Source organism: Enhydra lutris, unplaced genomic scaffold (genome assembly GCF_002288905.1).
Source record: "Enhydra lutris kenyoni isolate GAN:26980312 unplaced genomic scaffold, ASM228890v2 scaffoldscaffold12, whole genome shotgun sequence".
In the NCBI taxonomy this organism is placed as follows: Eukaryota; Metazoa; Chordata; class Mammalia; order Carnivora; family Mustelidae; genus Enhydra; species Enhydra lutris.
In genome coordinates, this window is record NW_019154096.1 from 74,002,060 (window position 1) to 74,144,775 (window position 142,716).

At 47.9% G+C, this 142,716-nt stretch overlaps 2 protein-coding genes across 7 annotated transcripts in view; one reads left to right on the forward strand and one right to left on the reverse strand.

The window, feature by feature from the left end:
• Positions 1–11,054: 11,054 nt before the first annotated feature.
• LOC111145393 (zinc finger RANBP2-type containing 1) lies at positions 11,055–68,260 on the forward strand. Of its 4 annotated transcripts, none has more exons than XM_022500269.1 (10): positions 11,055–11,265; positions 31,543–32,393; positions 51,932–52,119; positions 56,153–56,306; positions 59,362–59,433; positions 60,175–60,373; positions 63,965–64,085; positions 65,308–65,437; positions 65,533–65,762; positions 66,927–68,260. In XM_022500269.1, exons 2-10 carry the CDS (start codon positions 31,580–31,582, stop codon positions 66,978–66,980), a joined length of 1,962 nt encoding a protein of 653 aa, XP_022355977.1. In that variant the 5' UTR covers positions 11,055–11,265; positions 31,543–31,579; the 3' UTR covers positions 66,981–68,260. The 4 variants fall into 4 exon arrangements, with proteins under 4 accessions (XP_022355977.1, XP_022355976.1, XP_022355975.1 ...); XM_022500268.1 differs by having other exon boundaries at positions 66,923–67,141; XM_022500270.1 differs by lacking the exon at positions 11,055–11,265 and adding an exon at positions 46,944–47,065 and having other exon boundaries at positions 32,334–32,393; positions 66,923–68,260.
• A 2,349-nt stretch (positions 68,261–70,609) lies between these two features.
• LOC111145392 (C-terminal binding protein 2) overlaps positions 70,610–142,716 on the reverse strand; it is a 153,746-nt gene continuing 81,639 nt past the window's right edge. For 2 of the 3 annotated variants that reach the window (XM_022500265.1, XM_022500266.1), the window contains exons 4-12: positions 116,499–116,658; positions 82,820–82,974; positions 82,473–82,617; positions 78,323–78,529; positions 75,374–75,588; positions 74,771–74,901; positions 74,157–74,284; positions 73,571–73,688; positions 70,610–71,839 (exon numbers count right to left, since the gene is read on the reverse strand). In XM_022500265.1, coding sequence (XP_022355973.1) covers positions 71,659–71,839; positions 73,571–73,688; positions 74,157–74,284; positions 74,771–74,901; positions 75,374–75,588; positions 78,323–78,529; positions 82,473–82,617; positions 82,820–82,974; positions 116,499–116,556 — 1,338 coding nt within the window. In that variant the 5' untranslated portion in view covers positions 116,557–116,658 and the 3' untranslated portion in view covers positions 70,610–71,658. Of the gene's footprint in view, positions 71,840–73,570; positions 73,689–74,156; positions 74,285–74,770; positions 74,902–75,373; positions 75,589–78,322; positions 78,530–82,472; positions 82,618–82,819; positions 82,975–102,442; positions 104,070–116,498; positions 116,659–142,716 lie in introns of those variants that run through there. The other variant, XM_022500264.1, reaches the window with a different exon arrangement.

The following is a 142,716-nucleotide window of genomic DNA, read 5'->3' on the forward strand; positions in this document are numbered from 1 at the left end:
CCGAGTAACAGTTTCATTAGAAACCTGTGCTCTGTTGCTCCAGAGAGAAAGGAGAACGGATGTTGGAAAGAGTCCCTAACAATGTCTGCCACAATCACCACCCTCGTTTTTCTTTTCAAGTATGAGGGCTATAAATCTCAGGAAAATAAATCAATACCTAACTCCTAGGGCCAAGAGAAACTATACTTTAAAATGTTCTCATTCTAGCTTTTTAAAATTCAGATGAGAAATTCCAGTGGGGAACGTAGATTCTGTCATCTTTACTGCTTTTGTGTGTGTCAACTTAAGTAGTCTACCATTTCGTCTGCTTTGGCATTGTACAGTCAAATAAAAGAGGATTTCACTGTAGTTAAACAGAACTTTGTATTTTATAGGACAAAATAATTTTTTAAACATGCATTTGAGAAAGGAAATAATAATGGGCTGATTACAACAGTATTAATTTAAGTTCTAGGTCCGAGGTCCCAGCAAAAGTGTTTCCAAATGGACATCTTACCTTTTTTTTCTTTCTTCCCCTGTGGAAACTAATCCCCAACAAAAAAAGCTCCTTTCTCTTGTTGACCCACGCCACAGTACGGCATCTGCTCAGGCAATCTTCTACAAGTACGTGAGGCTTTCTGATGGAAAGCTAATGTATTTTTTTTTAAGTGGTCTATTTCTCAACTCTTTCTTTTTTTAAAAGACTTTATCCGTTTATAAGAGAGGGAAAGAGAAGGAGGAGGGGGAGTGGCAGAGGGAGAGGGAGAAGGAGGCTCCCTGCAGAGGACTCTCGGATAATGACCTGAGCCAAAGGCAGACACTTAACCCACGGAGCCACCCCGTCATCATTCATTCATTCATTCATTTATAAGTTTTTATTTATTTATTTGACAGAGAGAAACACAGCAAGAGAGGGAACACAGGCAGGGGGAGTGGGAAAGGGAGAAGCAGGCTCTCCACTGAGCAGGGAGCCCTATGCGGGGCTGGATCCCAGGACCCCGAGATCGTGACCTGAGCAGAAAGCAGATGTTTAACTGACTGAGCCACTCAGGTGCCCTGTTTCTCAGTTCTTGAGCAAGAGTATACCTTCCTCTAAAAGACTGATTTTCTTTCTTTCCCATGGTGACAGACATTGTCTCTCAACATAGCAACACAAGAAAAACTTCATGCTTCATTACAATGACCGTGGGCCACTATGTTATCAGGTATCTGTTGTGCAGGGTAACCTGGTGATTAAATTGCTAATGTTTTCTTGGTGGGGGGTTTTTCCTTCTGATTAGCGAAGCTTCCAGGAGTATTATGTTAGCACAAATCTGCATGTCATTTATGAATCTCTCTGCTTTATTAAAATATAGTTATCTCTGAGTTAGAGCTGGCTTCTTCACATAATTCTTTCCTACATAATAATATAAAAGATTCTTCATCTCTAATCCTGATTTCAGGGATGGAAATCCTGCAGACAGACTCAGAGCTATTCCATAAGACAAAATCATAAAAAGAAAGTCTCTTATATCCGCCAACTGTGGAAATATAGTTTAATTGCTTAACATATGAGGACGACAGGCATCAAATTCAGTGGAGGCCCCAACAAATCTTATCCTTTTTTTTTAGGTTTTATTTATTTATTTGACAGAGAGAAAGCATGAGCTGGGGGAGCAGCAGAGGAAGAGGGAGAAGCAGGCTCTTCACAGAGCAGGGAGCCCGAGGTAGGGCTCAATCCCAGGACCCTGGGATTACCACCTGAGCCGAAGGCAGATATCCAACTGACTGAGCCACCCAGGCACCCCAAATCTTACCTTTGGTGATAAATCTTTTTAGTCTGAAGAGACGGTGCTGGAGAGATAACCTTTGTGGACTTAAACTTTTTCCTACTGCTTTAGGAAGATTGTTCCCGATGACTATTCATTATTTTACTGCAATGTGTTTGTACCACCTCTGACATCCGTCTTTCCTGAGTTTCAGCTCTAGAATGGATTAATGTAATTCTTTTTTATAGCATGAAACCATGCTGAAGTAACAAAGGGAAAATTCAGAAGTTTTCAAAATACATTGTCTTTGGGTGGAAAAGTCTTTGCTTCGGAAAATAGCGATAGTTGTTGCCTCCAAGTGAAGTTCTAGAAATATGCATTCTTTTTTTTGTTTTTAAGATTTTATCTATTGATTTTGGGGGGGTGGGTAGTGAGCTGGAGGGAGAGGGAGAATCTGAAGCAGACTCCGCGCTGAGTGCAGAGCCTGACGTGGGGCTCACTCCCATGATCGATACTGAGATCATGACCTGAGTCGAAATGAAGAACCGAATGACTGAGCCAGCCAGGCACCCCATGAAATGTCCATTCTTTTGCATGTATTCTGCTATAGTGTCTGTTGGCTGGAGAACTTTTATTTGTTCCTCCAGATCCACTTGCTCTGTGCCCCTGGGGCAGACAGGCCTGTGAGGGCTGTCAATGGCTCCCTGGATTTATGGTCACTGGTTTGGTTTGGCCAGTGGGAGGCCCTATCCAGAGACTGGAGGAAGGAGAGAGACACCAGGATGTTTACTATGGCTGGTTCCTGCTGGACTGCAGGTTGACAGTGGCTATGTTACCCTAGGAAGGTTCCTGCCAGGTGGACCTCCCTACAAGGGCTCCCTCCCCAGGATTTAGTAGTGGCTCAGGGCCGTTTCACCATCCTTGTTTGTTTTCTTCACCCACACGTTTGTAAAGAATTTCGATTTTCCCATTGGAGCATGCTGTTTCTGCCTGGGACACGGATAGGCGAGTCTCCTAATGACAACCCTAAGCCTGGGAAAATAGTCATTTGGCTATGACTTGTTTGGAGAAAATGTTTTCAACATGAATAAGATTGAATGCAAGGCCTTGGACAATTTATGTTTCTCAGCTGTTTTTTTGTTTTTACCGCTAGAGTTGAAATTGTTTACATTTTCACAAGAATGTAAAGAGGAAGGATGTAGTTCTGCAAGGTAGTTGTACAATTCAGTGAGGTCTCAAGGCAGGTTGCTGACATCCTGCCAGAGCTCCCAGACCCTTGTGAGTGGTGGTCTTACCACTGTGGTCCAGGGCCGATGTGTGTAGTACTGAGTGAGCCCTAAGATCAGCATCTTCTTTCCCAGACCTGCCTACCCTGCAGGCATGTGCACTCCAGCTAACTCCCTTATCGCCTTGCTTCATTCCCCATTACTGTCCTGCCTGCTGACCCTAACTAACACTTCAAGGAGACTTGGGCAAGGCTCCTGAAACAAAGTGCTGTGGAGCTGATGCTAAGGACCCATCCCAAAAGGTTGCGTGAGAAATTCACTCAGTTTGAGCACTCAGATTCACTCAGTGCGTCACTGAATGAGTTTGGTTTCAGCTTCAGTGCTTGTGCTATTTCTCATTTTCCCCACAGTTGGGAAGACTGTGATCTCACAAATGCAGTGAGGTCACTAATCTCTCATCCTTCTGGCAAATTCTATTTGCAAGAACTGCTTCTTTTTTTTTTTTTTTTTAAGATTTTATTTATTTATTTATTTATTTGACAGAGAGAAATCACAAGTAGGCAGAGAAGCAGGCAGAGAGAGAGGAGGAAGCAGGCTCCCTGCTGAGCAGAAAGCCCGATGTGGGGCTCGAACCCAGGACCTGGGATCATGACCTGAGCCGAAGGCAGCGGCTTAACCCACTGAGCCACCCAGGCGCCCCAAGAACTGCTTCTTGAAAAAAGTAATCTCAAAATGAGAGAAGGCACTGATATTTAGTTTTAATCCACACATTTTATGAAAACCTTGGTAAGCAATGTGTTTTCTGGGGCCCAGCTATGTCGAGGAAAAATTCTGGGGAAGGGTTACTGGGTTATAACTTCTGGAGCCTGTGTTCTAATTCCTAAAGAGAGAGACTTGTAACCTTTCTGGCCCTTGGCTTTCCCTTTAATCACTGGAAATAACACTTATCTGTCAAAACTAATAAGGATAGAATAGGATGATGGATGGTAAAGTGCTATGAAAATTTAAATATCCTAGGGGCGCCTGGGTGGCTCAGTTGATTGAGTGTCCTGCTCTTGATTTCTGCTCAGATCATGATCTCAGGGTCTTGAGATCAAGTCCAATATCAGGTTCCATGCTCATCAGGGAGCCGTCTGGAGATTCTCTCTCTCCCTCTACCCCTCCTCTCGCTTGTGTGTGCACGCCCTCTCTCTCGCAAATTAATAAATCCCTTTAAAAAAAGAATATTTAAAAACCCTAAAGATACAGATTATTATTGTTGCCTAAAAAATTATAAAACATAGCCTAAACCTGTGGTTTTTAACCTTTTTTTGTGTCATGAATGTCTTTAGAGAATTGGTGAAAACTTATAGACCCTCCCTCTGGAACTGCATAGGCCATTCAGAAATTCAGAGGATTTTTTAACGCAATTTCAAGGCATCTGTGGATCTTTTGAAGCTCACTACATCCTGGACAAATTTCATAAACTACATCTTGTTTTTTTAAAGATGGCTAAATGTAAAAGTGGATGTGTTAGATATAATTTTCACCTGCATTCACTTATAAGGTTTGACAGTTAAAATTTTGCAAAAGATACTGCATAAGATATATACAAACCAAAAAAAAAAAAAAAAAGGAATCAAAGGGAAATACCAAACTATTCTGAGTTCTTGAATGAAATTTCAATGCATTAGGTTTTGGAACTAGAAGAATGATGGTTGGAAATATCCTGAAGTATAAAAGAAAGAAAGCAAATTTAATTCATTCAATAAATATTTCTTGAGCACCTTTATGTGCCAGGAATCATTCTCAGTACTCTGGATTTAACTGTGAATCAAACAGTCAAAATATCTATGAATAATTATTAAGTAAGCTCTATGCCTAATGTGGGGCTCAAACTCATGATGCTGAGATCAAGAGTCACATGCTCAGCCAGGTGCTCCACACGGTCAAAATAACTCACATACAGAGATGATACTTTCTATTCGTTGTGAAAGCTGTTAAAACTCCAGGTAATGTATGAATACCAGCCAGTGATTCCCTTAGTTATAGATTCATGTTTTACTCCTTACATGGAACAACTGAATACTTTTTGTATTGGTCCTAAAACTACGTTTCTGTCTGACCGGCCCCTTTTAAAATATGTAGCTTATATATTGTAAATTTATAGCTACTACGAATACATTGAAGATAACCAAATACTGTGAACTTTATGGTTTCCTCCTAGTCACGAAGCTATGATACTGATTATTCTCTTTGGTCCACAATTTGAATTTACCTGTTGTTTTTTAAGCCAATGAGACCATTTGCTTGAATCATCTCTATTCATTTAAGAAATACTTGAATGGCATCATGAATGCTTTCAAATATTTTGAAATATTCTTAGACTGTGGTCTCTGAAATGAATGGAAGGAGAGGAATGAAAAATACGGTGTCATTCCTCACTCTTCAGATGATTTATCAGTTTAGTGTTTGGCAAAGAGGCAAAATAGTTTCAATTTCATGAGCATTATATAATAAGACATAAGAAACTATTAGATCCTAGATCAGCATGTTTATTTCTGCTGTGTGTATGTGTGTGTGTTAAGGGTGCTGGTGGTAGTATTAACTTATCAGCACTGAATGGGAAAAGGTTTGTTTATAAAAACTATAAACTGAGTAAAAATGCTTCAAAAAGGGTTAGAGTTCAGGCACATTTAAGGTTGACCAGATATCAGTCCTGCTTTTCGCTTTTTCAGAGTTTCCTCAGTGGGACTCATCCCATCCCTCCTCTTCCCCACTATGTTCTGCCTCCCCTTCTCTCCTTGCTGAGCTAATTATATTTACCTGCAAAACACAGTCTTCCCTTTTTGCATTTGTACTTTCTAAGGGAATGGCATGGCTTGCCTAGTCTGTGTCCTATTTTGGAACATAAGTAATTTGATTATTTTGTATGGAGTTTGCCTTTCTGTCCTGAGAAATGAAGAAAATTCAAACTTCCGTAACTAGATGTGGGTCTCAACCTTTTAAAAAAAAAAAAAAGTCATGTCCATTTCAGAATAATTTCTTAAATGCATAAAATAAATGAGATAACTCTATTACAACCTAATTGGTTTCCTTGTTATCAAATATTAAAAAAACTATAACATTAAGCACTTTTAAAATAACACATTAAATAAGAAGCTAGCCCCAGGTCTAATGGCCACCATGGTTTTACAGTTGTGGTGGGAATAAAGTGTATTTTGAGCTATCTGCAGTTATAATGTGTTCTAAGGAATCTGTGATTTCTGTTGGTGCCAAAGCCACAGGTTTGTTAATATTACTGTGGTTTGTTGACTTATGTTGATAATTAATGTGACTTCTTCATTTTGGTTAAATGTTAGTGGAAATGAAGATGTGTCTTCTTCCCATCCATGGTTACAGCCCCTACAGGGTACGGGGACCCCAGGTGAAGAAATTCTCCCCCTCTTCCCCCCACCCGTTAGCCCCTTGGTGCTGAGACCAGCACACAGCACAGTGCCTGACATGGCATGATTCCTCCATAGCTGTTATCTGAAATAAGTGAAACACAAAGGGGGAAAAAGACATTTGTCCAATGCTTATGATTATTGCTAGGACTTTTTGCCTCTAATGTCATCGACCCTCCGATTAACTGCCAGAGCAACTCTGGATTTCTCAGAGGAGGGAATGGGGACTCAGGACAGCTATGCAGCAGAGCAGAATTTAAACTCTGGTCTGTTTGACTCCAAAGTTCACATTCTTTCCACCCTCACATTGTTGTCTCTTACAAAACTTTTCTAGGTCCAGAGAGAAAAACAAGGGAAGTCCTTTCAGATATCTGATGTCTCTAGACTTCTTACAAAGACTCCATAAAACTTCAATTCTCTCATAACTCAGTGAGTCTAACTTACAAGGATACCTAGTTGAAGTTTATGAAAATTTCTTTATCTAGATGTAAAGTGATCTTGTTTCCATGAGCCTAAATTCTCACCCATGGAGAGGGGTCAAGTCCCAGTCCGGCCAGTACTTGGTTAAATCAAGTGAGCGGTATTCTGTTTGATGCCTTGCACACACATACCTGGCCCTTTCATGAGAGATTTTATCCCAGGCAGATTTGTGGTTGGTGTTCAGGACAGTCACAGGATAATCCTATAATCCCGTATTCCTCAAAACAGTGTCATTTATTGCATAAAAATGGATCGGACAGCACAATTATACTGCATTTTCTACTGTAAAGAGATTTTTTTTTCAACTGAGGAATCATGTTGATCACATATAGTAAATGGAATATACTTTGCAGTTTATGCAACTGACATTTTCTGCAACATGGCTGAGAATCTGTTCTTGTAACAATCAAATTTTCTAGCATTTCTTTTTAGAGAAGTTCACCAATTTTATAAAACCTGCTTTAGAGGTTTTATAAATAGCATAGAATCCGAAGCAAGCTGGACCTGTTGTCCCTCCGTTCAGCAGAGTGCCTTTCATTTTCCTTATTTGGAAGTGTCATCTCCCTTAGGTGACCTCTGAGGTCTGGGCTTCTCAACCTTGTCGGAGAAAGTGGTTCCTTGTTGTTTTTCTTTCTCTACTCTTCTTGGTTTGCCTCCTCACAACCTTTGTCCCGACATCCCTCAGTTCTCCTCCAGCTTCCCAGCCCAGCCCTGAGCAGGTGACCTGCGCCTGCTTCCAGCAGGAGGAGAGAGTATAGAGTCTGTGCTGTCACCTCTCTCTGATCAGAATCTCCCTACACTATTGTTTTTTCACGTCTTCCTTTCCTTTTGTTTCTGAGAAAGAAAGGGCCCTTCTGCTTGCCAAGACAAAGCGCTATGTTCTGGGTTACCTCCCTATTGGATTGGAATCACTTTTTTCTTTCTTCACCTTCTCTCTTCTGTTTACAGAAGTACACAGATATGCTCATTCTTAAAAAAAAAAAAATGTAAAAGAAAACAAAACCTTTCCCTTATTCTTGTTACTCCCTGTGTCTATTATTATATCTCCTGCCTTCTTTACATTGACAAACATCTCGGACTGGTAGCCTATAATCACTGCTTCAATGCCCACACATGCCTTCAGCTTTTGAAATCTGGCTTCTTTCTCCACCATCCCACTGAGAATGGTTCTCTAGAAGGTCACTAAGCCTCTTGTTTGTCAAACCCAGTGACCTTTTCTCTGAAGTCTCTAGAATCAGACATTGTTTATTATCATGTTCTTGAGAATTGCTGCTGCTTTGGCTTTGAGAATATCTTTTTTTCTTTTTTTAAAAATCTGTTTTTCTGGCCAGTCTTTCCTCCTCCTTCAGAGATTTTGTTTCCTATTCCTGTGACTTTAGGGGTCACTTCTACATAGATAAGCTCCCGACGTTTATCTGTTTATCTCCAGCTCTGGCCTATCACATTTCAGACCAGCATTTCCCCTGCTTGCTACGCATTTCCTCCTGAGCCCAGGATCTGGACATACCTGATCTCTTCTTTAGTTCCTCTCCTGTGTTTCATATCAGCCAGAGTTCTCAGACTTTTGATTCTTTTGCTTCAGATTCAGATCTCTGTCCCTGCTTCTAGTTCTACCCTAGTTTGTCCCACAGACATTCCAGGTTATATAGCTCCAGTACTGGCATTTTCTTGCTCAAAACCTTTCCATGGCTTTGAACTAGTAAAGGAATTAAGTACAGATGCATCATTTGGCATCCAAGACCTTCGCAAAAACTGAAAAGGAAATTTCATTTTTTTTTAAAGATTTTATTTATTTATTTGACAGAGAGAGATCACAAGTAGGCAGAGAAGCAGGCAGAGAGAGAGAGAGAGAGGAGGAAGCAGGCTCCCCGCTGAGCAGAGAGCCCGATGCGGGGTCCGATCCCAGGACCTGGGATCATGACCTGAGCCGAAAGCAGAGGCTTTAACCCACTGAGCCACCCAGGCGCCCGGAAATTTCATTTTCTACAAGTTTTGGGGAAATACCCCAAAGCCAAAACAAACTAATGGTCAACAAAACTATACTGTCCCTACATTTTAGTTTAAGAGTTCTAAGAAAAAGAACTATTTTTTAAAAATAGCACATATTTTTTTCCCCAGTTTTAACATAGAGTCATTTTTGGATTTGCTCTTCCTCTCAATTACAAGGTAATTTTCATTTGAATTTACTTAGCACATTCCACCTCATATTATAATTATGGCTATTTTTGTCTTGCTCTCTTTCCTATGCTGTAGTCTTTCAAACGCAGAATATATCTTACTCATTTTTGTGTACTTCTTGTTCTCTGGCACATGGTGCTTACTTCATGTTTGCTAACTTGAGTGAAGAGTTCATAAAGCCTTACCCCAACTATATCCCTTTAACAAAATCAACTACAACTCAAACTAAACAAAACCACTGAATTCTGCAGTTCTCATTGACTCCGAGGTGAGGTGGTTTGCAGCTGAGGTTCAGGAAGGGGAAGCTGGAGGTACTCAGAAGCTCTTAAAATACTTTCAAAGTGAAATGTTGGTTGAACCATTTGTTCTTACATAGTAATGTGGTGTTTAATCTACAGTTGTGTTAATTATGTTTGAGATTAAGTGTTAAGTTTTGTACGCAAATGACTATTGTGGTTTAGACTCAATTTATTGACAAGTCCTTGACCAAATAATGTTCTGGGAAGACGAGATTCTTGAAAATCTCTGTCATGGGAATGGCTGTGAAGAAGGTTGCTGGTGAGGGGTAGCTCTACGAGGTATTATTTAGTGGCCGTAGTAAGGCTATACACATATCCTTAACTTTTTATGAGAATAATACCGTGAGTAGTTTTACCAAATGAAGTCTCCCAGTTTCACAAATCCAGTTAAACGCTCAGTAATTCTTCCTGTTGAAGCTGAAGTGTCCAATACCACTGCTAAAGCCCTATCACAGTGCTAGCAGTTCTTCCACAGGTAACTTAAAGCGGTCTACGACTTTTCAAGAGTTGTTGCACTTTATGGTCTTCCAAATTCTTGAAATACAATTTTGAAGTGTGAAAAACTCAAGGCGAAGTCCCACTAAGAAAAACCAAGCTCTCCAGCTGGAAAAATTGGACAAACGGGCTTTAAGCACAAGGCTAAATGACTTATCTATTTGGCTAAATTTAAAGTAAAAGAAGAACTACACAAAATACATTACCCTAGAACATATTCTGTTTGAGACGAGGGCTCTGGTAATTCTCCTAGCAGTACATCCAGGGTTGTAATTTATCCTCTGTCTTAATTTACAATTTACAGAAAAGGTCATCATCTCCATGCTACAGAAAAGGCAACCATGAGAGAGGTAGGAGATTGCAGAAGAGAGGGGAAAGCAAAGTCTCCATGGCTTAGACTTAAAAATTTTTTTGAGGTGGAGCTGGCATAGAATTCCACGGCTCCATCGTTTGTGCACATCATAATTGTGCGTATGTAACATACATATTACAAACAGACACATACACACGTAGAAATGGATATACGCCCCGAAGGTAGGGTTTACGTAAAAAATAGACATTGTAAAAAAAATTGTAAAACCCTAAACATCGATCTTTCCCGATGTCTTGCAAAGAGTTTGTATCAGAGCGAGGAGGTAAACCTCGAGGAGGTTTGTATTAGAGCGAGAATCTGTCACTGAGTAACCCGGTAGACCTGAGACCTAGGGGTGGGCTGGAAGTCGGGCGAATCGGCGGCACCGACAGAGCAATGGGAGCCGGCGAGCCGAGCTGCCGCCCCGGGCGCGCCGCCGGCGTCCTCCTGCTCCGCGCACGTCGTACTGCCCCTTCGCCTCTCAGATTGCCCAGCACGGGACCCAGGGCCCGCAGCCCCACCGGCCGCAGCCTCACAATCGGGGCCGGGCGCCTGCATGACGTCACCACTCCGCAGCCCGCCTCCTGCGCCCGGAAAGAGGCGGTCGCCCATTGGCTGCGCTGCTGGCGGCCGCCGGGCCAATGACAGGGCGGCGAGCGGCGGGGTCCCGCCTTGACGTTGTGCTGCTTGCCGTGGGGTTTATTTGGCTCCGGGGCCCCTCGCCGACGCCATTAGGAGCCGCAGCGCCTGAGGCCGATACCCCCACCGCTCTCCCCCCTCTTCCCCCGAAGCGCCCCCCCGCCCCCGCGCCTGCTCTCCGCGCCTCTGCTCCCTCTCCCCCCCAACCCCGCCCGGTAGTCCGGAGCTGCGCGCGGGCCCGCGGAGACCATGTCCTGACTGAGGGGAGAGGGCGGAGGCGGCAGCAGCGGGACGGGTGGCGGCACGGAGGGAGGCGGAGAGGGGCCGGGCTCGGCTCGTCGCCGCGGGCTGCTCGGGGAGTCGCCGCCGCCGCCGCCGCCGCCGCCGGGCGCTGAGCATCGGACGCGGAGAAGGAGCAGGAGCTGGAGGAGCCGCCGCCGCCAGGTAACCGGGCCCCAGTAGGGCCCCCCACTGCAGGCCCTCGCGGCCCCCTCTGCGGCCTGCTCGGCCCCTCGCTCCCTGGCGGCGCCCAGGCCGCCGGCTCTCCGGGACCGCTCGCCCGCGCCCCCTGGGTCGGCGTCGCGGGCAAGGGGAGGCAACGCGAGGCGAGGGGGCCGGGTGGGACGCGGCCGCGCTCCCATCTTGGGCTTTCTCGGTGCGGCGACAGGCCCGGGGCTGTGGGAGGGTGGGTCCGCCGAGCTTGTTTACCGACCATCGATCAGCCGCGGCTGGACGCGCTGCCCGCCCTGCCACCTCTCTTCCGCCAGATTCCCCCCTCCCGCCCCCCAACTTCTTTTCCTGCCACCTACGGGCGGGTGAGTGGGGCTTCGCTCCTACTCTGCAATAGGCCGTAATACTTGCTTCCATCTCCACAAGTTGGTGCTGGTCTCCAAACTTGTATTGCGGCCCTTTGGCCGCTTCCTCTCCGCCTCCCAAGGTGGCCTCGGGTTGGTGCCATTTCTAAGGAAATAGAGGCGGTGGGCGACGAGGGTGGGCTGGGGAGGAGGAGCTGGGACTGGGGGAAGAATTGTCTATCCCTCCCTCGTCGTAACGATTGTTCAGTGCAAGTATCTTTATTTTCTCCGCAGTGGTTTGGTTTGGGTTATCGCACAGACAAAAAGGACTGTAATGAATACTCGTGTTAAGCACAGGGGACGGGCAGTTTGGGTTCACCGAGGAAGTTTGAACCGGCCCATTATCTTTGAGATGCACTGGTGTTTTGAAACTCTCTGGCTGAGAATTTTGAGTTCCTGTCGATCGAGTCTCCTTTTCCATGAACTCCATAGACTATCAGGTTAAGCGCCATTCTCTCTGCTCCGTATTTTGGTCTGTTTGCTCACAGTATGATTGTCAATAAATTTAACATAAAAGAATATTGTTTTAGGAACACAGTTGAGAAACTCTTAAGTCTTGAAAACCTTATATAATGAGTAGTTCTCTCTGTGGTCTCTTTTTTAGTTGACTTTGTCACTTGTGCGACCTCAAGGGTACCCGTGTTTTGATCAAACACGGATGACTCAGTGTACAAATCTTTTTTTTTTTTTTAAAGATTTTATTTATTTATTTGACAGACAGAGATCACAAGTAGGCAGAGAGGCAGGCAGAGAGAGAGGAAGGGAAGCAGGCTCCCTGCTGAGCAGAGAGCCCGATGCGGGACTCGATCCCAGGACCCTGAGATCATGACCTGAGCCGAAGGCAGCGGCTTAACCCACTGAGCCACCCAGGCGCCCTCAGTGTACAAATCTTATGCCAGGGGGAACCATAAAGAATTTTGATCTTGGTTTGTGCCCAGGGCCTTGGGAAAGTCACATAAATTGTGTGAAAAATAAAGCCGAGTCTTGTCTCCTGGTGGTTATTAATTAAATGAGGTAATTCTAAAGAACTTTAGAACCTTGCTCCCTCCTGATTTTTGGATCTTAAGATACGCATTCACTTACTTATACTAAAATTTCTTGACACTGGTTTTATTAGGCTATTAGGGAAACTAAAAGGACGGTACTGACACATTTTAACCTTTGGGGAGGATAGTTGAATGTCATGAGGGATTTTTATTTCTGTTGATGTTTCCACACCTTCTACTAATGCTTCAGAGCTTTGAGACACTGATACTTACTCTTGAAATGTGCTTGGGTTGGTAGGATGAACTCATTTTTGGTGGTGTATTTTCAATCTAGGGCCTTAATCCCCCTCTGTACGCGGATTAAGGCTTATGGCATATCACATTTAAGGGCTGAGGGTAACACACTTCTGGAACTCGATCCAGTTGTACAATATTTGGGGTAAATTGCCTCCTATGTGTAATTGTTCAGTGAAGGCTTTTCAATGTACTTTACACTTCTGTTGCTTTTATAGTAAGTGGAAACTTTAAATGGGAGTTGGAGAAGTGGAGTGCTTAGGTTTTTATTTAACTTGCGTAAGTTTTATTATTTGAGCATTGCTGCTGTCTCCCTTCGTCCCAGTAATAAACTCTTAGGCCTAGGTTTTGAACACATTTTCTCCCAGTGATATGCAGCCTCATTTGGAATATTTGTGCTTGCTTATGCTTTGGGTAAATAACATCTTAACATTTTAACACTCTCATCCCCTCACATCACAACATAAAAACTTCCGTAATGCTCATTACATGCAAAGTAAATTGTAAGCTTCTTGATGTGGTGTTCAAGTTTCTTTGTAATCTGGACCTGATCCACCTCAGTATTAACTCTTGTTTCTTCCCTTCATGGATCCTTAGTTCTAGCCAAACTAACTTGTTTGTTGCTGCTCTGGAGTCCCTCCTCTTGGCCTTTCTTTGTGCCTTTTTTTTTTCCCCCTGTTTGAAACCGTCTTCCGCTGTATTCATGGATACTCTCTTTACTTTGGGCCCAGTTGAGTCCTGTCTCTTGAGAAGCCTTTCTGATTACAACCTCAAGGGATCTATTCACTTCTTTTTCTGTGTGGGACTCTTTTTTTTCTTAGCATATGCTAGGCTGGATTTCAATATATCTTTTTACTTTTTTTTTTTTTTTTTTTAAGATTTTATTTATTTATTTGAGAGAGAGAAGGCCAGAGGGAGAGCATGAGCGGGGAGGGAGAAGAGGGAGAAGCAGGCTCTCCACCGAACAGGGAACCCGAGCCGAAGGCAATCGCTTAACCAACTGAGCCACCCAAGTGCCCCTCTTTTTATGTTTTTATTCTCCCCAATTAGACCTCTGAGAAATGGGTATGAATTCCTTTTCTGTAAGGACAGTATATTCAGCACTGAAATACGGATACATGGTTTGACAAAATATTTTTTGTTATAGACGTGTTCTAGGATATGCTGTTTGTAGTCTTCTGAGTAGTGGGGTTTCTGGAATTTCGATGATTTATGAAATAAAATACTTGAAATTATGTCTGTCTCTTAAAGTTTTTTTTCTGGGGGGGGTCAGTATGTTTATTTCTATTACTAGTTTGGTTTTCTTCCTGGAGCGTGCGCTCAACAATTTGGTAGTCATGTATTATTCAAATTACAGTAAGTACTGCAGTTCTGTAGTTTCCTTCAGATTTGAGTCTCTCGCAGTTACTTGCTTTGTGGTTTGCGTTTCGCACCACTGACACTAAGGGAGGTTGTCCTGTATTTGTATACAGGTAACATTTAGCATCATGAGAAGGAAAAAATAATCTGTAGTCTCAGTTTGCATCCTTAACCTCAGATGTTGGCAACGTGTGTCATTGATCATGAGGCAGATGAGACACAGGAGAATGTGTGATTCACTGCTACCTGTCAGCGCTGTGGGAAGAAAACACAAACAAGCCTGTCCATAGTATTTTTGTATACCAAGGATAACTTGTAATTATATAGTACATGGGTGGGTGCTGGTGTATTTGGAAAATAGGTGTATATGTTTCTGTTGCGTGTGTGAGTAGGAGGCTTGGTATTTTATGGATACGTAGTCTCTTAGCAGTAAACAATCTTTATTTATCCACTGCATGTATGCGGGAACTTGGCCTCTTTGTCCAGTTCATCAAAATATTTTTTCCTTGTAATTGATGGATTTTTTTTTTTTTTTAAGAAAGTAGTTTACATAAAAACGTTAGCGTCAGAACAACCTTTTTAGCATAATCGAAGCTGAAATTAGTCTGTTTAGGACCTTTCCAGACATACTAAGAATTTTTACTTAGGCTATTTGCCTTTGTAAAAGGCACTTCCGTGGAGTTGATGCCAGTAATTTTACTAGTTGAGAAATCTGGATCAGTAAGCATTCTTTACTTTCTGGGAGGGTGGTATTTTGGTTAAGATGAAATTTTTGACGAGAGACAACAGTTTGAATTTTAAAATGGATGTTGGTCAGGTAAATTGAATATAAAGTTGATAATTTTTCAGCTGCCTAGTGAATTTAACTTTTCAGTAATGAAAAAACAAATTTGCTGTCTCACTCTCTTCCTTAACCAGTACAACATAATTTTGGTTTTTCACCATTTGGTAAGTCAGAATTTTATGTGGCTTGAATTCACACAAATAAAAAAATACTTGAATACATAAAGTTTGTGGGAATCGGTTGCATATTTTCCATTTTTTTCCTTAATTTTAAAGTAACAGTTTGGGGGCGCCTGGGTGGCTCAGTGGGTTAAGCCGCTGCCTTCGGCTCAGGTCATGATCTCAGGGTCCTGGGATCGAGCCCCGCATCGGGCTCTCTGCCCAGCAGGGAGCCTGCTTCCTCCTCTCTCTCTGCCTGCCTCTTTGCCTGCTTGTGATCTCTCTCTGTCAAATAAATAAATAAAATCTTAAAAAAAAATAAACTAACAGTTTGAAGTTTATTTCATATGCCATGAAAGTCATTTTTTTTTTAAAGATTTTGTTTGAGACAGAGAGTATATGTGTGAGCAGGGGGAGGGGCAGAAGGAGAGGGAGAAGCAGGCTCCCAGATGAGCAGGGAACCCCACATGGGACTTGATCTAAGGACCCTGGGATCATGACTTGAACTGAAGGGAGACACTTAACCAGCTCAGCCACCCAGGTGCCCTGAAATTCACCCTCTTAAGGAAGTATATAATTCATTGGTTTTAGTGTATTCACAAAGTTGTGTAACCATCACCACTATTCAGAACATTTCATCACCCCAAAAACTGTACCCATCAGCCAGTCATTCCCTCTTTTGCCCCAGTGTCTGGGAACCACTAATCTTTCTGTCACTATGGTTTTGCCTGTTCTCTATATTTTGTATGAGTGGAATCATACAATATGACACCGTTTGTGTCTGGCTTCATTCACTTAGCATAATGTTTTCAAGGTTTATTCATGTTGTGGCTAAAATGTATTGGTACTTTTTTATGGCTGAATAATTAATATTGTATGGACACACCACATTTTGTTTATGCTTATCCATTCATTGATTGATGACATTCAGGTTGTTTCTACTTTTTGGCTATTTTGAAGTAGGCCGCTCTGAATAACTGTGTACAAGTGTCTGGGTGGATCTGAGTTTTCATTTCTCTTGGGTATGTACCTGGGAATAGAATTGCTGGGTCACATGGTGACTCTGTCAAGTGGCAGCAGTTCACTTTGATTGGAATTCTGAAGGGAGGACATCATTTCTGTGGTTTTTAACAAACACACTTCTAAATCCTTTGCTTTTTTTGGTCAGGGTGGGTAATATGTTATTATAAATTTTTACTATAAAAACTTGTTTTTTGGTGTTTAGTAAGACTAAAGTTTGTTTTCACATGGGAACTACAGTAATTTGCAGAACTAATTTTTGCCTAATTTTTTTTTGAAGTGCTACCCAAAAAATGCTATCTAGTCAGTAAATACTAGTAGAATATTTCGTTGCTTTTTATTGCCTAAATGATGAGTAAGTGACTTGCAGAGTTGACATTGTTTATAGAGACATAAAGGTAAATTTTTCATAGGCAGTCATTGGAAGGAAACCATAATTCACAAAACTAAGTAGTATGAAGTGGTAAAGAAGTGACTAAGTTAGCACAAGTTGGGTTTGGGTCAAGAAGGGCTTTACAGAGATGGGAGCATTTAAGCTGGTCCTCGCAGAAGTGGTAGGTTTCTGAAACTGGGTAAGATGGGGGGTGCATGGGAAGGGGCAAGCATCCTGTGCAGAAGCAAACCTGTGTGTGAGGGCATGGAGATTGAAAATTACATGCCTTGCTTAAGGACCAGCAGAGGCTTCAGGATAGCTAAAGCATGTGGATGAGGTTGGAAAGACACTCCTATCTAGTCCTTGTCTCACTTTCCCAGAGCTTGTATTGTGGGGCTGGTGGAGGGACCATCTAAAGAAAGGTGGAGTGACCCTCTTCCGTATGGCTCATCCTCACAGATAGGAAGAGAGAATTCTGTCTCCCTATTCGTCTGTCTCCCTTTGTGTGTATGGTGGGATATAAGGGGAATTTTTATTAAGTTGAAAATCTGAAGGCATTATTTTTATAGAAATTCATCTAGCAGATTAATTTTTAGGTACCTACTGTGTAAAACTGTTACTGAATTAAAACATTTAGTATGACCTACTCACGTTAAAGCAGCCATACTGGATGTTGGGATACCCAGGTGAACAAGACTTGTATTTACATTCCTCTATGGAGAGGCAATCTAGGAGCAGACAAGGAAAACAAACCAGCTAGTGATAAGTGCCCTGCAGATAACGCAAGCCGGGTCATGCGGTGGATGTGATTGAGTGGTCCGGGAAAATTTTTCTGTGGATGTGGTGTTAAAACCTAGATCTCAGTGACGACAGCTGACCACATGCAAGTCTGGGGATAGAGCAGTCTAGGCAGAAGAGATTTCAAATACAAAACTCTTAATGTGAGATCAAGCTTGCTGGTAAAAGGGAACAGAATGAACTCCAATTTTATGTAGAGATTTTCAAGAAATGCTGGTAAATTTTAATTTTATTCGGAGTGGATCAGAAGCCATTAGAGGCTTTTAAATCCTTGTGTTGTGACCTTGTTTACATTTTCTAAAGAATCCCTGTGGTTTCTGTGTTTGGGTGGTGGATAGGGTAGGAAGCAGTAAGAAGAGTGGGGAGGCTTTGCAGTAATCCACAGGAGAGTTGATGGCTGGGACTAGGGCTGTGGTAGGGGATTCTGGAGGAAAATCAAGATTTTGGGATTTATTTTGGAGGTAGTATCAGTGCCTTGTGGTAGCTAGAGACAGTGACTATAGTCAGCCTGTCCTGTCACCTAATATTCATGTTTTATTCTAGGGAAATGTTTTTGTAATCCTGGAAGGCTGTGATAGACTAATGAGAAAAAAACGGGAGTCAGAATTTGGGGTTTACTTCTAAAACTTTGTGACCCTGGGCAAGTCATTTTACTTTTTCTAGTGCCCTGGATTCCTTGTCATTAAAATGAATATACTTGTAGCTCAGGGAGATTCTAGATATCTTAGGGGTGAATACCTGAGGGTTTTTAGGATTAAGGGAAGTAATGTAAGTGTTTTGTGGCCTAAAAGTCCATACATAATTTAAGGTGGTGTTATTTCAAGATGGCAGTTGTTGGTAAATATTAATTATGGGATATGGATCTTGAGGTTATTGGTTTTAGTACCTACTTAAAGACAGGTATGGCATTTTCATAATTTTTTTCAATGGACCCTTGGGTCTTATTCATTTGGCCAGTATCTGAGATTCAGTAAGAAGTGGAGAGGGACTTGAATTTGTGTCTAAGAAGTACAGTACATTTTCCTGTATATGGGAGAAATGAGTACAAATATCAAGAGATGGAACTGATCTTCCCATAGTAGATTAGAGTAGATTTCACCTTAACACTTTGGTGGAAGGCACTGGTACATTACTGAAGGAAAATGTTGAAGGATTTTTTTTTTTTAAGATTTTTATTTATTTATTCGACAGAGATCACAAGTAGAGAAGCAGGCAGAGAGAGAGGGGGGAAGCAGGCTCCCCACTGTGCAGAGAGCCTGACCCAGGGCTTAGTCCCAGGACGCTGAGATCATGACCTGAGCTTAAGGCAGAGGCTTAACCCACTGAGCCACGGAGGAGCCCCCGTAGGATATTCTTGAAGTGCGTGTGTATTTGTGTTTCAGTGACTGAGCAGATACTTGAAGACCTGGCAGGTTGCATGCTCTACCAACTGAGCCAGCCAGGTGCCCCAAGATTCTACAAATCTTACTCAAATTTGGCACTTACTCCATTAATGATCTTTATAAAGGCAAAAGAAAATTTCAGACTATGTGTTGGAGTCTGCCATTAAAAAAAAAAAAAGATTTTATTTGTTAGAGCGCACAAGCAAGGGGAGCTGCCAGCAGAGGGAGAAGCAGGTTCCCTGGAGCCTGACCTGGGACTGTATCCCAGGACTCTGGGATCAGGACCTGAGGTGAAGGCAGACACTTTGACCAACTGAGCCACCCAGGTGCCCGCAAATAGTGATTTTTGAATCCAGTTACCCTTTTTGCATTTATTAGTTGGATTTTTACTGCAAGGAGGAGCTTTCTCATTTACTTGTTTGTGTGTTTATCAATGTCTGTGTAAACTTACAAATTTTAATTTAGTCAGTGTTTTAAAATCTTTATTGTTGGGGCACTGGATGGCTCAGTTTGTCGAGTGCATGACCCTTGGTTTCAGCTCAGGTCGTGATGCCAGGGTTCTGGGATCAAGCCCCGAATCTGGTTGGCGGTGCTCAGTGTGGAGTGTGCTTGAGATTCTTTCCCCTCTCCCTGTCCCTCCCCCTCTGCTGCTCCTCCCCTGCTTGTTCTCTCTTTATCTCCTCTAAAATAAATAAAATCTAAAAAAATAAAAAAATCTTTGTTGTTATTGTTTATGGTGATGCTCAAGTTGATCCAAATTTGGTCAGTAGGAGCTCTTCGTAGTAATTTCTGTCTTTTTTTTTTTTTTTTAAATTTTTTAGGTGTGACTGTATTTCAGATTTGGTTTTATGTTTTAGAGCAGCTTTAGGTTCAACCCAAAAGTTACTGTGGTCTTTTTAAAAACTCTCCATCATTCTTTGAGAGCTGATTTTTTTTTTTTAAGGAGTTTCCTGTGTATTGGTGACAAAAAAATTAAGGAGCAGATTTTAAAAAATAGACTTTATTTTTAGAGCAGTTTAGGTTAATAGCAAAATTGAGCAGAAACTATAAAGAGTTCTTCTATATCCCTTGCCCCAACACAGGCGTAGCCTCCCCCACTGTTAATCAACAAAGTGGTTCATTTGTTTACAATTGATGAATCTGCCATGATAAATCATTATCAGCCAGATTCCATCATTTAAAGTTCACTTTTCGTATCGCCATCCTGTATGTGTCAAAACCCATAGGATGTACAAGTATCCACCATTATAGTGTCATACAGCATATTTTCACAACCCTAAAAATCCTCTCTGCTCTGCCTGTACATTCTTGCCTCCCCACAATTCCTGGCAGCCACTGATCTTTTCACTGACTCGTTAGTTTTGGTTTTTCTAGAATATCATGTAATTGGAATCACACAGTATATAGCAATTTCATATCGGCTTCTTCCACTTAGTAATAGGCATTTAAGGTTCCTCTGTGTCTTTTTATGGCTTGATCCCTCACTTGTTTTTAGTACTGAATAGTATTTCTTTCTTTCTTTTTTTAAATATTTATTTATTTGTCAGAGAGAGCACAAGCGAGGAGAGCAGCAGGCAGAGGGAGAGTTGGCTGAGCAGGGAACCCGATGTGGGACTCGATCCCTGAACCCTGGGATCATGACCTGAGCTGAAGGCCGATGTTTAACTGGCTGAGCCACCTAGGCATCCCTGTGTAGTATTTCATTTTACCTTAGTTTATCCATTCACCTTAGATCATGTGTCACACCTACTGAAGGTGCTTGCGAGTTTTGGCAATTACGAATAACATCCGTATGCAGACTTCTGTGGACGTAAGTTTTCAACGGCTTTGGGTAGATACCAAGGTGCACAGTTGCTGGGTTGTATGAAGAAACTGTCAAACACTCTTTGTAAGTGGCTGTACCATTTTGCATTCCTGCCAGTAATGAATGAGAGGTCTTATTACTTTATGTCCTTGCTAGCATTTTGTGTAGTCAGTGTTCTGGATTTTGGCCATTCTATAATAGGTGTGTAGTGGTATCTAATTGTTGTTTTAATTTGCGTTTTCCTATTGACATAGGATGTTGAGCATTTTTTCATGTGCTTATTGGCCATCTGTAGGTCTTCCTTGGTGAGGTTTGTCTGTTTAGGTCTTTTGCCCATGTTTTAATTGGATTGTTTGTTACTGTTGAGTTTCAATCAGGAGTTCTTTGTATATTTTGAATAAAAGTTCTGTAGCAGATAGGGCTTTTGCAAATATTTTCTCCTATTTTTGGCTTATCTTTTCATTCCCTTGACTGTGTTTTGCAGAGTGGAAGTTTTAATTGTAATAAATACTTCAGGAAGTATTTCTTTCATGGTATTTTATCTAAAAAGTCATTGCCATAGCTAAGGTCATCTAGATATCCTTTTATCTTCTAGGAATTTTATAGTTCTTCATTTTTTTTTAAAAGATTTTATTTATTTATTTGACAGAGAGAAAGAGAGATCACAAGTAGGCAGAGAGGCAGGCAGAGAGAGAGGGAAGCAGACTCCCCGTTCAGCAGAGAGCCTGATGTGGGGCTCGACCCCAGGACCCTGAGATCATGACCTGAGCTGAAGGCAGAGGCTTAACCTACTGAGCCACCCAGGCACCCCTATAGTTCTTCATTTTACATTTAGGTCTGTTATCCATTTTTGAGTGAATTTTTGTGAAGGATGTGATGTCTGTGTGTAGAGTAAATTCTTTGCCTGTGGCTGTCTCGTTGTTCCAGTGCCTTTTTTTTTGGGGGGGGGGGGAAGACATCTTTTCTCCATTGTATTGCCTTTACTCCTTTGTCGATGATCAGTTGACTATATTTGTGGGTCTGTTTCTGGGCTCTGTTCTATCCCATTCGCTTATTTGTCTATTCTTTTGCCAGTAACACACTGTCTTGATTACTGTAGCTTTATAGTAAGTTTTGAAGCTAGGGGGATCAGTTCTCAGACTTTTTCTTTCTTCACGACTTTTTGGTTATTCTGGAAATTGTGCTTCTCCATATAAACTTAGAATTGCTTTGTTGATACCCACAGAATAACTTGCTGGCATTTTGATTGGGATTGCATTGAATTTCTTGATCATGTTGGGAAGAAGTGAGATTTTGACTGTTTTGAGTTTGCCATTCCATGAACATGGAATAATAATCCATTTATTTAGTTCCTCTTTGATTTTTTTCATCAGATTTTTATAGTTTTTCTCATATAGGTCTTGTATGTGTTTTGTTAGAGTTATACCCAAGTATTTAAATTTTGGGGGTGGTAATGTAAATGGTGGTAATGTTTTTATTTATTTATTTATTTATTTAATTTTTTTATAAAAGATTTTATTTATTTATTTGACAGAGAGAGACACAGTGAGAGAGGGAACACAAGCACAGGGAGTGAGAGAGGGAGAAGCAGGCTTCCTGCTGAGCAGGGAGCCTGATGTGGGGCTCGATCCCAGGACCCTGAGATCACGACCCGAGCTGAAGGCAGTGGCTTAACCCACTGAGCCACCCAGGTGCCTGGTGATAATGTTTTTAATCTCAAAGTCCATTTGTTCATTGTGTTATATAGGAAAGCAGTTGATTTTGTATATTGACCTTTTATCCTGCACCCTTGTTATAATCACTTTATTAGCTCTAGGTGTCATTTTGTTGACTTTCGGGGGTTTTCTACATTTTCGGTCATCCTATCTGTCAAAAAAGACAGTTTTTCTTTGCAATTTGTGTACTTTTAATTTTCTCCTACAGCATTAGCTAGAATTTCTAATTCGTTGTTAAAAGGAATGGTGAGAGGAAACATTTTTCCCTTATTACTGATCTTAATAGAAAAGTTTCTGGTTTTTCATCATTAAATATGATGTTAGCTGTGGGTTTTTGTATATGCTCTTTACCATGTTGAGGAAGTTCCCCTGTATTTCTAATATGCTGAGAGTTTACCCCATGCTTCATGGATTTGGCCATTCTAATGGGCTTGTTGGATTTTGTTAAATGCCTTTTCTGCATATATTTGTTGTGGGTTGTTGGATTTTGTTAAATGCCTTTTCTGCATGTATTTGTGTGACCTTGTGGGTTTTTTTTCTTTTTTAGTATGTTGATATGAAGGATTACATTAGTTGATTTTTTATTTGAACATTGAACTAGCCTTGGATATCTGGGATAAACCCCACTTGCTTGTGATGTATAATTCTTTTTATACATTGTTGGAGTTGAGGTTTGTTTTGTTGAGGATTTTTGCGTCTCTGATCATGAGAGACATTGGAAAGACCTTTTTTTTTAAAATCACTTTTTAACTTAGTTTTCTGAAGTGTGACATTCACCTGTCGCAAGTTTACATTGAAATAAACTTTGGTTCATATTTTGAGAGATTTTCTCTATTTTATGACCTGTACCTGCAAGTTATTAGAAAGAAGCTGTATTTGTAAGTTTTACAAATGTTTTAACATTGCTTCTCAAACACAAATATTTATTATTAGACTCAAGAGTCATAAAATTCTGTAAAATTACTACAGAAGTTTGAAAATGTTTACTCAGTTTCTCTACAGACCAGTAAACAGTTTGTAGACTGTCACAGGCCCCTGGCAAACATTTGAGTAGCAGTCTGAATATTATGCAGTGTACTACTTCTTTTCTTGCTCTTTTTTTTTTTTTTTTAAAGATTTTATTTACTTATTTTAGAGAGAAAGCATGAGCATGGGGGCGGAGAGGGGCAGAGGGAGAGAGAGAATCTTAAGCAGGCTACATGCTGAGCGCAAGAGACTGACTTGAGGCTCCTTCCCAGGACCATGAGATCACAGCTGGAGCTGAAACCAAGAGTCCACTCCTTAACTGCGCCACCCAGATGCCCCTCCTGCTCTTTTTCTAATAGTCTGAGCCTTAATTCTCAGTCTTTAACAGCATTTGTTACTTTTGTAATAGATTTGAAAATGATGAAAAATAATGAAAAATAAAATTTTTCATTGTGAAAAGCTTCAAACATGCATACACACATACATAGAGAGAGACTAGGAAAATGAATTCTCATACTCTTGTCACCCAGGTACTAATACCTGGCCGGTCTTGTTTCATTTATGTTCCTCTTGCTTCCTCCCAAGGGAGTATTTTAAAGCAAATTCCAGACATTTTACAGCAATGTAAATATTTTCAGTAAGAGAAAAGGACCTTTTTTTTTTTTTTTTTTTTTAAAGAAAGGAAGGTGGGGTGAGAGGCAGACAGACAGAGAACCTTAAGCAGGCTCCATCCTACGTGCTGAGCCTGATGCAGGGCTTGATCTCATAAACCTGAGATCTTGACCTGATCCAAATTCAACTAACTGAGCCACTTAGGCACCCTGAAAAGGATTTTTTTTTTTTTAAAGATTTTATTTATTTGTTTATTAGAGAGAGAGAGAGAGAGAAAGCAATGGAAGGGGGAGGGTCAGAGGGAAAAGCAGAGTGGGAAGCCCGATGTGGGACTCCATCTTGAGACCTAAGCTGAAGGCAGACAGACGGTTAACCAACTTAGTCACCCAGGTGCCCTGAAAAGGTCTTTTTTAAGAGCATAGGTACCGCACTGTTAATCACACCTTAAAATTTTAATAATTTCTTAATATCATATCAGTGTTTAGGTTAATTTTTAATACGTATTTAAGTTTTAATACACACCCCCACACACAGGGATTTGCTGATTGCATCTCCATGGAATCAGTTCTGTCTCGCCCCTATAATCCTGCAAACTGGTAATTAGATGTGGAAGCGTGATCTTACTCAGGTTTGATAACTATTATTATTTGGCACAAGTAATTCATAGGTGGTATGGTATATGAATGTTTGATAGCTTTATTTTAAAAATAAGTTTTTGATACTGCTTATATCTATTAAGTGATTGTTACCTTGATATTAGTATGTATTTTAAAAATTGGGCTTGCTACCAGAACTTATAACAAATGGAGCAGGGAAAAGGTAGGAAAATGTTTCATTATCTCTGGAAATAGAGTATTTGCAAAACAAATTCAATGAACAAGATACTAAAGTGAATCTTTACATTGAAGAATATTGAGATGCTTTGATAGTTACAGTTTAGTATATGGGGTGGAGATTCTCAAGATTATCTTAATTCATTTCTTTTTTTTTTTTTTTAAACAGATGTGAGAGTTGAGGCTCTAAGAGAAAATTGATTTACTTGCTATGTCGCAGTCTTTACTTTCCTTTGAAACAGGACTATGTGTAGGTGCTGCAATTCATACACATCTGTCGTTTGGGGGAGATTCTCCCTTTTTCGATTGCCCAATGAAATGGAAGCCTTTTCTTTAATTTTAATCCATATACTGTGGTTTCTTTAGTAATTTGGATTAGTGTATTAGTTTAAGGGAAGTCAGGTTGGTTTTTTGTTTTTTGTTTTTTAAGATTTATTTATTTGAGAGGGAGAGAGAGAGAGAGCATTAGTGGAAAGTGCAGAGGCAGGGAGAGAGAATCTCAAGCTTATCTCATGACCTGACCTGAAATCAGACGCTTAACTCATTATGCCACCCAGATGCCTCCAGGCTGGCTTTAATAATATTTTCTTTCTCAGGGATTGTCTCCAAAATAAAAACAAAACAAATCAAAAAAACCCTTAAGGTATTTTATAGTTGAGAACCATGGTGACTATTTCCAAGTTGTTTTATTCCCCCACTCAGTTTTAGATGCTAAATTTAGTATATTTTGTTTTATAAATAACCTTTTTTCTTTCTTTTCTTTCTTTCTTTCTTTCAAGTTGTTTTTATTCCCCCACTCAGTTTTAGATGCTAAATTTAGTATATTTTGTTTTATAAATAACCTTTTTTCTTTCTTTCTTTCTTTCTTTCTTTCTTTCTTTTTTTTTTTAAAGAGAGAGGGACAGAGAGAGAGGGAGAGAGTCTTTCCCAGGCGGGGCTCGATCTCAGGACCCTGAGATCATGACCTGTGCCAAAATCAAGAGTTGGACACTTAAGTGACTGAGCCACCCAGGTGCCCCTTATAAATAATTTTTTAAGGTCTTACTGCTCAACTTTTTAAAGATTTTGTAATAGTTCTCAGTCTAGATATGCCATGGGAATATTCTGTATAATTTTATTTATTTATTTAAATATTTTATTATTGGACAGAGAGAGCACAAGCAGAGGGAGTCGCAGAGGGAGAGGGGCCCTAGACAGGTTCCCAGCTGAGCAGGGAGCCTGACAGGGGCTTGATCCCAGAATCCTGGGCTCATGACCTGAGCTGAAGGCAGACGCTTAACCAACTGAGCCACCCAGGCATCCCTTGAGATCTGATTCTTGATTACTTTTTACAAAATTTCGCATAGATTTAGCACTCTCAGAAGGTATTTAATGATTGCAAAAGTTTTTGTTACGTTTACGGGACACAAAGGACTTGTGTCCTTTACATTGCAGGACTTGAATAGTTAACCCGCTCATGAGTGCCTGTGGTTTGAAATACCTAGTTGTTGGTGGTGGACATTGTCTACTGAGGTCTTGCCACAGGAGTGGATCCCATCCTCTAAAATTTCTTTTTGCCTGAAATTGCTCTAAGCTCTACTCCTCTCTTTTTTCAATACACTCAATATGGTCTGTTCTGTGGATTTTACTAAACACAGGGCTGGTCCACATTCCATGCTACTTGATGCCCTGAGCCACAGTTTGTTTTTTTTTTTAAATTATTTATTAGAATGTGTACATGCGTGCTGAGCAAGCATGGGTGGGGGGGATATGGAGGGGCAGAGGGAGAGGGAGAGAGGGAGAGAAACTTAAGCAGCCTTCATGCTGCTTGTGGAGCCTAGCCAGATGTGGGACTTGATCCCACAACCCTGAGATCATGACCTGAGCCAAAACCAAGAGTCTGCCCCTTAATGGACTGCACTACCCAGGCGTCCCTGAGCCACAGTTTTTGAAAGCTTGGCTACCTGATTGAAAACTGAGGGAGGGAATAATACAGGGAAGACAACACACACAAATTAGTATTCTGGAAACTAGTACCAGGAGGGAATACAGTTAGTGTCAAATGCCAGTAGAAGTGTGGTGGTTTAGTATACTTGAAGTGATTTGGAAAATACTCGTAAGAGAGATGAGACTTGAACCGAGCTTTGAAGAAGGGATGGGATTTGCCACAGGTTGGGCATGTGTATCTGTTATGCTTGGGTTTGTAAAGGTAGTGCCTTCGTGTATCATTGGGGTGGGTTGGGGGTGGTAATTGCATGAGGCTAGGGTATGTGTGAGGTGTTTGGGAGTGAGTCTGTGAGGTGGGTTGTGTGTATGACTATGGGAAGGAGTTGGGAGTTCTTACTGTTGTGGAATTGCTTAGGAAAGAGTGCTTTGCTATTAGGAGGGTTTTTCTGGTAACAGTAAGCTGGGTGGATTTCGAAAGGGAAGGCACTTCGAAGGCTGTTACAGTAGTTCTGACCTGAACTGAGAAGGGTTGATGGCAGTGGGAAATGGGAAGAAAGGAACTGATTGGACAGAAATCACTAGAGAGACTCTGGTGGGGGGAAGGGCAAAATTCAAGAGGATTCTGCCTTTCTCTACTGGGTGCAGAGGTCCTCATGGTGTCCTTAATGGAAATAGGAGAAATCAGCGTTAAGGGTTTGCTGTGAGAGGAAGAGAAGAGGTTTAATGTAGGATGTGATAAGGTATTGGAGCCCTGAAATGAGGTCAGATTTATGGATAAAGGGTTCACTGTATCATCAGTCTTCAGGATCTTGCTCAAGGCCAGTTGTTTTTTTCTGTTGACTGTTGGAGGAAGGACAGTGATGTAGAAAGATGTGGAGGAGAAAAGAGGGGAATGACTGTGTGGAGTTTTGGCTTAAGAGTTAAGTAGTACTTTTTATATATCGGTATTACAGTTCAGAATTACCATGTGATATTGTAACAAAACCTGAAAATTCAGCATGCTTGGAATAACCTAGTTTTAACTTGCATCTCTGTTCTGCTCAGATGCTTTCTGAGCATTTATAAATTTCCATAGATTTATGTTAATTAATATTTATATCAACAATTTATATTAATGAGTTAGTGTTTATATTACTGAGTACAGACTCATATTTAATAAAGCTAATACAAAACCTTAAAGACTGCTGTTAGTCCTTCATTTGGATGACTTAATTTGAAACTAACTGGCAGGGGGGCTTCTCTGTTTCTTTTCTTCTTATTTTTTTTAAAGATTCATTTATTTGAGAGAGAGAGAGCATACATAACAGGAGGAGGGGGACAGGGAGAAGCAGACTCCCCATTGAGCAGGGTATCCTGACCTGGGGCTTGAGATCATGACCTGATCCGTAGGCACATGCTTAACCAGTTGAGCCACCCTGGCGCCCTGTTTCTTTCTTAAGGAGTTTATACACGATGAGGATTATTTCACTTCTCCCATTTTTTTTTCATAGGGTTTTAGTAGGTGGTTGGGAGAATTTGTAGGGTAGCTATGATTTTGAGGAATTTCCTTTAATAGAGATCTGGTTCTTCAACAATGTTTGGTAATGCTTCACTAATATGGGCTAATTAATTTATTATTAAGCATGACAATATAAAAAATGTTTAATTGATAGCTTCTCTTTTCCCCTGATCATTAGTCTGTATACTCATAATACTTGGGCTTTTATTATTATTTCAACTGGGAAGTATATAATCAAAAGCAGTTGTCAGTTTAGGACTGATTGATATACTTGGAGACATTATTCAGTCTGTCTACAGGTAGAACTTGATGCACAAATGGATTCATGGATTCTTTGATCCACAGGATGAGAATTGTTGGTGTGGCATTTGAACCAAGGAATATTTGTTTGAAGAGTAGAAGTTGTGTGTGGTTCTCCTTAAAGAGGGTCCAGATTGTGCAGATTTTGTTTTTGCTTTTTATTGTACCAATTAATGCAAGTATAATTCATTGGATAGAATTTGGAAGTGTTTCCATGTAAAATTAGACTTGCAAATTAAATTTACTTGGGTATATGACTGTTAACATAAAAGATATTTTGTAACAGTTTTATTTTGCTGTACAGTATTAATTCTCAGAGCTGGTTGCTATTAAAAATAATTTTATGTTTTTTTGGGGGATTTTTGACATCTGGAAGAAAAAATGTACTTAGTGTTAATTTGTTGTCAGTAATGCAAAATCATATAGTTGAGCCAAAGTCATCTTTACTCTTCCATTCCACTTACTGATTACAGCAGGTATAAATGGCTCTCTCAGATAATCCTCTCCAGTGAGTTTTAGTTTTCAGTTACTAAAAAACGGTATTTCTCCAAAACCTCACTTTCCCGTAGAGTTGACACTGTATACATCATTATTTAATATAATTCACTTGCCTTAAAACTTTGGAGCATGGTTTTGGTATTGCTTAGTTACCTGGATTTTTGAAGAGGGAGGCTACTTACCAGGCATATATGACAGTGACTCTATTTTTTATGACAGTTTTTTGTTTTTTTGGTCAGATGTGGACATTTAAACATGCTGTGCTGGCACATTAATTCCATGAAGATGAGCTAAGATAATGTAAATTTACAAGCTGTTCAGTTGAGCCTATAAACATACCAAACTAAGACTTAGTGAAGCAAGCATGAAATTTTGAATGTGAATATTTTGAATGAAATACTGAAATTACGTGTAGTAGCCCTGGATATATATTCATTATGTCATTTGTTCTTGTCATGATAAGTTTCTACTTGACCATGTTTTTTTTCCAGTAGCACAAGCAACTTATTTATATTTCATTCCTGAGAAACTAAAGGAAGAAACTGCCTAGTGAATATGAAATATGAACTGTATGATTATAGTTTCTTGCTCTTTAGCACACTTTTGGACTGCTGTTAGAGTGTATGTAATCTGTGTGTACAAACTGAATTTCAAAATCTAAGCATTGTAAATATAAATAACCTGGGTTGGGGGGAAATACAATTGCTGAAGGAGAAAAAGACTTCAGGCTAAATACAAGCAGTATTTATTTTTTGCTTTTCTACTTAGTTTACATCCTTTCTCTCTTCAGTAATAACAAGTAATATGGGTAGGAACTGATTTAGCACGACTAAGTTAATATTAAGGATACCATTAGTTCACATACACACACGTTTAACGCTTTAGAGAAAAATGTCTTTCCCATGTCTATTTGACTGACCAGCCCAATCAGTTAGCTAATTTTGTTGCTAAATAAATTTAATTTATTAAATTACAATGCTAAATACAGTTCATTATTAAAAGAAATGAATAGGATTAAAATAAAGGCTTTTTAAAAAATAAATACTTCTGGATAAAATAGCAGGCTTCAAGTGAAACTCAGTTTTGGTTTCCTTTACAGGACTAGCTATTCACAGTCAGACAGAACTACTTAGCACGCTTTGCCAGTGTCTCCTGAGGAAGTCAGAATCTGAGCCAGCATGAAGACTGAATCTTGTCTTTGGTCTGATTTATAAGTCATACTTTTATTCTAACCATGTGCAAGGTGGAGGTTATAGCATGGAAACTAAAACCTTAGTAAGTGTGATTTTTATTTTAGCTAATAAATTATAGCCTTTCTTGTAGTGAATTTGTCTTAACAGTTCACACTATAAATGGGGTGAGGACTTGGCAAACAGAGACATAGTAATAAACACATACAAAGTGAAAGATTAAGCTTTTCAGGTCAGGAAAAATCCCTGAGAAAGGGAGGCAAAAGCTTCTGTTACTCTGCCTAGGACTTTTTACTTTTCTCGTTAAAAATATGTGGCAGGATAATACTTAGTTGAGAAGGGATATAAGTAAATGAAGAGTCAGGCTTTAGTGGCAGCCATTAAAAAAAGTAATTATTAAATTTGCTGTGGAAGTTAGTTCATAAATTAGTTGGCATTAAATCATGAAGTCTTCATTTTAGTGTAGTGTTAGTAATAAGCCCAGTGTAGAATCCTATGAACTTTTTAAAATATTGAATATAGGTTTTTAGTATGAATTGAATTTTGAATGTATTTTAAATACTGAATATTTTGAGTATGAGTATTCAAAATTCTATTGGCATGAGTATGCTAGTAGTTATCTTAGGGACATTCTGTTGATTTTATTGTCCCAGTAGATGATGTATAGTTTTTATTTTTTTGTGCTTCAGAGATAACTAGATTTTGAAGGGTGTAGGCTATCAAGGAACTTGATCTGTATTTCATAGTGTTACTTTTCTGATTGTAAGGATTACTCTTCAACATTTTTCTTTTCTGCCTGTGCTTAATAAGAGCAGTGGATAAGTAGCACTTTTAAGCTGCTTTTTCTTCCTTAGCAAAAATGATAGAGTTGACTTTGTTTGATCTTCTGAATTCTTCAGTGAATCAAGCATAAGGATACTGTACCTAGATAGCATAAGAATCTATGTTGTTCATAATTTGAGAATGGTTACGTGTTTAAGTTATTTGATTGTGTTCTTTCCCTTCTCTTTGAATCTTAACTATTGGTTACTCTTCTAAATCGATGGTGATGACCTGGCTTAAATTAAACATCTATTAGTGGCCTCTCTGTTTTAACTTGCTTCCCTCTTAGAACAAACCTCCCTTTATCTTCTGCTTATCCCTTTTGCATTCTAAAGTACAATTTCATTAAATCCCTGAAGTCTAAGATTTTTCTTTGGAAACTTGTCTTTGGTGTCTCTAATGGAAATTGGAAAAGTAAGGATAGTTCATTGCTAAATCTCACAGGCTGCTTTTGTGAGATTTATATTTTATAAGTTGAAGGGTACTTTGGGGCACAGAGATGGAATTATGTAGTTATTGTTTTAATAACTATGTCCTAATTATTTATAGCTTCCTGCCTGACATAACTCACTTCAAGAAGAGCACAATGTCAGAACGTGGAATTAAGTGGGCTTGTGAATATTGTACGTATGAAAACTGGCCATCTGCGATCAAGTGTACTATGTGTCGCGCCCAAAGACCAAGTGGAACAATTATCACAGAAGATCCATTTAAAAGTGGTTCAAGTGATGTTGGTAGAGATTGGGATCCTTCCAGCACCGAAGGAGGAAGTAGTCCTTTGATATGTCCAGACTCTAGTGCAAGACCCAGGGTTAAGTCTTCATACAGCATGGAAAATGCAAATAAATGGTCATGCCACATGTGTACCTATTTGAACTGGCCAAGAGCAATCAGATGTACCCAGTGCTTATCCCAGCGTAGGACCAGGAGTCCCACAGAATCTCCTCAATCCTCAGGATCTGGTTCAAGACCAGTTGCTTTTTCTGTTGATCCTTGTGAGGAATACAATGATAGAAATAAACCGAACACAAGGACCCAGCACTGGACTTGTTCTATTTGCACGTATGAAAACTGGGCCAAGGCTAAAAAATGTGTTGTTTGTGACCATCCCAGACCTAATAATATTGAAGCAATAGAGTTGGCAGAGACTGAAGAGGCTTCATCAATAATAAATGAGCAAGACCGAGCTCGGTGGAGGGGAAGCTGCAGCAGTGGGAATAGCCAAAGAAGATCACCTCCCACTACAAAACGGGACTCGGAAATGAAAATGGATTTTCAGAGGATTGAATTGGCTGGTGCTGTTGGCAGCAAGGAGGAACTTGAAGTGGACTTTAAAAAACTAAAACAAATTAAAAACAGGATGAAAAAGACTGATTGGCTATTCCTCAATGCTTGTGTGGGTAAGTTTCTACATTTTTTGAAGGGGATGGGAATAGGTATTAAGAATGACATGAAAGATGTAAACAGTATCAATATTATTTAGGATTTAGGTCATTCAGCATGATAGCTGTACTCCCACTAAGCATGCATAAGAATCTGTATTTGTGATCGTGTTATAGCTTTATCCTAAATCGCCTCCATTTCATTGTGTGTCTTTCCGTCGTAAAGGAGAAAAACTTTCTAAGTTAAAGTTTTTTACACATCAGTAGGAGAAAAATATACCTGGAGTTTGAAACTGCTGCTCTGTTCATTTTAACAAGATGTGACTGAGGAACACCAGCTGCTGCTTCGGAGTGTTTGTAAACAGTGTGAGCTTCTTGTGATGACAGAAGCTTTAGTCAGATGTTAAAAATATCACAAAAATGACTCCAAGAAGTTGAACAAACATAACATTGACCTTGAAAATACCGATGTTAAATTTAACATGAATGTCATGTAGTTAATACTGGCAGATTTTACAAAACTGATTTCACGTAGCCAGCTGGATTCCACAGTTCAAATCATGATGTGTGTGTGTATTGTGGTTTTAGTGCTTCCTAAAGAAATTCTGGATATTGATTCCCAGTTACTGGTTCAGACCTGTTGAAGGACCAGGACATGTTGGAGAGTAGGGTTTTCTCTAGTTACCAACCTTGTCCATTAAATGTTTGTGACGTAATTCACAAAAGCAGTTATTGGACACCCTGTGCTTTTTTGTTTCTCTTGAGTAGGTTAGCTTTTTGAGTTTTATGATTTAAATTATCATAATTTTTGATAATTTAATGGGGTTTAATTATCCCCACTGGGGATATTTTGGGTGGTGCTTGCTTTGACATTCTGTTTTTTTTTTAAAAGATTTTATTTATTTATTTGACAGAGATCACAAGTAGGCAGAGAGGCAGGCAGAGAGAAAGAGGGAAGCAGGCTCCCCGCTGAGCAGAGAGCCCATGTGAGGCTCCATCCCAGGATCCTGGGATCACGACCTGAGCCCAAAGGCAGAGGCTTTAACCCACTGAGCCACTCAGGCACCCCTGACATTCTGTTTTGTAGAGAAAATTTTTGTAAAGGATTATTTGGAGTGACTAATGTTAAATATTGTGTGGAAGAGTAGCTAAGCCTTAAATATAGCTTAGCTGTATGTGTATGTTTTTTACAGGTATGAATTTCTTTTGTTTACCCTCCTGAATATAGTGCCAAGAACAGAAGATATAACTATATGAACTTGTAAGTCCTAAGCGTAGATTTCAAGAAATCTGAGTTTTTTATTTTAGTTTTGTTCTGGTAAAAAGAATGTCCCAGAAGGTGAGTCCTTCTGAACACCAAAACACAATAGACACTTAGTAACTCTTAGCTCCAGTTTTCTTCTGTCCGAGGACTAGAGATGAGAGCACACTGACCCATTTTAGATTATATGTGTTTTTCCATTTCATCCCATAGATTTTTTTTTCCCCTCCAAGTTGGGGTACCCTATATGGCATAATTTTCCTTTTTTTTTTTTTTTAAAGGAGATACATTGTATTTATTTTATTGAGGCCAAAGTGGACCCTTAACATAAAATTCACCATTTTGAAAGTGAACAAATCAGTGGCATTTAGAGCATTCACAGTGTTGTGCAGCCACCACCTGTCTGGCGCTAAAACATTTTCATCACCCCAAAAGGAAACCCTGTAAACCTCTACCTCCCCTCCTCTCCCAAGTCCCTGGCAATCATGTCTGCTTTCTGTCTCTCTGGATTTACCTATACTGGATATTCCATATAAATGGAATCTTATGTGACCTTTTGTATCTAGGTATGATTGTCTTTAAATTACCTGAATGCCTTTTGGAAACTCTTAAATCGTTTTTGCAGGTGGTAATGGACTAAGCATACATTTAGTACAAGGTCGTTTTATAGTACACGTAAGTTTACAGATGGAAGTGAAGTACATTGCGACGATTATTAACTTCTGTTGGGGTCTTAGAATCCTTTAGAAATCAGAGATTCCTTCTTCAAGTTAGTGTATCTCAGGACAAGTAATTCTGCTTTGAAATATTTTCTCTTCTTGAAACACAGATTAAACGAATCAATATAACTTTGTCTATGCGGCTGTTACTTCTTTATGATGACTCTTATTTTGTTGCTACCTTTTATTTCTTTCCACATACCCTTATTTCTTTTGGGATAATCATCTTTGTACCTCTTTGCATTTTGATGGCTGTGATTTCATTTTAAAGTGGAACAAAAACTTACGCCAGCAGGTCCAGTACTGTGTTTGATCTTATTTCATTTACCAAATGGTTTGTTATTAGGTCCCTGTTCCCACCCACTCCAGAGTTTCTAGGTTCTTAGGGCTAAGTATTAATTGTATTTAGTTCTTAGTAATGTGCATTCTCTTTTCCCTATCAACAAATACTTTTAACTTCACCATACAATATGGTTCTGAACTGTTGTACCAGAAATTATGACTGTGTCTTTATTGGGTAGTGCTATCTTGATTTGTAAACATCACTGAAATATGTGTAAAAAAAATTTTTTTTTGTTTACTTTGTGTTTAACAGAAGCTCACATGTACTGAACATTAATCTTTACCTCCCTTTTTCTGCCTACTTTATGTTCTCCAGGTTTCATTAGATATGGTATATTATGGCTTGTCCATGTTAGGCATTTAAGAAAATCATCTCTGTGGTCCCCTTGGTAGCACATAAAAAAATAATCTCTGAAGTATATACACTAAGTATAAAGTATTTACTGAGTATAAAATTTATACTAAGTATAAAATGCGAGACTTAACCCCTTTGAAATTGGAAAAAGTCTCAACCTTGTAGCTGGTTAAGATAGAATTAAGGAGGATTCAGTTGTTAAGAAGGCAAGTAAACCAAAGTGCCAGCAGTATTGAGCAAGTTTCTTTTTTACATGACTGTTGGGTATAATTTTCACCTAAGTCATTATTACTATCTTATTAGTGAGCGGACATTGGGGACAGTGATGCCAAGATCTGACATCAGTGAAAGTGGAATCTGGGAGTAGGAACCGGGATGGTAAAGACAGAGGTGTGAATTTAAATGTGCAGTTGTCTCTGGAATGTGTGCAGTTTGGTGCCAGGTGTTTTCTGGGAGGTCATGTTGGTGCTAATCATAGACTGCCTTTCCAGCTGGATAGATAATGTCCCTAGAGAACAGGGCACTACTACCTAACACACCATTTTAGTTCTGCTATTGTATTGAATCAGCTGCCCTTTAGAAGAACATTTTAATTTGTGACCCAAGTTGATCCCTTGAAAAAGTACTGGGTCACGTAAGAATCCCAAATTAAATCTGTGGTGATAGCTTTCTGTCTTCCTGAACCCTGGACTTGTGTATCCAGTTGTATACACCGCATTTTGCCTTGAATAGCTAATATTTCCAACTTCTTTCCAACTTATCGAAGCTGAAACTGAACTGGTCTGCCCCTTAAACCTATTCTTTCGTAGTTCCCTTCTCCCTTGATGGCTGGTTTATCATTCTACCCGCTGTGCCCAAAGCCTCGGTCATCCTTGATTCTCCTTTTCTCTTATGCCTTTCCTACTTGTGAGAAAAACTACTGGCTCTACCTTTGAAATACGTACAGGATCTGCACTTCCATAATCCCTTCTGTCCTTTTTCTCTTTTACAAATTGTTCTCCTCATAGGAGATATTCTTCTAAAACTCTGCTCGAACTAACTCTTCAGTGATCGCCTGTGTTGCTCAGAGTAAGAGCCAGAATCCCTCAAAGAAGATCTAGGCCCCACAGCTGAATTCTGCACCTTCCTCTCCCCACCCCCTACCCCCAACACATTTCCTCTCCCACCTGTCGCTCTCCACTCATTCACTTTAGCCACTCTGGCCACCTTTCTTCTCTACAAATAAACCTCAGGCCTTTATGCTTGCAGTTTGCTCTGCCTGGATTGCTCATTTCTGGATTGCACGATCACCTCATTATTAGTTCCTTCAAATTCTTTTCTCAGTTGCAGCCTTCTCGGTGAGGCTTCCCTGACGGCTCTATGTTCCAGCCCTGTCCTCATCCCCTTCCCCCAGTTTTAATTGTCTTCACAACACTTGCCACTTTATTATTTGTCTCTTTCTTCCTTAGAATTTAAGCTTTGTGAGTGGCAAGAATTTTGTTTCCTTCACAGCTATATCCTGGTACTTAAAACAGTGTCTGACATGTAGCAGACATTCAGGCATTTGTTAAATCATTTCAGTGAATATGTCCTTGTCGAACCTGGCATCTGGACAAATAGAGCTTTCTGCTGCTTTTCTGAATTTCTAGTTTTTTTACTTTCTTCCTAGCTTTCTGTATTTTTTTTACTTTACAGACTACTCCTGAGACTTGACCCTTTGGGAGCCATTTGACTTCTCCCTATCAGGAAAAGCTAGGAAATTGGTACAACAGAGTCTTCTTGGAAGAGGCAGGCCCCAGTTTATCACTAGGCAGTCTGTGGATACGAGCAGTCTGAAGTCAGATTTCTTTACCTTACATTTCTCTGTCTTCCTGCCTTCACCGATGAACATCTGGCAGTCGGGTGAATATATGATATAAAGGAAAAGTCATGTGTATGCTGTGCCTGAAGTCCCAAAGCAAATGCACTTTTTACTGGAACACTTTATAGTCCGTCGTCCTTGCATCTGTGGTGCGGTTTGGCATTTTGTCCCGCCTCCGGCAGCAGCTGCGTCTTTCTTACGCTCAGCGTGTCGGTGGCTGCTAACGGAGATGGGAAGGATTTGAGGTTGGGGATCAGGGTGGTGGGCAAGGTTTAGAGGTACAGTGGTGTAGGGTTGAAACTGGATTTTTAATGGGGCAGTGGCATTACAGAAAATGTGTGCATCAGTAAAGTCTCCTGTTGCTCGCAGGCTTTGGGGTGACCTGAAGCATGCGCTTGTGTCCCCTATTGAGAATCGCTGGTTGAATCGTGATTTCCTTACCAGCGAGCAAGCTGAGACGGAATCATGATGAGTATAGTCTGGGCTATGCCTGAGCAAAATTTTGATGGGTCTAGAAACTTCAATGATTTTTTTTTCTTTTCTTTTCTTTCTTTTTTTTTTTTTTTTCTTTTTTAAGATTTTAGTTCTTTATTTGAGAAAGAGAAACAGATAGCAACAGAGAGCATGAGCAGGGAGGAGAGGGAGAAGCGGGGAGTTGAGTGCCGGGCTTGATCCCAGGACTCCGGGATCATTGATCTGAGCCGAAGGCAGACCCTTAACCAGCTGAGCCATCCAGGTGCCCCGTAACTGTGATTCTTAAAACATAGACAATATGTTATAATTGACTTTTTCTTTCAAGTTGTCCGCAAAGATAGTTCTGTTTGATCAAATATTTCCCCTTTTCTTGTATCGGTGTTGAAAATATTTGTGGCTGTTATTTTCTGTCCTGATGCCAGTTGTATTTTGGTTCCTTGCCTGTGTACCATGCCTTATACATAGCCACTCCGGGGGCCGGGTGCAACTGCAGAAACACCGCTAATTTATATAGTTCTACACATGTCGGAATGTGTTTGTTTGCTTTCACTGATACTCTTGTTTTCCTTCTATTTTTTAATTTTTAATTTTTTTTTTACGTTTGTCATTTTATGAAAAATTAGCAAGTTATAGGCTTATTACATTTAAAAATACTCTATTTTGCTATCATTATTAAGAATTATGGATACGGATGGTTTTTCTCAAGGAAATAATAGTTTACTTCTATTAAGGTTGTAGTGTTTTTCTGGGAAAACAAATGTGTTGCAAAATGTAATGTTCTAAGGTAATTTATGGTGTCTGTATTATTTAGTTTAGAGATAGAATGTGTCTGGTCACATGAGTGTTGTGCAATAATCCACACAAAATTGTATTAACTTCAACAGAAGAAAAAGTCCTGTACAATTAGTTTTTGAGAGATGGTAGTACTATGAACTGGAATGGTAATAAGGTGATATCACGTGTAACAAGGAAAGTACCACATCAGAACAAAACAATTGGAAATCCTTGACGTAAGATACAATGGCGATTTTACCTATTTATTAAGATGTCTTTGTGGCTGACTTTTTAACTTTAGAGGAAACCGAGGGCATATAAATTATTATAAGGAAAGACATGGAAGACGCTTTTATTCTCTAGTTTGGTGTTCTTTAGCTTTTAAAATTAATTTGCTGCAGAGCGATACCTTACTGATGACTTACTTGAAGGCATAAAACATGAAATATCTTGCAAAATAGGCTATTAGGGAGCGGAGTGACGTGTCTAAAGTTGCATTTTTTAGGTGCCCACTACTGCTTGCTTTCACTCTATCCATCCCCCCCCTTTTCTGGTTTACATGACTGATTAAAATAGTGTAACAAGCGGAATAATGCCTTCCTGCCCCCCAAGACATTTAAATTCTAATCCCCAGAGTATATGAATATGCTACTATACGTGCCAGAAGGTATCTTGCAGGTGTAGTTAAATTAAGGACCATCAAATGGAGAGATGATCTCCTGTTATCTGTCTGGGTAGGCGGGCCTAGCACAATCATAAGGGTCTTTATAAACAAGAGGGAGACAGGAGAACCTGTGTCACAGGAGATATGACAGTGGAGCAGCAGAGGTCTTAGTGGTGTAGGACCATGGGCTGAGGAATGCTGGCAGCCTCTATAAGCTGGAAAAGGCAAGGCTCCCCTAGACAGTCCCCAAGGAGCACACCCTGGGCTTAGCCAGTGAGAGCTATGTGGAATGTTTGGTCTTGTCCAGATTTTAAGATAAAAGATTTGAATAGTTTTTAAGCCATTGAATTTGTAGTAATTTGTTAGAGCAGCAATAGGAAATTAATACAAACTTTTCTTTTTTTTTTTAAATTACAAATAGCAACATCAGGGTGTCACATGTGCTTCTGATCTACTGGTTATAAATCACAGGTTTCCATAACCCTGGCTTGGGTTTAGTTAATTTGGTAGAATTGCTCAGAGAACTCAGGAAAACCTTTTGCTTACTAGATGACTAGTTTGTTATAAAAGGCTAGAACTCAAGAACTAGATGGAAGACATGCAGAGGGCAAGGGAGGGGCCTTTCTGTGTCCTGTTGGCTGCCACTCTCCTCGCACCTCTACATGTTCAGCAGCCTGGAAGTTCTCCAGCCCCCTTAGTTCAAGGATTTTTACCGAGGCTTAATTACACAGGTGAGATCAATCAGATCATTGGCCACAGGTGATTAATTCACCCTCCTGCTCCTCTTCTCTCCCTCGAGATGGGAGTGGAATGGGGCTGAAAGTTCCAACCCTCCAATCCCAGGGTTGGTTCCCTTGGCAACCAGCCCCCATCCTTAGGGGTTTTGCAGAAGTCACCTCATTAACATAAGCTCAGAAGTAGAAAAAGGGGCTTGTTTTATGAATAACAAAAGACATTCGGTTTTCCCTTTATCTCTCTGGAACTATTTCAGGAACTGGGAACAAAACTAAATATTACAACAAAAGATGCCCCTAGGGATCTTACTTCAGGAAATTGCAGGCGTTTTAGCAGCTATGTGCCAGGAGCAGTAGATGAAGATCAAGTATATATTTCTTACTCACAGTGAGTTTTTCTTTTTTAGTTAGTTTTCTTTTTTTGTTTTTGCTCTGTGTTTGAAAGGAGTACTGTTAGAGGAACTTTGGAATAATGTTTGATGCCTGTGAATACTGTTTTCAGTCTTGCCCTTTTTCCAAGTCACCTAACTGAATACGCCTAAATGAAAGCTGATTGTTGAGTCCCAAGATAGTCTGTCACTTGCTAATAGTTCTGGGCATTCTATGGTTAAGTCATGTTATTTGAACTTGGATGATTTTTAGTATGATACTTCTATAGTATTTGTTTGCTTTGCTTGGCTTAGCCTGTGTTTGCCTGTTTCCAGTTTGGTGGACCATAGGTGTTTGGACAGTCGTTCTCCCAGTCCTGTGGATCTGCTTCGCGTCCACCGTCACTTCAAGTTGGTAGCCCAGTTGGTAGCCCAGTAGCAGATCTTTGTTCTAATGTGTAATTTTTAGAGATCATCTTCTGGGAGTTCAGAGAGGGAGCTAGTGAAAGAGTTCACTGTTCTGATAGATTTACGTTATGGTATTTTTTAAGTCTGGATTTATACCAGGATGCTAATGAGCTGTTTTGAGTATGAACTTGATTTTGTATTGGTACCAGACTGAGTGTTTTACTGAAAGATACTCTTTTGAGTTAGAGTTCTTTTTCCCTTAATACTTTGCTTTTTTTCCTTAATACCAGGAGAAACTGACAAAAGGTCTTGGGTCTTAATAGTCTTTGACATTTAAAAGCATCACATTAAAAAAAACCCATTAAAAAATAAAAATGTCTTGTTAAAATATCCTATTGAAAGCTTTTAATAGAATCCTAAATACATGCAGACAGACTCCTGCCGCTGATCTTCGACACTGCATCCATAAAAGGAAAGTGCGCTGCTACAGTGCGGGCACTGCCTTGTATGTCCTTGGTTAACTCTCGGTCGTACTCTTATGTGCACATATGTGTGTGTAGCTGTCAGAACTGAGGTGTCTTTTCACTCCATACACGTTCAGACTTGTGGATCTCCTTCCTCTCCAAGGTAGTTGATATTATAGGTAATAGAATTATTTTTAGCACTGTGAATGGAGTAGCTCTACAGATAGCTTTTGTCTTGTTTTTCTTCAAGTTTCTAAGGATTTTCTCTTGTGATTGGAACTCTGGATATAAAATGCAACTTTGTGTTAAATGATTTTTTAAGAAAATCGTGATAGTTCTCAACAGTGTACTGAAGATTGTAATCAGTAAGGAACATGCACATACTTTCTCCTGGCCAGTTCATTCTGGCTTTTGAAGGTGCTTCCTGACATCTGGGATGAGAAGGAAATTTCCAGGAATGAGTGTGTCTCCTAAGACAAATGGATGGGAATGGCAGAAGTAGAGCCTCTGTGGCGTACTTCTGGTTGCCTTTGGTCTGAGACGCAATTGCTGTCTTTTAGAAATGATTGATACACTGGCCTGCCAACTAATAATGTGCCTCCTTATGCTGCAAAAGGGAGTCTGGCAGGTGATTCTTGATTCTGTGGTACTGATCTTTAAATATGCATTGTTGATTTAGTAAAGGCTTTCATTTTTAAAAAGCATTGTATTAAATGAACATATTGAGTTATGAAATCCAAGTGTATTGCTTAAATACTGAATAAAAAAAGATGTGTTTAGACTCCAGTGAACTTTACTGTTAAATAACTTTAATTTAAAACACTTATTAAAGGAAACTATGCACATTAAAAAAAATCAAGCTGTAGAGAGGGAAGAGTTTATAAAGAAAAACCCTTTTTCTTTTTTTCACTCCCAGTCCTGCTGTGCAGAGACAACTTTTCCTCCCATTAATTTTTTATTCTGAGAAATTTCAATTTTTTTTTTAAAGATGTATTTATTTATTTATTCGACAGAGACAGTGAGAGAAGGAACACAAGCCAGGGGAGTGGGGGAGGGAGAAGCAGGCTTCCCGCCGAGCAGGGAGCCAGATGTGGGGCTCTGTCCCAGGACCCGGGGATCATGACCTGAGCCGAAGGCAGACACTTAACGATTGAGCCACCCAGGCGCCACTATTCTGAGAAATCTCAAAACCTGCAGAAAAGTTACAAGTATTAACTATATTTATGCCTTTGACCTAGATTTTCCAGTTGTTGATACTTTGGCACATTGACTCTCTTTCTGTATTTCCTGAACAATTTGCGAGGTAATTGCAGATGTCTTGACATTTGCCCCTATATAGTTCAGCATGTATGTCCTTAAAACAGACATTTTCCCTGCATAACTATATAATATGATTATCAGAAAATTTAATATTGAGAGTCCATATTCAGTTTCACTAATAGATTTTGCTGCAACCCCAATCAAGGCTTGGACGTCTTCTCTATTAGTGTTCTCTCGTTAGGCCCCTCATTTTAGGTCCCTCATTTCTAAACAGTGCCTCAGATGGTTTTTGGTTGTTTTTTTATTTACTCTTTCATGAGATAAACATTTGCAAAGAGTCCAGGCAGTTTTTTCACAGAATGACACTCAATATGGAAATTACTAGATTAAATTAAAATATTTTATCTTTTTTTGGGGGGAGGGAGAAATACTACATAGGTGATACTGTTTAAAGCAGCACCTCTGATATGTCTGAATTATGTCCTCGTGTCATGTTTTTTTTTCTCTGTTTTAAAACTTTAAATGTGGGGGCATCTGGGTGGCTCAGTGGCTAAAGCCTCTGGCTTCGGCTCAGGTCATGATCTCAGGGTCCTGGGATCGAGCCCGGGATCGAGCCCTGCATCGGGCTCCCTGCTCGGCAAGGATCCTGCTTCCCCCCTGCCTGCCTCTCTGCCTCCTTGTGATCTTTGTCTGTCAAATAAATAAATTAAAAAAAAATCTTAAAAAAAAAAAAACTTTAAATGTGGTAAAATACATATGACAAAATTTGCCATCTGAACTATTTAAGAAGATTTATTTATTTATTTTAGAGCACAAGTGGGAGGGGCCGGGAGAGGGAGAGAGAATCTCAAGCCAGCTTCCCACTGAGCATGGAGCTGGACATGGGGCTTAGTCTCGGGACACTGAGATCACCACCTGAGCCCAGACCGAGAGTCGGCAAGTAACGGCACCAAGCAGGCGGCCGCCACCTGAACCACTTGTAATGTACAGTTCAGTGGCATTAAGTACGTTCATACCATGCAGCCATCACCACCGTCCATCTCTGGAACTTTTTTCATTTTGCAGAACTGAACTCTGTAATCCATGAACAAGAGATTCCCATCTCCCTCTTCCTCCAGCCCCCAGCAACCACCACTCTAGTTTCTGTTTCTGTGCATTTGACTGTTCTCTGGGTACCTCACATAAGTGGAATCACGTGGTGTTCTTTTGTGACTCGCTTGTTTAATTTAGTGTAATGTCTCTAGACTTTATTCCTGTAGCAGCACATGTGAGAACTTGCTTCCTTTTTAAGGCTGAATAATACTGTACATACCATATTTTGTTCATCTCTGGAAGGACCCACCAGTCCTCTTGTTTCATCAAGTTTAGACATTATGTACTGACTTCTTAAAACAGTATATGAGAGTTTGGTTCATTTTTAAATAATAAAAGCAGAGCATGCTCATTGTAGAATATTTCAGAGATAAAAGCTGTGAAAAAACAATAGTGTAAAGCATCCGTGTTTAGAGGAAATCTGTCATGTTATTGTGTATTTTCAGTTTTTTTACATTTACTTATTTTTATGTAATTGAAATTGTACTTCTTTTGTTGAACATTATATTCTGAAGTAATAACAATGTTTTCATCCAAAAAAATGTTTTCATCTTTTAAAAAATGAGTGTGTAATAGGACATTTAAGTTGCTATACTTTAACTTGCCCCTTAGCCTTTGGGTTATTTGAACATTTTTTATTCTGATAGTGTTTTGCTGAGCAAAATTGTCAGCATTTTGAACTATTTTCTTGGGTTCGACGAAAGGGAATTACATGATCAGATGATACGGACATAGGCGTGTTGGTGATTAGCTGCCCGGAAGACTGCCCGGATTGTCACCCATCAGCAGGGCCAGAGTGACGGTGTGGCTGGGTCTTTGCTGGGATTTGTTAGTAAGGGAAGCGTACTATCTTGCCTAGTCATTTGTATTTTTCCCTGTGAATTGTTGATTTATGTCTTCTGCCCATTTTCCTTTTATTTTTGTAGCAAGTTATATGAAGTCTAAATATAAACACTTACACTAAAAACTTGCATCAGTCATATTTGCAACGGAATTTGCAAATTCCCCCCTCCCCGCTTTTTTTGTGGGGAGTGTGGGGAGAATTATGTTAATGACGCTTTATCTTTGTTGTTTTTACTCAGTCTTTCAGATTGAACTAAGAATTAAAATATTTTTCTAAATTCCATTAATATGATTTATTAAATAATTATTTCCCCATACCATTTGGGTGGTTCTGTTATCCATAGGATGATTCTACGTCATTTGTTTTGAGGCTATTTTGATGTTTGTTTTTTATATCAGTATCATACTTTTGCTTAAGTAATTATGGCTTTATTATGTATTTAAAAATCTGATAAGGCAAATGTTCGTCCTGTTCACCCTCCAGAATTGACTTTGGAAAAAACTGCACCAATTTCTTTGTTGGTCCATTTATTTTCACACTTAGATATTCATGGAGTGTTTTCCCAAGCACTGTGAAAGAAGTCATGGCTTTCAGGGAGCTTGTGCTCTGATAGAGGAAGATAAAATTTAATAAGTCAGTAGAGCGTGATGAGTTTAGTAGAGGAAGGATAAGGTGATAGAGGATCTGGAAAGGGGTTTCAGGAGGAAGTGACATCTAAGCCAAAATCTTAAAGAGAAGAGGGAAGAATGTTTTGATCTGAGGGAATTGCATGTGTTAAGACCACTCAGAGTCAAGAGAACAACTGATGGAGTTAAGCAGGGTTGATGTGTAGTGTGGGAGCTGCGGAGTAGTGCTGCGGGGTGATGCCGCCGGGTGATGCTGGACCTTTCAGGGTCTGTGGACCTGGTTGAGGAGTTTAGCTCTTAACATAAGGACAGTGGTAAACATTTAGAAGGAGACCGCCTTGATCAGATTTGTGGTTTAGAAAGATCACTCTGGTCAGTATGGAGACTAGATTGGAATGGAGCAGCACTTGAGGCTAGCTGCCCACTGGAAAGAGAACATTAGAGTAATCTTCGGGAGAGTGCAGCCTTGACCTAGTAGAAGAGAGGCAGTGGATGGGATGGGGGATGTATTTGAGAGACTTAAAAGGCAGGATTGACAAAACTCGGCAAAGTTGATATGGAGACTGAGGGAAGAGGAGTTAAGAAAGATGTCCAGGGTTTTGGTTTGGACACTTGGGTTGGATCATTTCTCCTAAACACAGGAGACGTGAAGTTCAGTTTTAGACAGGATGTAGTGGACTGTCTAATGGGTTGTGGGATATGTGGGCCTGAAACTTTTGAGGAAAATCTGCCGCTTCGCTTACATGGATACTCGTGTGGCCGTGGGTATTCACTGAAACTGGAACTTTCTCTCGCGGTGGCAAATCATAGGAACTTTATAGTTTTGAGCTTCTACCCGGAAGCCTTATTAGGACGGACTAAGGAACTTTTTTTTTTTTTTTTTTTTTTTTTTTTTTAAAATATTTTTTTTAACTTTTTTTTTTTTTTTTTTTTTTTTTTTTTTTTTTTTGGACTAAGTAACTTTTTTAACATCTCTTCCATTTTGATGATTCTGTCTTGATTCTATCAGTATCTCTGGCTAGAAGAGTTACATGGACGTACTATGAACAGTATAATGTTATATGTCCATAAGAGTCTTTCCTTTTATAAACTCTTCCATGACGTGTGAAAGAGAGTGGGCTCGACTATTCAGTAGTTCCTTCAGGCCTATCTAAAATAGTGTAATTCTAAAAATCTAAAATTTGGTTTCAGATGCAGCCAGGATAACATGGCCCAGTTGTATGCAAAATTTTTACTTGTAGTCAGAAAACTTTTGGGACTTGATTTTTCAGTGGTGAATTTGGTTTTGACATATAGTGTTTTATATAACTGGAAGCCAGCCTAGGTTTTTAAGAACCCTAATTATCTCCTCAGTTGACTCTTTTTCCAGTATTTTCAGTGACTTTGTAATTCGAACTCACGTTCCTTTAACTGTTAACACTGGCCCTCATCTCTCATCCCCTTCCCAAAGATAACTTTGTGACCTGTTCTTTAAGTCCTTCCATGGTGCTCTCAGCAGTAATTCTTCCTGCATGGCGAGATCTTCTTTCTCTTGAAGGTATCTGTCAAGTCAGGTATTTTTTCATGACTTTGGGGGTTTATACTTCAGCAGTTGGGTTGCGAAGAGTCTAATCAGAGATGTAAAGACGTAAGAGCGCCAAAGTATAAATTAAATTTGGCATAGTTTTTCATGATAAATAATAGAATCGTTGAAGGCCTTAGTTAGAGATTATTTTGACTTCTCAGTCATTGAATCTTTTATTCTGTAGAGAATGTTTTTATAACGGAGTGAGTTTATTGGCCAAATTGAATAGGAGCTCATCTTGATATAGTGTATATTAAAGAATTTATTTCCAATTTGTGGTTTTCATCTCAGTTTTTGAAAAGGTTATTGTTCTATAGCACTATTCTAGAACTAGAAGTGGTACATTTTCACTTGCTGCATTTGGTTATTATGTGAATAATGTTTCTCGGAGGTGGTCTGGGCTGCTCACACTATTCCTGGGATTGCTCCTGAGCTTGTGTCGACTTGAAGATACACTTAAAAAATATTGAGGACATTTTACTTAAAAAGCAGCTCATGTTTGAGTATTGAAGGAATTAGTTGTGAATATGAATATCTAAGCCAATTCATGATCGACTATAGCCAAATGGTTAGGGATGTAAAGAAAAAGTATTATTGGGTGGTACAGTTTTTTTTTTTTTCCCCCTTCTTCTTTAAATATGTGAAACCACCTAAGTGAATTAAACTCTGGGTAGAAGACAACAATCCAGACATTGTAGCCACCGCATCTGCATCTTTCTACTGACCATGGTAAAGCACATTGTGAACATTACCACTTAAAACTAACTTTTCTTTTTAAGGGCTCCTGCAATTGTGCCAGCTGACTCCAAGTCCACCCTGACCCCACAGCATAAAGCATGCTGTGATGTCACAGCTACCATAGAACTCCAGGGTAGTGTTGAGCTGGCCCATGGGGGCTCAGGTAAGTCCTGGCTTTTTTTTTACCATTTGGCATTCTTTTCAAAGTTAGTTACCATTATGATCTTATGTCATAAAAGAAAATAAGGCGAAACTTTGAAAACTGTGCCATATATGGGGGAAAAAAATAAGTCTGTTTTCTAAACATCTATGAGCCAGCTCCATATTCTAACCAACGGAGTTCCATAGTAGCTGTGAAGTCCCCAGTGAGTTGTGACCTGTGGCTTCAAAATACGTTAAATTCTACTCCTGGCCCAGCTTCTAGAACAATATGAGTTGTTTTTTTTACATTTTATATTTTGCAAGATGTAGTAACTTTCATTTACCCTTAGGTATTAATGGGTTTAGAAGTGTGTTAACACTGGGTTATCTGTAGTTACGCACCGCTGCCTTCTTGGCTGTGTGTTTGTTTCATTTGGTCAGTTTCGAATATATGATGAGACTGTAGGTTAGTTTTATAAAGTTAATCTTCTCAGAGTGCTTTCAGCTGTCCTTTTAATTTGCCTTCGTAGCACGGAAGAAGAAGGGACAGAATGTGTAATAGACATTTGTTAAATTTTCAGAAAACATATTAAGAGAAAGATCCTTCAGTTGCTCTCTTGGAGGGAGTGCGAGAAGTCAGTAACTAGGAGGCATGTATACAGCACCTCTTCCGTTGGAACGGTTCTGCTTTTTCCTGGTCATTGTTACAGAAAGTGAGATTTTACCCCTGTGTTTATTTTGCTCTCTTTTCCTCCCTACCAGCTCTTCTCCCCTCTTCCTTCTTTCCTTTATCCCCTGATATTAGAGGTGGTAAAAATATTATGTGAATAACTCCAAAAAGACATTTTGTAAGTTGCTTTGTGTATAATCTTAAACTTTGTCCCCTCAGTAGAAAACGTTTAGTAGCTATAAAACTTTACCTTACCTGAGTATGGGCCAGATCCTTTTAAATACGCCGTTTACAGTGAAGACCCATCTGTCAAAAAACTGTGGAAACTTTAACCAATAGCTGTCTTTGGACAAGGCATCATACAGACAGACTGAATGTGTGGACCGTTCAGTGACAGTCTCATGGAACTTGTAATAAATGTACTTTGTAGCTGAAAACTCACTGGTAACTAAAACTAAGTTCTTAATTATAGTTAATGAAAAGAATGGAATCCTATATTCCCAAAACGTTAGATGATGAAATCTTTTTCTCTAAAATATTACTTTGTACCTATATTTATGTTTGTGTTTTCATGTTCTAGAAGATTTGGAGGATTTTATGCTGTAAAGAATAGAGCACAGACTCTTTATTCCGTTCATCCTCATTTTCTGCCTTCCTGGTTTTGCTCCATGCTGGAGAGCCGCAGCATCCCCCCTCTGTAGTTCATTGCAGAGTTTGGGGTTGGAGGAAGTAATTGTTTTGGTTTTTTTTTATTTGGATGAATAGAAATCCTGTTTTTGTGTATACGTATCCTCTTTATTGAGGTAGAATTCATATACTGTGCAGTTCACCATTTGAAGTTCTATTTATATATATTTTTTAAATGCTCAATTTGAAGGCAACTGGGTGACATTGTAAATCATAATTCCAAAGCACAGTTTGTCAACTTCGTTGTGCTGTTTGTTGTGCTGTACCCCCCCCATCATGTTAGTTAGTTTCTAATTACAGAAATCCCTCACAAACATGACAGAGGAAATGAATTCTTAAACAAGAATTTCTAAGATGAGATTCTTCCAAATATCAGCTGTATGGTGAGTTAGCTAAAAATAGGGAAGACTGTGATTTTAGAAGTTGGTTGGCAGTCCTCTTTGTCTTTGGGAAACAAAAGAAGGTGTGTGCATGCGCGTGCGTGCACGTGCCTAAATAGGTACACAGATGTATCCATGTTCTGTGCAATGGTTCCTGTGTGTGTTCTCAGGTAAAGTGATTAGTCATTTTGGTCCTTGGGCGGCTTTTCTTATGTCATAAAGAAATCTTATAAATATATGTTTTATAAATAATAAACTGTAAAAGGTGCAGTGATACTGAAGGCACCCAGAAATAGTGACAGCTTTGATAAGACTAATATGAAAAGTAGTTGCTTCCATATGGAAATACATATACACGGAAGGAAACAGAGTGGGGCATATTTGGTTCTAAAGAGAAGAACTGCATTAGATTATTCATAAAATTATGAGCTCTCTTCGGTTATTCTCATCTGTTCATTAAAACAAGCAGAAATTTTAGAGTTCTTTGTGTACTTGACTCTAACCATAGATTGTTTTTATTTTTTTTATTTTTATTTTTTTTAAAGATTTTATTTATTATTTATTTGACAGAGAGAGATCACAAGCAGGCAGAGGCAGGCAGAGAGAGAGGAGGAAGCAGGCTCCCTGCTGAGCAGAGAGCCCGATGCGGGGCTCGATCCCAGGACCCTGAGATCATGACCTGAGCTGAAGGCAGCGGCTTAACCCACTGAGCCACCCAGGCGCCCCAGATTGTTTTTATTTCAAGTAGAACTTTCTCTGTCTATTCTTTGCGTGCGTGTGTGTGTGTGTTTTATTATTTTTATTAACATATAGTGTATTATTTGTCCCAGGGGTATAGGTGTGTGAATCGTCAGGCTTACACATCTCACAGCACTCACCATAGCACATACCCTCCCCAGTGTCCATAACCCAGCCACCCTCTCCCTACCCGCCGCCTCCCAGCAACCCTCAGTTTGTTTCGAGAAATTTTAAGAGTCTCTTATGGTTTGTCTCCCTCCCGATCCCATCTTGTTTCATTTTTCCTTCCCTACCCCCAAGCCTCCCACTCTGCCTCTGAAATTCCTTATATCAGGGAGATCATATGAGAATTGTCTTTCTCTGATTGACTTACTTTGCTCAGTACAGCATGGAGGTTCCTCTCTTTCTATTCTTAAGGCTCGCCCTTTGGAGAAGATTCCTGCCAGTCGTATCACATTTTAGCCCTGATGACTTATCCAGGGCACTGGGCCTCCTAAGATTGTTTTAAAGCCCTTTCCATATTGGGAGTGGGAGTGACAGCTGTACTTAGGCATTTATATTGAAGAATGTATTAACCTATGTGGCCATGAAAATAAAAGTTCCTGTAAGAAGGTGTTCTCATTTGATATCATGGATTTCTTCACCTGAAAAATGTCTGTTTCGGCAGCAGGATATCCTTTTTTGGGGAGTGGGTCTAGATTTGCAGAAAGCATCCTCGACCACAGAGTCTGAAAACTTTTGAAGCTGGCCTTTTATGGCCTGTAAATATGATGAGAAAGGACTGTTTTGAGTATAGGAATCATGTTTTTACTATTTGTGTTTCTCACATTGCCTAGCATAGACAGTGCTTTGCATGTCATGGGCATTCAGTGAACATGGGAATTAAATTATTTTAAAGTTATTTTTAATAACTGGGAGAAATTGTTGCATTGTACCAATCTGTTAGACTCCAAGGAGTAGCTCTTATTTCTTTAATTTCTAATTTAAGATGGCAATAAAAAATGAATTTTTAAAAAATACAGTAAGAATATTTTTAGCTAGTATCAGCATTTTACCCAACAAATTTTTCTTGATATAAGTTAGGACACTTAAAATTATATGGTCCTGGGGCACCTGGGTGGCTCAGTGGGTTAAGCCTCTGCCTTCCACTCAGGTCATGATCTCAGGGTCCTGGGATCGAGCCTCGAATCAGGCTTTCTGCTCAGCAGGGAGCCTGCTTCCCCCTCTCTCTCAGCCTGCCTCTCTGCCTCCTTGTGATCTCTCTCTCTGTCAATAAATAGACAAAATCTTGTAAAAAAAAAATTATATGGTCCTTCAGTCTTGGGGTGTGTGTGTGTATGTGTGTTTGTGTAAAACACTATTTGTGGTTAAATTTGAAGCTTACCAACACCATTGTATTTTGCCAAGGGTATTTATTCATAGATGTGTACTGTACTGTTCAGTAAATAGGAGTACTGTCTTCACCTAATACTAATTTGTGTTAAGTTTAGTAACATGGTTTAGTGAGAACAAAAAGTTCTTTATGGATTTGGAAAAAGTGATACTGGTTTTGTCTCTCTACCCCCAACTAGTTTGTAATGTTTTATTTTAGCATATTTTTTCTTCTAACTCAGCTGGTTCAAGTTTTACTATATTAATACTTAATGAGTATAAGGAAGATTGGCTTTGAGAGGTTCTGAAATCAAAATGTTGCTAACTTTAACTTATATTGAAAATGGTTTTAATTGCTCTGAATTATTTCATAGCTGAACAGCAGTATGGAAGGCTCAGCATTTGTTTTGATTCAGCTTAAAAAATGCAGGTGTAAAGGGAAGGAGAGACCAAAGCCAACAGGAAGCACATCTCTGTCTCCTTGGTTTCTGTAGAGTCAGGACCAGAATAGGAGTTTAGTGTCTTTTATAAAATTTTTTTTTTTAAGATTTTATTTATTTATTTGACAGAGAAGTCACAAGTAGGCAGAGAAGCAGACTGGGGGGTGAGGGAAGCAGGCTCCCTGCTGAGTGGAGAGCCCAGATGTGGAGCTTAATCCCAGGACCCTGAGATCATGACCTGAGTGGAAGGCAGAGGCTTAGCTCACTGAGCCACCCAGGTGCCCCGAAAATTTGGTTTTTCATACCAGGATTACTGATCTTTGGTCCAGTTGATAAAATCTAACGATTCCTCTCAGCCTCGAGCATGGAGCCTGGGCTGATGTGAAGGTAAGTACCTAAATAGGTAGTTCTAGTTCTAGAAAGAAATTAAAGGGAGAGGATTACACCAGTTTTCCTTAATATTCTTTAGGACATTTAAATGTTGTCCTGGGATCCAGAAATCCTGGATAAACACTTAAAAGGGTTTAGAGTGAATGTAATAGGTTTATGCTTTTTGAAGGAAAATAGAAATAAACTTTTTTCTATCATGCTCCTTGTTCTAGGGGTTGTAGAAGGTGATTTAGCCGCTATAGAAGCGTACAAGTCATCAGGAGGAGATATTGCCCGTCAGCTCACTGCAGACGAAGTGCGTTTGCTGAACCGTCCTTCTGCTTTTGATGTTGGCTATACTCTTGTACATCTGGCTATACGTTTTCAGAGGCAGGATATGCTAGCAATACTGCTTACAGAGGTGAGTATGGCATTTTAGTTAGACATTTTATATGAAGGAAATGTGTTCATTAATTTTTGTTTTTGATGTAATGTTTTTCTAAACTGTTCTTAAATGTTTCAGATTTCTTTTACTCCCTTTTAAACTCACACTAAACTTGAAACTTCAACAGTCTATCACCCCTAAGGGCATGTGCTTTTAGAGTAGGACATCTTGCCGTAAGGTTGGAATCGTCAGTTTGACTAAAGACACTAGGGTGCGCCTTTCATTCATTCATTTAACTAAAAGTTATTGAGTATCTACTCTGTGCTAGGTACGACGCCAAAAAGGGATATAATTATGAGGGCATTGGCTTTTCCTTCAGTGAGTATCCAGAAAAGTAGAGAAATAAACAGGTAATTCTGTACAGAGTGTATTCTCGCAGATGTAAATGCTGTGACAGTGCTTGGGAAAGTGTTTTGGGGTATCTTGCCTTCTTACCTAGAGTAGGTAATATTGTAGTGGAATCCGAAGGAGAAGTAGGAGTTTGCCCTGTAAGTGGGTAGAGGAGAGAAGGGAACCATTTATTCAGGGGTCCTCGTGGTTTGTGGTGGTTTTGTGGTCAGGAACTTGCAGGTGCTCAGGATGGCTGGTGATTGGGATCTAGGAAGGGAAGCATTATGAAGGATCTTCTAGGCCAAGGAACTGGATGATTGTTCCTAGGGCAATGAACTGGCTGTGCAGAGTGTTAGGGAGAGGGGCAAGGGAGTTGCTAGATCAGGGTGTGTTTGGGCTGCTGTGGATGGGAGAGAGGGAAGCCTCTGTAGGATAGTACTGTGTGATGCTGGCAAGCACTCGGTCAGTATAGGAGTGGGAGTGGCAATGACAGTGGAAGGAAATGGGCCAGTTTGAGAGTGCTTGGTGGGGCTGGAGTCAAGATTAAGTGGATCAGTTGGATGTGGGGAGTCATGGTGAGAGAAGGGTCAGGTTGGTTCTGAGCTCTTGGGCTTAGATAATGACACAGATGTCACAAAGGATTGCAGAGCAACGATTCAGGATGAGGCCATATTATCCAGGTAATTCTTTTAATGGTAAGAGAAATAGAGTAAAAGTACAGGGAGTCAGATCAGTTGTGGATTCAGATTTTCTCAGTAAATTGCTTCTGTGGTACGCATGTGCATATTTGCATATTCAAATTTGCCAATATTGGGAACCATTATATAGAAAGCACTGGGAGGGATTAAGGAATATGAAGGTTACCTGAAAACATGATTGAAATGGCTAGCCATTGTTCAGTTTGATAAGAATCCAGTGACCCCAGAGGCACCAAAAAGGGAAAGGGAAGGGCTTGGGGGATAGTAATGGTGAAAACAAGGGGCAGGTTTACTGTAATAGAAAAAGGGACTGTTTGAAAAGCAGCAATGTGATTAAAAAAGGACCAGAGTTCTGGAACCAGGGGATGGAACAATTAGAGGTAGTTTCTGTAGTATTTGAGGTCTGGCTCTATTTGTGTTGTTGTATTGGCAGGGCAAGCGTGTAGAGCTGTAGTCGATGGTGGTGGCAGGAGACAGGATAGAGAGGGCAGCTGTGAATCAAGGCTCAGGTCCTTTGGGGGATTCCTGGACTCCTCTCAGCCTGGTGGAGGGCTGTGAGAAAGTTCGGGACTGTTATAAGTCACTGACCTCCTAAGAGCATCTGGGGACTAACAGTGGGAAGGCAGTAGAACCCCATGGTACTTAATATTTACTGCCTAAACAGGTCTCCTTCATTTAGCACCTCCATTCAGACAACAAACAGTTAATACCTTCAGGCAGTTTCTGAGTGTAGGGAATTGAGGAGCTCCTCTGCTGAGTGGTTTTGGCGCAAGGTCTCATGAGCTTAAAGCCACATTTTCAGAGCTGCAGGTGTCAGAAGGCTTGACTGGGGTGAGAGGATCTGGATCCAGGCATACTTGCATGACTGTTGGCGGGAAGCTTCAAATCTTGGTCACGTGGGCCCCTCCAGAGGGCAGGTTTCACCAGAACTAAGTGATCTGATGGACAGAAGGCACGGGAGAGTCATCCAGATGGAAGCTTCAGGGTCTTCTAGACGGAACCAAACTTAGGAAGCGGCATACCGTCATTTTCCCCATTTCCTCTGGAACACCTAGACCAACTGTGGTACACTGTGGGAGAGGTGGGAGTGGGGTAGATTTCAAGGGTAAGAACAAAATTGGTTGTGGAATGTCATCTCAGTGGAGTTGGGTGCTCCAGGGGACAGAACTGAAGGGGCCAGTAGGGAGATTGGACTAAGGGATGTGCTTGCAGAGGGAGCACAGAGCCAAGTACTTTTGGGATGAGACCAGGAGAACATTTATATTATGGGATATGTGTCTGGGGCAGGGGTTTTAATTGGATTTTATTTTTATTTTTATTATTATTATTTTAAAGGTTTTAGTCATTTATTTGACAGACAGAGGTCACAAGTAGGCAGAGGGGCAGGCAGAGAGAGGCGGAGGAAGCAGGCTCCCTGCTGAGCAGAGATTCCCGATGCAGGGGCTTGATCCCAGGACTCCAGGATCATGACCCAAGCCAAAGACAGAAGCTTAACCCACTGAGCCACCCGGGTGCCCCTTAATTGGTTTTGGATTGTGGACTCTGTTGGTAATGTGGCGGAACCTATGGACTCCTTTTCATAATACTGTTTTTTAAATGCCTAAAATAAAAGTGAGATTGCAGAAATCAGTTATATTGAAATGATAGTTTTTAGAATATTAGATTTGTGATATATAAGAGAATGCATTTTAAATATAGACAGGAGGTTAGTGAAAATGAAGTATTTAAATTTTTTTAAAAAAGATTTTATTTATTCATTTGAGACAGATACCGAGAGAGAGAGACAGAGAGAATGAGCTTGGGTGCAGGGGGAGAGGGAGAGGGAGAAGCGGGACTCCCTTCTGAGCCAGGAGCCCTACCCCATCCTAAGGACCCAGAGATCACAACCTGAGCTGAAGGCAGATAGATGCTTAACCATCTGAGCCACCCAGGTGCCCCCGAAGGATTTAAATCTAATGAAAATTCCCATTCAGATTCACAGGTCCTTCCCAAGTTCATGTGCCCTGAGTTAAGAATTACTAACCTAAGGAGATGGTTGAGAGTCATAAGGTTGAAGAGGCTAGATGTGAAGGATAGGGAACGTTGTTTGGCGGCTGCGGTCTGTAGTGACAGCAGAGAGCAGAGCTGACTCACTCGGGTTCACGCCAGACTCATTTCTTCTCCAGCAGATGCTCACCTTTGATTTAAAAATTCTTCATATGCAGATGTCTTAAACTCCACAAAAGGAATACAGCTTAAATGTAAAATATCTTTGCGTCATTTGTTGCTATCCATCATTAAAGAGAAAAGGAAAGTTCTAGGCATGCTCTTACTTAGAAGTTCTCTGTCTTAGTGCTCACTAGCACGTCACTGCTCCCATTTCATTCCTGTCTGGCTGGCTATACTTCGAAGGTTTGTTGTCTGTTCTACACTTGGAGAGAAGCCAGTTGCTTCTTTAAATATTCAGAGTTGTAACCAATGGGGAAGGATTTGAGGTCAGTGGAAAACTAACCCTTTAAAAATATCATGCTTTCTTTATTCCACGTCAGGATACTTGAAGTATTCTTAACCCAGCAGAAGTGTGTTTGTACTTTCATCTTTCTCCGTGAGCTGAAATTTCCTGTGTTTTTTTTAAAGAATGCTTTTATTGTGGGCATGATGCTTAGTCTTAGGTGGTTTTTTGTCCTCCCTCCCTGTCCTAGGATGAACCTTTGCGAACAATACCATTTTACATCATATTTTAATCTAATTCTTTATATATTTCCTTGGGATAAATTCCTAAGAAGTGAATTTCCTGAGTCAGAAGGTAAAGCATTTTTTGGCTATTTTCCTGCAAAGTTGTAATGAAACATATTTCCACTGGTGAGGAATTAATCCCTTATCTGTTTTAAAATTAACACCCTGAGTTACTGGGAAGGTTTGGTAATTTCTCTTAAATACTGTTGTTTTCTGCTTTTGTTAATGATAAATGAGATGCAGAGGAAGTTTCTTTTGTATTTAAGGTGTCTCAACAAGCAGCAAAGTGTATTCCAGCAATGGTGTGTCCTGAACTGACAGAGCAGATCCGGCGAGAGATAGCGGCCTCTCTTCATCAGAGAAAGGGGGATTTTGCTTGCTATTTTCTAACTGACCTTGTAACATTTACCTTGCCAGCAGGTAACTCCAAATTTCAATGTGAAAAGAAATTTTCACTCTATTACGATTTTTTTTTTTTTAAATGTGTGAGTGAAATTGTTTCTGTTAGAAAGCAGGTAACTTAAGCTACTATATGTGCATTTTAAATTATTTGACTACCTGGAAGTGACCAGTACAAGGTCTCCTTGTAAATTTATGCTTTGGATATGGTAGGAAGATAGCAGCTGATATAACTGATTTCTCTGTGGGCCTTATATATTTTAAAAAATCTGTTTTACGTGTTTATTTTTCCCTTCAGGTTTAGTTTATGATATCAGTGTACTCTTTTTTCCTTTTTCATACCTATTTTAAAATTACGTGGGTATTGGTTATTGATATTAACAGATAGGATTAGAACTCTGGCTTTTGATGGGTGGAGTCATTATTTGAATCAAAGATACTGGCATTCTTTTGCAAAGTGTCATTATGTTCTTCACTCATTATATATACCAGAAGTTTCTAAAATAAAGCTTCTTCCATCTTGGTTCTGAGTGTCTTGAGCTTTTATATTGACATGAACAAGGACGTTTACAAATGGTAGGGAGATAATAACTAAGCTTTTTTTCTATTTTTTTTTTTTTTAAGATTTTATTTATTTCTTCGACAGAGAGAGATCACAAGTAGGCAGAGAGAGAGCGGAGGAAGCTGGCTCCCTGCAGAGCAGAGAGCCGGATGCCGGGCTGGATCCTAGGACTCTGGGATCGTGACCTGAGCTGAAGGCAGAGGCTTTTAACCCACTGAGCTACCCAGGCGCCCCAACTTTTTTTCTTTTTTTTAAGATTTAATTTATTTTAGAGAGTGAGTGAGCGAGCACGAGCAGGGTGGTGGGGGAAGAAGAGGGAGAGGACCAAGCAGACTCCGCACTAAGTGCTGAGCCCAGCGTGGGGCTTGACTTCACAACCCTAAGATCATGACCTGAGCCAAAATCAAGAGGCAGATGCTTAACTGAGCCACACAGGTGCTCTAGTATTTTAAAATCAGACAAAGTTCACTTGAAGTGCATTCTCTGTACACTTAAGCTTGCTTTGGTAATGTGTAGATTTTTATTTTGACTTGAAAATAGCCTTTTTTTTTTTTGAGGGTAATGCTTTATTTTAAGGGTAGACTGCTGCATTAGTAAGTGAACAAAGCATGGAGAATTTGAGGAAGATGACAAAAACAGGGATCTATATGCCAGTAATTAATGGTTCATTAACTTGTATAAGAAGATTCTAAAGCCTGAAAACAGTAGGCCTGAGCAGAGGTTGAGAGTGTGGGGCAGATAAATATTTGTATGTTGTTTCTGTTTCATAATCTTGAATATCAGATATTTTTTCTGTTTTACTGAGGGATAATTGTCCTGTAAAATTGCCAGATATTTCAGGTATCTAGGGTTAGGGTTAAGGTGATTGTGATTTCATATATGCATACATTGTGAAAGGGTTTCCTCCATCTAGTTAATTAACACACCCATTGTCTTACATATTTGGTTTATTTATCTGTTTTGGTGAGAACATAAAAGTTTCACTCCGCTAGCAAATTTATGTTATACAGTTACCATGGTTTTGACGTTAGGTGTTCAGCTTTATTCATTTCATAGCTTGGGTGTTTTTGTACCCTTTTACCAATCTCTCTTTTCTTCACCGCCCCCCACCCCCCCTGCAACCTCTTTTCTACCCTGTTTTTATGAGGGTTTTTTTTTTTTTTTTTTGTATGTGTGTGTTTTTTGTTTTTTTTTGTTTGTTTTTGTTTTTTAAAGATTTTATTTATTTGACAGAGAGAGAGAGAGAGAGATCACAAGTAGGCAGAGAGGCAGGCAGAGAGAGAGGGAAGCAGGCTCCCCGCTGAGCAGAGAGCCCGATGTGGGGCTCGATCCCAGGACCCTGAGATCATGACCTGAGCTGAAGGCAGAGGCTTTAACCCACTGAGCCACCCAGGCACCCCTTGTTTTTGTTTTTTTTTAAAGAGCCCATATGGAAGTATTACCATGCAGTATTTAATTTGTCTTTCTCTGGCTAATTCCACTTAGCCTAATGCCCTCAGTGTTCACCGGTGTTGCAAATGGGAGGATTTCTTTCTTTCACCTGGCTGAGTAACACCATTTTACAGCCTCCCCCATCTTAATTCATCCATTGTCTATATCTCGGCTGTTGTGAGTAATGCTGCGACACGCATAGGAGTTTAGTACCTCTTCATTATCCTGTTTTCATTCCCTTTGGATGTATACCCAGATGTGGGATTGCTGGATCATGATACTTCTGACATTTTGAGGAACCTCCATGTTTTCCATGGTGGCTGCACCAGTTTACATTCCACTAACTGTGCACAGAGGTTCCCTTTCCCCACATCCTTGCCAACATTATTATCCCTTATCTTTTTGATAATAGTTAGATGTAATTATTGGTCTAAATACTCTTTTTATTGTTTTTAGTTAACAGTTTTGCTAAGGAATTATAGAAAGGAAATCTTTCATGTTCCATTTATGCACACACATTATACATGCTTTTTTTTTTTTTTTTTTTTTTATATACAAAAAGCCACTTGACAGCCTTCACTGCAAGGAAGGACTTTTTTTTTTTTTAATTTTTTAAATTTATTTGAGAGAACGCATAAGTAGTGGGCAGTAGAAGGGGGGAGAATCTCAAGCAGACTCTGTGCCGAGCACCCAGTGTGGGGCTTGATCTCACAACCTGGGATCATGACCTGAGCTGAAGCCAAGCGTTGGACTGAACCACCTAGCTGTCCCAGCAAGAGAACTATTTTAATTTTTTTTTTTAAAAGATTTTATTTATTTATTTGACAGAGATCACAAGTAGGCAGAGAGGCAGGCAGAGAGAGCGGAGGAAGCAGGCTCCCCGCTAAGCAGAGTGCCTGATGTGGGGCTCGATCCCAGGACCCTGAGATCATGATCTGAGCCGAAGGCAGAGGCTTAACCCACTGAGCCACCCAGGCGCCCCAAGAGAACTATTTTAGAGGAAGTCACTATTAGATCCTTACATCAAATTTATTAAGTTATGAGACATAAGAAAATCTTCTAAGTCTGCTTTTTTCTTTGTAGATATTGAAGACTTGCCTCCAACAGTCCAGGAAAAACTATTTGATGAGGTGCTTGATAGAGATGTTCAGAAAGGTAAGTGTGGAATTAATGTGATTTAGTTCAATATCCATATACTCTTTGCTTTTTAAGGCTTAGAGCAGTTCAGTGTATGGTTGACTTGTTTTATTTTTATTTTAATTGAAAATGTAAAGTCCTTAGGAGCAGTGTCACATAGTGCTGTTAAAAATGCTCATTCTGTTAAGTGTATCTTGATAAAACTGGAAAAAATTTTAAGAATGCTCATTCATGGCTCTTAATTGTGATGGAATAAGGGTATAAAAGTTTTTAAGCCTTGGTTTTCTACTTCCTGTTCTAGAATGTGTATATTTCTGTATTAAGCATTCTCAGCAAATAGTAAAGAACTTAAAAGTTGAGAAAATTGGGGCACCTGGGTGGTTCAGGAGGTTAAAGCCTCTGCCTTCGGCTCAGGTCATGATCCCAGGGTCCTGGGATCGAGCCCCACAGAGATTGGGCTCTCTGGCAGTGGGGAGCCTGCTCCCCACCCCATCCCCGCTTCCCCCTCTGTCTACTTGTGGTCTCTCTCCTCTCTGTCAAATAAATAAAGTCTTTAAAAAAAAAAAGTTGAGAAAATTATTCTAGGGCCACAGATGTTTCAACTACTTGGAAGGTTTGTATTTCAATTGATCAGATTTATTTAGTTGTTTAATAGTAAATGAACATCAACTTAACAACATCTAGAGAATGGGTTCTTTCTTCCAGTGAATAGTCCTAAATTGCATGAAAATGAACATGTTACTTAAATTCCTTATATAGAGTTAGAAGAAGAATCCCCAATTATAAACTGGTCTTTGGAGTTGGCTACGCGCTTGGACAGTCGGCTGTACGCACTTTGGAACCGGACTGCAGGAGACTGCTTACTGGATTCCGTGCTCCAGGCTACCTGGGGCATTTACGACAAGGACTCGGTGCTCCGGAAAGCGCTGCATGACAGCCTGCACGACTGTTCACATTGGTGAGCTGTTGTCCTTCCCTGTGTAAAAGCAGGCGTGCTCTTGCCGCATCGTTTCCCTGTAGTGTTGGGATACTTTTGTGTGTGTGTGTGTGTGTGTGTGTGTGTGTGTGTGTTGGGATACTTTTTGCCCCTTATATTTTCTGTGGAAGCTGGAGGGAAAACTTTGTTTTTTTGCACATTGAGACACTTTAAACATTTTGATAGATTTTGCTAAGCTTTTATATAGAAACATTTGAAGTTAAATAGGTCTTTGCTCATATTTTTAAGTGTTACGAATTTATGTTTATGTTGAAATTTAAGATTGTTAGCATTGTATTACTAGATTTTTTTTCTTCCTGAGGCATATAATCTTCAGACCACATTTTATCTTGCAAATTTTGAAATCCACAGTAAAGTTAAAAAAATATATACATATCAGTGCAACGGACCCCAATATTTCCTGCCTAGTTGTTAATCTGTACCCCCAATTATGCTTCATCTCTACATATGTAAACACCTCCCTTTGCCATTTGGTTTAAGTCCCCATGATGCTGTTCCGCTGACAGTATCTCTCTACATCATTGAAGAACAAGGATATTCTCTTACCTAACCGAGTCCTTATTACCACATCTGAGAAAATCAGCAAGGACTCTGTTATCCAGGATACAGTCCCTATCACATCTTCTAGTTATCTCAGAAATGTTCTTTGTGTAGACAGTTTTCCCTGCTATTTGAAAGTAGAGCATTCCCAGGAATCCTTTTGTCAGCTGAAATGGAGTAAAGCAAAGTGCAGTTACCATCTTGTAGAAGTGAAAATCCTCATTGGGTTTCTTTTTGGCTAGCAAAAACAGGTGCTAAGATAGGTCTTTAGTAAAGGTGAAGGGGTACGAAGCAATCTTTCAGATAGCGGGAGATCCGTGTGTGTGTGTGTGTGTGTGTGTGTGTGTGTGTGTGTGTGTGTGTGTGTATTTTTTACCCAGCATCCAACCAAGTATATGACTGGTCTTGACTTATAGTGTTTTCTTGGTTCTGTATATACATTATTTCTGTTATCATAAATGAAAAAAATTGAGGCTGAAAGAAGCTAAGCTAATTAAAATGTGTTCTTTTTTCCTTTTACACTTAATTGAATGCTCACACAATAATGATAATGGCCTTACTCCAAAAAAACTCTGCGCCCCTAGTGCCTCTGTGTAATTTTTCAGCACTTGTGAATTTTTTTGTCAGTATTGAGGGGTTATGTGAAGTCCATTAGAACATAAACTCCATGAGAATAGAGATTTTGTTGTGTTTCATTTTGGAAGATCTGGTGCCTCCAATAGCCTGACCCAGAGTAAGTACATACTCTCAGTAAGTGTAAATGGAAGCAGTATCATCGCTTTTTTGAGAGCTAAAGTATAGATCAAAGCATAACGTAAGACAGGAAGAATTTGAGGTCACCTTAAAAACATTAAAAAGCTCTCTGGCTGGCAAGCCATGATGGTGACCTGATTGGATGTATAATGCACACAGGTGTACCTTGGAGATACTGTGGGTTCCGTGTCAGACCACTGCAGTAAAGTGATATTGTAGTAAAGTGAGCCAAAGGAAACTTTGGCTTCCCAGTGCATATGAAAGTGTAGTCCGTAGTCAAGTGTGCAATAACATGAAGTCTTAAAAAACTATACCTTAATTTTAAAAATAGTTGATTGGTAGGAGACCCTAACCATCATCTGAGCTTTTCGGTGAGTCATAATCTTTTTGCTGGTGGAGGGTCTTGCCTCAACATTGATGACTGCTGGCTGATCAGGGGATGGTGGCTGTTTCTTAAAATAAGATGGCAGCAAAGTTTGCTGCATCAGTTGACTCCTCACAGATGATTTCTCTGTAGCATGTGATGCTGTTTGATGGCATTTTACCCAGTCAGAATTCCTTTCAGCATTGGAGTCTGTCCTCTCAAACCCTGCTGCTGCTTCACCAGCCAAGTTGATGTGACCGTCTCAAGCCTTTGTTGGCATTTCATCAGCCTTCACAGCATCTCCACCAGGATTAGAGTCCGTTGCAAAAAACCACTCTCTGTTCGTCCATCCCAAGCAAGTCCTCATCTGTTCAAGTTCTGTCATGAGATCACAGCGCTTCAATCCCATCTCGACGCCCTGCTTCTCATTCTGGCTCTGTTGTTATTCCCACCACAGCTGTGGTGACTTCTTCCACTCAGGTCTTGAACCCCTCCAAGTCATCTGTGAGGGTTAGAATCAACTTTTTCCAGACGCCTGTAGATGTTATTTTGACTTCTTTCCATGAATCATAAATGTTCTTAGTTGCATCCAGAATGGTGAATCCTTTCCAGAAGTTTTTCCGTTTCTTTGCCCAGATCCCTCTGTGGAATCCGTGTGTATGGCAGCTAGCTATGGGCTTACTTGGAATAATGACCTGAAGGGTGAAATTACTCCTTGATCATGGGCTGCAGAATGAATGTTGTGTTAGCAGGCATGAAAACAGTCTGGCTCTCTGTCTCCATCCTGGGTGATCAGGTGAACTGTCAGCTCTGTCTGTCATATGTCTGTCTGTCTTTATGTCTTATGACCGTCAGTCATACTTTGAAAGGAGTTTTTTTACCTGAGGGGTAAGCATTAGGCATTTAAAATATTTAGCAAATTACATATACATAAATATATAAAATATTTAGCAAATTATACTCAAAATGGATGTGCTGTCATCCAGGCTTTGTTGTTCTTGTAGAGAGCGGAGTGTATTTAGCATTTTTAAGGGTCCTAGGATTTTTGGAATGGTCAGTGAGCCCTGGCTTCAGCTTAAAGTCACCAGCTGCATGAGCCCCTTAATAAGGGAGTCAGATTGTCCTGTGAAGCCTGGCACTGACTTCTCTTCTCTGGATGTGGACAGTCCCAGATGGCATCATCTTCCAGTAGAAGACTCTTTCACCTACGTTGAAAATTTGTTGTTCAGTGTAGCTACCTGCATTCACGATCTTCAGCTAGATCTTCTGGAAAACCTGCCGTAGCTCTCGTGTCACTTGCTCATGGGCCTTGCGCTTCGATGTCTGGAGACCGCGTCTTTCCTTAAACCTCACAAGCCAGCTTCTGCAGTTTCAGATTTCTCTTTGATAGTTTCCTCGTTTCTCTGAGCTGTCACAGAATTGAGAATTAGGGCCTTGGTCTGGAAGTGGTTTTGATCTTCTACTTGTGAACACATGGGCTATTTCTAGTCTATTGTTCATACAGTGGCCAAACAGTAATGTGGAAATGTAGCGTCTTTGATTGTATCCAGTATTTCGGGTGATTTTGAATGTTTGGGGTGTTTTTTTTTGTTTGTTTTTTGTTTTTTTTGGTTTTTGTTTTTTGAACTTGTAAACCAATAGTAGACATTTGAAATTGATTGTTCTCATCATTAGTGTTTTGGTTGAAAACTTGGTGGGTGGTGAATGAAATTGTGAGAATGTGTTAAATGATGTCTGCTAGCAGAAGGTAGGTAGTTTTAATTTGAAAATTTAGTGCAAACTGGGTAAAATTAATACAATTGCTGATCTCTTTACACGAATTGCTTAAAGACTACATTAAATAAATGATTGGAACATTTACAGAAGGCTTATTTTTTACTATCTTACTTTTTCAGGTTTTACACACGTTGGAAAGATTGGGAATCATGGTATTCTCAGAGCTTTGGTTTACATTTTTCCTTGAGAGAGGAACAGTGGCAAGAAGACTGGGCATTTATACTCTCTCTTGCTAGTCAGGTAAGAATGCTTTGAGACATGTTGCTTCTGTGAGAACAGTAGGCTACATGCTCTGAACCCCTGGATTTACATGCGTGAACTGTGTTGGAGGCATTGGGGTGTGCATGAAAGAGCATCAGGTGATGCATCAGGTGACTTTGGTTCTGGCCGTGACTGCTGTCTGTCGACTATATGACCAGAGGCAAATCTGCACCACAGGACAGAGGCAGTAACATGTTTCTTACATTAAGTGATTAGAAATTGTCAGAAGGAAAGTTGCACTGTGATGATTCCAAGCGCTTACATACTTTTTTCAGATTGTTCTTCATTTATATTGTCCTCTTAGCAAAGTGGCTTTATGCCTGTTTATCTTCCTACCGGTTAGCTCCTATTTTGTGTCCGAGAGGGCACTGAACCGAGATCGCCGAGCTGGTGGTGGGCACTGGTGCTCTGCTTTCAGGCCTGGAGGGTGAAGTGGTGATGTGTGAGGCTCTCTGTCCATGTGACGTGTGCTAAGGGGAAGGTGCCATGGCCGGCAGGTGGAAGGATTTCTTTAAAATTAACCTGGGAATGAACTTTTAGAAAAATGAATCGTGTAGGGTTGTTCCTTTTAGACTCTAGCTTTCCTACTAGTTTTATTCCGTGAAGCATGGTCATTATACTGAGCTGTAACGTTCAAATATACACACAACAAACCATCCCTGTTCTTCGCGGAAAGCACCATTATTTACTCGAAGCCTGTGAGTGAAGTACCTTCTGTCACAGTGGCTGTTTTACACCTGCGACACGTACGTCCTAAAAATGGGTTGTCACAGTCATCATAGAGGGGTGACAGACCCGTTCAGTATTCTTGCTGTTTATGTTTGTAAGAAATAACAGCTCCTCTTTTTACTAGGGTCGTGCTCTAACAGGTGACTTAACAAGGAGGCCATGGAGTGACTCCAGTGTCCCTTGCTATCTGAATCTCTTGTTCCTGGGATCACTGTTTAACCAAATCCATTGGGTTCTTGAGATAGGATAGCGAACGAGCTTGTGTGCATGGAACTTGCAGATCTCTTTTATTGTTGCATTGGATGTTGCCGTTAAAGACACGTACTCTTCTTTAGCCCAACAGTGTCACTGCTAATAAAGGCATCGGTCTAGTGTGCTGAAGGGGAACAGCGTTGTGTTTTGCACAGTCGTTTTCCAGGGCAGAAATAAATGTTTGAAAGTGAAATTGCTTTCTTTATTTCATTCCATACAGCCTGGAGCAAGTTTGGAACAGACACACATTTTTGTACTTGCACATATTCTTAGACGACCAATTATAGTTTATGGAGTAAAATATTACAAAAGTTTCCGGGGAGAAACTTTAGGATATACTCGGTTTCAAGGTAAGCCACGTTCAAGAATATTTTTGAAGTCTCTTGTTACTCCCCATGCGGCTGCATCCTGATAACCCCACGGGGATTTTCTCTCCTCCCTCCAGGTGTTTATTTGCCTTTGTTGTGGGAACAGAGTTTTTGTTGGAAAAGTCCCATCGCTCTAGGCTATACAAGGGGCCACTTCTCTGCTTTGGTTGCCATGGAGAACGATGGCTACGGCAACCGAGGTGCTGGTGCTAACCTGAACACCGATGACGACGTCACCATCACGTTTCTGCCTCTGGTGGACAGTGAGAGGAAGTTACTCCACGTGCACTTTCTTTCTGCCCAGGAGGTGAGAGGCGCGGCAATCCTGTGAACCACCTGAAATAGTCATGCTGCCTGGACCTGGGCCCAGACCCCGCTGTGGCCTTGCTGCCGCCGTGGCCTTCTCTGCACAGCCAGCCCCACTGCTGTGTCTGGCGCCGGCACTCGGCTTGTCCTGTGGCCACGGTCTGCAAGACCGTGACCCGTACCTTTCCCCGAGTTGCTCTGTAGGTCGTGGGGTGCACATGCAGCAGGGACGGGAAGATAACAGTCCCTGCCCTGAGGCAGCGAGGGGTGCTGAGGAGAAAACTGGAAAGATGGGGGTTGGCGGGGGGCACGGGACTCATGATTGCCGTCGGGCCGTCTGAGTTGGTAACACCTGAAATGAGCCCCGCAGGAGAAGAGAGTCTAGCAGAATGTGGGGGAAGAGAGCTGGAGGGAGAGGGTACCGCAGGGTCTCCGTGTGGTTTGTGGGGAAAAGGGGTTGAGGGGCTCAGGGATGGCAGAGGGCTTACCAGCAGCCTTTTAAAGCTTGGCGTAGACGTTGGGCAAGCTGGGAAACCTGTGGCCAGTTTGTCCGGTAGAGGAGCACTGGCTGCTTGTTGTGGAGACTCGAGACAAGATGCCTGGAGCAGTGGTGGGGGCAGGGGTGAGGGAGGTATAGACCAGGTAGGGGCAGTGAGGCTGTGGAGAAAGAACACTCTCCGAAAACCCGTATTCTTCAAAAATTATTGGGCTTTTATTTAATATACTAGAAATTATAAAACTTCTACCAATAAGACATTAATTAGTAGAACATAATTTTTATAACTTCATTCTGTAAATAGTTTACTGAATAAACTTACCTTGTCATGTGCTTGAAGCTGAGACTTTTTTCCTAGCCTTTTCTTGGCCAAGATCAGTCTATTCGGTAACATTTGGTTTTTCCTGTTCTTTCAAACAAATTAACCCATTAGTAGGTGGTTTCTCCCCCCGTGAGATTTTCCTGTGCATTTTCCCATAGACATTTTTCTGTTTAACCATAGGAGACTGGATTTTATCATAAAATTGATGAGAGGCTGAAACTGTGAAAAGTTTGTTGCTTTGACCTTTTCATTAGTAATCCTGTCAGCTATGTTTCCATTAAACTTCCTAGCAGGTCTCTGATCTGTGGTATTATTTCCCCTTTTCTTTACATTCCTCTAAAAGCTAGGTAATGAGGAACAGCAAGAGAAACTGCTCAGGGAGTGGCTGGACTGCTGTGTGACCGAAGGGGGTGTGCTGGTGGCCATGCAGAAGAGTTCTCGGCGGCGGAACCACCCCCTGGTCACGCAGATGGTAGAGAAATGGCTTGACCGCTACCGACAGATCCGGCCTTGTACGTCCCTGTCAGATGGAGAGGAAGATGAAGATGATGAAGATGAATGAAAAAAAAAAATCAAAGAGCAGAAGACCAGGGTATCAGCTCTGTGGTGACCCCAAAGCTGGTGTGGTGCACGCTCCAAGCAGAGCGCAGGGCATGGAAGGAACCAGATCTGGCAGGATCTGCCCAGAAGGGCTTTTCTAATCCACACCCATGGAGATGACGCATCTGCTGTGTGAGGAGACAGAGAACTTTGTTTGGACTACAGTTTGTTTTAAAAAAAAAAAAAAAAAAAAAAATAGAGAAAAAACCCCCTAATTTTATTAAGACAGAACTTTTTTCCTTTCAAATTGTAAATCTGTCTATAAATGTAACGCATGTGGTTGTGTAAGAAGTTGTGTAATAGGACAAGTTGTACCAGCATCTTCTTCATATTACTGAGAAGTTTCTTCCCGCACGGGCACCTCCGGATGCACATGGCAGGTGACTCTTTGTTCCTTTGAGATACTCTTTTTGAAGTAGAACCTGGCCTTCTGCTTCCATCTTAAGAGATCCACTTTACGTTGAGTCTCATTAGAGCTCATTAAAGATTTGGAACCTTTTTGTACAAATTATCCACAGCAAAATATAAAAATAAAAACAAGCTTTTATTTTAATTTAGTTCCTGTCGTGCCCAATAAAATGAAGTCAAATCTTCAAGGAACAAACTGCAAGGAGAGTAGAATTGTGTGAGCGGACTTCACACAGATGTCATTCCCTTGTTTCAGAAAGGGTTTTGGTTTCTATTATTTCGTCTTTTTTTAAGCTTCTGTACACCCCTTTTCAGTATTTAGGTATTTATTTGTTTGGAAGAGTGCCCTCGAAATGAGGGTGGTTCTCCCAGAGTCCGGGCGGCAGTCTCTCGGTGAGTCGTCACTCCCTGGATCCAAGTTAGGGAAGGGCCTGGGGAACGGGCCCGCTTGTCACTAGATGGAACTGCGGGAGATTTGCGCACTTGATTCGGCTGACGATGTTCTCCTCCCAAATGGCCGTGCAGAGGCTCTTTGGATTCTTGCTTTATCATCAACTCTGCTTTAAGCAAATCGTGTTAGAAAGGCATGCCTTTGCTCGGGCTAAGTGGGAACAGTTAAGTATAGAATAAAGATTGAAAAATGCAGTAAGGTGGAAATGCATTGTATAATGAATTTCTCAGAGTAGTCTGAGAATTTTTGCATGTTGGTTAATTGTGGCCATTCTTATTTAAAAGTTTAAACTATAATCTTAGATAGAAATCTTTTTATAAAAAGTATTATTTGACCACTTCAGGTATATGTTCAATACTGGGTAAAAATTTCAGACCTATCTCAGGAACACACAAAAGACTTAGTGTCCTGATAAGCACTTTGTAGATTCTTGATGTGGCAAGGAGTTTGGAAAGCAGCCCCGTGCGCGCACACATGCATGCAGTTTCTTCCCTTTGATGAAAAGGCTGTGAAAAACCTTTAAATATTTGCTTCTTGTTTTCTTCTGAGTTCTGTTTAGATGGTGTTTTAAATGTGCACAACCTCTGACTTGATGCTGGAAAACTAAAGATAGAAAAACACCCATGAGACGTCCTGTCTTTAGTTCCTTCTCCCCTCTCAAAACAGTGCAGAGGGATTCCCAGGATGAAAGGATCACTTGCGCTGTATGCTAAAACTTGCAGGAAACTTTTCTTGATTCCATATAAATGAGTTTTGGTGTAAGAATGGTAAATGTTACTGTTCTAAGTGGCTAGGTTTCCCTACAAATTGACTCTGGTTGGCTTTCGTTTTGGTCAGTAATTAAGTTTTTAGAAGGCTATCGTTTTAAGCATAGCATCTCTATAAATTTTTCTCCATACATAGGAAGAATTTTTTAGTGGGCACAGATCCTATTCTAGTTGCTGTTAAGCAAAACTACCCTCCCAATTGAAGAAGCCAAAGAGAAATGTTTGAGAAAAGCATCTAGTCACTATGGCCTACACCGCAGTCAATGCTGTCCAGAAAGCATAGGCTCAGTAGTTTAGCCTGTGTGTGGTGGTCTGCTGAGTGGTGTTTCCCCCAGGTGCCTCTTTATTTATTTATTTATGATCAGTGAGCCTGACCACACCTAGTTTAACGGGTACAGCATTCTTCCCTGTGGGAAAGGTAGAGCATTGCATTTCCTAGGCTCCAGACAGGGATGGGGCTCTAAATGGTTTTCATAGCAGATTGGCTGCTAATGGCCAAAATGTTGGTGAATCAATGCTATGTTAAGCTCTTGAACTATTAAACAGCCATAATTGTTGTCCCGAGATAGAGTACACAGTCCTTTTCTCCAAGATGAGGTCTTGGTTGACTCTGGACAGTAATACCTTACCTGTATGGATTTAACTTTATGGTTCTTTTTTAGGGAGAATACAGTGTGGTGTTTTCTGTTCTAATTAAACAAAACCTAGGTGTACCATGGATTTGAACTGGCCTTTTTTGTTTTTGATTCTAGGCTCACCATGTTCCAGACTTCATCCGTGTTATGGGAACACTGCTTTCTTTAGGCAGTTGGGGAATCTCTTCTCTGTACATTTGTTGTCATGCCCTCATTGAGAACATCCTGCTTGTGACAAGGATGTTCCGCTCCCATTCCGTTTCCTGAAGTGATGGGTCAATCAGTGACCATGTGCTCTGTCTCTATCCACAGGAGGTTGTTTTAATGTAGTTTTTCTGGGAGGGTTGGGATGGGACCACCACCTTCAAATGAGTGAGGAGGTTGATGTTTGAAGACCCCATCACAGCCCCTGCCCTCTCCTTTCTTCATGGGAAGGGGGCGGGAGAAAGGAGTAATAGGGAGTTGGGTACCTGGCATTGGACCTGATGGATGGCTTGATACTTGCGGATACCACTAGTGTGAAGGAGTTTAATGCTATTCATGAAGGACAATCCTTTACATCAACTTAAAGTTCTTAACATGGAAATGGCTGATGTTAATTTTTTTGCAACATTTCTTTGTAAATATCATTTAAAAGAATTTTGAGATTCACTTCCCTTCCTGCATTAATGCTTGAGGCAGGTAATTTTGCTTTTGGGTAAATTAAAATCAAAACTCTCTAACTTGACCAATTTTGTTCCTTGGATCGACATAGTTCCAACCCACTCTTTCATCTTGAGGATGTCATGATTTGATAATGATGGACTTAGTGGGCGGTTTTCTGATTTCTCCTTTAAGCTACCACAGGTAATCAATCACCTGCGTTCCCGAATCTGGTTATAGAATGGGCAGATGGGAAAGTGTTCATATTTGAACCCAGAAGGAACACGAGTTGAAAACTGGCTAATAGAGAATATAGTTGCCTTTAAAACATCTCCTGTAGAGAATTTTTACCTGGGTGAGATGTACTTGAATTTCAGAACTTTACAAATTTTTATTACTTTTTATTGAAAACTGCACTGAACGCTAAATGTCCACCTTACAATAAACAGACACAGTAGCGGTAACTCACACTAAAACAAAACACTTCCGATAGCCATTATTTTTCTGTTTGGGACAGTTTTAAAGGATTTTTTTTTTTTTTTTTTTTTGTCACAAAAACAGGAATGTACCTATACAAAGGCTCAAAATAGGCCATCTTTTAAACAAAAAGGCGATGATTCACAAAAGACTATGAATATAACATGTAACTAGTTGATACAAATCTAACAGGATTTGTTAAAATCAGTCACATCTAGTAACACACCTGAAGTGTTCTTGTATAAAATATCACGTGAAGAAAAGAAGATTTATCAATGTCTAAAAAAGTGGGTTTGTTCATAGACAATCTGACAAGTTACCATAAAAAGTGTTTCCTGAGACATAAGGAAATGCAACATTATTTTTCTTGAACTCTTTCAGCTCAAGACTTTCCACTCAATAAAATAGCTGAGGATCTGAAACTGAGAAAATATATTTGAGTACAAACAGCTTGTGAAACTTAATACTTTCTTTTTTTTTCTTTTTTTCCTTTTTTTGCATCGTCAAGAGGGTATTACTGAATTCACAACCAACTCGCCCGCTCAGTATGCAGTTCAGATGGGAGAGAGACTTCTGTACAGGAGCTTGTACGCTCGCGGCGGTCTAACGGGCACAGTTTTCTCCCCCTTCTCTGAAGTAATTTAATCTTCCTCTCAGCAAAAGAGGTCACCAGCCCCCATGGACTGAAGGGACTAGAGTCACAGGAGGGGGATTTCCTCTTAGTATTTTTTTATTTTGACGTTTGGAACTCCTGATGCAACATTCTAGAGCAAGGTGTTCAGGACCTGCTGTGCCCAAGGGGCTGATAAAGGAAAAGGATCTATTTATTCTTTGTGATTGGATGCACAGATGAAGAACGTAACACACAATAACAGAAGTTGGTCGTTAATAAATCACGTCCTAGTCTTTCAGCGCTTCCGTCACCAGACGACAGCTCCAGCCTTCCCACACCTCGGCTTCTTGCTCTCCTAACACTGCAGCGTCAATGATGCATATGTCCGGAATCCGTTAAAAAGACGGTCAAAGTCCTTTCCTTAGTTCATCTATTTTTCACTGTCTCTTGGTCCCAGGTTTTCTGAATGATGACCGTCATTCTCTGCTATTGCTCATTGGGGTGCTCTCTATTGTCCCCGTGTTTTGTAGGCTGGTTGGGAGAGGGAGCTTGGGAAGGGTGTGCCACTGTGGGGAGGTTGTGAGTCACCGGGATGCCGCCGGGGATGATGCCCTCCATGGCTGCAGGAAGTCCGCCCGGGGCCACCCCGACAATGCCTGGTGGGTATCTGAGGAGCACACAGAGAAAGGGCCAGTTAGGTCGGGAGCAGGAGGAGCTGAGCTCTTGGCTCTGGCTACTTTTTTTAAAAAAATTAGATTGTCACTTTACCGGCAAAGTAAGGAGAAATCTACATGAAAAAACGATGATCCTTAATTCAACAAAATCTATAGTCCCATCCAAACACTGCCACAGACTTTCGCTTTTCACACAGTGGGAATAGCCTGTGTTAATTCTGTCCATAGACCCTGTATTGCATTTGGGAAATGTCTGGTACAAAAACACTTCCCAAGTTGTCTGACTGCCTTAGCATTCATTCATTATGTCAATACTTCTAATGATTTCCCGACAGGATGAAGTACTCTGACAAAATGGGGCTCCCTAGGCGACTTAGCCGCGTGGTCTCGTGACCAGAGATGTGAAATGGGACGCAGCAGCAGCGGAAGAGGGGAGCCAGCGCAGACTCCTCTTCCATCGCGGGCACACAAGCTGCTGTGTGTGCAAGGACACGAGGCATTAAGCCACCCACAGAGCATGTGGTTCTTAACACAAATTCGAGTCAGTGTACTGAAACATTCCTAGGATAAAACAGACGTAGGAGGCAGGTGCTTTAGAATTAAAAGACTGATTCTCAACATTCTCAAATCCTTGACCCATGGCTTCCCAACCTACAGCCTGACACAGCCGCTCACTGGCTGGTCAGAAATCAAGGACCCTCTGCGACTTGGGGGAGCTCCAGGCCTTCAAGCATATGTTGTATTCCAAGGGGTCGGGGAGTCTCGGTCTGTCAAAGGGAAGAATTAAGATGTGGCCTTTAAAGGACAGGCTGCCAACAATCAGGAACATGACCCTGGGACAGAGGCCGGTTCAAGCAATGGTACGGGTGGGACATTAACAGAACATGGCAAACTGAAATGCAGAGAAGGCCACGAGACCCAGGAGGAAAACTGTGTAACTTCCTCAGAGTCTGAGCCTTCACCTATAGGTCCTCCCTACACTAGTTGCACTTCCCCGGCCGCCATGGTAGAGCGGTGCTTCACTGCGGGGTGTGAGGCGGCGGCTGGAGCCATCTTCGGCTGTTAGGGCTGGGAGTGCTGGTGGAGGCCAGGGCCGCCGAGACGCATCGCACGGGGCCACGGCCGGGCCCCAGGGGACAAAGCTCCAGCCCGGTAAGTGAATACCGCCTGGGAACGGGCAACTGTGGGCTACAGTAAGCAAGACAGAAGTTTCCTTCTGGAATTCAAGGCTGCAGCTCTTTTATAAAAGCAGAACACTGATTTCCCTGTGAGCCCAGCCACGGTGGGGGGACTGAACCATGGGAAACGATCGCCAGTGAAACCCTGCTCCCTTCCAGGGGCTCTGTGGGCTCTGGGCCAGAAGAATTCAAATTAGAAAACAGATTCATCAACAAGCCCTTCCCCCTGAAAATCTTTATGGTACCTTCTCACCCAGACGCCCTCTGCCTTTGAAGTGGCTTGGAATGCACCAGTCCTTCCTCACAGTGTTCAGAGCCTGCGGGGGTGCATGCCCATTCCCACTCCTTTCATAAATAGGAACCCCAATTCTAGGTGTGTCCCGAGAGCGGTGTTTGCTCCACACAAACAGGGCATCGGAAAGAATGCAAGGACTGCACAGACTCAGGCGGGGAGGTCTCTGCGGTGGTTTCCGCCTCTCTGCCCCACTCTCCCCAGAGGAGGGGCAAGGGGGCTCCAGCCTAGGTCAGTGCCATTCCGCTCCTCACCTGTATGTGGCGCCGTTGAGCTCTGGATGGATTGCTTGCTGATCTATCACTGACCAGGGAGCTGTTGTGACAAAGAATTCCTTGTTCACACAGTTTCTTAAGCTTTCGGGGATGCGACCTGGAATATGATGATTAAAGTTAACCAGATGTATTTTTTCAAGGTCACAGGGAGAGATCACAGTAGTTGCTGCTGGGGGAACCCCCTATAATGTTTGAACTATGGAAACCCGAGTGTAAAGTCTCCCACTCCAGAATGAGGGCCAGCCCTATAATTTTCAGAAAAGGTGCAATCGTGGGGCCTGAGCCCTGAGCTCTTCACTCCCGCCCACTCCACCCTCTGGAACAGAAAGGAGCCCCTGCCCCCCATGCCCAACTCCCTCCACTTTGCATGTTTAACGCTGACTGGTTGAAAAGGAACCCATTTGCTCCGAAGTCGAGTGCAAAGCCTGGATGAACTGGGCCCAGCTCCTTCCATATGTAATCGACTTGATCCCTAAAACCTCCTGTGCCCGTAGCAGCAGGCCTCTGTAACCCCCAGCGCGCCTTATCAGGCCTGGGGCGGCTGAGCCGCAGGGCTCCGGCTCACCTGTGATTGCCCGGCGGATCTCGGTGGCGGCCGCCTCCCGCATCTCCAGCGAGGCTTGCTCACTGTACCAAGCTGTGTGGGGCGTACAGATGAGATTCGGTGCGTCTTTCAAGGGACCCTGAGCAAAGCTAGATAAATGCACACAAATAGCAAATGAGAAGAGTGTCGCGCCCTACCCCGCTCATCAAGAGAGAGCTCGCGGCCAAGCGGCCTACTGGCCAGCTTGCCTGCATGGAGGAACGGGGGGTACTACGTTTCCTAAAGGCTGGGAATTTAAGAACGTAGTGATCGAAACTGCTGAAACGAGTGTCAGGATAAAGGCTCCCCGGAGGACTGGCAGGGCCCACGTGTCAGTGGGGTGCACGGTCCCGGGGACAGACAAAGCCCACTCCGCTCTAGACTCACACACGGTTCTTTCTTTGAGACACTTTCTGATGCCCCCCCGGGACCCTCTGGAGCTTTTACACTCACGCAAAGTACAGCACCGTCCTCAGAACAGAGACCGTCAGGCCCTTGCTCTGGGGACGTGCCCCGCAGTCCCAGTGTGGGGGGGCGCTCAGGGCAGCAGCAGGCCCCGGGGTCCCGGCGCGAGGCCGGCAGCCCGGCGCACCCACCTGAAAGGCTCCGATTCGTGCACGTCGAGGGCTGCCCCTCGTATCCTGCCTTCCTTGAGGGCTTGGGCTAAGGCCTTCTCATCCACCAGCCCGCCGCGGGCCGCGTTCACGAGGAACGCCCCTTGCCTCATCTGCGGGACGAAAGGAAGGTCGTCAGACGCCGCCACGCGGGAGGCACCGGCCCGGAGGCTGAAAGAGGCCGGCGCGGCCCGAGGGCTCTGGCTGCCTTGGCTGTCGGGTGTGTGTGCGCGGCAGGTCGGGGAAGGGGGCTGTGGGGTGTTGGTGACAGCTGGGTCGGTTTCTCTGTATCCTCAGAGAGCACCATAAGGCGGGAAGGCTGGAGTTGGGGCCTGTCACCCGCCTGTTGTTTCTTGGAGGCCAAACCCGCCTGAGACAGGTCCTTGCTGGGTCCTGGGCCGGCCCCTGTCTGTCCCAGCTCCATGTGGCCCATCCCGTGCTGGGGCCTTGTCTGGCCCCTCATTGATGTCCTGGGGGATGGTCTTTCCTTTTCACGCATGTGTCCACGGACTACTTCCCACCCCACCCCACCCCTTCTGCTTTGATGGAAGTCTCCAGGGGCTGAGAGTATCTATGTCCAGTTACCTGCTTTATAGTAAAGTCATTGATGAGGTGGTGGTTATGCTCGTTGAGATTACAGTGCAAGGAGACGCAGTCGCTCTGATACAGTAAGTCCTGCAGGGTGTAGACCCTCTGCACGCCCAGGGACCGCTCGACCCCATCCTGCAAGTAGGGGTCATAAAAGATGACGCTGAATCCAAAGGCCTTGGCTCGAACAGCAACCGCCTGCCCCGTGCGACCTGTGCGGAGAGAGAGCAAGCATCCAGGTGAGCGAGTCCACTGTCCTGCCGGCCACCGCTCGGCGCTCCACGTGGGCTCGAGCTGTCCCCGCCGGCAGCGGGACCGCCAGCCAGGGGAGCGGCGTGCCTGAAGCCTGGGGACACGCTCGGCCAGCAGGTCTCCTCGGCTTCCTGGGTGAGCCGTGCAGGGGCCCGCTGTCTGCACTGGGGGGCGTGTGTGTTCAGGTTCCCACGATGGACATTTTCAAACGTCAGCACAGCTAGAGAGAATGTTCTGGTGAATGCCACGTGTCCCTCCCCCAGCGCCAGCCAACCCCGTAGTCTCCCACTCAGATTTCGCTCTGCCAGATGTTCCTCGGTCCGCAGCAGCCTTAAGCCAAGCTTCCTTTCCCGAGACAGCGAGGGCAGTGACAGAGAACAGTCGGTTTGCTCATGAAGGCCGGGGTGGGGGTGGGGGTGGGTCAAAACGGACCCCTGCAGAGGGTCCTGAGCGCAAAGAGGCACCGGGACTCACTCTGACGGGGAGCGGGAGCCACAGACCGCCCGGCTAATTCTCCCGTGTGTCGGCTGGTTCTGACCTGCGGGGGGAGCCTCAGGCCCCCTCAAGCGGGTCAGTAACCCACACCACCTAACAGCCTCCCTGACTCCCAGTTGCTCGTCCTTACAAACCCACGGAACCCCCATGGAACCCCAGAGCCAGCGCCTCCTGCCTCCCAGAGCTGTTTTCGCCCGGGCGGCCTCCTCCGGGAAGCACACACAATCCGTCTTCGGATGAAACCACCGCTCAGTGGTGCAGGGGAAGGAGGACGACGCAGGGCAGGTGTCGCTTCTCAAACAGGAAGCCCACGTGAGGGCAACGTGGAGGCGGACTGTCTCCCACTCCTGCTGGGCTCCCGCCGAGCAGGGCAGGGCAGCCTGGGCTGGCGGCGCAGGCCGGAGGTCGCTCTGCGGGAGGCCGGCCACGGGGGCACCAGAGCCCGCTCACCCCTCCCGCCCGCCCTCCTCGGCGTCCGAGCTCGGGTTCAGGGACCGCAGCTGCGCAGCCCAGCCGGGAGGCGGGCAGAGCAGAGAGGGCGGGGGACGAACAGCCCCGTCGGCCCCGAAGTATGGGGCCCGCGGCGCCACGGCCCCGGCCCACACGAGAATGCCCGCCTCACTCCCACGGCCTAACGCACTCGGCCTGGAGACGGGGCTCTCCGGCGGGGGCTGCCGGGGCCCCGCGTGGTTTTCCAGCCTTTGCTCTTCCTTAGTCCCCAGCCCTCATCTTCTCGCTGGCGTCCCCGTTAGCCAGGAGGTTTCCCTAAGTTTCTCCGACACCGAATGACTTAACTCCGTCTCCATGTATCAATGTCTGCATGTATCGAGTTGCCCCGACTGGCCGTGCCCGAGCCCCGTCCCCCCACCATCCCGTGCTAGGGCCACGCTCGGGGCCGGGCCGCGCCCCGACTCCGGATCCTGCTGCTGTGGCTTCTCAGCGGACGAAGCCTCCGGCAAGTGACAGCTCTTGGGGGGAGGCACCGGGCAGCCTCCGGCCAGGCTCCTTCCCATCGGAGTCCGGCCTACACCTCTGGAAGGCTCTAGACAGACCCGAAAGGCGGCGAGGCGGCTGCGCCAACAGAGTACACGGGGAGCGGGGGCTGAGATGGTGCCGGCTGACAGTCTCGGGTAAACGGGGCTCACACCCCGCGAATGCAAAAGCCGACGAAGGCTCAGCCACGCGGGGTCTCAGAAGGCCGGCGCCGTCCTGAGAACCGTCCCCTGGAGCCACGCGCAGAGCAACGGGAGGCCCAGCGGGCGCCAGCAGAGGGCGCTGCAGCCCTCCCACGGCGCCTCCGCCTTTCCTCTGCTGCGGCCCCTCAAGAAAGACAAAGTGGGGACGCCTTCGTAAACCCTGTGCAAGATCGCCTTCGTGAGCGAGGTCACCTGACACCTGGGGTCTTTAACTCACCCTGGGGAGTGAGGTGCACGCGCGCCAAAGAAACCCAGCTCCCATCCCAGGCGCCCTGACCCTTGGTTTTCGGGAAACAGAGCTCTGAACGCGGGGTTGAGTGACAGCCTGGGAAGGACCTGAGACCCACCCCACGTGCTTCTGAATCCCGAGGGGCAGTCCCACAGCTCAAGCCCTTCCTGATGTACAGACTGCGACACTGAGGCAGAAAGGTCAGCGAACTTCCTCAAGGTCATGGAATGGCCGAGCGGGGGCGCTGAGCTAAAGGAGAAAAACAAGGCCCCCTGTGGGCACTGTGGCCCACTGGAGCCCCTGTGTTGTCAACACCAGGTCATCAGGCTGCTTCCTGTCACAGCTCACCTTGTCCTTGGTGACCCGTGCAAGATGCTCACAGGGCCACCAGCGGGCTCCTGGGAAGCCTTTCCCTGCCTCCATCCCCAGCGGGCTTTCTAAGCGGACGGCCAGACCGTGCCACCTTCCGGCTCAGACTCCTTCAGGGACTCCCTGCTGCCACCCTGGGCTGGCATCTGAGGGCCTCCAGGGGCTGGGCCTTGCCCCCGGCCCAGGTCTAGGCTCAGCCACCAGCCCCGCTTCGAGCCCCAAGCCGGCTGGTTTCTCTGCAGGGCGACTCCAGCAGCCCCCGCCCGGGGCCATCTGCGGGCACACGGCCCCCACCCGTCGCCCAGCCGGAGACCGCCCCCCGCGCCGCCCGCTCCCCGCCCAGCCCTGAAGACCCAGCTCCCGGGGCCGGCCGGAGGGGGCTCGGGGCTCGGCAGCAGCACGTACCGAAGCCGATGAGGCCCAGCGTCTCCCCGCGGATGCGCGCCGCTCCCGAGGCCACCTCCCGGATCTGCTCGACGCTCTGGACCCGCGTGCCTTCCCGCAGCGCCTGGTACAGCCACGTGTTCCGCCGGTACAGGTTGAGAATGTGGCAGATGGTGGAGTCCGCCGTCTCCTCCACGGCCGCCGACGGGATGTTGCACACGGCAATGCCTGGAGAGGACAGGGCCAGGCCCCGCGTGAGGACCCCCGGTGGAGGCGGAGCTCCGGGGCACCCCATGCGCCCAGCTGAGGGCCGGGGAGGCGGAGCTGGCCCTTCAGCCGCGGGCAGGTCAGGCTCCGATGCTCAGAGGCCTCCAGCCCCCACACCCGTCCCAGCCCTGCCGCAGCCCCGGCCCGCACTCACCTGTCCCACCCGCCCTTTGCTCCTACACCCTGTGCTTCTGGGAAGCGAGCGGTGGGCAGCTGGAAGGGGCGAGCCCAGAGGCTAGAAACCTGCCCGTGTCCGCTGTGGAGTAGCAGGAGCTGAGCCGCAGAGCCCCTCGTGAGAGCCGACCTGACTCCTTCCCGTGGGATGAAATGTTAATACTTGTTTTGAAATAGGGCGAGATGAAGCAGGAACCAGCACCTCCCCCTCAATGTGGGCCCCAGGCCCAGCCAGGACAGAGCAGATGCCTGAATTCAGCCCCAGGCCTGGTGGTGGGGCCGGGCGGACAGGGGAGGGCCTGCGGCCGAGAGGCTACTGAAGAATCAGCCCACGGCTCGGGCCGGCAGAGCCAGGCACTGACCTTTCTCGGTAGAGGATGTCTGGGGAAGAATGCGAAGTCTGCCAGACAAGCAGCTTTCTGGGGACACAGGTATCCAGGCAGCCTGTCAGACCAGCTCAGAAAACCGCCTTTGAATCCCAGGTTTGGGACCCAAGGAACACATGGGACAGGGCCCCCAAGAAGGCAGCCCTGCCTTCCTCTTTCTTCTTAAGCCCGCCAGTGGGGACAAGAGCACCTGAGCCACGGTGACTCCACGGAAGGGAAAAGAGGACCACAGGACCCTCTGTGCTGAGCACCCCATTCTAGCAGCTGTGTGACCTCTCCACAAGGGTGGCCCAGAGGTCCAGGGTCTCAGTGATGCCCTGAGGGGGACAGACAGCTCAGAGAGTGAAAACCCGCGTGAGCGTCCCACCTGGTCCCATCTGGCCCCAGCCACCTGCTGGGGGGAAAACGTGACTGAGATCCAGGCTGCCGGAATTTCCAGGAGCTAGAAGTCTGTTCTGCAAACAGCCACAAAGGAGGCTACTGCATAGGAAACAGGCAAGCTTAGAACTTGGACTGCTCCAGAAGCCAGGGTTCATGGAAATCGTTTCGCATTTGTGATGGTTTCGAGTCCTCTGAGGAACCTGAGGTGGTGTGGCCCGAGCCCAGCAAGAGGGTCCTGACAGTGGAGGAGCAGAGTGTGGACCCTTGGCCACTGCCCAGACAACGACCCGGGCCTGGGACCAGCTGTGCCCTGGGAGCCGAGACTGGAGGGGATGTGCCGGAGGAGGGGGTCCCCATGCGGGTCCATGTGACACAGAGCACCGCACCTGCCCACTCCCTGGGGGGGCACAGGGGGACACTGCTCAGCCTGCACCCCTGAACTCTGACATGTCGCTCCTTGGCTGCAGAGACCAAAAACTGGAGGAGAGGCTATGGGCACCAGTAGGGACCGTCCTGCCCCAAGGGCCATGGGCACCTTCCTCTGACACCCCAAAGCCCTGATGATTTCTAAACCATTCTTCAGGCCAGGGCGCCTCCAAAGGCCAAGATGAGAAGCTTCTACCTTCTGTGGGGCAAGGGTCACGGCCGCCTCACCCCAAGGCCCGAGCCCAGTGGCTGAGCTGCTTTTCCCATCAATGGTTTCACTCTTGGCTGTCCCCCTGCTGAAGTGGAAGCCAGATAAAGGAGCCCAAGAGAGGCTCACAAGCTCAGAGGCCTCCAGCAACCTCCCAGCTCCCCCTGCTCCTCAGCCCCCCGCCCCGCTCCCTGGTTCTTGGGGATCCCCTACAGACGGGCTGGATCCCTCTAACTGCTCCGGGCAGGGGACACAGCTGTTTCCTGAGCTCGCCCCGCTCTCCACTCTGAGCATCCAGTCTGGCCCAATGTCTTCATGCAAAGGCTCCCGTGAGCACTGAGAAGGAAGCGTCCTTCTGCAGGCCCCAGACACAAGCAGCACTTACAGCCACTGTCCTCATTTGCACAAGGTTTGGGGACAGAGTGCTGTGTGCAGTGCAATTTGGAGACAGGACAGAGGCCCATGTCCCTTCTCCAAATTCCACATGCACCAGGATCAATGGAAACCCCACAGCCGACATCCTTGTCCGCTGTTCAGAACTGCAGGGCCCCGGGAACATGGTCTCCTCCACCCGGAGCCCCTTGTCAAGGGCAGCCACGGGGCCTGGGGAGAGGGGAACCTTTGGTTTTAGGGAAATGAGGTCCCCCTCCTGGCCCAGGCCGGCTGCGTGGGGAGCACGTGCAAGTGGAGGGATGGCAAGTTTCGCTCAGGAGACCTTCCATGTCTCCCGGGAAAGAAGTGGCTGCTTCCCGACAAGGGAACTCAATGCGACCACCTCACCCGAGCCTGGGCGGCGAGGGGCGGACACACGGACGCCGGGGCGGGTGCAGGGAAGCACGTCTGAGGACCCCCCGCCCCGCTCTGTGGGTTCAACTATACTCTCCGTCGCCGTCTGAACTTGGGATGGCAGCTCTACAAAGAGCACAAAGAACATTTGTTTCCAAACAAAAACATTCTTGTTGGTGCCCGGGAAAGATGGAAAATTTGAGGTAATGCTAGACATGCTTCCGAGGACTCCTATCACCCAAGTTTCTTTGTTGCAACCAAGGCAGGCTCAGGGGCGCGCCGAGGTCGGAAGCAAGTGCTGGGGCCAACACAGGAAGCCGTCGCTTCCCTCAGGCCCCATAACGAGTCTGGATTCTGATGCCGCCCATTTTTGCTTTGCTGTAGGGAGGATCTTCCAAGCCCCTTGCCACACAGCCCCCCACTTCCAGGATGGGGGCGGGGAAAAAGGCATCTGTTGGGGAACGACCACCTCTTGCCTCTTCCTTTGGGGTTCACCTATGGGGTGACCCCACTGCCACATCCCAGGCTCAGAGTGCCCGAGCGCCACCATGAAGAAGCACGAGACTCGGCACCGGCCAGGCTCCCTCTCCCCAGCTCCCACCCCCAATTCAAGTGGGGGAACGAACCACTTGAGGACACGGGGAAACATCACTCAACACCCCAGGCCAGGACCATGGAGGAGGAAGCAGAGGCCATAAACGCTTGATGCTGGGATCCACCGGGTCCTCAGCGGGGCGGGGAGGGACAGGGCCCACAGGGCCACCGGGGTGTCAGCACGGCCACAGCTTGTCAGACCGCAGAGGCCTGAGTTCTTAGACATTTGCTAGTGGCCCCTGGAGGTGGGTGGAGCACAGGCCCATGCACCCGGGCATGGATCCGGCACATCGCAAACGTGACAAGGACAGTGAGAAGAGGAGCTGATGTGGGAGGACCCTGGGCCCTCGCAAGGCGAGCAGGCCAGCCGAGGGCCGCTTGCTGTCCACACTCTGTGAACTCTCCTTACACGCAGAGCCCACAGCAGTCCCAGCAGGGGCTGGGACAGGGACGGGGGCCACAAAGAGGGCCGCGGCCCCACCTCTGAGAAACTGCCTGTGGGGGTCCACCTGCTGCCCCTGCTTTTCTGTGGAGACCCTGCCCCATCTGACAAGAGCTGGGCGGGAGGTGCTGGGCTCTACTTCACCGGCGTCGGTGCCGACCTGGGCAGGTTTCTGGGTGGACGGCTCTATGCCAGGACTCGAGACCTAGGAATGCCCGACACCCCACCTCTGAGCCCCGCGCTGTGCGCCCAGCTCTGGCATTTCCGGGTGATGGGTCCCGACCAGCCAGCACTGACCTGTGGCCACTCACGGGGTCCCCGCTGCAGGGACAGGCCCCTAGCTCATCTGGCTTCTGTCCTTCCCACGTGAGACAGCCTGGCCCAGCCAGCGCTGGCACCGGGTGGGGTCCTGGGGTCCAGCAGGCGCGCTCCCGCCCGTGTTTTTGGGGTGGGGGGGCACCCAACAAGGCTCCCTCTGAACAGCTGCTCCCGGCCCCACGCACTCACCGAGCTCGCCAGCGGCCTTGATGTCAACGTTGTCGTAGCCGCTGCCTATCCGCACGATCACTCTCAGGGCCTTGAACTTCTCCAGGTCCTCCCTGGTGAGGGTGATGGTGTGGTACATCATGGCGCCAACAGCTTCATTGAGAACCTGAGACGGGGCGAGCAGAGCAAGGCTGGAGCCCCCCCCACGCCCCCCCCTTGCACCCCTCACAGAGGGTGCAGCGTGGGTGTGATCGCTCCCCAGGTGAGTGGCCCGGGGCTGTGCTTTGGGCTCTGCCGGAGACTGTGGGTGACAGCAGAGGGGGAGGGCGGACAGGGAGGTGGCATCTGAGGGTGGGGGTGGGGCCCACCTTCTCGTGGATCTCTTGAGTGGACTGTGCGTCACAGAAGGCCACCGTGGCCAGGTCCTTCAGGATGGGCATCTCCACAGTGCAGTCTCTGCCATCGAGCAGCGCCACCAGGGGGCGGGGGTGCAGGGGGCCGTTCATGATCTGGGGGCGGATACCTGTGAGGATGGGAGGGTGACTGGGTAGGCGGGCACAGTGGCCTGTCCCACACTGGGGGACAGTGCCCCCCTGTACCCACATCCATCAGGTCTGCAGGACCCCAGGGCTTCCTCCCTACTCCCTGGGTGGACCACAAACCCACAAAGCCACCCGGGTTCCCCTGGGCTCATAGACCACAGGCTCCTTTGGAGTCACTGGGGAAGATTCTGGGACAAGCCGAGGAGACCGGGGCGGGGGAACATCTGTCTGCTGGGTCTGCCTGAGCGGATTCTGAGGGAGACCTGGGTCTCCGTGAGCAATGTCAAGTACAGCGAACAGGAACCACCGTGCAGTTAAGCCCATCACCATGTGGAACTCGGGCCAAGGACATCTGTTTCCAACACACCTGATCCCAGCATGCGCTGGACCCGCAGGGGCTGCCCCCAACCCCTCCCCACTCCAGCACCTTCCAAACAAACATTAGGGGATACAAAATGAAACCAGATGGACAGGTCATGGCTCCCGCACCCCATGGGAGTTTTTTCCTCTAGTCCCAAGCTGGGACTCACGAGGGATCAGTCCCTCCCAGCCTCTGAGCGGCAACAAAACTACTGCTAACCCAGAGCCTTGGGCCCCGAAGCAGGACATCCAAGTGAAGCCGAGCCCCCACGTCCTCTGTACCAGGTGAGAAAACGGGGGACCCCTCCCCCATATCCTCACCAGCCTCTGTCCCCCACGGCAGGTGGGGATTGGGGCACCAAAGCTGTTTGTCGGGGGGCTGGTAAGCCCTCTGCTAGTGTTCTTCTTGGCCTAATTGGCAGGCGGGCTCCACAAGAGGTCAAGGTGGGTGTGTACGAATGGAGGTTTCCCCAAAGACCAAGGGTGCCATCGTGAATCAGGACCCCTGGAGACCGGCTTTTACCCCCAACTCTGCAGAGGGAAGTGAGGGGCAGTAATTCACATGGTGGCCTACAGCCTCTCCTCTCACCGTGCCCAGCCCCTTTAGTAGAATGAGGACCCTGGGGCACAGCGCGGGAAGTGGCCCCTGGAGTACAGCTGAAGGCGGGGGGCAGCTCGTGTCAACTTGATGTGCACACATTGAAGGTCCTACCTCTGCCCTTCCTTTTGGCCAAGAAAAGGGTGAGATTTTGACCAAATCCCGACGGGCCCGTCTTCTTCCATCAGGTTCTTTCAGTCCTCCCCACCGCTGTTGCCAAGCCCAGGTCGGACTCCCATGGGACTGGTGGTCTTGGACTAGGGGCCAGACTCACCGGCCTGTCCCAGGCTATTCCTCCCACAGGGTGTAGAACACCCTGACCTGACTCCAAAGGTACCGGCAAGGGTGTTCATCAGACCGTGTTCGCGGAGTTCGTGATCATGGTAAGAAATCCAAGTTGTTAATTAAAAAGGAGCCACAGAGGAAAATGCCGGGCAGGCACGAGGCAGGCTTCTAGGGCCATCCAAGACATCTGGAGAGGCTGAGGGGCCTCATCACAGAAATGTCCGTCCGCAGCATCAGTGCATAGATCCTGTTACCTGGGTAACAAGCTCCAGGTTGCCTAGCGATCGCCCCCCTCCCTGGCTTAGGTCGCCTCCTCTTGGGCGAAACGCAGCCTTTGCCCTCATTCAGGCCGGGCGGGCAGAATGCAGCTGAGGCTTGTCCGCGAGGGCCAGGGGCTCCCAGATGAAGCCCCGGGCTCAGCTCTGGGCCGCAAGCCCTATATAGGAAAGCTGGCAAGGGAGAGGCACACGGGGTTGTGCTGGGGACGGATGCTGAGCGGGGATGGCTGCGTGGGTGGTGGGAGGGGGCAAGACTCCCGTGTGTCCTGCACGAGGTGTAGGGGCGGCACGAAACCCCAGTACGGAGGATGAGAGAAAGCCCAGCCGAGGTTCATTCTATGGACAAAGGGACCGTGCCGTGCTCGCTCCCTCAGTCCCAGGAAGTTCCCGTCTACCTGCACACCAGAGAACCCAGCGAAATTCAAGCCACATCCCACCCAGCACCTGCTGTCGCTACAGCCTCACAGAAGCTGGGGCGGAGGTTCCCCCAAGAGCCTTGGACATGCCAGCCAGGGGAAGCTGTAGACAGACGTTCCATCTTGCCTCACGTTAACCGACGCATCTCAGTGCTTCTAACAACTGGAGTCATTTTTTGTCTACTAGGATGCAACCGACGTGTTACTGAAGATAACCTTTCAAGGGACTGTGGGAAATGGGGGGCCTGGAGGGGTTGCCCCATCTCCTCTGCAGCCAGGGGGATCTAGAGAAACCCGGGGAGGAAAGCCAGGGCACGATGAATCTTTAATGAGAATGGACTAAAAACTGAGGTCTGTGCCCAAAAGCTAGAGTAGCAATCACTAGACATGGCTCAAACCCCAAGACTGACATTCAGAAGCCCACGGGGTTACTCTTCTTCCCATTTTACGGCCAGGGAGACAGAGCCAAGCATAACCATGGGCCACACTGAGGAACGACACGAGCCACCTCACACAGTCCCAGGGACCCCACAGAGCCCGAGGAAATATTTGCTGACGAGCTGGGGGTCCTGGTGGCCCCCGGGTCAAAGCGACTACTCCCTTTCTGCAATCTTGTCTATTTCACAATTCCAGCTGCCGTTGGACACATCACACACACACACACACACACACACACACACACACACACACACACAACCCTATCAGCACATTCCTCTCAACAACTCGTCCAGCATTAACTCTGCAGGGCAACGCTGGCTCCCCTGGTGTCAATTACTTACTGGTTTGAGGCTCGCCTCTGCACAAGCAGGGACGCGCTCGCCATCAGGAACCAGTGCCCCAGCTCTAGGCCAGCTCCGACGGCTGTCCCCGGGCCCGGTGTTACCTACAGCTGCAGCTGCACGTGAGACGTGGTGAACCAGACACATTCAGTGGAAAACACAGATGGCACCAGGCCGTGCTGCTGGAGTTCTGCTGCAAGTGGCTGATGGTCCAGGGCAAAACAAGTCCATGGCCCCATGGATCCGGAAGGAGGAAAGGGAGGTCCCCAGGGAGGCCACTGGCAGCTCTTCAGTCAACCAACCTTAAAGCCACCTTATCTGAACAGGAGGGTTTCCCAGGAGCTGCTCCTTTGCCAGGTGACACAGTCTGAGTGGGCTGCCGCTGGCTGAACGGGACAAGCTTCCCTGAGCAGAGTGAGTGATGAACGGGACAGGCTTCCCTGAGCAGAGTGAGTGAGGAGCAAAATGATCCCCTGCAACGACATGACCCTGTGGGGCCCGAGACCCATTTTCTGCCTTTCCAGACATTGTGTGAAACGCCACGGACGCGCTCCCAACAGAACTCTGCCTCGGTTTTGAAGACCTGAGTTGGTCTCTGTTGCTTGTCAACCCAGAGGCTTTTTTGATTTTGCCGTTTCAGCCCAGAGCGGAGTGGCCCCGGTGAACATGTCTGGCCAGCAGGCAGAGGCCCGACAACTGACCGGATCTTGCTGACCATCCCCAGACCGCAGCCCTCCAACACCTGCGCTGGGTCGGCCAGGACTGCGGATGACAGTCACGAGCTCCACCGGCTCGGGTTCACCCCTGCCCCCTGCCCGCCTGGCCAAGGACCTGGCCAAGTACGCTCTGACGACAGGCTGGGGGTTGGAGGGCCTGCCAAGCGGCACGGATTTGCACCAAGGCCTTCTCTGCTGCTCTGGGGCCGAAAAACACAGGCCAGGCCTCGCAGGTAGAACCCAGCTGGGAGCTTCTGGGGCCTGAAGGCCATTGCCGGGACTCTCTGGGCCAGCACCAGCTGTTCTGGCGGCTGACACTGGAATGAGCACCTGGAAAGGACCACGAGATCCACGGAGCCCTCAGAGAGATCGGAGATAAAGTGCACCGTGCGACATGCTTAGCCAGCGACCCCAGAGCCCATCGAATGGGTCCTCAGCTCCCAGAACCCACAAGGCGGTTTGGAAAGCAGAGGGCAGCACGTGGGGCTCCCATCCTCACGGACGCGTGTCCGATGGGGGGCAGAGGAAATGCAGCCAGAGTCCCAGATGTCCGGAGCAGGTGGGAAAGGACACTCAGGTCTGCACTTGGAGCCTCCTCAGCCACGACCGCTTCATGGGGATCCGATCCTGGTGTCCCCGCACCCATGAACGGCCTCTCCTCAAATGCAGGTGCTCCTTGGGACGCCTGGGTGGCTCAGTCGGTTAAGCCGCTGCCTTCGGCTCAGGTCATGATCCCAGACTCCTGGGATCCAGTCCCGCATCGGGCTCCCTGCTCAGTGGGGAGCCTGCTTCTCCCTCTGCCTCTGCCTGCCACTCTGCCTGCTTGTGCTCTCTCTGACAAATAAATAAATAAAATCTTAAAAAAAAAATGTTTAAATGCAGGTGCTCCTCAACCAAAGTCACTTCCCGCGCCCCTGCACAAACCAACCCTCCTCACTGGGCTCAGCAGTCCCGATTTCCAGAAGGCCAGACACAGACTCAGATGGAAGGCCTGATAAAGGGCCTATTTCACAGGCCTGCATTTCCACAGTCTGGAGCTGAAGCTCATGTCTGTGGTCAAACTGGGGAGCAGACGCTGACCTTGGGTCGTAAACATACCATCCGACGTTCAGCATTCGACCTGCAGACATGGCTGTGTTGGGTGGGGGTCCCAGCCTCTACTCCAGTGCACGGGGTTCCAGAAGCCTCGTGTCCAGGAGAGAGGTCTCCCTTGCTTGTAAACACGGTTTATCCACGTAGTAAAAACGGTCCTACATGGTCAGCCACGGGGTCTCGACCACAACTATCCTGCTTGTTCAGAAGGTGGGTCCGGAAAGCCGGCAAAGGCACAGTGACTGTCCCTGTGTCCAGAGGCCTGGGGACAATACCCATGCCCACGGCAGCGACCCTTGCCTTTCAAGAGAACGAACATGGGAGAAGACGAGGGTGAGGCTTCAAGGTCGCGACTGTAACAAAATGTGTGTTGGTAAGCATGGCACTGTTTTCAGGCTTAAAAAACACAGCTCCTCTTAGAAACCTCATCTCTGGGTCCACGTCACTGTGTTCTCCTCGGGCAAACACGCGTTTCTCGGGGGCCACCCTGCACTGGCCAGGCCGCGGGATCATTTTGAGAACTTGACACACGCAGGTATGTGACCCCCAACGCGAACAGAGAACTCGATTTTTCCTCGGGTTGTCTCGTCTTACAGCTGGACGGTTCTGACGGGGGAGGCTTGCTTGGCCTGGTGGGAGGTGATGGTGGAGGAACGGACATGCTCAGTCTGAGGGCCAAGAACCGAGAGCAGGTGCACATCCCGCACGCAGCACGTGTCCCAGCCGACACCTAAGTCGGGTCGGTTCCGGGAGACCAACAGCAGCTCGCAGCTCCCAGCCCGCGTGGCAGCAGCGTCTCTCCGACGCGGACCCCCCCGCCCCGAGCGGGGTTTGGCCTCACTCCTCTCCGACGGGCTCTGGCACGCGGGGCGGGCATGGTTCCGGGGACCTGCAGACGGACAAGAGGCGGCCGCTCCCCTCAGCAGCTCCAAAGGCACCGGGAATCGGCTAATGGAGTAAACGGCTTTTCCCTGGGCGGCTTCACAACCGGGAACACAAAGTGGGTTTTAATCAGGGCCAACTGTGGGAAGCAACTTTTCTAGCATAGAGGTTAGAGGAGCTCACCTCAAAAATGCAGCTCAGGCTGGAAGGGAGCTGCCCTTAGGCACCTTGGTGCGTCAGCCCCGAAGAGAAGGAAGTAGAGCAAACCCGCCCCAGGAACGCAAACACACACGTGCATTTTCTGCATCCACGGCAGACATCACTAATGGATCTCAGCACTTTTAGCCTCCAAGTCCCTGTTGGTCACGACGCCCCAGTGAGTGCCCGTGCAAGGCTGGGGGGACATGTGTCTGCCACTCTTGAGTGAGCTCAATCCCCTCTAGAAACTGGGAAAGGAAGGTGAAGGTCAGAAGGGAGCAGGGAGATGTACAAAGGCCCCAGAAGAAGGAAGGACAGGCCCACAACTGTCCTCGAACTTTGCTCTAAACAACGTCACGTAGCAGAATGGACATGTCAATTCCAAGGCAAGGGCATCGGGCCATCCACACTCACACTGGAGCCAGCAAGGGTGGGTGGGGGGCACTGCAGACTGTCCCATCAGGGGTGTGTGTGTGCACGCGAGCGCGCGCAAGCACTTGCACCTGTGATCTGACAAAGACAGCAGCATGGATATGACCCACGCTGATGCTGCAGAAACCCCGGGAAGCTGGTCCCCAGGTGTCACCAGGATGGATCAAGTCTGCTTAAGGCCCAGAAGACGTGTGCAGGGTCGGCGCCCCAAGCAGGTCTGGGCTGTGGGGCATGTCAGTTACGGGATTCATAATCACAGGCGTCCCTGAGGGTCAGGCTGCTCCACCCCACGGCAGACTCCGAGCACCCCCTGCCCTGCCCTGAGGCCTGGCCACTGGGAATGGAGACCCTGGCATGGCCTTTTGAAACAGCATCCCTGTCTCCTCACTTTCTGGAGGAGCCCCCAGTTCTTGGACTCCTCCATCAGCACACCCTAGAACCTCCACCTGATGCTAACTAAGCCTTATGGCCAGGGCCCTAGGAGCCTTGCATCATCAGGTCACTCCCCGGTCTGGTAGGAAGTTGTTCAACCTTTTGCTCCACGGACACCGGGAACCCAGAGGGCGACAGGGTGCAGGAGGGGCCTGGTGGGCGAGCAGAGGCCTGTGGGCAGAGCACGGGCCCAGCGGCCCCGAGCTCCGCAGCGTCCCTGCACTAGGCCATCAAGGACCTTGCAAGGCAGAAAATTACTTAACTCAACCTTGAGTAAGGGCTAGCCCCAGGCCAGTGCTGGAGAAACAGCAGGAGTCAGGAACAAAACAGCCACCGGGGAATAAAAAGGAAAAGAATGTGGCAATGGCCGTGCCATCCCGTGCAGACCCTCAGCCCCTCCAGGTGCTGCCCCAAGTCCCCCTGGGATGAGCGGCTTGACCAGGTAGGAGGGTCGCTCTGAGCAGACACTATGCTCTGGGAGCACAGCACCTCGGGGGCAGTCAGATGCCCCGAGACACTGATCTTCCACTGAGCCACGAACACACTCGTAACCGCCGCATCGCACACGTCAGCCGGGATGCTGGGGGTGATAGCACCCCACCCCAAGGCAACCCCAAGGCAACCGCTCACAGGGCTGGCTGTGTCCCACGGACCAGTCGGATTTTAAGTCACTCCTTGGCTCTGATTTTAGTGTTCTCTGAAGTTCGCTTTAGAGATGGCCAAAGGATAAGGAGATCAGCATCTTAAATAAAACATGGATCTTAATGAGTCGTGGCCCTCGCAGTGAGATGGTTTCAGGCCACCCCCTCTGCAGCTCAGGTAACAGCTGGACAGAAAGCCGGCCAAACAGGAGGCTCCCAGGAGCCTCGGCCACTACCTTCTCCCCACCGAGGCTTGCCGGGTGATCGCGGCCAAACCAGTGCACATGTGTGTGCCCAATTCAGGATCAGAAGTGAGTGTCTACATCACCCTGTTCAGAGAAAAGGAGAACTTCTGTACCTCCAGAAAGACAAGCATTTGTGGCTGCTTTAACTGGTTCCTCAGAGCACCCAGGGAAACTGAGTCACCAGTCTGATGAACTGTACAGTGTCCACACCACACTGCAGACCCTAAACGGAGACAAGGGTCAGAAACTGCTTTCTCCAGCAGAGCCTCAAAACAAAAGCAAGAACCATTGATGACTTGCTTGCAATGAGCCCCTTGGATAATCACACGTGGCCCCGGGGGCTGACCGGCCACCTCTATGCACCCTTCCCAGAGTGGCTCCTGGCTTGGAGTGTTTGTGTCCATGATCCTCACCAGGCTCCAGGGGGCCTCGTATTTCCGGTGAATCCCTCTGCCCTGAAGCTCCTGAAACAGGTGCTTTCCACTGGGGTGGGCTGAGCACCAGCCCTGAGCACCTCCTGCCTGACCGGCTGAAACGCACAGAGGAGGAAGTGCTCCCCCCCACCAAGGTCTCGGGGAAGGGACAGGTTCAGAGGACTGAGGTTTGACCGGCTCAGGGCCACAGGGACATGATGGAAAACCAAGCAGGCCGCCGTGGGACACGTTTTCACAGCAAAGCAGCCCAGGAAACCAGGCTCTGCTTCCCGTTTTTCTTTCTTTTTTTTTTAAGGTTTTATTTATGTATCTGACAGAGATCACAAGTAGGCAGAGAGGCAGGCAGAGAGAGAGGGGGAAGCAGGGTCCCTGCTGAGCAGAGAACCCGATGCAGGGCTCGATCCCAGGACCCTGATGTCATGACCTGAGCAGAAGGCAGAGGCTTTAACCCACTGAGCCACCCAGGTGCCCCCAGGCTCTGCTTCTGACTGTGGCAAAATGTGATTCCTGTTCTGGATCTCCCCAAAAGGTGGTCCTGGAGCATGTAAGTAGGGAGGAGGGGATGGAGGGATGTGGCCTGGGCAGACGCTGGGCTTGGGAACAGCCGATGACGCGCGTGTTCAAGGACTCACTAGCTTCCCATCTGGGTGAGGTCAAGATTCACCTCCCAACCTTCCCAGCATGCCTTGGGCATCGGACAGAGCCACAGACCCTGGCCCAGGCCTCATCTAGTCTGATGACGGACAGGTGATCCCAGCTCAGGGGATGGGCAGGACTTCAAGTTCCTCTCTCCACAGCGACACTGGCCTTTTGTCAATTACACATGGCCACCAAATCAAGAACCCTCATCTGGGGTTCCTCACAGCAGGGATGGACCCTTCCTTTTGGGGTGGGTCTGGATTTTGTGGCTCAAGAGATGAATCTCAGTTAAGTGTCCTCCAACATGATCTTGTGGCACCAGAAAAAAACCACACCTCCCCCTCTTTGCTACCTTCCAAGCTGGGACCCCTTCTGCAGCCCACCCAAGTCCCTCTTTCTGCTGGTTGGCCCTAGAGCCTCAGAACCACGGAGACTAAAAGGATGCATTCACCTGTCAAAACACCAGAGAATGTTGAGCACGCCGCAAGCTCCTGGTCCCTATCCCTCAGGCCACTCTCAGGGACACGAGGTCATTCCGCAAAGTGCCGTAAGACCAAACATACAATCATGGGCCAACATACATCCTAGTCCCGGAAATGCTGGCCTCGGCTTCTGACCTCTGCCCCTGAAAGCATCAACATCGTGACTCCCTCGACACGTGATTTCCAAGACCATCTGGACAGGAAGCAACCTACTGGGGACCTCCAACACAGGTCCCAGAGGTGCAGGCTCGGAAGGAGGAAGTGCCTCCCCCAAGGCCCTGGGAGTGAGCTCCGACCAGCGCAGGGCCACAGGGACAAGAGCAGGAGCCAGTGGCTGACATGGTTGTTCAGAGTGCTGGGTCTCTCACAGCCAGTCACCACCCGCCTTGGACAGATCGGGGGGGGGGGGGGGGGCAGGTTGCGGGGGCGGGACACGACACAGTTCTGTCCCTTCTAAACCGTAACTGGGGAGACGACCAAGTCGTCAGGATTCATCGACAGAGGACGGAGGAGAGAAAAGCGAGTATTCGCCGCCCAGAGCTCCCCACACCAACTATTTTTCCTAGAAACTACTGAGTGTGTAGGGTGTTTACCATTTACCATATGTCTGTTTCCTGGGGCTTTCAATTAGCCTGGGGGGGGGGCGTGTCCCACATCCTTTGGCAGGAGCTCTGGGCAACCTCACTGAGCCTGGAACGGCACTGCAGAGCCGCCCCTGAGAGCCCTCCTCGCTCACCTTCTCCCATCCCTGCGCTGGGGCTCCGGTCTCATTCCGCTCCCTGACGGGGCCGGACAAGTCGGCCAAGTGAGAAACCACCCTCACAAGTGGTGCGACCGACGCAAAACGGCAAACAACCCACGCGGCACTCACAAGGTCACTGCTTCCCTAGGACGTGGGCTTTGCCCCCAGGAGAGCCACGTCCCAGAAGAGGAGGCAGCTGCTGGGGTTCATGTGGTGCAAACACCAGCCGTCACCTCAAAAGCTCCAAGCCAGGCACACGGAGGCAGTTCTCCGCTACACGGCCTTTTCCCGAGTGGTCGGATATCGGAACCCATGCCCCTGTCTGACCGGAGCTCCCAGCCACCAGGACGTGGGGCTGTGTGATGCGGGCCTGGCCCCCGGGGCCTTCTCTGGGCATCCTGCGCCAGCCCTGAGGAGGGGCGAGGAGGGAGGAGCTGTCCCTCCAGGACTCCCGGAAAAGGCCTTACCTGCCCATGGTGTGTGTTTCATGCGAGTACTTCTCAAGTTCTAAAAATGTGCCCACGGCAACAACAGAAGGGGATGTTTGAGAAAAATAAAATGAAATAAAGATGAGAAAAGAAGGGATGGTTGCCAGAAGAGTCTGGCAGAGGCAAGCTTTGCACGCCCACTTGCTGGCCTGTGTGCCGTCGGCGTGTGTCACCAGCTCACGTGGGGCTGACAGGACGCTGCAGAATTCTCCTGCCCCAACCGCTCTTCCCGGGAGCACTTATAGGGCCTTGCACCCAGCGGGGGGCTGTGGCACAGTCTAGGGGATGCACGGGGGATGGACGGGGAGGGGGGCAGAATGGTCTGGAACATGGCAAGTCAGGGATGGGGATACAACGGGGGAGGGAAGCCCCTGGAGGGCTGGGCCCCCAACCAGGCTGAGGACACCCCATATTCCCTTTTGGTGCTTGGAGGGGCCTTTCTTTCCAAAGAACAGGAAACAGCAAGGAAGGTGCTCAGGTGACCCATGAACGCACAACAGCCGTGAGGCCCCTACAGGCTCGCCTCACACCCTGGTCCTGCTGCGGCCACAGCTGGCTTGGAGCTCAGGCTGCCCCCACGTGCCGGCCGCCCCAGGGTTTCCTGCTCACCGCGGCGGTTGCCGGCTCCTGCCCCGACTCCTTTGGTGCCCCTGAGGAGCAGACACCACGCTTTCCTCCTGAAAGGCCCCTGGAAGAGCCTGGCGGACCCAGGGGTTATTCTTCTGACCATACCGCGCAGGCCCTGTGCCCATAACAAAACAGTGCCCTGTTTCTTAGCTACGACAGCCACCGAGGCCAGGATGGGAGATGGAAGAAGCCCAAGGCTTTCAGCTAACTCCGTTTTTCATGTGGCCCTAAAACCAAAAAGGAAAGTGATTCTAAAGACCCTTTAACAGCCTTGCTATCCGGTGCTGCCCTCAGGCCCTGGAGCGGCCGGGAGTGGATTTTCCCAAGCACAACAGCTGGTGGCGCATCCCCTCCCCCGCTCTTCTCAGTAACTGTTTTTTTCTTAAAGCCTAATGACTTCTAAAGTGCTCCAGGCTCGAAGCCCAGTTCATGGGGAAACACTAGAACCCATCACAAAGTCTTATTCATTCCATCAAATAAAAAGCACCTACTGGAGAAATCCCCAGTGGAGAAGTTGGTTAGGTTGGGAGGTCAGCTTTGAGCTGACCATTTGAGGGAGCGCGGCCAGGCCCACGCTGTGTGGCTGGCGACAGGGGCCACCTCTCCAGGCACAGCCCCCTTCAACTGAGGAAAATCGCCATATCCCCTTGGCCTTGGCAATGCCCGCCGCGGCCGGCCCGGGAAGAGGCAGGCAGCCTGGAGAGGACATCAGAGGTCAGCTGCAGAACAGCAGCAGCCCCCGCACTGCGCCCCCTCTCCCGGCCCCAAACCTGCACATGGGAGCTTAGCAGTCGTGACCGGGTTAGGCCCACTGAACATTTTAACTAACGTTTTGTAAAAACTAGAAGACAATGCTCAGGATGCGGTCCTGAGTCACAGAGCCCTTGGACGGAGAGAGGCGGGCTGGGACACGATGCGGCGGGAACACAGGAACACCAGCAGCGCGTCTGGAGCCAGTGTGGGTTCTCTGGATAGGTGGGAAGGACAGGAGCAAGGGGCGGACTGTGAATTAACTGATCTTCTTTCCCTCTTTACTAGGGTTGGTAGGAAGCCCGGAGAGACAGGCCCCTCCTTGTGCACAAGACTCCAGGGAAAGCTCTGCCTTCTGGCCTCCCACCCAGCTTCCTCTTCCCTTACATGCTTGCTTGTTCCTCTACTCAACTCCGCCCTGTGTTAGAGCCATTTCCCAGAGCCAGGCTTAATCCTCTTAGGACAAAAGAACATTTACACTCCATTTAAGACAGAAGAATTCCTTTCCTTGGCTCTCCCACGGTAGGAGGAAGGAGGGTTGGCTCTGCCACAGAGTAGTGGGTCTGGCCAGGAGCAAAGCCTGGGCCAGTGCACGGTGTGACAGGCTCCTCACTCAGGTCTCTGGGGACGAGTGGAGCCCGTCACCCCGATGTCACACTTGCGGAAATGAGCCTTGGAGCACCACGGGGCTCCTCTGGAATCACCCCCTCTACTGTTCTTGTGGACACAGACCTCGGCTTCTGGCCTGGGCAGGTTTCCATTCCCTGCTCAATACCACTGCTGAATCCCACGTGACCCTGACCGAAGCCCTGTGCTCGGTGGCTCCTCATGGCACAGTGGCCAGTCACACGTCTGAAATCAGACAGGCTGGTTTCAAGTCCCGGCCCTGCTGTGGGACCTGGGGAAGAGTATTAACTCCTCTAAGCCTCAGGACTGCCATCTAAATGGGGAATTACTCAGAGCCTTCTCAGGAGTTCACATGCTCCAGAACCACGACAATCACACTATTACTTATGGGACTGATTCAGACTCGGATTCTCTCGATGCTGGTAAAGCACCGCCCCATTCCCCCCCTACTCCTGACCCGCAGTCCTGTGGAAGCGACGTTTTCATATTGTCAGTGCTGGGAGGACAGGCTCCCCCCCTCGGCCCCACCAGCTGTCTAGGTGCCTGCATCTGAGACCCAGAAGTCAGAGTTCCCATCGGGAACCTTCATTTCTTCTCACAAACTCAGCCTCCCAGGATGCTTCCTCCCACAGCAACCAACCTTGTTTAAACAACAAGTTGTTCCACTCACACTTGGCAAACCCTTCCTGGGATCAATTCTCAACTGTGCTCAGGAGAACATGTCCCCAGAGCCGCCCACCTTCTCAGTGGGGACGGGCGTTTACAGGTTTGATTTTATGCTCTCCTAACAATTTGCCAAAAAAGTTGTTTTATTCATACACTGCGTACCGCTATTTGGCTAAATTTAACTGCAGTGTACCTTCCTGTTCCTTGAGCAGTGGAGGGAGCAAGAAAAAGTGAACAGACTTGTTTTTTTCCTTTACACGAAAAGCAACTAGAAAGTTCTTTGTGCAAGCCAGCACCCAAATGGGGAAAACACCCAACAGCGGCACGTTTGATTACATTTAGGCTAACAAGGGCTCATCGATTACAGACAACACGCATTATTTCTATTTCATAAATCTAAGAAACAAACAAAAAAACCCCAAACGCCTATGTACCAGTAAGGCTCCTATGAAACAGCTTTAGAATTCTTGCTTCAGGGGCGCCTGGGCAGCTCAGTGGGTTGAAGACTCTGCCTTCAGCTCAGGTCATGATCCCAGGGTCCTGGGATCGAGCCCCATATCGGACTCTCTGCTCAGCTGGGACCCTGCTTCCTCTTCTCTCTCTGCTTGCCTCTCCGTCTACTTGAGATCTCTGTCTGTCAAATAAATAAAATCTTAAAAAAAAAAAAAAATTCTTGCTTCATATCTTGGGGACAAGAAATTAGCTCCAAATGTCTGAAAGTCTTCTAATATATGCTGGTTTTCTTTTAGAAATGTCTATTTTCCTTGGATGATTCATTGCCAGGTGCAATATGTACAGTATGAGGCTCCAGCACTGCCCGAGCATGGGCCCCCTCCCCTAGCTCGGCTCCATTGAAAGCAAGAGCAAATGGGTCCTGAAACGACAGGACAGCCACATGCAGCAGAATGTGCTGGACCCCTACCTCACACCCATGTGCGAACTGGACTCAAAATGGTTCAAACACGTAAATGTTAGAGCGAACATGGTCAAACTCTTAAGAAAGTAAACATAGGCATACGTTTTTATGACCTTGGATTATGATACCAAAGTGCAAGGCAAGAGAAGGAAACGTACATAAACTGAGCTTCATCAAAATTAAATCAAAACCTGTCTTTCAAAGACAGTATCAAGAACATGAAAAGACAGCCCCGAAACGGAAGACAGTACTTGCAGAGCACTATCTTATACAAAAGCCAGTGAGGACTTCTTGTCTGCTCCTGGCTCCATGCGCCATGGAAGACCCAGGTTGAGCCCTGAGATCAATGAAGCCAAACGGAAGTTGGAGAACCACAGCGTAGGGTAAAGGGCATGGAGGGGATCGGAATGGCTAAGGATACACGGAAAGATGTTCAGTATCACTACTCATCAGGGAAATGCAATCAACACCTCCACGAGATACAACTCACACCTGTTAGAATGGCATCATCAAGACGACAAAGGACAACAGGTGCTGGGACGCCTGGGTGGCTCCGTGGGTTAAGCCTCTGCCTTCTCCCAGGTCATGATCTTGGGGTCCTGGGATCGAGCCCCGCATCGGGCTCTCTGCTCAGCAGGGAACCTGCTTCTCCGTCTCTCTCTGCCTGCCTCTCTGCCTACTTGTGATCTTTGTCTGTCAAATAAATAAATAAAATCTTAAACAAAAATGAGACAATAGGTGCTGGTGAGCGTCTGGTAAAAAGGGAATCAGAGGGGTGCTTGGGTGGCTCAGTTGTTAAATATCTGCCTTCAGGTCAGGTCATGATCCCGGGGTCCTGGGAGGGAGACCCGCATCGGGCTCCCTGCTCAGCAGGAAGCCTGCTTCTCCCTCTCCAACTCCCCCTGCTTGTGTTCCCTCTCTCGCTGTGTCTCTATCAAATAAAAAAATAAAATCTTAAAAAAAAAAAAAAAGGAAATCACAGTCACTGTTAATGGGAATGTCAGTGGGTCCAACCACCGTGGAAAACAGTACGGATGTTCTTCAAAAAAAAACTAAAAGAAGATCTATCATACAATCCAGCCATTCCACTTCTGGGTATATATGCAAAGGAAACGAACAAAGGATCTCAACAGATCTACATACCCTTGTGGTTTTCAAAGCCTTCCTCCCAACAGCCAAGATCCTGGAACAATCCCAACACCCATCAACAGATGAATGGCTAAAGAAGGGAAGACAAGTATTACTCAGCCACGAGGAAGGAAGATAGTCTCCCATTCACAACAACACGGGTGGGGCCGTGAACACATCACGCTATGGCCGGAGAGGTCAGACAGAGAAAGACATGTATGTACAATATCACTTGTATGTAGAATCTAAAAAGGGTGAATCTGTAAAAACTAGAGTGAACTGGATGATACCAAGGAATGATGGGGGAGGCATGCCCAAGAGGGACAGTGTTTCAGGATGCAAACTGGGGACACGTGTCATCCATAGAGACCCGATGCACAGTGTAATGAACATAGACGGTGTCATATGATAGTTACCTAACACAATGGATGCTGCCTCGTCCGCAATCGTGTTGCCATATACAAATCGATCAAAACAGCATGGTGTACACCTTAAACAATGTCACGTGTTAATATAACGCAGTTAAAGAACAAAGGTCAGATGAGAAAGTGCCACTGTAAAGGCTCAGTCAGCGTCCCCTTTTCTTGGGCAGATGATCCTACCAATACTCACCCACACTGCATTCAGCTCAGTCCCCTGTGCCCCAACTCTGGAAATCCTCCAGAAAAATTTGGCCCACGCTGTGGGTGGTTGGGACTGCCACCTCTTTTAAAGATTTTGGAGAGGCAGGCATCCCTGGGGGAAGAGATAGAGAAACACAAACTATTCTGTGGAAGCCAAAGCCAAGCCTGCCAGGTCCCTCCCCGAAGGCGGGGCCCCGTGGGTGCGGGCGAGGCCCCACTCTTTCTCCAACAGGAAGACAGAACGCCCATCTAGCGAGAGGGCACGACCTGTCCTGGGCAACTTCCAGCCTGCTCAGGCCACATGAAAGAGGATCTGGCGACAGGAGCTCAGGCAGACGTGGCCAGTCCACAGACCACCCCAGGCTCCCGGAAGGCCCCTGTGCGTGTCCCTTGTTTCAGAAGGCAGCGCCCCACATCCGATGACATACCCCAGGCGGCACAGCATCCCAAGACCAGGCTCGGTGTTACACACCTGTGAGCCTGGGGTCCACACACACGTGAAGAATCAATTAGCCAGAGCCAAGCTCCCAGGCGGCCTTACTCAAGTCTGTGCTCCATGTCCGGGGGCCTAGGCGTTGCCTACACGTCTCTTCAGTCAGACTGTGAGATCTTGCCAAAGTAAGGCTCTTTGGCAGAAGGGGCTAATATGATCACCCCGGTTCCCTGCAGTGCCAGCTCAGGGGCACGGTCCCCAGATCCCCATCCCACCCCTCCCAGGCTGGCTTTACCTATATATAGGTAGGGGATGGGTGTGATTGGCTGGCTCCGGTGCCTTTGGGGCCTCGTGGTGGCCTCCCTCCCACCTGACAGTTTGAGAGTCCTCACTCTCAAGCCCTGTGCCTTGCCCCTCCATCCTACCAGCACCGACCGTCACGTGCAGCGGGTCCCTCCCAGAAAACCAAGAACAGGGAAAGAATCCCCAAGTGCGCACGCAACCAACCCTCTATTCTGATTCTGAAACTAGAGTTTTCTCCCGCAGGGCCTTCCTACCCAGGCGGCCAAGGGCCCCCACCGCGTGTCGGCAGTGCATCAAACACCACCGCACACAGGTGACCAGCTCTGGCGACCCGGAACACGGTGATGACCACCCGTCTCCCATGGCCCTGGTGCCAACGGACCTTGGATGTGCCCCTGGGCAGCAGCCCCGGCACTAGATGGGGGTCACAACACTGAACAAATCCAACCGCACGCGGTCAAATGCCTGGAAGGAGACAAACTCCCAGACAGTGAGGGCCACACCGCATTGCTCGTTTGAATCTGTGAGCGCTGGCGGTGCTCTCGGAGAGCCCTCTGTGGGCGGTGTGCCCTGCTGTCTCTGGGGGAGACAGAAACCCGACTGCGGCCGCCGCGCCGCTGTTGGCAGGATGCGCCCCGCTGCACGGTCGCAGACAGGGCTGCATGACACCTCGTGATGCGGGGGAGGGATGATGCAGGGCGGCAGCCACAGCTGGGGGGTTCTGCAGCTTGGGCCACGGTCAACCCGGTCAGCACGTACATGACAGCAGACCCACCAGATGCCAAGGCTCGTCCGGGTCTGACGTGCACTAATCCCCCGTCACATGGGGCTGGCGGGCTGCACAAGTGGCCCTGGAGTGCCTGGTCCACGGACTAGCAAAGAGCCCATTACCCCACCCCCAAAGCCAACCACGGTGAAGCAGGTAGCTCACGGACTGAGAAAAGCAAGGAGGTGTTAGAACACCCAAAGCACGTCGAAGTCAAACCAGGCACTTAGAACCAAACACACAACCCACCGGGAACCTACAGACTGCCTACCCTAAGACAGAGAAGAGAGCCGCCTTCCCGAGCATTCCCGGTCTCTCCGGATCGGAGGGAAACGTTTTGGGTTAGGTGAGACCAAAATGAACATTTACTCGTGCTGGCTGCGCAGCCAATGGCCGCAGCGGCCAGAGCCGGATCTGAGGACGGCCACCCCCTGCTCAGCCCGGCAGCACAGGCTGTCTGGGGCTGCCCCATGGGAATGCTGGGTTCCCAGACTTTAGGGCTGGCGTGCTTCCCTTAAGTGTGCATGCTGCCCTCTCGGGGGCAAAGCGACCACTGGGGCTTGGCAGTAGGAACCAAGGATCCGAATCTGGCCGTGGACACTGCGTAGGCTGCCCCCCAACAATGCCAGTTCTGCAGGTTGAAACGCCGGGAGAAGCCCGTTTCCTGCCCCCGGGGCCCCGACACACCACGTTCAGGGGAGGGTCGTAAAGACACACTGAATGTAGCAGAAGGATCTAGGAGGAGAACGACCGCTCCGGGACAGATCATCTGACAGAGAAATTTATTTGCTGGCAGACTTCCGACTGCAGCCTTCCTTGCCATTGGCTGGCAGCCACACAAATCAAACAAAAAATCAATATCCTTTGGTCTGCAAAACAGTGTGTTAAGGATCCTACTCCAAACAACTTCAATAATATCCCCCGAACCCTCACCCAAATAACGGGGAATGTTTCTGTTAGAAGGCAGCGCAAGATAAACAGAAGAAAGAAGAAAATAAGGCAATTTTGCAGGTCCTCCTTCAGCAAAACCTTTCCAGGACTTCAATGGAGATAATCTTTCTGTGATTATGACCAAACCCTCCCGTTGCTTAGCAACACATAATTAAGGAATATGTTTTCAGATCCGCTTTGCAAGCCCGGCCATTATCAGATGAAATTACTGCAGCAACAAATGTCATCGCCATGCAAATTAGTTGGTTGCAAAGAAGGAATGTTTGCGAGGGAGAAGGTGCATACGTTCTCCGCGTGCCCATCTGAATTTCCCCTGCCGCATGTTGTTTAGAGGGAGAGGGGGAAGAAAAAAGTCAAAGACATTGTATGAACAAACTTAAAAGCCACATGAGCCATTTCAGCCTCCTGCTAGCCTCGAGGTCACCGTCCCCCGCCCCCGCCCCAAAAGTGACACGAGAGCCAACCCAGCCCTCAGGTTTTCAGGATCAGGCTCCCACAGCGGATGAGGGGGCATTTCCAAACAGGTACATGTTATTTTTCACACCAATCTCTCCACCTGAGAACTCTAGTTATTCAGAAAAAAATTTCATTTGAATGGGATTCAGTTTTCTGAAAAGGGGTGGCAAGAAGGAAGAAAACGGGGGGAAGAAAAACCTGACATAGAGCATGAATTATCAGTAAAGATTCTACAGTGAAAACACAAGGTGAAGTGTTGTTCAGAGAATGTCCACCGGGAATTTCACCCACAAAACCCAAGGAAACACATCTAATAAATTACACGTGTCTCCTGTCTTTGAAGAGAACCACCGAGGACAGCGCTTTCCGTCTTCAACTTGAAAATATATCGTTCCCTACAAGTAAACAGAATCCCCAACTGCGTTTTCCAAAACGAGACGACATCTGTCTTTGAAACAGGGTGCTCTAAGGGATGTCGTCATCTTGCTTTGTGTAACACACAGGCCAGGAAGGACACCCGGTTTGAACTCTCCCGTGCTTCCTACCTCGGATACTGCGCACAGAACGTTCACAGGCGCGTCTCCACGCCACGGTACACTCCTCATGGCAAGTGAGGGTCACCCAATTTGTGGGAGGCCCTGCACAGATACCCCCACCTTCCGCAGAGCCACCGAAGGTGAGCTGGAGAGACGGCCACGTCTCTGAGCCCACGGCTTCGTTCTGTTCTGAGTGACTTCTGGGTTTGTCCCAGAAACACACTTGTGTCGCATCAGCACAGAGAGTGTCACTAAGGACCTGGGGCCGAACCCGAGAATGGGAAGGCCACGCCGCTGTCCCTGTGGGTCAGCCTGGACCGTAAAGCCGTCTCACTCAAGAGTACCCGCTCCCCTCGGCTAGCTGGCCGCGTGGGAGCAGATGCGTGCACCTGGGTGTAGGGTCTGGTCTCCCCAGGTGTGGCGGGAGAGCAACAAGAACGGGAGGACCCACAGTCCCGTGCTCACACCTCCGCCCGCACCACCCCTCACCACTGTCCCCAGCGAGGAAGGGCAGGGAGGGTTCATTACTTGGTTCCGGAGCAAGCATGGTAGACACGATGATGGGGGCCCCCGTCCGCCGGGCCACCTTCTGGTAGGGCGGCTGAGGCGTGTGGAGGCTCTGGCTGGCTGGTGGCAGTGGGGACAGCTCCACGGGGACAACGGGCTTCCGCAGGAGCTGGGGGCTGCCATGGGGGCTGGGCAGGGGAGACGCGGCCACGCTGCGCTCCCGCTTCAGCAGCTCCATGGGCACTGTGTACGCTGTGGAGTACGCGGTTCTGGGGCCCGGGTGAAGGGGGGCAGTGGGGCCCGGGTGAGTTAAGGCCACCCCGGCCTGCGGGGGGTATGTGGGGCCCAGCCGGGCCGTCAGGGTGCAGGGGGTGGGAGAGCTGTACCCAGAGCTGGAGGGGAAGTGGGGGGCCTGAGTGCCCACTCCGGGGGCAGAGTAGGCAGCTGCCGCCTCCAGGAGGTGCTGGGACGGTGCGCTGGAGGGGCGGCGAGCCAGGTCCCCCGCCTGCAGGGACCCCACAGGCTGGGGCTGCAAGGCCGAGGTGCCCAGCGCAGACAGGTCACCGTGGAGCTCGCCGCGATGACTGAAGCTGCTGGAGCGCACCCGGGGGGAGGGCGCCCCCCGGGCCTGCCGGCGCAGCTGCATCTCGGTCCTGCAAGTGCCGGCCAGGCGGCTCAGCACGCGGGCTTGGCCCAGGTTGGGCGCGACGCACTTGATGTCTGTGTCCTCCATGGTGGCCAGGACAGCCGGTGAGTCGAAGCCCTGCTGCAGCAGAGCCACCAGCGTGGCCTCCGCCACCCCCTCCGCCCGCAGGAGCGCCAGGAACTCGGGTAGCGCGCTCCTCCTGCCCCCGAGGCCCTGGAAGGAGGATGGGTCGGCCTCGTAGTTCTCATCAGCCATCCTGGAGGGGACCCCGCCCCGGGCAGGCCGGTAGCCACGGTGCAGCGCTCCCGGGGCCACCCCTGTGCCGCCGTCAGGGGCGCTGGCTGCGGCAGGGTCCACGACCAGGCAGGTGGGGGCCGCCTGCCGGGCGGGGACAGAATCCACGGGCCTCTCACAGGGGTCATTGTAGAGCTGGCTGGCAGGGTGGGCGGGGACCTCCGGGGCGCACCTGCCATCGGCCAGCTCCCCCCCACACCGCGTGGGCGACGGGGCCCGGCTCTGCGTCCGCTGCCCCCGAGCCATCCCTTTGCCCACGGGGTCCCGGTACAGGTGGCCGGCCTCCTGCGGGGCAGGGTCCCATGGCATCCTGCTGCCCGTCCCGCCGTAACCAGGCAGCGGCCGGCCGAGTCCCAGGTCACGGGGGTGGCGAGCCTCCCTGGGTGCCCGAGCAGCTCCTGCCGCGTCGCCGTAGTGATCCCGCGGCAGCAGGCCACCTCGCCCGGACATCACCGCCTGTCTGCTGTCGTAAAAGGTGAAGTCGGTGACCGGGCTCTTCCCTCCAGCGACAGAGTTGAAGAAGGCCTCCCGGTAGACGTAGGGCTCAGCGGTGCCCTGTGGCTCGTACCAGGGTCCTGCAGCCGCGCTGTCCACCACGGAACTGCTCCTCGCCGGGGCCTCGGCCACCTCCCAGGGGCCCTCGTACCACCCAGCGGCATCCCAGCTCTGGGAGCGGCCGATGTGGACCTGGCGGCTGGGGACCGGCATCGGGAAGGAGGGTCGGAGGCCGAGGCAGGGCAGGACGCCGGTCTCTGTTAATCTTCGGTTACACGCATCCCAACAGGCCCACTGCCTTCTAGCCCTTCCCAGTCGGCCAGGAAAGACCAACTGGGGGTTTTCTATTTCCAAGTACGGTCTGAATTATTAATCCTCCGAAACATTAGTAGACAAAACACAACACTCACGGTAACTTCGCCTCACTCCCCAACGGCAGCTCCAGTCCCAGAAAGGAGGCTGCGCCAGGCTTGCCCGCCCCCCTCCCTTCTAGGGGGTGAGCTCACATGGGCCTCGGCTCTCCCAGCGTGGGGATTAGGAGCTAAATAAAACCCCTAAAGCTTTTGTTCCATGTGACATCTCGTTAGATGGAGGAACACGGCAGAGGGCTCCAGCCAGGCCAGCCAACATGCAACTGCTGATTACGTTCACACTGAAGCTCTGGCTTATCTCCGTGGTCCTCACCGGGGTACTTTAGGGATGAGCACTGCCTCCCCTCCTCCCATGCCTCCCCCGACCCCTGCCCACGATCACCTGAAAGTGACAGAAGGAAAACAGGAAAAGACCGCTTTAATGCTGATTCAATCTTAATCCACCCTGATGAAATGTTAATCCACTGCACAGGGCTAGGAACAAATTAAATGTGAACAGGCAGGCGGGATAAAAAAGGGGGGGTGCGCAGTCTCACACACAATTCTAGAACGAGGCGCCCTGAGAAATGGGCCAGGTCTGCTGCTGGACGCTCCGGGCGACGTCGAAATCTGGCTCCGAGGACTGTGGTTACGGGTCAAATGAGTTACATCACTCAGGTCCAAATGCAGGTTTTACTTTATTATCGGAAAACACAGATCCCTTCGTGCTGCCAGGGATAAACAAACCAAAAAACACCTCTGTGGGTCATCTAGAATTTATCATTTTAAGACTGCCACAGAGGTCAACGACTAAGCCCCGACATTACGAAGGAGAACCGGCAAGCAGCGGCAACGGAGGCGGGCCTGCCTTTACGTCTGTCCGCGGGGAAGCAGCGTGCCAGCAGGCTGGCCGGCTTAGATTCTGCAGGCGATTCTCCAGTATGCCTGCGGAATAAGATTTCTGCATCCCTCGCTGGGGACTCTGGGTGCAGGAACGCAATCAACAGCAGTCATTTAACCGAGATAAAGGACCTCCCCACCAGGAGCATTACAACATTTCGTAATAATAAACACCAAAGGGTCCGAGAAGCAGCACCGTGGACAAAGTCACAGGGTCTGCTCCTCCGACCGAGGGGAGCCCCGAGGCACGAACTCACACCAGAATCAAAGCTCGCGACCGCGGGGTCCAGTGAGAACATCTGAAACCAAGATCATGAGCCTCCCTGCAGCCGTGACACCCACGAGTGGTGTCTTCACCCACATCTCTCAGCATCAGATTCAATGAGAATCTTAAACTTCAAAATCCAGTTGTTAAAAGAAAAAATTGTTTTTTGAATGAGTACTGAAATTTTACTGTGGGAGAGGAAAGTAGGTCCAAGTTCGTTTCCAGGAACTGCAGGTACACGGTACTGCAAGACAGTTTCAGGGGTGCAGTGTCCCCCCATCTCCCTGCGTCCCGAAGCACACATAAACTCAATTCTGGGACAAGCTCTGTGTCCACCCACTGACTGTCGGCGAACTGGTGGGGAAGCAGCCCAGGACCCCAGGCTTTTACCTGAACACTGCCGCCCCTTCTGACCCCAAAGTACCAACAAAGCCTCGAGTTATCTGGAAAAATTCCCTGGCAGGTGGAGAGGAGACCTAAATCCTCCTCCAATCCCCTCCACCTCCTGAGATGCATGGGAAGGAAAAAAAAAAAATTAACAAGCCGCAGTGCCAACACTGGGTTTCTGTGTATAAAAGGCAGCTGCTGGCACCAATTTCCGTTATTCCGCTGTTGGCACAGTCGGCACCACAGGCTGAAAGGCCTGGCTGGGCAGGGGCCTGAGGAAACAGGCCCAGGCCACACCAAGATGGCATTTACGCGTCTCACCAGCAGCCGGAGGACGAGTTCCCTTAGAAGATACACCAAAAGGACAGGCGCACCTTACAGAGCCCCAAACCAAATGGAAACAGCGCTATCTGGCTACGGCAGATCATCTCCCAGCGCGGCTGGGCCAGCCCACCTCGTGCATGTTGTCCCCTCCCCTGGGCGCAGCTTGGGGCATCCTTCCCTATGGAAAGGAGACGGCCAGGGAGGAGGGGGCACCTCACCGGGGACCCTTGTCAGAAGGAGGGACAGGCTGGTGTGGACGCAAGCCTGTAGTTGGGCGAGACACACCTTAGCTAAAGACACTAAAAACCAGATATACTCGAGACGCCTCTGCCCACCTCTACCTCCTCACCTCTTCCCCTTCCAGTCCTGGGGTTTTGGGCCAAAAGGGGCCTGTTAGGCCTCTCAGGGAGGACCACACCCCATTGTCACCTTTTCCTCCCCCACTGGCTGGGCAGATGGACAACCGTAGTCCTTATCCTGCAGAGGTGACCAGAAATGAGGCATCTTTGGTATCCTGTCTTTCTTACAGTTTCCTTATCAGAGGATGTCCACACCTGCCAATGTCTGTACCAGGCGGGTGCCGTTCTAGGTGCTCTGCCCATGAGCGACTCTATACAGGCCCACAGGGTGTGGGACACAGGTCCAACTCCAACTCCAACCAAAGCTAATGCTCTGCATTCCAGAATCCCCTGCGCTGAGCCTGGGTAGCTCTGCCCTGCTGCTGGAAAAGGAAACCTCTTTAACACAGTAATCCTATTACTTGCTTAAGAGTTTCCCAAACTCCCAAGTATTGACGAGGTCACCTATAAAATTAACTGCTTGAGTATCAGAAAGTACTCCTGAACTTGGACTCTGCTGGCCCTCAAAGTGGGGCACATGGGGCTGCTGCTGGAGCTGGGGACCCCTGCCGAGGGCTGATGATAGACGCTGTCCGAAGCCTCGGGTTAAGCCCATCCACCCATTTCCTTTTCTCCCCATCTTGTAATAAACATAAAACGAGATGCGATCGGGAGGGAGACAAACCATAAGAGACTCTTAATCTCACGAAACAAACTGAGGGTTGCCGGGGGGAGGGGGGTAGGGAGAGGGTGGCTGGGTGATGGACATTAGGGAGGGTATGGGCTATGGTGAGTGCTGTGAACTGTGTAAACCTGGTGATTCACAGACCTGTACCCCTGAGGCTAATTAATACATTATATGTTAAAAAAAAAAATAAAGGAAAAATTTTTAAAAATTTAAAAATAAACTAAAAAAGGAAAAGAAAAAAAAAAGCCGTAACATCGTGTGGCTCTAGGGCTCCGGGGTCCCATCCGTGATGCAGGCGCATCCCTTCAGAGGCAGGTGACGGACCCCGAGAACTGCCTGGGCGGGATCCCAGCAGCGGGGGTGGCTCAGGAGACCCACCTGGCTGACGCACATCACGTTCACGGTTCAAGTTCTCCAACGGAAGCAGGACTGTCTAGAACGAGGACCCAGCAGCTCCTAAGAAACCACGAACGAGTTTTTGAGAAGGAGCGGAAGGGGTCATGCCTAAGGTGGGGCAGCCGGCGCGGGGAGAAGCTGCAAGGTGGGCGCCACCCCCCACACCAGAATGAGGCGGCCCGGGTGTCCCTTCCGTCACCCAACACATCGTGCTCGGAAGCCGCCCAAACTCACGCAGCCCCAGCTCCACAAGCTGCCCAATATGATGACAGACGTTTCCTGCGTGAGGTAAAAACACCTGGAACTGGACTCACACTTTCCTAAATACTCCGGCAGCTCTGTTTTTCAAAGCACACTGCCGTCTTTTGGAGAGAGCCGCTTTTCTGAAAATCTCGTGTTGACTAAATAAAGCAAGATGGGACCAATTTCTGAAAGAGCAATGAGCCTCAGAGACTTAACTCTTTAATCCTGCAAAGAGTTTCACTACAGAAAACGGCATCGGGTAAAAAAGCCATCTTCTGGAAACTGCCAGAGACACAGCCACATTCTCTCGCCAATAAAACGAACCCAAGCGAAAGCTGTGGGAACAGAGTAACCCGATGGCAAGCCCGGGGCTCCAGGCGGCACCCTCCCTGAGCCCATGCTTCCCGTCCCCGTGCGGGAGGCAGACCAGAAAACACTGAGAGAGGATCTAGAAGGTTCCAGAAAAAGAGGGAAGAAAACCAAGGAGGGGACAACCAGCCAGCCAGGCCGCCCTTCCACGGAGCAGTGCTTGGGCAAACCACCAACAAGCATTTCACGTTCTAACCACTACGGTGACCTAGGAAACTACTCGAAAAGCACGAGAGACAGAACGCCTCACACTGGCTCATAAGCGAGTTCCGTAAACATCAAGGACTGGCTGGAGGCGGGCAGTCTGAAGTCTGGACTCATATGAAGGGCGCTGGGTCTGCCTGCCTGTCCCTTGACAGCTGTGCCGTTTCCGGCCTGCCTGCTGCTTCCTTCTCGGGAGGCGGCCAGGCCCAGCTCTGGAGCGCTTCTGGCTGGCCCTCTAGCTCTTGGTCTTCTTCTGGCCCTCAAGGCCGCAAGACCATGGAGACTCTGCCAGCGAAGGTGGACATGAGAGGCCCTGAGATGCTCCCCTGTGCCAGCTGGATCCCTGGACGGAGCCCCAGCAGCGCCCACACATCTGCCTTCCACAGGCGACATCTCCTGGGGGACACCGCAGAGGTTAGTGGGTTACACACTGTTTTCCGGCAGAACCAGCGCCAAAAATAGGCCTAGGACATCCTGCTTCCTACTTTTCAATGTGTACAGGCCGTGTTGGTTGTTTGTTTCTGTCGAGTGTTTTAGAATTTATGTTTGAAAACAGCTTCCTGCCTTTAAAGTTTTCTGTCCTTCTGTTCCCCCAGTGCCCCGATCAAAATAACTCACTTGGCTCATCACAATCAGAGGGGGTGGGGGACCCAAGCGCACTGGTCAAACAGCAGACAGGACATTGTAGCGGTGTTTTAAGACAGCCTCCATCTACATTTTCACAAATTTTCTCATTTTCGCCAGGAGAAAATCAGAACGTCCAGACGCCATTTCAACGGAAGGAAGGACAGCAGTGACTACCCGGGAAGCAGAACGCGTGCTCCCCACCTCTTAGCAGAAAGACAGAAGCTTTAGGGGTGCCTGGGTGGCTCAGTGGGTTAAAGCCTCTGCTCAGGTCGTGATCCCAGGGTCCTGGGATCAAGCCCCGCATTGGGTTCTCTGCTCAGCGGGGAGCCTGCTTCCCCATCTCTCTGTGCCTGCTGCTCTGCCTACTTGAGATCTCGGTCTGTCAAATAAATAAATGAGATCTTAAAAAGAAAAAAAAAGAAAAAAGAAAAAAAAAAAGAAAAGAAAAAAAAAAAAAAAAAGAAAGACGGAAGCTTTAGACCATAAGGGCACCCCAGACCCGACATGGAGCCCTGTAACCAAACCAACCGCTCCGAGAGCAGCATCCTCAAAACAGTCCCAGCAGGGACTTAAGTCCCATGACTTAAGACGTAGCCACTTTGAAAAGTGAAAACAAAGGCTTGCACATTGCTCCTGACTTGATTTCCTAACTAGATTATAAATACAATGACAGCAGTATTACGAAAATTAGCTTTGTTTGCCACTCGTGATGGGGCAGAAAGTCCACTCCTCTTTTAGGGCATGTTTTCGGGGTGAGCGTGGGGGGCGGGGAGGTGTGTGCTGGAACCGCAGGCTGGGATGCGGGTCTGGGCATAAAGCCACAGGACAAAACTCTACCAGGAGGAGCTCACAACTCCCTGCGCAAGGTCTGCTTCGGCAGGTGCTCAATGAAAACCGCTTCCTTCCTTCCTTCTTCTCTACAAAAAACCCTCCAATAACAGCAAAAATCCCACAAAATCAGAATCTCGGGTAATCCCCAACCCACCCCAACACTGACACCCCTCACTCCATCACACTGTGTGTTTTATGTCCCTTCCCCTGCATTGGGTTCAGAATATTCCCGAATTCCTTCCTCTCACCTTTGAGATGCCCTCATCATTTCCATTCACCAGGGTCCAGCTCAAATAACCTACCTCCAGGAACCTTCTTTAATTCACTCTTTGTCACTTTGTCCCTAAGTCCAAAGAAATCGATACCTATTAAGAGGAGAACACCACCGAAATAATCCAGGGAATACATCAATTGCTAGAGACAGCCCATGGTCTTCTCACTTAAGGTGATAGAGCCCTATCCTTCCTGACATGTCCTTTTCTCCGACACATGTTTGTCCCTTCGACACAGTGAACAGACCAGTGTGACTGCATAGGGCACAGGACGCGATGGGGACAGTGAGTCCTTAAGGCCCTCAAGGCACATACCGGGTGATGGGGAAAACGACAGGTGTACATGGTCAGCAGGGGGACCCTACCCATGACTGCCTTGGCCTCTGAACCCATGCCCATGCTGAAGCACAGACGCTCACCTGCGAGGGTCCTGGGAGGGCCCTGCAAGCGTCCGTGCACAGCAGGCACTGAGCTGAGAGAGCCCACAAGCCCCTGGGGCCCCGTCCACCAGTGCTGCCTGGCAACAGCCCACACTGCCACAGCCTGCCGCGCACGGCATCAGCCCATGGGCCTCGGTGGCTGTCAGGAGATGGGCTGCCAAGACCTGCAGGAGGTGAAAAGATTGACTCCCCACCCTGCTTTGAGAATCTGCTTCACCCACTCCAGGGTGCATGGGAAGGACCCTCTTGGTACACACACCTTTCCAACCAGGACATGGAAACGAGACCAGTCCCTCCCAACGAGTGAGTCACATGGCAAGGGGTATAGGGAGGAATGGAGATCCCTGTGACCAGGTGCACATGGCTACCCCGAACCCGCCCCCCTCCTCCCGAGACCTCACAGCCCAGCTGGCGGTGCTGAGCCCAATTCTTACCTGGACTCAGCTGGGCGCCTGAGGGCTCCCTGGGGACAGAGACATGCCAAGGACCCTGAGCTCGGTTAGAGCAAGAGCTCCATTAACGTCAGGATGTTCATAAAAACCACAGTTTTGGTAGCCTGAGTATACACTAGTCAGAAGCAGGGGCCTCATTTCAGTGTATCCCTTGTAAGTTCTGAAAAAGGAGTCACAGTGCAAAGAGCTGGCCGCCAAGCGTATCCTGGGGCTCTGGTTTCATTGTCCCCCCAAATACCTGTCATTAGGTTGAGCTATGTTGGGACCTACCCAAGCCCAGGGATATCCTCCATATTTGCATGGGGGGCACAGTGTGCAGGTCTCCGACGGCTCTGCTGCCCTTGGACCTACTCTGACGAAGGAGACTAAGCCTGGTTCCTGTGAGGTGCTGACTGAGCCCGAAAGGAGATGGCCTTTCCTCCAAAGGGCCATGACCAGATGAAATGCTCCCAAAGCAAAGCAGTCTGGGAGACCAGCTGCTGGCTCTCGGGCACTCGGGAGGTTTGAGCCCAAACCTGGACCGAGACAGGGTGCAGCCAGCCTGAGGGAGGGCAAGATCCACTGTGCTGGGGAGAGAGCAGAAGGAGCAGCCATTGGCTAAACACACCAGACCCCCACACCCCAGGTGGAAGCGGGTGGCCCTGACACGCTGCCCGTGGAAACTCGGGGAATGAAAACAAATCCTCCGGCCGCAGCCAGAGCCCATTCGGTGAAATCGACAAGAGCAGAGAGAAGCTGAAGGCTGCATTTTACCGAGGAGCAGGGAGAGAAGAAAACCCTGAACCTTGAACCTGACTCATGTGCAGAACGTGAGGGCCTGCCCGAAGGTGGGCAATTCTAGGAACCCCATCCCTAGCTGACAGACCACCGGCACCCCAGGGGAGGAGCCAGGACCAGATAAGGGAAAAAAGGTGGATTTCTATTCCTTGCAAGTAACTTCCACTAAGCTTCCACTTGACCACACCCCCTTCCTTTACCAGTCCTTTACATAGGGCTCACTGTGGCAATATATTCATTTATGCTTGGAGTAAAGTCATGTCTAGTTGACTATTGTATATTTACATAGCTAATGTAATTATCGCTAATCACATAATTACTGGAAATGTGCATAATTGCCTAAGTCAAACATATAATTATAATGTATAGCAACATTATGAATCCCCCTTTTAAAATCCACATTTTGGGGCTATTTAAGGATATTTATTAGAAACGATTGTGGACTACCTAGAGATGGCCAGCATCAACACAGTTTCTGTACAAAGTGCTGTTAAGTGCTTTCAAGACCAAAACAGGTAAAACAAAATTGCGTATGAATAAAAGACAAAGCGATTCTGGCCTGGGACTGTTGACTCCTCTCAGGTATACCTGGGGAAATACTGGCCAGTCCTGCTCTATGGGCTCCGGTGGCTGTGAGCTGTGCCATGAAAGGCCCTGATGAGGGAAGATCCCCCAGTCGCCCCAATGCCTCCATGGACCACATCAGCCATCTGGCAAACGTGGAGGCTCGGAGACATCTTTCCTTCTAGAACACTCTTGGGACCATGAATAAACTTTCTTGGGGGAACGTTGCACTGAGATGGACTCTCATGGCGACAGGCTCATCCCATTGAGAAGAGCGGAATGCCACTAGAGGAAGATCTTTTAACCTCATCCCTGCAACATTTTCTGACTCCTTTTGTCCTCCTTGGTGACAAAATTGACGCAGAAAGATTCCCAGATTTTATAACTACTCATGTGTTCAACAGATATTGTTGGGTTCTCTTTTCCCCACGTCCATTTAAGCAGCCCATCTTCTCACCTCTTTTTATCTCTGTGCTCATGAGAACACCCTAGAGGCAAGACATGTTGGATAGGATTGTTTGTTTAAAAGGAGGTTCACATCATTCATTTTTCTCCTGCAGAGGAAGGGGAGAGTCCTCTCCTGAGTTACGTTATAAAGCGGATGCTCATCACAGCTCAACTGATACAATCACCAAGACCATTTTCCACGCGTGTAAGACCGTTCAACGAAATAAAGTAAAATGAAGTATCTACTTTTTCCAAATCACATTCTCCATAGCCACAGGAAAGGATGGTGTTTAATAATGTTCTACCATAACCCACAATGAGATGTTCTGACAAAAAGTCATCAGCAAAGCCATTCTGGTATACTACCCTTCTACAAACCCAGAAAATGCTTTCCAAAAATGCTTTTTGGGGAACTTGTGTGGTACTGAGTGACACGAAGCCCTCTTAGCTGACCAACAGGTATCTGGGGCAAATCATACCAGCTCCGCCATGATGCAGCAACAGAGCAAAACTCTGATGGAGTAATTCGCAAATGCAATGTATCAATTCTGCCACAAACTTAACAGCGTGGGAAACCAAGAGCTAAATTATACACCCAAAAGTGGAGATGGCAGCCTGGCCCTGACCAGTGCCTGTTATCACACCCTGTTCCACCGTGCTTACACAACAGCACTCTAGGACTGTTTGATATCAGGCATCAGAAAGAGCAGAGAACAAATGATAAATATCAGAAGAGAGTGGTCGCTTTAAAAAGAAAAAATTAAAATCTGGTTTTTAAGTCAGCTCGAAAGACCATTATTCCAGCTGATTTGGATGGAGTCCCAAAGACTGGCTGGTGAGAAGCAAAGCTTTACTCTGCACTGTGCTCAGATCATGACAGAAACATCCTGGGGTTGGGGATGGGGTGGGGTGGGATTGGGGGGCTGACAGGTGCAGCCCAAGTCAGATCCTGCCCTCTACCCCAACTTCCCTTGACTTTGACTCGGAGCCACACAGGGGAGAGTGGCTAGGAGTGGCCACAGGGGAGTGGGGTTCAGGAGGAGACCTTGAGATTTCCAGGAGGAAGAGGCTGGGCCTTGGAAGGCAGGTAAGAATCCTGGAAGCAGCATCTGTGCAGGGATGATGCCCAGATTTCTCCAGACTGGCTCAGCTAGAGCAGAAGTGTTCATGGCGGGTGGGGGGTGGGTGGGAGGCCGTGAGGGGAGGGACCCAGGACCTGTCTGGTGTGGGATCCCACAGCCGGGGTATGTACTGGGGTCTTAAGGTAGCCGGGAGGACAGAATTCTGGAGATTTGTTTCCAGAGACCAAAAGCCGAGATGAAAAGTTCCTAGGAGCCCAGAGCGGCTACAACAAAGCAAGGCAGCTTTCATGCTTTTAATCATAAAAATAAAAAACAATGAGCTAAAGGAAGTCCTGGGGGGCGGGGGGAAGGGAGCACTGGCAGAGGGAAGGAGACAATAGCTTGCGGGGCTAGATGGACTTTCTAGAAGAATACTGAAAAGCAGTTAGTTCAGGTTTATAGAACAGATCCTGGGGACAGTCCGAAGCCAGGGGTGCAGACACATGAGGCCTTCAGGAGGGAGAAAGGACCGAACCCACAGCACTGATGTGAGGGAAAGGCCAGATAAGGAACAGCACACTGCCTGGCCTCCTGCGCACACACACCGGCTGCTCTGTGCCTCAATGGCCACAGCTAGGAAAGGAGCGCCGCCTGTCCCGGCCCCCCAAAAAGATGCTGAGTCGATGTCTCCATGCGAGCGTCACCAACAAAGCATCTTCCAACAGCTGTTACACGGAACGGGACAGCAAGCCGATGTCTGGGATCAGGGATTACAAGGAACACCGGAGTAACTCCCAAGTCTGTCTTGATGGCGCCTACCGAGAAATTTTAAAAAATCGTGGCTGCAACCAGCTCAGGATTGCCGTTCACGGATGAAGCAGATACTGACATTTTGATTATAAAAAGTGGGTGGGAGGTTGGGGGCCCATGCTTGGGAGGGTGGGGTCTGAAAGAGCTGTCAGTGGTCTTGCCCTTGCTGACAGCCCTAATGATAGAGGAGGAAAGGCCACCGGCTCTCCAATCCCATTCTCATCCCCGATGGGGTACATCTAGATAAATCCTAGGATCCTGGGGAAGAGGGGTCAGAATCAGCACCACAGGCATTTTGCCATGAGCCTTGGAGAGTTGATTCACTAAGTTTTCCAAACAGGGGCCCCAGTCACCTAAAATGAAGCACCTTTCCACTGGAGGTCAAAGGTAAATTTAAATTTCAGAAATCCCCACACGATCAGGTGAACCCAGAAGGTGGGATATGACCAACTGGCTGGTCTGAGCTCTTCAAGGAGTGTCCATGCTTCTGAAACTCAAAAAGTCCAAGAAAAAAGGTTCAGACGAAGGGGACCAAGGAGACATGACAACTAACCGGGTCCCTTGCTGAGTTTCTGCACAAACCAAGCAGCTGGAAATACATGCGCGGGGACAGTGAGAACAGGCGATCTGTATTACAGAATGCTGCAGCAAGGTTCAGTCCCCAGGGTAGGGGGTTTATGGCGCTGTGTTTACATCAGGAGAGGTCTTAAAAGGAGACACGTGCCATAGGTCTTCCTTCAGAGGGAACGGCTGCGTCTACAACTTCCTTTTCAATGGTTCTGGAAAGCCTGCCCATCCATCCATACACACACACACACACACACACACACACACACACACTCTCGCTGTCTGTACATCTACAGGAAAGTAAGTGACAGCAAATGTTCTCCACTGGTGAATGTTGTTGAAGGGAGTCTCCATGTCCATTCTAGTCCATCAATCTTTCTGTAGGTTTCAAAGTTCTGTTCTGTTTATCAAAACCTTTCAATCCCAAACCCCCGACATGGCAGGGGAACCCAGGGCTGTAGGGGGCCAGTGACCACAGACCTCTTGCCAGACACACAGTCACACGGTACAACACGTCTTTGATGCCTCCACCTCGTGAAGCTGGGCAAAGAGTTCCATGTGGGCAGCTGGGGGGCCGAGCAGACTGTGAGCGCATGAGGAGTGGGGTGGGGGAGCTCCCCTCGATGGCCCCCATCACAGACCCGCTGCCAAGTCACCGATCACCAGGCCGAGCTGACCCATGTGGGCAGCATGGCCGTGGCCGCCTGGAGCGCTCAACCCTATGCCTGGGGCCGCGCGCTCTGGCTTTCTTACTGCTCCCTAATTAGGAGGGGATGGTGTTTAATCAACATCTCAGAGGTTCGTCTCCAGGTTTCCATTAGATTTTAATTATGTTTATTTTTCCTTTCATGAATAAAACACTTCCAGACATTTTCAAAGATACTAGGGATGTGAACACATAATGAGGGGCAACACTGGGCTCTTCAGGAATATCTTGGAATTCATCACTGTAAATATCTTAATCGGAAACAGATAAAAGTCCGGAAAGCTCAGAAAGTGAAAAGAGATGGCCCTCTTACACGGTGTCCTCCATCTGCAGGGTGACCTGAGGGTGTGCGCAAGAAACAGTGCGAGGGCCACTCCCTCCCCAGCTATCCTCCTACGCCCACCCCTCCCCCGGGAGCCGGGCACCCCTGCGCACAGGTCAGGTCTGCTGACCACGGAGCCCAGGACCCAGGCGCGGGGTGCTCGGGCCGGGGCTTTCTGGCTGCAATGGATTTCGGTCCGAACCGCAAACCAGGTCCCCACGGGTCATCGGTGGGCGGGGCGAGGGTTCCAGGGCGGGGCTACGCACCTCAGGTTACAAACCGCCAATCACGCTGGCTCTTACCTTCACAAATTCTGTCCAATCGCTGTCGCTTGACTTTGTGCTTATCCACAAGGGCCATTCTTTATCGAACTTTGCAACTCTCTGATTCAAAAGGCAAAGCGGTCCTCTAAGAACTTAGGGGAACGCGCAGGAGTCTGCGGGCATTACACCACTATGAACCCTGAAACAAGGAGAAAAGAATCCTTACTCTCTGGACACCCTGGGGGCAAGGACAACAGGTCATTCAGGACTCTACTGCCACTTCCTACATGGGCACCTGCCAGCAGCTCTCACTCTCCTCCAACACGGGAGAAGGAGGCTGTTCGTCTGCGGTCCCGGGCTCCCACCCTCCGTCTGGGACAGGAAGGGAGCAGATGCCCAAGACAATTGTCACTTGTTTCTGCAAGCAGTAGACAGCATCTAGAACTCTTGCTTTTCGCTTCAGGACTGTGACAACCTGAATTGTTCGTCATTTGTTCTCCAACGCCAGATACCAGCTCAGGGGCCCGCCAGGCCTGCCCTGTGCTGAGCACCGAGAGGCGGAGGCAGACGCCAGACCACCCCGGACCATCAGGGGAGCAGGTCCCAGGCCTACTGGCACGGAGATACAGACACCCAGCTGGGGCAGTTTACAAAACTCCCCCCAGCCCAGTCCCCGGAGAGCCACTGCTCAACGCGGGGGCCCCTGACCCCACTGTAAGAGAATGGGGCAGGAAGCCACATACCACCTAACCACTTAAGCCAAGTGTGTCCATTGCCACCTTCCTGGGCCTCCCTGGCATCTCAAGGGAGCCACAGATGGTATCGCGACAGCAGGGTCCAGGCTGCTGGCCTCGACACCGGGGAGCGGCGGCTGGGCCCACGCCTGTCCCAGCGCACCTGCAGGCAGAAACGCGGCTGAGGAGGGGTGGCTCCTGTTTGGGTCGAGGGCTGCGGGACTCTCTAGAGGGAAAGCCACAGGCCACCTGAGGAATGCGGAGCTGGGCTGTTGCCCAGCTCGTCTGTGGAGGGAGGGGGTTGGAAGGCTCTGACCCTCACTTCCTGCTCACGGAACATACCAACTGAGGCCACAAGTCACCGTCTGTACCCACAATGTCCGAGCTTTTTGACTCATGGCTGTGGTCTTATTTTAACAACATGTACATGCACAGAGAAAGTTGTCCTTAGTCAACCAGCAATGAGGGGGGGGGGACAGGAGACGAAAGTGAGGTTCCAGGGCTAATAATGGTGATCACATACGGTCATCAATTATGCAAAACGCTGGGACTTACTTTATCAAAGGTCAGAATATGGGTCTGACTAGGAGAAGGCAGACTTCCTGGTAGTTAATGGCTAATTTCCCAGCAACGAGACACACCCCAAAGATTTATGGCAATAATTACACAATTTTTTTTTTAAGAGCTAGGGAAAAAGCACAATTTCTAATCACATAAATAATTAATGCAACATACGACACCCTCTCCAAACCTGGGCAGTTCCCCAAACCCGCACTGGCCACACCAGACTAGGGAGGAACTGACGGCGTCCGAAAGCAAACCGGTCAACACCTGGGAGGTCCCTGGTGCAGATGTGATGGACACATTCTAGAAAATTCTGGTTTTGCTTTTGCTGAACTTTAGGAAAGGCAACAACACAAAGGAGCCAAGGGAGTGCCTAACTCGAGCAAACTGAGGCCAAGAGTCCCAGACAGAGGGGCATGGCAAGGCCTCTCCCCGAATGTGAGCACTGGTGTTCCTGAGACACCCATGGGGCGGCCCCGGGCCCTGGTGATTTCCATCTGCTTGGGTCCAGAGTTTTGATGGTCAAGCGGCAGTGTGGCCCCTCTCTGCCACGTCGGTGTAAAGTCAGAGCCTCGTGTTAGCCGGGGGGTGAGAGAATTAATTAGTTAATATTTGTGAAGTGCCTTAGAGATGAAAAATGACAGCATTATCATCCCAGGCAAGCTGGCTTTCACACCCTCCTCCTCCAATTCCCCAAGTGAGGCCTAATCATTCTTTTTGCTTTCCTTTGAATTTTAATTTGTATAATTAGATGGCGTCCTGAAAAATTGATAAGTAGAATCTCGATTATGCAATCAAAGGAAAGATCATGCATCGGCTTACACAAATAGTCTGCATCCTATTATTTAAAAAAAAAAATGAAAAATGGCCATGGACTCCCATACCTGGGTATTTTTTGGGGCTGGGTGTGTGTGGGGGGGTGGCTCTATGCTGTCCCTCTGTGGGGCCCCCTCTGGCTGTGGCACCCACCCACGCAGACAGTGAATTCAGACTCACAAGGCCACCAGGCAGTGACCACCGATTTGTGGAGCCTCGTCCCTTTTCCCTCAGTATCTCTTCTGAAGCAAGAAGGTATGAAATGTGACATTTTCCTCCTTGGGTCTCCCGGGGAGCAAGCTATTTATGAGGACTTAATTAGCATAACCCTCTTCCCGATGACAGGGACAGGCCCTCCTCAGAGTGAAACCACGAGCTACGGTCTCTCGCTGGTGTCCACGCGGGGACGGCTAGCACCCCGCGGCCTCCACGCTGGCCCCGGGCTCCCGGACAGCTCCTGCTGTGAAAGCACCCTTTGCCTTCACTCACTGATCAGGCCCTTTTCTGGCCCCGAACTGATCACTGCTATCATCAGTTGACCCTACGATCTGTGTTTAACAACAAATCGAGTACACATGGAAGAGGAAAAGGGGTGGGAGAGGTGTCCCACTGTCCCTCTTGGGTTCAAACCGTACAACTCTGAACCATGATCGTGGTGTTGTTGCAAGGGGGTTGTAAATTCTACAACCCACTTGCATGATGACCAAGGGGAAGCAGGCTCCATGTTTGTAAAAAAAAAAAATAAGGATGTTTTTACATTCCTTGCCCCTGGGAGCCAACAGCAGACACCGCTCCCTCCAGCTGAGGCTGGGAGGGTGACCTCAGTGGAACTCAAAAAGGGTCAGTCAGAAGGAAAGTCAGGTCTTTTCAGAAGGAGGATCCTCAATGCCAAATCTTACAAAAAACCAGCATTGTCTTCTCCTCCAAAACGGAGATCCTAAAACTGCAGAGCAAACCACCACAGAAGTCCCTATCTGACCTTCTATTAGCGTGAGATGAGAGGCGTGATCCCGGGCTGAAAGGTTTGGGGTCAGGGAATCTGGCTCATTGCAGAAGGAGAAAGATGCCTGCGTGAGAAAGATATTCAGATTCCTGTCTCCACCAGAAAGCAGCCGCAAAGGTGGGGTATTTGTTCTACGTGGGTTTCCAAGAGAAACTTGAGATGAAGCAGGGCGGCAAACAGGAAGGACGCTTCATCTTACCGCTCGCTTGCATGAGCAAACACAAAACAAACACCCCAAAGCGAGTACAGGTACAGGAGAAATGGGTTGTTCCCCTCATCCAACGAGGTCTAAAATCTGGGGGACTGATTTCACTAAATATGACCATGAAAAGCCCACCTGCCTGGACCAAAACTCCACAAGGCACAGAAACCCCAAGTCCTTGCTCATTTACGTTCATAAAATCCCAAGTTTTAAAAATGCCCTCAGTTTCTTGACTCTAATTCCTCATCTTCGTAAACACTAGGCAGATGGTAAGAAGTCACACCAAGTAACGGATGTCTTTCCAAAGGAAAAGTCTTCTGAAACCATGGCGATCACCTTCCATTCTTTTTAAGGAAATCTACGTAAACACCACGTTCCTCAGGAGAGACCAAGTTGTGCAACGCGCGGACAAACTAAGAGAGTCACAATTAAGCAGGTGCCGCTAAATTCCGAGTAAACCCTCTGGGTCCTCAACCTATCGCACTGTACGCCCGCACGCGGGCTACAGTTTCCACTGGAGAGGCTGAAATGATCCAGTGCAAGGAGAAAAGGCCCCCAGGGCCCCCCAGCAGCAAGGGCACGACAACGGCTCCCTCCCTTCCGAGCTGGGATCCCTAAGGGGACCAGGGCACCACTCCTCAGGTCTCCTTCACCCCACCCTACAAGGCTCTAGTGAGAACCACAGGCCTGTTCACCAACCTGTGAGTGACCCAGCAGGGCGGCAGGCCAGGCACCTGCCGGGGCGCACAAGGTCAACATATTCAGTGCCTTGCCACTGCGGGCCCACCGAGGCCAACTGCCCAGGACACTCTGACTCTCCTGAGACCCAGCAGAGTCACTGGTCTTCAGGTTACCCCCAAAAGGACCTATTCCAGCATTTTCAGAAGCCAAACTGGAACAACAGATTCCTTTCTTGGGGAAACAGCTGGGTAGAAGGCTCTGAACGGGGCCTGTGGGTTTTTTTTGTGTTTTTTAGAAATATGCTACGGGGTCAGGGATCACCGGGAAAAACACTGGCTTAGCCTTCGGGAAGTGGCTGACATCACGGCACAACAAACAACAAAATTATTAAAACTGCATTTTAAGGAAGAAAAGGATGCTTTGGGGCAAGATTGGTTGTGGGAAGTAAGCTCACTGAAGTCAGTTTTGTAAATGTTTCAAAGCTACTACTCTTCCTCATTTCTTCAGGAACTTTTGGGCGTATCTAGGGGTTTTTTTTTGAAAGGGGAAACCCCCATGGTTTGTACAAGTGGCCTAGCATAAGGTGCAGAGGTGACTCCCAGTCCTGATCCTGGATAGAGGTAGGCAGCAGGCCCCTTCCATAACTGAAGCCTCATTCTGGCTCCTGAACCAGACCCGTACACCATTCCATAAGGCTCCTCACCCTTCCCCAGGAACTCCCGGCAGCCCAAGCCGAGGGCACCCTGGTCACACACCCTCCATCGATTCCATGGGCCCCACGCTCTGATCATCAAAGTGCATGGCCAGTGTCAAGTGCCTTTAGCACAGACCCACTGCACTCCTCCGGCACCCGGGGCTAGGTGAGCTTCCGAAGTCAGACGCGTTTGGATTTTAAGAAGCCAGAGTTCTTATACCGTATTATGGTAGAGCCCAAGATCAATCATTAAAACTCCTGCACCAGAACAGAAGAATGGGCTCACCCAACTGGATGAACATACAGGACCCAGTGACTACCCTCAGCAGTGCAGGCCAGGTCAAAGCTCTGCTGCCTAATGGGTTACTAAAGAATCAAAGGTTCCAGAACTTTCTACAGTTTGAATGTGAGGCTAAGAATTGTGGGTCTGGAATTTAAGGCTTTCCTTCCGGTCCCCCAGCAAAATACTCACTGGGGCTCTGAGGGAGGGAGAGAGGCAAAGAGTGGACAGCCTGTAAGGTCACCAACCCAGAAAGCAAGACTTCTAAGAAGCACAAGGAAGCCCAGCGCAGGGCGTCAGTCCCGTGAGGCTAGAGGCCATGTTCCACCAGGAAGGAGCAAATGTCAAAGCCTCCCTTGTGCTGAGATCAGCTCCTCGGCCAACAGCGCCAAGTGAGCCCTCCTGCGCCGTCTACGATTCTTAGTACATGACATTCCTTTCCCGGCGTTAAATGCAAAAATTCAAGAATTCTCAATATTTTCACTTGCTAGCAACCATCACCAAGAACAGGGGACGTGAACAGCACCGCTTCGTGATTTTCCTAACTGGTTGTTTTGTGTCCTAATGAAAACTGAGTGTTGGTTTTCCCGTGCTGAAGGAAACGAGACTCTCCCCTGTTCAGGATTTTCACACATTTCCAAGGCACTTCACTTACAAGTATGCAACAAAAATTAATACATTCATTTTTATAATAAAATGGTCTTTAGAAACAAAAGCAAACAACAAAAAAGATAAAGACAAATAAACAAATTTTCATTTAATTAAAGAAATGTAAAACACCCCCTTTTGTCCATGGTATTGAGACCGAGGAACCACGGGAACAGATGGATGTTTCCTTCCCCAGTTTTCTGACCCTTCCCTCCTCCGGCACGACAGTCCCGACCTGGAGTGGATAAGTTTGCCTGGACAGAGTGACAGGAAGAGCGGCCTCAAGTTCCATCGTGACCAGGTAACTCCTCTTTCGTTACCTACCGAGAGTAGGAAATTACTGTAGATCTGAGCGAACGGACGCGAATACCGTACAGAGGAAACCTCGGGACATCGGAAAGTTCTCCTGAAAGGCCCCTGCAGGGCCTGTGAGCAATGGGAGGCTTTTGGGGTGGCTATTCCGGGGCCCCAAAGGTCACCTGAAGGTGATGTCTGCACCTGCTGTGGTCCAGGGCAGAGTAAAAGCACCGAGAATGGATGGCCACTGAGGGCCGGGGCCTGGAGGGCAGGGAAGGCAGGAGCCACCAGGGGACACTGTGCTGAACTTCAAAACAGTCGACAGAGGGTGCCAGGCTGGCTCAGAGGGAGGAGCACGTGACTCGTGATCCTGGGGTTGGGGGTTCGAGCCCCACACTGGGTGTAGAGATTACTTAAAACATAAATTTAAAAAAAATTTTTTTAAAGATTTTATTTATTTGAGAGAGAGCAAACATGAGTAGGGGGAGAGGGAGTAGCAGGCTCCCCGCTGAGCAGGTCCCTGGGATCATGGCCTGAGCCCAAGGCAGATGCTGAACCGACTGAGCCACCCAGATGCCCCAATAAACCGACTTTAGTCTATGGGCTGCAGGGTGGGATGGGGGAGGAACGGGCGGAGAGGAAAGATTTAACACTTTCAAGGCAGGTAGGATCATTTGCTTATTCTAACAGGAATTGCATTTGTATTTCAATGCCGAATAAAGGACAATTTTAGAGGAATTAGTTTTTTCTCAAACTAATCGCCAAGATCTTTAAACAAAAAAATCTTAACATTAGATTTTGAAGACCTCTGCCTCCTACTTTCCTGCCAGTGGGAGGCTCGGAATTGTCAGTTGCCCTCCTGGAGCGTCTGCCTTCCTCAGGGAACACCTCGGTCTTGCTACCTCTCCGAAGAGCCCAGACTGCTTGTCTCTTGACAGCGAGCAGTCCGGAATCCCTGTGTGAGGGGATGCTCTCTGCAGGCTTGGCTCTTATGCAAAGCTCCTGGGAAACCACCCGTGTGGGGCGGACCGGACCTTCTCCGGGGCTAATCGTTCCCAGGAGCAGGCCTGGAGGCCAGCGATGGGGCCCTCTGGCCGGCAGAGGGCACTGCATGCCCGGCGTGGCCTTCCCAGGCCCCAGAGCCCGACGCACAACTCTGGGACTCACCTTGTTCATTTCAATCCCAACTTGGACTCTACCCAGAACCTGGAGAGAAAATGAAACCCGACGCTTCCAGAAGGAAAGGCCCGAGCTGCTTTCAGGATGACGCACCGCATCTTCCTCAACCTCCGATGCAAAACGAACACTTAAAACCACAGATATGTTTAGATTCAGGACCATGACCAGCTGTGGGAAAGGGAACCCAGGCACCCCCCGCCACCCCCCCCCATCTTTGGCCTGGGCTGGTGGCTGAGATTTGCCCCTTTGGGGATGAGTGAGCCGATGTGGTGGGTCATGGAGCAGAGGCTTCCCTGATCCAGGAAGGGCACGGCCACCCTGAAGGACGGGTTTTCCATGATGCCCATGCTTCTTGTTTAAGGACACATCCATGAGGAATGAGCCACAGTGATGAAAAATAAAAGAAACTTGGCAGGGATGCCGTTTCTGGGGAGGGAAGAGGAGGTGGAAACGGAGCAAAGGTGCCCCCCACGAGGCTCCGCACTCCGCACAGCTGGTCAGCTGGTAACTGCGCAATTCTCTGTGACCCCCAGCCTCAGTGTGTTGTGAACCACAGACGACCTCAGAATACGCCAACTTTTCGGGAGACACGAACCGAGAGAGGGAGGTGAAAAAAGTGAATGTTTCGGGGCGCCTGGGTGGCTCAGTGGGCTAAGGCCTCTGCCTTTGGCTCGGGTCGTGATCCCCGAGTCCTGGGATCGAGCCCCATATCGGGCTCTCTGCTCGGCGGGGAGCCTGCTTCCCCCTCTCTCTGCCTGCCTCTCTGCCTACTTGTGATCTCTGTCAAATAAATAAACAAAAATCTTAAAAAAAAAAAAAAAAAAAAAGAGTGAATGTTTCCCACTACATTTGGGAGTGAATTCTGACCAGGCGGTGGCCTGGAGGCAGGGCCTTCTCCCTGAACCCCTTCAGTGAGCATAGCAGAGGGCGCGCTGACCTCCCCAGTCTTCTCTGACCACCAGGTTCTAAGAAGCCAACACACGGATGCAGTAAATCAGCTCCCTTCTCCACACTTGCCGGCACCCGGGTGGTGCAGGTTGTGGGAAGGGAGAGGGAGGGGGAGAGAGAGAGGGAGAGCGAGCGAGCGCCTGGCTTCATCCACAGACGCTGAAGTAGGGGTAATGCACATGCCTCCTCCGATCGCGAGAGCTCCCCAAGAGCAGCCTCCTTTCCTAGCACCGGTTCAAAGCCAGCGTTGGCATGGCAACAGATGCCGCTGGGCAACACAGCGGCCTCTTGGCCTGACTTGGCAGGCCAGGTCTTTGAAGAACCCCACAGAGATGCCAGGGTGTCCCACCTGACCCCCAACTCAGCCGTCTCTGGGGAGTGTCCTAGGAGTCTCCTGATCTTTGCTCTCTGCATTGGACACAATGGTCCTGTAACTGCCCCCTTTAGGGAGATGACCCAGCATGGCGTGTGGGCCACCAGACAACCCAGGAGAAACAGAAGGAGGCTGCCAGGCATGGCTCACCAGGTCCAAGGCTGCCAGGAGAGCGGAATGGAGCTGGTCTACTGGAGATGAAGTTAGCCATCCAAACGATGGCTGGCTGGGTCCCCTTGTTCGCTTCCGAAAAGCTGGTGTCTGGAAAGGTGATCTCTAAGGAACAGCTCGAGGCGTTTACTCTGATCCGGCCCACCTGCCTGACGGAGCAGGGAGCTCCAGCCTGCCCAGTCTGGTGCCGAATGGGTTACAGTAGCCAGTGAGGACCAAACCAAAGACACTCCTGAGTAACCCTGCAGCCCGGCCCAGCCCAGCCTGGGGAGAAAGCGCTCGGCACCCGGGAAGGGCCCCGTCACACCCATCAGCTCACAGCTGCTCGTGTCAGAGGGGCCGGTGCTTCAGGGCACATGCCAGGGCACACGCTGTGGGACAGGAGTGCTTCAAGGGCCTGGGGAGTGGCCCATCCTTTATTCTAATGAGGAGTGGCTTACACAAAGACAGAAGTCAGGAAAGTCAACTCAGAGCTCAGGGACAGAGTCGTGGGTTTGTTTTCTGACAAAGGATCTTTACAAACAACCGAAGCCCATCACCACATTTCCCTAGAGAAAACCCACTGGCTATCACCGTGGAGGCATCTGTGGGCTCACAGGGTGCCCCATCTCAGGCGGCAGGGTTCCGGAAATCAGACATCCCTAACTCCAGAAGGTCTTCTGACTGAAATGCCTTCTGCCCGGACCTTATCTTTTCAAGCTGAGTCACAAAAAGGAAAATCTTCATCTTCGATGTCGCTATTTAACGAAATGAAATAAAACCGCGGGCCACTGTTCATTTTGTCTGACACGGTTTCAATGTGAAGGATGGGGGTGGGGAGGGGGACTGGAAACCCAGCGGGGTGGGGAGGGTCTGTATCCATGATGGCAACCAAAGGAGGGCGGCTGGCTGGCTGGCAGTCAGATGGGGGAGGACACTTGTATGTCACACAGATTCATCTTTGCTGATCAAATTCGAGAAGGGGAGCCTCTAGAGAGCTCCTTCCGTTTTTCTGTAATGGAGTATTCCTGGAGTACTTTCCCAGTGTTACAAAAGGGGACCTCCAGTTCTGTTCTCCGAGTCTTTGGTGGGTAAGCAATACAATTCTTAACATTTATTATAGCCCAGAACATTTCGAACGATGGCTATAGAGAGGTTGCTTGAACAAGGGAAGGAGGTGGCAACATTCCCCATGAGAACGTTCCAGAGGTGTGAACCCTTGTCCTAATAAACTGGGTTCTTCACACACAGGGCTACCACGGGACAGGTCACGTGCATACAATCACCTGTTTGGACAATTACAGCTCGCCCTGTGCTACTGCCCAGAGATCTGAATTTTACAAGAAACCCTATCAAAGAACTCTTGAAGAGGTGATCACCATTGAGAACTCCGTTCTGAGCTGATTTTGGGGGGCGCTGCATGCTCTGGAGCCCCAGCCAGCCAAAGAAGAGGCAGAGGAAGTGAGGCTTGGAGAAGGTGGGATATCAGGACATGATGTTCTGTCCCCGGACCAACAAAATGTGCAAATGGCACAAGATGTCATTCTAGGGGAAGGCAGCTTCTCGAATGCCCTTCCTTGCTGCCCAAACTGCCTATCTGTGGTCTCACTGTCTGTATCAGAACACCCCAAAGCTTAACACACATTTTCAGCTAAGTGCCCTCGGTCACACGCAGGGTAAGTGCCGTGTTATATGGACTGAGTTATGCACCGTCCCTCACAAAAATGACATTCAAGTCAGATGTCCCCGTACCTCAGAATGTGGCTTTATTTGGGGACACAATCTTTACAGAGGTAATCAAGTTACACTAAGGTCATCAGGGTGGACCTTTGTCCAAAAGGGCCAGAGTCCCTCTAAGTCCCTCTGAGTCCATCTAAGAACAGGAAATTCGGACACGGGGACTGCATATGATGACAGAGGGGGGAGACGACCATCTACAAGCAAGACAAAAGGCCTAGAAGAGGTCCTTCCTTCCCAGCCTGCAGAAGAAACCAACCCTGCTGATGTCCTGCGCTCAGACTTTCAGTCAGTCTCCAGAGCCACGTGACCACACACCCGGCGGCTGGCACTTGGCTACAGTGGCCGGAGCAGACTGATCCACGCCTACTGATGATACTGGGGATGGCCTGCCCCAAGAAATCCTGTCGGGCCTTGCACCAGTGACGCTCAGGGAAGCACAGGACCACCTTGGCGGGGGTCCCGTCAAGAATCCTGGCTTTGTTCACAACACCCACGGCAAGTCAACCCAAGTCCAGGCGTGTGCCCCAAAACTCCAACAAATGTTGACAGGCCCAGGTGCTGGGCCCTCACAGCTACGATGCCGGGGAATCAGAATGGGCTGGGCTGGTGAAGGGTGGGGCTGCCAGCCCACCCACCCTTCCTCTGACTCCTTTAATACCCGAGCCCACGCCTCCTGAAAGAGACCTGTGTTTTCAGGGAGCGACACAAAGAGAAAAATGCCCTAACCCTCCCTTTAAACTGTGTTCTGCTCCCCAAGCTGAGAATGCACCGTTTTCAACACACTGCAGTCACGGATATGGGAGACCAACAGAAGAGATAAAAAAAAAAAAACAAAAAAAACCCCCAAAAAAACAATGACACCCTTGTACAGCACCAGCACCAGATCTGTTACCCACAGGACAGCGAATGCTCAGAGAAAGCTGCCAGAAGGCTGTCACTCCTCAGCTGCCCACGCTGACACGAGGTCTGTGATCTACCTGCTTCTGTGAGCTCCAGGGTACACGACACCCTCCTCGCATGGGCAAGGCCCACAGGCCTGGAGAACAGAAAGCCGGCGGTGGTGTTCCCTTACCACAGATGGTTAACGCTAGAGTACGTTTCCGGGCTGCGTTCAGTGCACACAGAGTTCACGGAGGGACCCCGGGGTCTCCACTCTGAGTCATGCTCACCCATACATCTGGGGGCATTAAACAATATCTATCAGGGGCTGGGCCCCACATTGAGAATGCAGCCTTCGAGGCCACCCTCGGCACGGTGCGTCCCTGGAGAAACAGGTGCTCCTGCTTTCCCGGGCTCAGAAGTGGTCCACTGCAGCTCTCGCTACCGCTGAGCTCTCCCAGCCTGAGGAAGAGCACAGGTACAGGAAAGGCAGGCTGCACGGATCACCAGAGCACACACCTGGCCATTCCCGCACCGTGAACGACAGATGGGAGCTCGGAGATTATCAGCGAGCCTCGCCCAGAGCCCAAAGGGCAGAAAAAGGCAGGGAGTGGAGCCGTGGTGCAGAAGTGTGCACCTGCACGTGCACACACACACACTCACTCACACACTTGTGTGGGCCTTGATGTTTTCTTGGAACCCTGGCATTTCTGGAATATTCTGAGACTTGAGAAGTTACCACATCCAAACTGCTATCTTCACAGATGAAGAACGTGAGACCCAAGGACTCTGGGTCACGCCCAGCCCTTGTAGACCTTGTTTCTGCTCAGCCCCTGGGGTCCCCAAGACACTCCCTGCCCAGCAGCTGTGCAGGCGCAAGAGTCTGGAGGCCCAGGAGCCATCCTGGGCCACACAAGCCAGGCTGAAAATGTGTGTGACAGCTACACCCCATTGAGCTAAACCCACGGTCCCTAAACCACAAGTAACACCTGCCCCTGCCCCAGCCAGTCTGGAGCTGTCCAGACCCCAGCGGGAACGCCCACATGCGGTCTGACGAGAGATCCGCAAAAACAAAGACTGCCCGTTTGTAAACTCAGTAGGAAAACAGAGACCAGGTACCAGCACACCCGGCCTTTGGAGCAAGGAGCTCCCACAGTACAGCCCCGAATGGCTGGGAGGTTTGTCACTTCAGCACGGGCCAACACTCGCAGGGTGCTTAATGTGCGACAGGCAATGTTCTAGGTGCTTCCGGGCGTCAAGTCACCCAACACACATACAAGCAGCCTGCTGGTAAGTTCCACTCTGCCCAAGTCAAGAAATAATTCTGCAGTCTACACTGCAAACACACCCAGCACCACCTGAGTCGTCAAACCTGCTCTGGTTAACCTCAGGCAAGTCCCCACTGTCGCAGGTGAACACCGAACCGAGGTGCTCCTCCAGCCCAGATGCTTTCAGAACAGTGAGCCCAGAGGAAGCCCAGATCAGGGCCTGAGGGGTCAGGGCCTGTGGCTCCAGACTCACACCCTCCAGTAACTGGCTGGTCTGTTGTTTTTTCTTTTTTTTTTTTTAAGATTTATTTTTTTTTTTTTAAAGATTTTATTTATTTATTTGACACAGAGAGATCACAAGCAGGCAGAGAGGCAGGTAGAGAGAGAGGAGGAAGCAGGCTCCCTGCTGAGCAGAGAGCCCAATGCGGGGCTCGATCCCAGGACCCCGAGATCATGACCTGAGCCGAAGGCAGAGGCTTAACCCACTGAGCCACCCAGGCGCCCCCTAAGATTTATTTATTTTAGAGAGCGTGTGCATGGGAATGCACATGACAGAAGGGGAAGTGGGGACGGGGGTGAGAATCTCAAGCAGACTCCCTGCTAGGCGAGGAGCCTAACACAGGGCTCAATCTCAGGACCCTGAGGTCACGACCTGAGCAGAAATCAAGGGTCGGACCCAGGCGCCCCAGTGACTCGCCAGTCTCCTAGCAGTGCTTGCTGTTTGAGTTCCAAAAAAAGGCTAAAACACCAACACTGCCTTCCGGCCTCCAGGACAGCTCCTGCGTCTGCTCTTGGAAGAGGGTGTCCGCTTCAGAAACTTTCAGGGGTTTAGGACCTCTGACATGGTCCCTCCCACCCCTGCCTTGGGCAGTGACTTGTCCAGGTCACACAGCTGCCATGACGTCACCCACTAGGGACCCACCTCACGGTCACAGCCGTGGGCTCCCAGTGTTTGATGAGCTCGTCATGGCACACGTCCACATGCAACACCTAGAGATCCTAGGAGGTTCTCTCTCACAGGGACATGATGGGTCGTTGTCGCAGTCCTGGTTTGTGTGTCTCCATTAGGCCTTTTCTTCAAGCCACAACTTCCCTCAGGTCACAGGGCACCGGAGGCTTCAGGCTGAGGGGGCCCAGGGTGGGCTACGATCCCCCAGCGGGGTCCAAGAAGCAGAACGGAAAGTGGCACAAAATGCAGGCGGGGTGATCTTATTCTTAGAGGGGAACTCAGGATGGGGTGAAAGGAATTTGAGAAACAGAACTTGGGAAAATGGCTTCACTAAAATGCAATGAGGTCAGCGAGCGGAGAGAGCCCTCGTGACACTTGTAAGAAAACACATCTGTCGGTGTCGAAAGGTCGGCAGGAAGTGAGTGGGATTTACGCCGGCCTGGTTGGCCAGGCCAGTGCTCCTCGAAAGAGACACACACACGGCTCGACTGAGCCCAGAGAAACAACAAAAAACCCCTTTCAATTGTCCTCTGACCAGCCCCCGCCGCCCTCTAAACCAGGGGCCAAACTCTGAGCTACGAAATCCGTCCAGGACCCTGACTGGCAATTAGTTCTTTGTTCCTTCACTGACCAGCCACTGAGGCTAAACTATTCGGGGGAAATAATGCTCTTGCTGTGGGTCTGGGTCGCCTCTCCCCACCACAGAATCTCCAGTGCTACTTTCTGGCTGGGAAACGACGCGGGGGCCCTTGAACAGCAAATGTTCTCAATAAATCCATCATTACAAAAAGCAAAACAAGAGGTTTCTTTGGAAAAACAGGAAGTGCTGGTACATAACATGGCTTAAAATAGAGCCAAGTTCATTTGTTGACAAAACCTCAGCCTCCTAAGCCTGTTGGCCTGATTTGTCCACGATCCAACTTACCTTTTAATCCCTCCTCGAGGAGCCCATCCTGTTCCCTCGGGCGACAGGCTGGCCTGGTCTTTGTTACGGCTCTGACACAGGTCACAGAGCTGGAGCCCGGCCTGACCGGCCCGCTTCCTGTCCACAAGCCCCGAGGACAGGCTCAGGGGAAGCCGGCGTGGCCACTGCAGGAGTCAGGCCTGGTGCCTTTCGTAAACTGGGGGCCCACTTTGGGCTTCTCTTTGGAATCCCGTACAACACGGAGGCCTTCTGGAATTCATGTTGTTTGTTCCTTATGGACAGTTAACAGAGCTTTACAGACGTCCTGACTGTTGAGCCAAAACTCTGGGCTATTCCCTGAACTCAACCACCCCTAGGCAGCGGGCAAAACTGGGTGCCTGGCTTCATCCTCGTCCGAAAGAATGAGCCTCTTTCTCAAGATCAGGTCGGAAGGAGGCCAGGAATTTACTGTTTCCATTTTTCCCAGAGGTGTCCAACTTTCGAGAATCACAGACACAGGGAAACTTCCAAAGCGGTGACCCAAGAAAGTTCATCCCTTTCGGCAGTGAAGCCCTACCCCCACACTTGAACTTGCATTTGCACACATGACACGTGTCCACAGGAGGCCTCCTTCACACACCATCCCGTTCGCCTGTCCTTGCCCCAAAGACCAGGGCCACCTTCTCCCCAGCTAATTTTTGCCTTTCCTTACTTACCACCGAGCACGAGGACAGACGTGTTAGCAAAGAGTTTGAGTGTGTTTCATAATTATCCCCTTGTTAAAACATGAAACCACACAATGCAGGACACAGGGAGATCGAACAATCAAATCAGCCCAGTGCTTACAGACTCCGTGTTCACCAAACTCCATTTCCCCAGGTCTACTGGTCTTCTAGGACCCTAAAAATGTTTCTTTACCACCAGGGAAGGCACAAGGAGGTTTATATAGCCTGGCCCAAAGACCTTGTACTACAGGGGCATGTCTGGCTGGCCCAGTCGGTGGACTGTGCGACTCTTGATTTCAGGGCTTTGAGTTCGAGCCCCACACTGGATGTAGGGTGTAGAGAGTAAACACACACACACACACACACACACACACACCCCTCTATGCCATAGTAAGTAACTTTTCTATGCAGTTGCTGACCCAAAGGGGAATTAAAAAAAAAATAAAATAGAAGTCCAGGCGTCAGGAGAAAGTGCGAAGTTGTTTCAGCATTCTGCTGAGTTTTGGGTTGCTGACTGAGGAGAAAAATCAGCCATTGTTAGGTGCAGAGTAAGGGGCGTGTGTTCACGTCGAAGAAGTGAGAATTTGAACTTCAGTTTCGGCTTTGGGGACAACTGTAGTAAAAAAAGGGAAGAAACCTAACACATAACTTCAAAAGATAGCAGGATTTGAGGCGCATGGGCGGCTCAGCCGGTTAAGCATCCGACTCTTGATTTCAGGGTTGTGGGATCGGGCTCTGCAGGGTCTGGTCAGGATTCTCTCTCCCCCACCCTCTGCCCCTCCCTCCACTCGCTCTCAAAGTAAATAAATAGAATTAAAAACAAGTAAGAAAAAAAAAAACCCAACAGGATTCAGAGAAAATTTCATTTGCACCCGACACGTGCCACCCTGACCTGCCCCGATGACATCGCCATTCTGGACCCGGAGCAGGGCAGAGCCCGACACCTGCAGAGAGCATCTCCCATCATTTCTACCACTGCCTTTGGGAGCGACGTTCCAAGGGCTGGAGTGGGCCCTGCCTGCGGTCTGCAGGGACTGCCAGGGGTCAGAGAAGGTGGTGCCAGCCCCGGGCGGGGCTCCTCGGGAGTTGGAGGGTAGGAGAACCAGGAAAGGGCGCATCTAGGAGCCCATGTGGATCCCGCTTTGCTGAGGGTGAGATGGAGTTTGGGACAGACGGGGGCTTCCCCAGGCCCTCACCTGATGAGCCCTACGGGGGGCCAGCACCCCCGTGATCGTCTCCGTCACCCAGAGGCACGGAGGTCTCGTCCACATAATCCCCGAGCCGCGCAGTGTGCCGAGCACCGTGAACCACTTTTCCAAGTCATCCTCCTGCAGAGGGAGCGACCGGAGGGTCTGAACATATGTGGCGGCGCATAGCCTCTTATTTTTAAGGCATCGTGTGCTATGTTTATACTCCCCCGAAACACTGCCAAGGGAGTCCACAAAGAAAAACAAGTCCGCGGCGGCCTTCCGGCGGCTCAGGCCTCCCACGTGTATGAAATGGGCTGTCCCCGCACAGCGTTTGCTACCGGACTCCGAGCCGGGGGTCATAAGTGAAGTCATTGCAAAGTCATTTTTTGTGTTTTTTTTTTTTTTTTTTTCTTAAAAAGGTCACAAGTGGCTTTTAACTGCAAATGCCATGTTCTTACTCCCCACTACCGTGTACGTGCATGCGTGTGTGCGTGTCACAGCTCACCTGCAACCCTGCTCTCAGTGAGCAACCAACTCAAAACTCTGCTGGGGAAGAGCCGGCCTTGCTTACGGCCTGGTAGGGAAAGTTCTGGAGCAGAAACTGGCTGTGATTATGTGCAGGGCAGTCATGGAGGAGGAGGACGGAGTGCATCTCTGTGGGCAGAGCCAGCCCTGAGGAGGGGAGGGGGCCAGAAGGAGAGCGCAGACGGATCGAGAAGTTTCTCACAGTCATGAAAAGGCTGACCCCCCTGGTGTGAACCAGGCCCCCTGGAGAGGAGGTCCCCACCCCAACCTTGGACTTGTGTCATCCTGGGCTGCGGCTTCATCAGGAGACTCCCTCACGGGCAGGGGTGCCAAGGTGAAAGGGGACGGGGAAGGACGTGCAGCCTCCCATCTGTAGAGGCTTTTACCCCTGTTCTAGAAAATTCTGGCCCGTCCAGGAGGTGTGCCCGAGGGGACCTGCAGCCAGCCCCCATTTGCTCCACATTCCCCTTGGCCCTTACAATCCTGAGCTCTCATGGGATTCCCGCGGAGGCGAATAGCCGTGGTATGTATCATTTTATTTTCACTCAAAACATCCTTCCTGGGACCATCCCAACAAGCTGAGCGGACTATTTTCTAACTAAGGCCCTGGCATTGTCTAGGAATGTTTTCAGGACTAAGCAAATTGCTGAAGCAAACATCTTATTTTCGTCTGCTAGGCCAGCCGAGCACTGTAACATTTCCCCGACAGGACTTCCAGCGGAACTGCCCCCTCTGGTGGACCCAGCTGCTGCAGCCACATGGGCCAGGGAAAAGGCTCTCGCTCTGGACATGGGGGTGGGGCACCCACATGGTCCCTGGGGGTGGGGGCCTTTCCTTCTCCTCCCGCTGCCAGCTCCAAGGCACAGCCAAGGTTTGAAACCAACCACCAACTGTCTTCAGCTCTGCTGGAAATGACACACCCAGTCCTTACTGGAAGGACCCAGAACTCGGCCACCAGGTGACAGAGCACGGGGTCTTGAAGAGCCAAGCAGGGAGGCCCCAAGTTGGGGTGGGGGGCGGAGAGCAGTGGTGGGCCCACCTGGGTCCCTGCACACATCACTGCCAGGCTATCGGCCCCTACTCAGAATGACAAAGCTGAGGCCCAGAGCAGAGCAAAACCAGCTCAAGGTGACAGGGTGGTGGCGTGTGCGGACAGTCACCGGCATCTGGGACAGCACCTCTGCGGGGGCTCACTGCAAAGCACAGGACCGAGTGCATTTGTAACGCTGTCTGCAAAGGAAAATGCGGGTTGGGGAGTGGGGCCGCTGAGGCCCCGAGTCCACACCCCTCACCTCTAGAGAATTAGAAAGGCCACCCTGGACCGGGGTTGGGAGGGGGGCACCGGAGTGGCTTATAAAGGTCACAAATTGTTGCATTTTCTTCAGGCATGATATTTCTACACGGAGTCCTGATCTTTTAGGAATATAAACTGCAGTGTTTACCAAGGCAACGAAATGACGGCTAGGATTCGCTTTAGGACCGCCTGGCGGGACGTGTGAGTGGTGCACGTGCAACGAGAGCAACCGTCGCTGAGTGGCCGAGCTGGCTGACGGCGACGTGGGCGTTCAGGACACAGTTTTCTCTGCTTTTGCAGATTTTGTAATTTTTGTGTGTGTGTGTGTGTGTGTGTGTGTGTGTGTGTGTTTTAAGCCCCCCTTCTGTATAATGGGGACGGTGTCCTCTACTCTGCAGAGCTGCCGCAGGCATCATAGGCGGAGGCTGGCTCCCCACACACAGGGGGGCTGCAGGGGGCATCATCCGTGATGGGGAGCACTGGGCCCCCCCGCAGCTTCCTGGGGAGGCCTGGAGGGAGGCCGTGTGAGCACAGCTGTGCTCAGGTGATGGTTCTGGGGTCCCACACCACGGGCCGGGGCCCCTACAGGGAGGACAGGGGCCCAAAGGTGGCCTCCCACAGCAGCACTGGGCCCACCACCGGCCCCGCACAAACCCACGGTGGCTGAAGCCAGAAAAAACAATGAGCAAGTGATCACATCCTCCTCCTCCTTCCAAAGAGATCCAGAACGCTAATTACGCGGTTTCTCCGAGCACATCTTCATTTCCGATGTGGAACCAGCATGCTGCGTGGCTCTAGTGGGGACAACATCATACTCAGAAAACTCGGATAATTTGTTAATCCGGAAGCCACAAGCCTGCACGTCTCACAGAGAGAGAGAGAGACACACACACACCCAGCCCCCACCCCCCCGCGAGGCTCTTCACGTGCCGATGGGGTGCGAACGTCTGCTCCCAGCCTGGTTTTGGCCCGTGAGGAAGCAGCAGGAGAGGACAGGGGCTGTGCAAGCCAGCACCCCACCCCCCACGTCCCCGGTGGGCCTTCCCCCACTCCGCTCTCACTGCGCAAAACTACCACACTCCTCTCAACGTGCACAAAACCGGGTGAAATTGTAGGCCTCTGGCTCCCCGCCAAGAGTTAACAACTAATTGCCACATAAAATTGCTGATTCCTACCAAATGAAGCTCTACGATTTATCAACTCGAGGATGGCGCAAACTCAATAGCGGTTTAAGTCTGTCACCTGAGTTACCGCCGTGTTTGCATCGGTGACAGCTTTACTGGGAACGGACGTTCTGCAAATGCATTCACGGAGCACAAACTTCCCGAGTACACCAACGCAGCACGCGGACCCACTGCAGGACCCAGGTCTGTCACCCCGGTTCTCAAGGCCGGTCAGTGTGTGGAGGACAAAGTGTCCCTGAACCTGGCCTGGGGTGGGGCCCTGGGATGTGCACCTGCAGCAGGGTCACACACCCCACTCCCACAACACCACTGTGCAGTGCTGCCCTCAGACACCCCAAACTTTAGAGCTCATTGTAATTTAACTGTTTATCTCCGCCTTCCCGTAGGAACCCAGTGATTTAAAATGCATTAAAAAAAAAAAAAACAAAACAAAACCCACTGTCGACTGCTTTTTTATTTCCATCCAGGGCAATGAATTTATAAACAACTTGTATGGTCCAGCAATTAGATGGAGCCCAACTCTGTGAAAGCCACACGTTATCAACAAGGGGCAGGCACTGCCACACGTTCAAGGGCAGAAGACACCTTGTGCGAGCAGAAGACTTTGCCTGGGATGCTCACCGCTCAGTTGGCTGCTTTGGTTTTCCTGACCCTCATCCTGTGCGGCTGGGACAGTGGTGGGTTGGTGTTTGCTGAACTTGAATTAGGTGGGGCACGGACAGTTAAGTTTCCTTCCAGTCTATCCATCAGGGGAACAGGCAAGCACTTCTTCCAAACTCCCCAAATTCAGGCTTTGGGAGGGAAACCAACTTTGGGGGCATGCTTGGGAGAGAAGCGCTCCCCCCCCCACCCCCATGCTCGAAGGAAGCACTGGAGGGTCACGGATCCTTCTTCAAAGCATGGGAGCTCAGGGGCACCTGGGTGGCTCAGGGCGGTTGAGTGTCTGACTTTCGGTTTCGACTGTTGGTTTTGGCTCAGGTCACGCTCTCAGGGTGGTGGGATCCAGCCCCACGATGTGCTCAGCAGAGAAGTCGGCTTGAGACTCTCGCTCCCTCTGCCCGGGGCCCGCCCCGCACTGCACATTCACGCGGGTGCGCCCGTGCGTTCCCTCTCTCTCCCAAATAAACAAAATCTTAAAAAAAAGGCAGAGCTCCAACCCTCAAGGGAGGAGCACCCCAACTGAGACGGAGAACCTGAAACAAAACGTCAGAAGCGTCAGAAGCGAGTCTCCTGAAAACCAGAGAGGCTGTTAGTATATCCAGCTGGCTGATTCCTCCTCATTTCCCGCCACTCCAATGTGTCTTTTGTCACCTTGGACCCCTCCCTGCCCCAGGAGGGAGGAAGTGGGGATGCAGCCTGAGGTCTGCGGTCAAGGTCACAGAAAGACAGAATGAAACCTTTCTGGTTTGGTTACTTAGTTCAAAGCCAGTTTTGTTCTTTTCTTCTTTCTTAGCTAAGTTCTGCATACTTAGGGTTTGAGTTTCACCAGAGTGTCCCTACCTCACTAGTTTTACTACTTAATGAGCAGAGCCATTCTCCAATGATTATCTGAAGGACCGCCCCCAGGTAAGTTCTCTGGCTTCAGGGCCAACGTGAAAGCAGCCCGAGCCGCAAGCAAATGTCCGGCACTGGCATAGGCAGCCAGCCGTCCGCGCTGCTGGGACGGGAACCCGGCCTCCATGTGAGCGCTGGGTCACTCAGGAGCCTGCTTCACAGAACACCCAGAGAGCTCACCAATTCAGCTGCTGGGGCCGGGGCCGGGGCGGAGGGGGGTGGGGGTGGGAATCCAGCTCCCGTTAACACAAACAAAACTCACATGGAAGGCCACTCTCCCCACCATGAGCTAGGATCTGGAATGTTCTTTGACTCAAGGTTCTGACCCTTCCAGAAAGGCCACGCCAGCATCAGAACCCAAACGGAAGTCCCATGACTGTGGGACTCTGCCTGAGCTCAAAACCCCACAAGGGCAACCAGCCCCGTTGGCATGACAACGCACTATGCTGTATATTCAGAGCTTATATGCTTCTCTGCGGGCATAAGAACGCTTTTTCTTTTTAAGTTTTTTAACAACCCAGGGGAGGGTCAACAGTTTAATTCAACTTATGCCTGGCTATTAAGTAACTCCAGAAAACGACAGGAGAGGAACCTTGGCCACAAGGCCACCGGTGTCACCGGCTGTTCTACCAAACGCCCCTGGGGGCTGGGAGATGGGGGGGCAGGGCAGCGGAGAGGGTGGTGGCATGGATCTGGTTAAAGGATGTGGGAGCAGTGAAACGGTGAGTCCACACCCCTGCACAGCCAGCCGCCCTCGCCCCGGCTTTACTTCTATGGGTCTCTGAGCTGGGAACGAAGTGGGGGCCCCAGAGAAAGTGGGCAGTCCCGCTGGAGGAGGAGTCCACAGCCCCCGGGCCGGCTGGATCTGGCCAGCCCCGAGGGAAACGGAATCCTCCCAAGGTCCAAGACTCAGTTAACAAGCATTCAGTCTCCATTTGAGAATAGGGATGTTCATTTCCCTCTTCTAGGTGTTTGGACCCACCTGGCTTGTTACAGAAGGTTGTGAAAAAATGAAACAAAACGTGGGGGGGTGGTTCTGTCATCCACCTGACTCTGAGCACTGGGCTGTCCAGCGGTGTGAAGTTACCTGCCCTTCTAGCGTGCCACCGGCCAACACCCGAACCCCAGCAGGTGAGAAGTCAGGCTCTGGAGGCAAGCGAGCTACCAGACCGCAGGACCCGCAGCGCAGTCTAAAAACCTTCAGGCCAGAATGCTCCTCTGCCTTCCCAACTGCTCAGTGCACTCCTGGTGCTGCGTGGGATCAGGAGATGAACAGAGGGGCAGGCAGGGCTCCCTGCCTTTGGGGTGCAGTTTTCACAGGGGAGGCAGATGCACGGACGGGCACTAGAAAGCAGCCAGGAAATGCAGACAATCTCGGGCGGCATGGCTTCTGTCCCCCTGTCCCCTCTGTCCTGCGATGCAAGGTCTGAGTGCCGTGTGAGTGCTGGGAGGACGGAGCGCAAATGCAGAATTTAAAATTCCAGCTCTGCCACTGAGCCGGAGAGCGGTGCGACCTGTCACCTCAGCCCTCTGCACCTTGGTTCCTTATCCATAAAGGAACTACCAGGATTTCTAAAATATAAGAAGGGTCTGGCATACAGTCACCCTTAGTAATGGCTCACATTACAACTCAGGGGGACCCAAAGAGACTGCACAACGCCCAGAGGAGGTTGGTGGTACCTGGGGATAGCACCTGCGGTGGAGAAGCAGGGACTCGCCTCCACAGTCTTGCCAGCTCCCCCGGAGAAGTCTGCAGTAAGGAACACAAGCAGGCCCATTGACTCCCAGAGTCCCCAGACCCAGGGCAGGTGCAAGTCCACGCCAAGGTCTGAGGGAGAGAACCTCACACCCTCAGTCCAGCAACGAAATGGGGCCACGCCTCAGGGGCTGGCAAGAGTCTTGCCCTTCGTCACTTACAAAGACCACAGACGATGGCTTCCGTGTAACCCATAACCTGGTTTAGTCATGAGAAAACCATGCGACAAACAGAGGGATGGCTCCACAAAACACACGAATGTATGCAGATGTCAAAGGCATGAAGGGCTGATGGAGACAGGCTGAGTATACGTAATGTGGGATCTGGAGGGAATTCGGGGACAGGAGAAGAAAAAAAAAAAGCATCAGATGATCTATGTAAGAGGTGGACAATAACGTTAATATTGGTTCGTTGATTGCAACAGATGTGCCACGCAAAGGTAAAATGCTAGGAATAGGGAACCTGGGCACAGAATAAATGGGAAGTCCATGCTACTTTCTCAGCTTACCAATACATCTGAAAGTGTTCTAAAATCAACCAATCAATCAATCAATAACATCTATTTAGAAAGAAGAATTGCTTCTCTAAGTGCCATTTCTCAAACTTCTTGCCACTTCCACACTCAGCCCCTTGTAGCTACCAAAACATGGTGTACGTGTCCTAAAACACGGTGTGCTTCAGGGAGGGGTGTCAAGTTGCCTTCCCTGGCCCTGGGCTCTGGGGCCCTACCTCTGTAGCTGCCAAGGGCAGGGTCAGCCCCTGGGAGCCACTGAGTTACAGACCCCAGAAGGGTCTGATTGGTGCCCAGTTGGGGCCCCCAAACTCCTTGGCGCGTGTCACTGCCCACTTCCTCAGTAGGCATCACTCCTGATACTAAGAACAACCAGGTGTATCTCCTCCCCTGGGGCTGGAGGGTCCAACAAGAAACTAGAAAGCCAAGTGAGGAGAACGATGGTCTCAAGGTCAGTCTTATCACATCGCAGCAGCTCCCATCCATCCGACTGCAGGGGATCTAAAATGCTTTAGGGCAGAGGCAGGATCCTGCCCCAGTGACTCCCCTGGCGTGTGGACGACAGATCTGTCCTGTCCACAAATGTCCACTGAGCCCGTTGGATTACAGACAAGAAGCACAGAAGGACTGTCCCCAAATTCAAGGATCTGAAATTTCATCTGCATTAAAAGAACACCAGTTATACACAGAGGGAATAGCATATACCAAAGGAAAAGTTATTTTGACTTTATTATAACCCTAACCCATTTCCCTCAAAAGAGTAAGTTGTAAAAATCTAAGATGCCAAGAAAATGTTATCTACGTTTTGGATAACTAAGGTTTAGTGAATGATGAAAAGCAGAGTATTTCCTCCTAAAAGACAGGCTACAGGTTTCCATGGAGCATGAAGCACAGGAAGCAGCAAAGCCACGGAAGGGTCCGGAATGCCCCTGCAGGCAGCACTGGGGATACACGGAGGACAGGCCGTGACAGCGTCGACGCCCTGGCAGACTACTGTCCTGGTTCCTCACACACAGAGGCTGACCTGGATTATTACCAGCGGCTGCCACAGAGAGGGGTTTCTGAGCCGCTGCTGTTGGACCCCGAGTGCTGGGCCCTGAAGAGGAAATGTGGGACTAGGAGGGTTTAGAAGGTATTTACTGCACCCCCAACTCCCTCACACCTTGGAGGCCAGGCTCACGTGGCCCAGCAAGGTTGGGGCCCAGGCGTCTCCAATGGGGCTTCTTTTGCTGGTCCCTGCGACATCCAGGCCCTCCTTGGCAAACACCAGCAAAAACACTATCTCCCTCTGCACGAGGCCTATGGTCTCCTGTGGACCCCACTGCTTGATCCTACAGAACTCATTCTGTCTCTCTGATCCCCCAGCTCCTGATCAGGGAGACCAGCCCCCAGAATGAAATGCAGGGATGGCCACGAAGGGTCCGGACAGAGCAGGTGCCCGCCGTCCTCCCAACAAACAGCCCCAGGATGGGGCCCTCCCAGCCCAATGGGGCCGTGACCAGCCACCAGCTCCCAGCCATCCAGGCCCTTCTGCCGACAACACCCACACTGCACGGCAGCAACATCGAGGTGCTGGGAGGCTTTAAACTCCAAAATCAGAATGGGGAAAGTCTCATCTATACAACATCCTGAACAATGAGCTTTGCCCAGCATGCCCTTGCTCAAAGTTTCCATTTAGGTAAGTTTATTTTCCAGCACAAAATTCTTAAGCCCGGACACGGTCCCCTTCTGTTTGTTTTGTTATTTAATCAGGAAATGGGAGACTCTGCGGACCAAACCCCTTTTTCGACAGAGGTTCTCAGAAGAGAATCCTTTGTCATTTGCCTTCTTCTGACAACCCCCAGCCCGCAGTTGTATATAAACCAGAAGCGGAGTATCTCCTTTATTACAGTGTGTGTGCGTGACCGTGCACGCACACACGTACATAAGCACACGCGCACGCACACACGCACGAAGGAACTGCATAACACAGAAAGATGGAAAGTTACCCTCTCTAAATAAAACTGTGGACTTTAGTGGACAGTAAGGTATCAATATTGATTCCTTAATTGTAACAAATATATTCATGGAGGATATAAACAATAGGGAAAACTGGGTGCAGAGCATACCGGAATGAATCTTTGTATTATCTTCTCAATTTTTCCATAAATCTAAACCTGTTCTAAAATGTAAATGTAAAATATATGGAAAAAATTTAAATGCTAGGGGAAACATGACCCGCTGTTCCCAAAGCTGCGTTCCCGTAAAGAATAGGTCCCCTGTTGCTGGTAAGGGGCTGGTCCCACCCCGTGCTCTGTGTTTGAGCCATCTTCCATCAGCATGGAGAGGCTTCTGTGGGCCTGGGCCCATGAAGCCCAGCTGAGGGGTCGGGGGGGGGCCCTCCATAAACCTGGGGGCCTGCTGAAGGCAGCCGCCAGACTAGCAGGCCAACCAAGGCTTCGGGGCATGAATGGAAACACAAGGATCTAAGCGCAGAACAGCACAGACGGAGGAAGTGGTAAAGGCCGCTAACAAATAGGTCATTTGTGCAGTGCGCGTGAGCTGATGTGGAACAGGAAATTAATCCAGCATGCTCAAGAGTCGCAGTCCGATTCTTGGAACCAGGCAGGGGGGAACCCACCCCAGAAGTGAAGTAAGACCAGAAACATGGCAGTAAAAATTCACGAGACTCAAATTAAAACAGAGCTAATGGCCAGGACCCCCGGCCAGGGAGTCGAGGACGGAGCCAGCAGCCAGGCTCTAAAGAGCTCTTCGAGAAGCAAGGCTCACTAGAGCCAGGAGGGAAATAATGGCAAATAAAATCTGTGACAGATTACACGATAAATCTCCAAAACCAGAGCGAACAGTCCAATATTTTTCCAATAACTTTTCCTTCAACAACAAAACGATCAGCAAAAATCTACTTCATAGATACCCAGAAATGGATAGCCCACTGCCAAATGCTTCCCAAACAGACAGACACCACACCTTTGCAAAGATGTCTACCAAATGCTGTGCCTTCAGAAACAGAGAGAGCAGGAAGCGGAGTCTGGCAATGTTTACGGAGGAAGACGAGCCAACTTGCATACAGATGTAGACGTCGGTGCATTTCACGGGAAACAAGAGGTCAAGACGGGCACCTCCCCTCCATGCTAGGAGGGTGGTCGGCTGGGGCCTGGGACGTCCACCCTCCTCAGGGCCTGGCCAGATATGCGACCTCAGAACAGAAG

Bases quoted from the DNA above. Each gene is read 5' to 3' on its own strand.
- LOC111145393 (XM_022500268.1), top strand. From the start codon at position 31,580: ATGTCAGAACGTGGAATTAAGTGGGCTTGTGAATATTGTACGTATGAA. The intron at 32,394-51,931 runs GTAAGTTTCTAC...TCCTTGTTCTAG, and splicing joins ATTCCTCAATGCTTGTGTGG to GGGTTGTAGAAGGTGATTTA. The intron at 64,086-65,307 runs GTAAGAATGCTT...CATTCCATACAG, and splicing joins TACTCTCTCTTGCTAGTCAG to CCTGGAGCAAGTTTGGAACA.